General features: G+C 35.0%; 1 pseudogene; it reads left to right on the forward strand.

Moving 5' to 3' along the window:
• The first annotated feature begins 7,421 nt into the window (after positions 1-7,421).
• LOC101411402 (bisphosphoglycerate mutase-like) lies at positions 7,422-83,268 on the forward strand (annotated as a pseudogene).
• Positions 83,269-144,179: the final 60,911 nt, after the last annotated feature.

Genomic DNA, 144,179 nt, shown 5'->3' on the forward strand with positions numbered 1-144,179 from the left:
TGACATGGCAAGAGATTAAGGATATTAAAAAGACATTGGATGGGCACAAAGAAGAATTTGAAAGCATACATAGTAAAATAGCAGATCTTATAGGACTGAAAGGTACAATAAATTAAATTTTTAAAAATACCCTGGAGTCATACAAGAGCAGATTTGAGGAGGCAGAAGAAAGGATTGGTGAGCTTGAAGAAATGGTCTCTGGAAGCAAACACACAAAAGACCAGATGAAGAAAAGAATGGAAAAAATTAAACAAGTTCTCAGGGAACTAAATGACAGCAAGAGACATGCAAACTTACGTGTCATTGGGTATTCCAGAGAGAGAAGAGAAGGGAAAAGGGGCAGAACAAATATTTGAAAAAGTAATGGTAGAAAATTTCCCAGTCCTGTTGAAGGACTTAGATAGTCATGTCCAAGAAGCACAACTACTCCCATCTGAATAAATCCGAGTAGACCAACTCTGAGACACACACTAATCAGAATGTCATATGCTAAAGACAGAGAAACCTGAGAGCAGCAAGAGAAAAGCAAAGCATCATATATAAGGGATACCCTATAAGATAAGTGCCAATTTCTCATCAGAAAACACAGAGGCAAGCAAACAGTGGTATATTTAAGATACTGCAAGAGAAAAACTTCCAGCTAAGAATTTTAAATCTGGCAAGATAGTCTTTCAAAACTGAGGTCGAGTTTAGAATATTCACAGATAAACAGAAACTGAGAGAGTTTGTAACCAAGAGACAGGCTTTGCAGGAAATACTAAAGAGTGTGTTACAGCCTGAAAAGTAAAGATAGGAGACAGAGGCCTGGAAGAGAGTCTAGAAATGAATATGATATCAGTAAGAGTAGCTATAAGTGTCAAAAAAGTGGTGAAAATAAAACCTAAATATTCAAGAATAAACTTAACCAATCATGTAAAGCACTTGTATTCAGAAAAGTACAACTCACTGTTAAAAGAAATTTTAAAAAGGCCTAAATAATTGGAAGAACATTCCATGCTTATGAACTGAAAGACTAAATATGATTAAGATGTGAATTTTACTCAAATTGATATACAGATTCAATGCAATCCCAATAAAAATTCCACCAGCATTTTTTTAAATAAATGGAAAACACAATTATCAAATTTATTTGAAAGGGTAAAGGGTCCTGAATAGCCAGAAACATCATAAGAAGGAAAAGTGAAGTTGGAGAACTCTCATTTCTGGACTTCAAATTATATCACCTAGATACAGTGGTAAAAACAGCATGGTACTGACAAAAAGACAGACTCATAGACTAATGGCACTGAACTGATGGTTCAAAAGCAAACCCTCACATCAAGTGATTTTTGACTAGCCTGTCAAATGAACCCAGCTCAGGCAGAATAGTCCATTCAACAAATGGTGCTGAGAGAACTGGATATCCATAGCCAAAAGAAGGAAAGAGGACCCCTATCCACACTTTATACAAAAATTATCTCAAAATATAACAAAAGTCTAAATATAAATGCAAGAACTATAAAGCGTCTAGAAGAACATGTGGGAAAACATCTTCAAGACCTGGAGATAGATAGTGGAGTTTTAAAGGAGATAAGACAATGACTGAGATGGACTACTGATATTTAATGCATGTAGAAGTTTTAATTAACTTTACTGTAAAAGTGTAGAAATAACAGAGTTGATGGTAACACATTATAATGAGTAACAGCTAGTTTATAAATGGTAATGTGACTTAAAATGGCAGTCTAGGTATGTAAAGGCCAGTTGACAGAGAGCTAGAGGATAATCTGGGGATTGAATAGCACAGTAAACTCTAAGGTGGATAAGAATTGTAGTTGATGGTACAGAGGCATGAGTGTCCTTTGTGAGCTAGAGCAGATGTATATCACTACTGAAGGGTGATGGGAATGTGGAGAAGCATGGGAAAAATACAACTGGAGTGACCTTTGGACTGTGGTTAACAGTAGTAATGTAACATTCATGCATCAATGCCAAAGCTGTACTGTGTTGATAATGGGGGGATGTGGAAAAGTTTGTCAAGTATATGCTATGAAACTGGTAATAATCTGATGATAATATCTCATAAACTGTAACAAATGTTCTACCACAGTGTGATGTATTATTAGAGGGGTGCTGTATGGGAATTCTGCACATGTGCATGATTGTTTTGTAAGTTTACAACTTCTTTCATAAAAATATATTTAAGAAGTAATAATAGGGTGGGTTGGGGGGGAAATATACCAAATGTTAGATAAGGACTATAGTAGTAGAAAGATTTTTCACAATATTCTTTCATAATTTGTAACAAATGTCTCACGACAATGAAAGTTGGTACATTGATGTATGGGGCCCCTGTATGATGTTATGCATGTTTGCTTTGTAAGTTCACAACATTTACTATACATTTATTGTTTATGTATGCTCGTGTATAAATGATATAAAAATAATAATAAGGGAATGCATTGGGGGGGAAATACTTTGGTTAGTAGTAATATTTTGAGGATTGTCTTTAATTGTTAGTTAAAAATGTTTCACAACAATGCAAAGTATTGGTGGTAGGGTGAAGTATAAGAGCCCTGTATGAAATTATGTATGTTTGTTTTGTAAGTTCACAACTATTCTATACACTTATTGTTTTTGTATGTTTAAGTGTGGCTGATATACAATAATCATTTTTTAAAGTTATATTTGAAATAAGAACTATACATACTAAAATAAAATATAAGACCTAAGATATTTAACATTGTTTCTAAATTCCTTACTATGTACCAGGCTGCTTTACATATGTTGATTTAGTTATTTATTATTTTTCATAATTATCCTATGAGTTAAGAGCATAACTTTTGTTAGAAGGTTTAGGTTATTAGCCATTAATAGCCAAAAGTAAATAGATATGAAGTGGTAGAACATGAATTTCAAGGCAGAGTACCTAATTCTGAGCTCAACAAACCATCACAAACTCCCATCCTACAGAAGAAGGATGCATTTTGCAATGCGTTTTCAGTATTATATCAGTGAGTGGAGAAATAGCAAATTAGTCCATTTTGTCAGGTAAAGGGGCCAGATAAGATTATTTCTATTCTGTTTAGTTTTCATCCTATCCAGAGGTATAACAATAGTAATGATAATAATGAGAAAACAATAATGAGAGAAAGGAGACACAGGATTGGGAGAAGAAGAAAGCAGTTGGCAGTGCTGGCATGTACTTCTGTTGACTTTGCTCACTTTGTAACTATAGGAAGAACAAATGTGCAGGACTTATTAAAGTGAGGATGGTAGTTTTAGTCCTTATTCCATTTTCTCATTTGTCCTATAGAAACTTAAAATCCTAACAGAGACAACTAGGGCAAATATTGAGACATTAAGCTATTAGCAATTTTCATAGAGTTGACCCCTAGTATTTAAGATGGATGAGAATCCTGGCAAAGCTTTAAGCCTGCCTTTAACAATGACCTGCTTTAGGGTATACTTATTAGTCTAGTTTTTCAATTTGCTTGAAGGTGACAAAGTGTAGTCATGACAACTCTGGTAAGGATACTGTGCAGTAATTCCTTGAATCCAACTCAGGGAAATGTGAAATTACTGCTAATAAAGATATTTTCTACAAAAACTGGCATGAAAATATGATGGTCAATGCCTCAGTTTTCCAGGGCTGCTGTTATAAATAGTACAAATTGGTTGGCTTAAACAACTAGAATTGATTGACTCGGTTTGGGAGGCCAGAAGTGCAAAGTCAAGACGTCAGCAAAGTGCCTCTTAGGCCCATAGTTTCTGGTGGTGACTTGCTGATAATCAGTCTCTGCTTCTGCCACTTGACAAGTCTCCTTCATGTGGTGATGCGACGGCTTGCTCGGTCGGTAGAGGTGGGGCCTGGCTGCGGACGAGGGGTCGGTCCAGCTTTGGACGAGGGGTCGGTCCCGCTTGGGACGAGGGGTCGGTCCCGCTTGGGACGAGGGGTCGGTCCCACTTGGGACGAGGGGTCGGTCCAGCAGCAGAAGAGGGGTCGGTCTCACAGGGGTTGCGCGGTTTGGCTGACGGGGTCACCCGGCAAAGCAGGCGACGAAGGAGTCGCCCGGAGAAGCAGGCGACGAACTGGGGACAAGGGAGGCCAGGCCCTTGTCGCGGGCTCTCAGGACTGGAGGGCGCACGGCAGAAAAACTACCGCGGAGACAAGGTAAACACGCAAGTCCAACTTTATTGAGGGAGAGGCAACAGTTTTATAGGGGCTGGGGAAGGCTGATTGGTCGAAGCCACACCCTGTTCTGATTGGTTGCCGGAGAAAGGTCAGTGGGCGGTACTGGATGGGGGAGGGGTGGTGGTTAGGGATTGGCTGTCGCTGTTGCTGGGGGAAGGGGCAAGGTTTAGGGATTGGTGGCTGCTGTTGCTGGGGTGGAGGGCAGACTTGAATTTCCCACCCACGCCTGGCTGTTGCTGCTGTCTGGGGGAGGGAAAAGGGCAGACTGGATTTTTCCGCCCTGCACCTGCGCAGGGAGAAAGAAGGCATCGTGCGGCGCTATCTGGGAGGAGGGGCGGCCACGGAAGCATGGCTGCCAAGAAGGGGAGACCCGAGGGCACTCTGCGCCCATGCCGAGCTCCCTTCAGGGGTGGCGGTGAGTCCGACCAGCCACCCTATTATGGGGGCAGCGGAATTAGGCCTACCGCGGCTGCTCCCCTGCCAGGCCAGCAAACCACACTTCAGCCCGAGGGGTGACCACATGGTGATCCCTTTCCTCTGGTGTCTACTGAATGACTGTGCTTGAATTTGGATGAAGGTCCACCCTCATTAATTTGGCCTCATTTTAAAAGTATCTTCGGAGATCCTCTTTACATATGAGCCCACACGCATAGAACAGGGATTAAGACGTGAACACTTGAACTCTCCTTATGAGGGATGTGATTCAGTCTGCCATAGTAAGAGATGACTTTGAGATAGAATTTGGAGCGATTCAAGCCTTTTTGAAAAGTCTATTATTAGTACTTTTTAATGTTATAAAGTGTATCCTTATCCCCACAGAAGTTTGCCATATATTTAACATGACAAAGTTGTTAATGCAAATGTTTCTTTTTAATGAAAGATAACCTAGTAGAAACCAGGAGAACCAAAAGGATAACATTTCTTGCTTTTTTTTGAGAGCAGGTACCTCAAACATTGCATTGTGTGGAACTGAACACTAGGGCCTTGGATAGAAAAATCTTAAAACAAAATTTCATTTTCCAGTTTGTATGGGTTTGTTAGAGACTTACGGAGATTGAAGCTGTATGCATCATCCTGAAAATTTCACAAGTTTATTCTCTTTTTTCTATTATTAGGATTTCATTAGATTAGGACAATTGTTCTGGCTCTATTAGTTGCTCTGTTAAATTCCCAGAGGAAAGATTACTTTTTCAAATTAAATTTCATTGAAGTATATTATTCATTTATGAACATATATAAATAATAAATGTATAGTAAAATTTGTGAATTTACAAAACAAACATGCATATCATCATACAAGACTCCCATACATTTCACCACTACCAACACCTTGCAATTTTGTTAAACATTTGTTACCAATTAAGAAAATGCATTGTCAAATATTACTAACTACAGTCCATATCTTACATTTAGTGTATTTTCTCCCTACCCACCCAATTATTAACAACCAAATTAGTGTTATATATTTGTTATCATTCAGGAGAGAACATTCTTATATTTGTCCTGATGACCACAGGTTTCTTGTGTTTTATAGTCCCATGTTTTGTACAACCCAAGTGTACCCTCAGTGGCTTTCATCAGAGAGTTGTGCTTTTATCACCTCACTCAATTTCAGAACAGCTTCATTACTTCAAAAGGAAATATCCCAAACCCTCTTATCCCCCCTATCGTAGTACCTTAAATAATGAAAAAATATCTTCTTGCCATCATAAGCAAGTGTTATTTTGCAAGTCTTAAATATTGTACTGGTTTTCATTGATGATCATTGTATCTGTAATCAAATTATCAGTGATAAATTATTGATAAAATAACAAATGGCTATATTTTCAAGAAAATCATTCAATCCTCAATCAGGAAGAAAGACATTTTATTGGAATAGTTGTATTTATGTGCATTTCTCCTCATCCACTTAGAGATAGTTACGAGTATAAATCTGGCATCAGTGAAATCTAAATTTTAATCCAACTCTTCTACTTCCTAGTATTTTGACTTTGGACAAAAAACTCTTTTGCACTTATCTCAGTTTTCCCATATATTAAATTGGTATAATAATATTACTTAGAATAAAATGTGCTATAAAGATTAAATGAGTTATTCTTACAAGTGCTTTGTATAGTTCTAATCAGGACACAATATACTACCTCTTAATGTTCATATCATTAGTATTGGTATCTTTGCAGTTATATTAACACAAAGATTTTCACATCATTATTTATCTTAGACAAAATTAATTTGGAGAACTAATTTGAGTGTGTGATGTGGAAGTATCAAATCACACAGCCCTTAGTTTCCAAGTGTACAAAATGAGAATGAAGATAACATCTATGTCAAAGGATTGTTCCAAGGATTGCATGAGCTAATGTGTAAATAATGGTTACCTCAATTATTGAAGCTCAATACTTATAAGTATGCTACAATGCATTTCTTTCCTGGACTACACCAAAGTAGGTGGGCCATAATAATAATAACAAAAAGACATCTCTGTCTCTGCTAGCAGCCCAATGTCACTGGAATCCTTAACTCCAAACCTTTCTTCTAATGTTCCAACCTAAGTCCATACTACACTGTGTATTATCTAATAAATATATCATACTAGCACCAACACATCCCCACAAGAAGACTGTTTTTTTGAATTTAAATTCAAGCTCAAGGACCTCTTGTCAAAAACCCTGGTTTAAGGGAAGTCTTAAGTAGATTGTTTGAGATGGAGAGTTCTAGTTGAAGGAGCAGTTTTCAGATGTCAACTGTCTGATCATTGTCCCTATAGTCATGACTTCTTCCCATCCTTAGCAATTGGAATCTCGACGGACCTACACATTTATAGGCCCTTGCTCTTGGATCCTTACTACAGAAGCAATTTGAGCTTTGGAGACACCAGCAGGTGTACCAATATATGCATTGTGTGGTAGTGGGAGAAGAGAAATGGAAGAGAGGCATGGAAAGAATTAATGGCTAAAAATTTCACAAATTTAATGAAAGACATCACTTTACACATCTAAATGGCTCAATGAATTCCAAACAGGGTAAACCCAAATAGGCTAATGCTGCAGCATATTATAATTAAACTGATGCCAGAGGTAGAGAATTATGAATAATGCAAGAGAGAAGCAAAATGTCATGTAAATGGGAATCTCAGCAAGGTTGTCAATTTTTCATCAGAAACCATGGATAAAACAAGCCAGTGGGATGATGTCTAAAATGTTGAAAGTAAAAAAAAATACCAACAAAAATTTCTTTGTCTGGCAAAATGTCTTTCAAAAATGAGGAAGAGATTAAGGCATTCCCAGAGAAACACAAATTGAGGGAGATTGTTACCACTAGACCAACCCTGAAGGAGATGATAAAGGTAATTCTACAGGTGGAAAGAAAAGGATAGGAGACAATAGCTAGAAGCCACATAAAGAAATAAAGATCTTTGTTGAGGGTAGTACCAATAAATGCCAATATTATTATATTTTTGGGTTGTAACTCCAATCTTCACTTCCTACAGTCCCTAAAAGGCAAATAAAATATGATGGAGTAGTGGTTTTGGATTTCTAATGTATAAACATGTAATTTGTGACAAGAACTATGCAAAGGTGGGGTATGGAGGAGTATAGGAACATAATTTGTGTACACTATTGAAGTTAAGTTGGTAGCAGTGCTACTAATTTTCTTACAGATTTAGGATGTCAAAATTAATTTCTGTGGTAACTACAAAGAAAATGTCAGAGAATATGAAAGCTCAGAGAGACATAAGTGTTAGAACAGTGGTTGTCAGGAGTAGGAGGCAGGAGGCAGGGGCAATGGGATGTTAATGCATAACAGGTATAGGGTTTAGGTTTGGAGACATGGAAAAGTTTTAGTAATGGAAGGTGGAGAGGGTACCACAATATTGCGAATGTGATTAATCCCATTGAATGTTGCACTTGAGAATGATTGAGATGGGAAAGTTGATGTTGTATATGTTCCCAGAAAGAAAGCAAAAAGAAAGAAAGCAAGGAAGGAAGGAAGGGAGGGAGGAAGGAAGGGGAAAGAAGGAAGGAAGGAAGGAAGGAAGGAAGGAAGGAAGGAAGGAAGGAAGGAAGGAAGGAAGGAAGGAAGGAAGGAAGGAAGGAAGGAAGGAAGGAAGGAAGGAAGGAAGGAAGGAAGGAAGGAAGGAAGGAAGGAAGGAAGGAACAACTAAAGAGACAATGTCAATTAAATGCAACAGATGTTCCTAGATAGGATCTAACAAGGAAGGAGAACAGGCTCAAAGGGACATTATTGGGATATATGAAAAAATTGGAATATAGATTGTAAGCTTAATTAATTTTAAATTTCTTGAATTTGATAACTACACTTAAGGTGAATATTCTTGTACTTAGGAATTGTACATTGCAGTGATATGTGTTTAAAGAGCATGATATATAAAATTGCATAGATGTGTTCAGAGAATGGATGGATAGCTAGCTAGATAGTTTAACAGGGCAAATCTGGCAAAATGTTAAAATTGGTGAATCTGGGTATTTGGGAGAGAAATGTATATTGGAGTTCTCTGATTGGGGTTTGTAATATTTTTGTAGCTGTCAAACTTTTGTAAATTTGAAAGTATTTCAAAATAAAAATGGAGAATAAATTGACTTAATTTAGAAAAGTCAAGCTCTCTGGTCAATGGATGCCTGTTTGCACTTCCAGGCATTGTGTTCAGTCAGAGCAAAAAGGAGGTGGATGGCATCAGCACATCTTCATTTTTAATCAGATTTGGCCAGATAACACAAGTGCACACAACACACATTATTGTTGCTACTACTGCTATTGTTCATATATATATACACATATATATAATATATATAGGTCATATATATATATATTCACTTTTGCCATCATATATGTTCACTTGCCTATCATTTGTGGCAAGACATTTTGGAAATTCTTCATTTAGCTTTCTAGACTCTATATTACTAATTGGTAAGGAAGAGGTTTTGGAAATAAATTTGGGGTGAAAAATAAACAGTGTCTTCTATGGATGTCAACATTTAGACTGTCAATTTTACTATAAGCAACTATGTCAGTTGCCACAAAAGGATGGTTATGTACACTAAAGTCTCTCTTGTCATTTCACAGACAAATATTCTTTTGTAAAAATATAGGGGTTCAGCTATGTTTGACTATGAATTTCTATAGTCACCTATTATTTTGTGTAGTCTGTCCAAGTCAGTGAAACACAGAGATTATGAAGTGTTTTGACTAATGAAAACAAGTACACACACTAATAATTAAATAACAGAAACATGTTGCATATTGCATTTATTTATGACACAAGTGTGAAACTTCAGTTGCCTTTAATCTACATGTTCTATAGCTTGAATAAAAAAATATACTTCCCATTCAGCACAGGTTTTACAACTAATGTACCAGTATTCTCTGGAATCCTTTATGGAAGGGTCTATGTTTTATAACAAAATGATTTAAAATTAAATAAGGTCTTACTTAGCTCATCAGTTTAGTGTTCTGTTTATTATTTAACTGCAGTCACAACAATGTAAATGTCCTTGACTTTTCAATTTATCACTGCAGAAATGTTGTAAAAGGGCAGTTTTCTAAGGTAGCAAAGTATTCATACCAAAAAAATTACTTTTCTAAAGACTTCTCTTCAGATCTCATCATGATGTGAGTTTCTTCTAATTTTGAACATAGCTTAAAAAAAATTTTAGGAGAATTTTAATAAGTATTGCATATGCTCCAAGCCCACAACTTGCACTGGTATGCCTTAAGAAAAGAATTTCTACTTCATTTGGCTCTATGGTACACTGGCAAGACACTGGATTGTCATTTTCACTTGCAGCTATTTTGAATTCTAGGAAGATGATCAAAAGTTTGTGAGAAAATATTCTATTTAGCGCACTATAACTGGGATTATAAATTGCATTTGCAATCCCCAAATTTAGAGAAAAGTGAGAGTGAGACAAATTATACAACTAATTGCATAAACAACTTTAATAGGGAGAGTGCTTGAGCAATTAATTGGATGCTGTCTCCCTCTGTCCCTTTTTCACTACTGTAGAATTAATCTCTTTTTCACTATTGAGTGAAATACAATCTGTTTGTTGCATTGTAATATTTAATTCTCATCTTCTAAGGAAATTTTAATAAAATTGATTTTAGGTTCTTTGGAAATAACTGATGTGTTGGTCTGTACTACCAATATTTCAAATATATTCCCACTGAAATATCTCATGGCACAATATTCCCAAACTTACCTCTAGCATAGACTTGTTCCTTTGCATTTATAACAGCTTTGAGTAAAAGTGCAGGCTGCCAGTCTCTAAGATACAAGTATTAGCAAGCATCATGTTTACCTTTTAACAATGCATCAGTGAGTCACTTCTGAGACTGTTTAAATGCATTTGAATGTTCAATCCAATATGAATGTGAAGACATTTAAATAAGTGCAGTGTGTTTATCTGAATCTGAGATCATGCCTTACATGTTTATTTGAATGTGTGATGTGCAATCAATCAAATAAATGCAGAGTGGATTTATGTCATTCCATGATAGCACATTCAAATAAATGTCTCCAACATTTACAACAAAGTAAAAAGGTAAACTAGTAAGACTTTTTCTTTCATTTCTTCACAAAGCATAAATCAGATATAATTTCTTAATTTAAATAATAAAAAGTATTGTGAAACGACCCCATAAGACCAGTTTAAATGACTGACCGTCACAATTTTTATTCTGATCTAATAGTTTCCTAATTTCAATATCTACCCTTTCAAATGAATCTGCCACAGGAAAGGTAGTTCTTTTTTGTCATTCTAACATTGATAGCAATCCTATCAAAAATTTGTTATAGCAAGGAATAGAGATATTGAAAGGAAGAACCATCAATAACCCAGTGACACACCTGTTTTGGTTACAAGGAAGTGGAAAGGAACACAGATTTATTACCTATTGCTCTAAACATTTCTTTGGTGGGCCACCATTAATACAAAGGTGAATATAACAAATATTTCCTTCAGAAATATACATGCCAACTCAAATGAAGATGGGTCATTTGCTTCATTTTATCAAAATAAGCAGTCAAAAATAAAGATGCAAGACATCTTCTCTATCACTCCCCAACACAACACACACACATGCAGAGGAATTCACTGCCTGAAATCATTATGGAGTAAGAAATAATCAAAACAAACAACTTAGGGATTCTATTTACACCAAATAACCTTAATTGTTATTTTAAAAATCAGATATTCTATTCTGGTGAATATCTGCAGCTCTTGAGTTTTGCATTTTATGTTTAGAAGCAAGTTTTTTGTATGTTTTTTTGTTTGCTTATTTTTGAAACAAGAAAAAAACATTGAGAATTTTGTCATATAGTCCATTTCATGAACGCTGTTGAGGAATTTTTTTATTTCAAAGAGACAGCTAAAATCTGCTGAGTAGATTTGTTCCTAGGTCAAGGAATGTGACATCTGGCAGGACTGGTGGTGGTGACACAGCCTGTCTTATTTCCTTATTTCCAAAGCTGAAAACATCTCTGCCAAGGACTATTTGCTATTGGGAATTTTGGCAATGCAATATTCTCAAGATGAATATGGAAATACCCAGCAAGCAGAGTTTAGATAAACCCACAAGCACACACACACACCCTTACTCTTACCCATTGTTTTAGCTTTCTAGGGCTGCTGTAACAAAGTACCAAAATTGGTGGCATAAGACAACATAAATTTATTGTCTCATGTTTAGGAGTCTGGAAGTCTGGAATCAAGGTGTCCACAGAGCCATGGTTCAGTCAAAGTCATAGAGAAAAATCTGTTCAATGCCTTTTGTAGCTTCTGCTGATTTACTAGCAAACCATGGCATGCTCTCCTCTCTCTCTGTTGCCATCTCTGTCCAAATTTCTTCTTATAAAAGTGCCAGTCATATTGGATCAAGGCCTGACCTACTCCAGTATGACCACATCTTAACTAATAAAATTTTCAAAACTTTGCATTAAAAGTTGCACATTGGGAAAATGTTCAACCTTAAGATTTTAGCAGGGTAGTATTAGTAAGCATCATGTTCATTTTTAAACAATGCATCAGTGAGTACAAATAGGGTCATGTTCAAATGAATGGGTTTAGGACTTGAACATGTCTTTTTGGGGGACACAATTTAATCCATATTACCCATATTCCAGAATTAATGTGGTTGACTCCATTGTATTTGGGTTATTCTGTATCAGTCTTTCTTCTCATCAGGGGACACTGCAAAGTGTCGACTGGTCCGGGGCATTAAGACAAAATGACACTTACTAAAAGGCATAGGGACATAGGCAGTTGCTATATTTGTGTTGTTCATTGTTGTGTCTTGTACCTAGTACAGAGCTTGGAACATAGTGGGAAAAAAAAATGTTTGTTGAATGATGTAATTATTTTATTTACCCAACATATAAATGATTGGAAAAGTTGCAATAACATAATGGTAAAAGCAAAGCTCACTAGAAATTGCCCCTTTGTATAGTGGAAAATAGTTTTGGATCCAGCTCTGTCATTCACTAATTTGTAGGTTTCTTATTTTCTCTGAGCCCCACTCTCTGCATCTACACATTGAAGAAATTGGGTCAGATGATATCTAAGATCCTTCCAGGTCTAACATTCAATGATTCTTTAGGTCTCATCTGAGAAATCCATTCTGCCATCAAATTAATTTTCCTCTGAGTTTATTAATTCTCAGACTCTCACAATATATCTGTGACTACAAACGACAATCTTTAATTACTTAGAGACTGACAATCCTCTATTATCATCTAATTTTGTTAAACCTGAATTTAGAATAAAAAGTTAATCAACATTTTACCAGTCTTCTAATTTAAATCCACCCTTTCTTCAATTATTTTTGTAGCATCTAATTAGAAATAGCATTAATAAATGTAACAAATTAATTACCCAGGGTCTGAGCTTTGTATTTTATTGTCAATAACATTCCTAATTGCCTGCAGTCCAATTCCTTTTAGCTCAGGTCCATTTTTCCCCAAGGTACTGGGTCTTCAAACTTATGCTAATTCACACAGATAAATGCACATTATTCATAATTAATAAATGGGCTTTTATTATTTCAAAAGTCAACTTGTCATTTCATTGTGTAATTGTACTATATTATAGAAAATTATACCTGCTGCCATATATTCAGATATTTTGATGTATGGTTCACTTCTTAACTGATATTAAACTAGATTTTCTCAGTTCAGTGTTTAAGATTGATATGAATATTTTTCTGATTGCATAATGCCTTTTGGTAAGTTACACTATTCATTATACACTAACAATATCATCTATTTTTGTGTGAATACATAAGATTATGAAAATATATTACAATATGCTCAATCTTTGTATTATAACTTTACAAATTTCACTGAAAATTTTTACATGCAAAATTGAAAAAATAAATGTTAAAATAACCAAAAATCCTGAAAATATGCATAAAATATTTTTGTATTATGTATTTTAAAGTGCAGATTACATATAGGCATTATGCTTTAAATAATTTATGAAATATCTGAAGTATACTAAATTTTGAGATTTTTCTCAAAACTTCACAAGCTTGTACTCCACAATAAATTTGTAGGCTAGGAAATATTCCAAGTTCATTTAAATAGCATAAATTAAACAGCATATATTTGTTTTTTTCTGTAGGTCCTTGTGTGTGAAATTGTTTTTCAAGTCGTGGTGACAGATTATGCTGAATCATCCATTACTTTTCTGCTTTTAACAGCACATTTTTGTGAAGTGACAGCTGAGGTTAGAAAATATTATTAACTCCTGTTCATGCTTTCATGCCATTGGTTAAGAGGAATCTTTAGAAGTATATGGTATACATTATATATTTAAATTTCACATGTATTTTTCAAATAAGCATAATACAAAAAGCTTCTTCCTTTTATCTCACAGGAACCTCCCTTTCCTCAGGGAAATGAAATTCACTCAAAGACCCACCATATGTGAATTCATACAAAAGATAGTTTTTACCATATGTGCTACAAGACCGAGACCCAAAGAGACTCCCAGTTTTAACTCTGTGTTTCCTGTCCTTTGTCAGTTTAAACTTAGCTCTTCATGTTACCATGACTCGACTATAACTCATGTGAATTATCTACTGAAGGTAAAACTTTAAAATAAGTGGAGGGTAATTACTTATTCATTTTGTATTCATTGAGGTAGCATTAATCATAGTGACTCCACTTGGGATTCATATGGAATATATTCCATAAATCCAAATAATTCAACCATACACCCTGTCTATATTCATGATCTGTCTGTATGGTAACTATGCTTTGAAAGGCAAAAAGTCATTTAGATGATATCACAAAGATATATTTTATCCTTATGTTGGATTTATTATATTATAATATATTGGCTGTACATGAATAAACTATTACCATGATCCTATGACTTACATTCTTTAAACTAGTACAGCAAGTAATTCTGTGTGTGAAAAAGAGAAGAGAGAGTTCAGTGCTGACCTAAGATGATTTTCTTTTTCCACTTACTTTGGAGTCAGTGATAGCTGAAGAATTTTACTAATCTTAGAAGGCAAGTCAATTCTAATTTAAACACACACACACACACAATAAAACATATTCAATTCTAACAAAGAATTTTATCAGTCTCAAACAGAGACTCTATTGTTAAACTCTTTAAAAAGATTCACAGGTACAAATTTAGTGAAATCAGCAACCACAAAATAATTATAAAAATTGTGCAGCTTGTAAAAGTAGTTCTCACTTTCTTCAATTTCTTCTTCAGTTAAAACTACAGTTTGGTATCTGCTATCTCATCCTTACAGAAGAATTTTTAACATCAACTATGAGTGAATTGATTTGAATGGCACTGGCATTGAATTCTTATGTAAAAACTCAAAAGATGAATTAGAGAGCAATTGCAATCCAAAGATTGCTTTTCACAAAATTCTTTTGAATTATGCATAAATGACATTTGGATTCTGCAGTTTGAAGTTTATAATTCTGATAGCTATTTAAATATTAATGAGTTGTTTGGGAAATTTTACGAAAGAGATAATGACCAGTCTGACCAATTGGATAAGGTTTCTGAGAAGAAGGTAAGGTACTTAACACATATTAACTGATATTTCCCCCACTGAAATATTCTATGTTATTTACTTTATTGTAATATTTAATTACTTAAATTCATTAATTGAAAAGTCATTCTCAGTACTTTCAAAGGAATAACAACTGTTCTTCCTTTGAAATAACTGTTCCAGCAAAAAATTTTACAGGTTTGAAAGCTGATTCGTGTCAATCAAGATTATTAGCAGTAACAATGGGAAACTTTTATTGACAATTCATGATTTATCTTAAATACACTGTAAAAGGAAAGGAGGTGAGAGGGGAAAGGAAGGAAATATGTCGATTGATATGGTTTCAAATAATGACTGTTTTCACAGACCTAAGAAAAAGAAAGAACGACATACCTAGCTTCAGAGACAAAGTTAATGTGCAGAGCAAAAAATTATTGGGGTCCTTTGAAAATTACGTTTATACTTTATCAAAGGAAACATTCAGGTTCAATAATTTAAGAATTATTGAGGGATTTGAATTTTGAGTCTAATTTTTAAATTATGATTTATCTGCTATTATTCAAGGAGCATGCTTTATCTCAAGTTCAAAGAGATTCTATAAAAAATGAAATGGAGTTAAAAATATAATTCCAGATGTTTGAATTATGACTATATTTGGTATCTTTTACTATGCAATAGCCATTCCAAAATTCAGTGGTCTAAAACCTTTTATAGAACTCATGATGCTGCAGGCTGGCAGTCTCAGCTAACCAATACTTTTGCTATTATTATTATTTGATTGTTGATGTTGTTTTAACTGGATTGGGCTCCCCTGAGTGTCTGCAGTTATCTATGAGGTCAGCTGTGGACAGGCTGGTTTAGGATAGCCTCAGCTTGGATGACTAGTTTATACTCCAGCATGAAATCTAGGTTTGTTCACATGGTTATGGGTCAAGATAAGAGAAAGGACATTCTATTGGCCAATGCAAATCACAAAGCCAGTGCAATTTCCAAGAGTGGTGACTTCAGGTCATGATGAAGGTAGCTGTAAAGTTACATTGCAAAGAGGGTAAATAAAGGGTAATATGATTATGATATCTTAGCTACAGTATGATAAATAACCCTTCCCTTCACACTCTACATTTTTATCAATGCACCAGACTGACTCCAACTACTGCCAGAGGCTTTCTTGAAGGCATAGTTTAGTTTGGAATCCAGTGCTTTTTATTTGTCCTGAAGCCATTTTATCCTTTGGCTTTATTTAGAATATTCTGAAAGGGATGAAAGGTAGAGGAGGAGTAATTAAGAAATGCTACTGAAAGGATGTTAGACAAAGCCAAGCTATTTTGAAAATGGCTTATTGCAATTTAGCTTCGCATTTATGCAGTTTCCATGGGTATATTTAAATTGTATTTTATGATTTAGAGAATGTGACATTTTCCCTCTCAGAGCTTATGTTGTATTCCTTTCTCTATAGAATGGCAACTATATTGTTCAAGCCAGTAGTATATAAGTGTTGTATAAAAGCTTTGAAAAAGAAGTATTATGGTCCTTCAATTGCTTACCTAATGGCAGATGAGTTATTAAGTATGTAGCAACCACTAATATTTTACAGAAAGTAAAAGATTAAAATAACGTAAGAAACTAATGATTTGTAAGATTTATATTACTGTAGAAAATTAGAAGTTAAAATTAATGCATGCAAAAGACAAAGTGTCAAGCAAATAATCTGCAGTTTTTTTAGATTTGTTAAGGGCTGCAAAAGTAAAATACCAGAAATGGGTTGGCTTTTATATTGGGAATTTGTTAGAGTAAAATCTTAAAAGTTCTTAGTCTATGAAAATGTCCAAATCAAAGCATCATCAAGGATGCTGTCTCACCAAAAGTCGACTACTGGCAGTCCAGGACTCCTGCCATATGTCAAGGCAAATTGACAGCCAGTTTCTACCTTCTCCTCCAGGCTCAGCTCTGGGTGATCATGCATATGGCTAATCTCTTGGCCTTTGGGACCCTCTCTCTCTCTCTGGGCCGCAAGCAATCCTGTGAGTCCTCTCTCACATGGCAGGGTAAAATGGAGGCTCTTTCTCTGAATGTCTCTGAATGTTTCTCCTCTTTAGGAAAGACACCAGCAAGAGAACCAAGACCCACCTCATTCATTCCTCACTGAAGGCCTCTAAGCAAAGTCCCCTAACTGAATTCAGTCCAATCAAAGGGGTACCACACCCACAGGAATGGATTAACTCCAAGCCGATGATCTTTTCTGGGATTCACAAAAGGCTTTAAAGTGTCACACTGTCCTCTAAACATTATGGGATGAGAGGGCACAATTATGAGCCAGGAAAGGCTTCATGCCACATGGTTGATAATACCCAGTGAATGATGAGTCCCTTTAAGATGGATATTAGTTCAAAATCAGAAGGATAATCTTCTCTTGAGACAATATGTATTTTGCATCCGGAAACATTCTGGGTTTGAAGCATTCCGGAAAATGGGGTAAGATATGAAGATGACGAACAAAACTTATCAGGTGAGGAAGATTTTATCTGACAGTAGACTAGACTCACTAGAACTCTTTACTCTAGAATGATTAATTTTAAATTGGTGTTTAAAGTCTAGAAAATTGTGAAACATACAGCTAGAATTTTCTCCAAGTCCCAATATACTAGAACTTTGTGGCCACCTTTAAAAATTATTTCTCTCTTAGGCAGTTCTGATTACTCTGATTAAATTTTCTGAAAGTCTAAAGATTAAATCAATTTTGAAAACTGGTAGCTGTAGTTTAGCCACTTAATTGGAAATTGTTAACTGTCATTTAGGTTAATAGGTTAAAAAAATACTCTAAAACCAGTAATCCAAGTGAAATGTTAATGCCTTTACACAAATCCCTAAAAATTACTAGTTTCTCTTCTTGTTACTATCTTTGTAGGGCTGAAATTTTATAAATCCTTTAAATCAGGGGTTCTTAACCAGAGGTCCAAGGACTTCTTTCAGGGGATCCATGGGCTTGAATTGAAAAATATGAACTCATTATCTTTACTTTCTCTGACCTCCAGTGTTAAGTGTCATAAAGCTATATTCTGAGAAGGGATCCATGGTTTTCACCTGACCGGCAAAGGTGGCCATGGAACAAAAAAGGATTAAGGACACTTGCTCTAAACACAATTCTTTCTCATCAGGGGAGGGGAAAAGAAGACCCAGAGAAGCTAAATGGCTTTCTCTTTTATCCAAGTAGTTGGTGAATCCTGATTCTGAGAGTGAAGTCCCACACCTATAATTCCAACATTTACTTTTCCTTTACTCTTGTCCACATTTTACCTGCTTGCTAACCATTGCCAATAATTTGCTTTAAAAGCATTTCCCAGGTTATCTTGTTATTTTTTCACCCTTATATGAAGACTTCTCTTTTTAGAATTTTCTTTCTGACTTCTTTATTTTGTAAATGGTAGGTTATTTCCTAATTAATCAGGTAGAAACCTGGACACAGCTCTTTCTATTTCTTCTCCTTAAATACCCTTTCAATCAGAACTAACAGTGTCCACATATTAAATTAACACTTATTTACTCATAAATTACTATTTCCCAAGAATTTTGTTAAGCTCTGAGTATGAACAAAATAATTCTCCAGATTTATGGGCTACTAGTACTTTTGTGCCTTTTTACTCAATCTCTGTATCAGTGTTTTCCTTTCCATTGTCACTGTCACCAGTCCATATTATTGTATTAGTCTCTATATAGGTTTTTCTTTCTCTGGAAAGAAACAAATTAAATATAAATATTTTAAAAATTAAATATAAATATTTAATCCAGAAATAATGCAAATTATGACTCTCCTATTTGAAATCTTCATTGATTCTTCCATACAAGAAATCTCACTCCAACCACAGTCCATATTTCTTAACTTAAAATGTAAGGGTTTTTTTTTTTTGGAATTTGCATTGTCTACCTGTCCAGTTTTTTAAATTTCATTTTTATTTGTCTACTTTAATCTCTATTTTCCTAATTTTAGTAAACAAAATATTTATTTTGCTTTTTGTATGGGTTAAATATAATGAGAAAGACAAGTATAATAAGACATGGTATTTAAAATTCAAATGCTAACACTTTGTTGGAGAATATTGAATATGGTGTATACATCAAATACATGAATATCATTAAAACCATAATATAGAATAAATACTCAGAAAGTTCAAAAGATAGAGAAGCTACTTTTGGGTGGAGAGTTCCAGAAGGAAAGGTTTCATAAACATTTTTAACTTAACCTGATGCCTGATCAACTACTTTCTCTGATACTTTTAGCTTATTGCCCATCCAGAATTTAGTCTGAGAAAAGTTCTGTTCTTGTAATTACAATATTTTTGGACATCACTACAGTTTATGAATATTTAGTAAAACTTGAATTGAAAAAATTTGTATTTGAAATTGTGTTACTTAATGATCCCATATAAGGATCCACATAATCTATTCAATCTTGAATTATGTTTTAAAATGAGTGGGTGCAACACCTAGAAATGTCCCTTTGCCTGATACGTTGGACCCTAAAAGGAACTTCACATGGACAGTAGTCTGGGCCCCAGTTCATCAGGGTTTCTGGCATCCTGTCAACCAAAGATGCCCTGTCTAAAGCTGAGGGCCAGCTTTGACTCCAAAGTTGCTTTCTCATTTTGCTGACTTGGTCTTGACTCAGGACCAGGTCAAAGTACAACGGTGTATACATTGTGTGAGGGATTGTGGAAAGGGATGTGTGTGTTTGCGATGGTGGTAGAGATTTATGGTATGGGGAAATTTTCCTTTTAACTCTTCATCCAATTGTCTTTTTAAAAATATTACCATGAAATGTATTATTTTTACAATTGACAGAAAAATGAAGTGAAAGTTCATGTACATCATATCTCTATCATCTTGATACTTTGTTCTTTATTGTTTTTGAAAAGACCTATAAGCTTCACAGTACTAGATTAGAAGCAATTTTTCTTTTAACACTAGGAATAATTCTTTCTACTGATTCACACAATGACTCATTTCTTCACAAATATTCTAAAGTAATTATCATCTGTTTTATTCATCTGGTTAAAAACTTTTGGATCTCAAGTGTATGGCTCATCTTTATTAAGCCACTTGCAAACTCATTTTCATCATATTCTTCAAATTTTAGAACAATTACCTTGTGAATAATTATTGATAATGAACTCTTTTGATTTTTTACTAATTTCTAAGGTCATACAAATTTGAATATGAAGAATATGATTAATATTTATCACTCTTTAAGTATGACTTTTAGTTAAAAAATGTATTCCTAAAAAGAGGAAAACAGTTAAAGGATTTTGAAAAAATCATATTCCTATCAGTGTATTACTCATTACCCTGAAATATATTGATGCATGCCTTTACTGTTGGCATTTTTCTCATATAATCCACCTTATCTTCTAATTTCTACTGTGGAAATCCTATCTATATGTTTTAGTTTGCTAGACTGCTAAAAGCAATATACCATGAAATGGGTTGGCTTTTAACAATGGGAAATTATTAGCTTACAAGCTTATAGTTTTGAAACTGTGAAAATATCCAAATCAAGGCATCATCAACACAGTGCTTTCTTCTAAAGGCTGCTAATGATCCTTGACTCCTCTGCCACATGGCAAGGCGCATAGTGGAGTCTGCTGGTCTCTCCCTTCTCTTCCAGGTTTTGTTGCTTTCAGCTTCTTGCCTCTAAAGCTATCCCTTTTTATATTGATCCCATTTATAAAAGATTCCAGCAAGAAGATTAAGACCCACCCTGCACCATACCTTAACTGAAGTAACCACATGAAAACCTACTTACAATAGATTTACACTCACAGGAATGGATTAGCTTTAAGAACATGATTTTTTGGAGTGCATACAGTTCCAAACCACCATATCATGCCTCAGAATCTCACTCTAAGCCACTTCCTTCTTGAAGAAATCCTTGATACATTTGCTATCAGTCTGTTTAGTCTACCACAAGCTCAAACTTCAGTGGCATACAATCAGAAAAGATTATTTCTCACATTCTTGGTCTATTGTGAACCAGTTACAACTCAGCTCCATATCATCTAGATGGAAAAACTGTCTATGTCTGAAATTCTAATAGTCTTTTAGAAGTTGTAAAAGAAGCATGACAAACCCAAGCTAGTTCTTAAGCTTTTACTTGAAAGTTATAGATGCACTTCTGTTCACAAGTCTGACCAAAACAATTCACATGACACACTCATAAGTCCACAGGATGGGGACGTATAAACCTTCTCCAGGGAGACATATGAGACTAGAGCCTCCTTTATATATTTTTTCTTCAGTGAGTAGGAGAAATCCTTTCTGAGATTTCTGGTTGCAATATCCACTACTCCACTGTAGCTAGACTCCCTAAAGGCCTTTTCTGACCTGGATATAATGTGAACAAATCCATCATTTGTAAAAGTAAAAGTGACTATGGCTTTTGATTTTGTACTTACCTCTCCTAACATGTACTTGTTCTTTTTATATAGAAATCCATACCAGTCTCTTATCCTCTCAAATATTTACTGAATATGTTAAGAGATAATCTTGCGATTTAAAGAAAAAGAAAAGGAATATTTACTTCTGGTTAGTGATCAAGTGTACTAATTAAACAGTAAATATTGTGTAAATTGATGGATGTGCTATGTGCATTCATATTGGTTTGTTCAAAAATAACATTTGCATAGGATATAAGGTAATTAAAGCACCAGGGGAAATGATGTTATAGAAACCACTAAAAAGAGTGTTTCATATGGAAAATGATAGTCACCAGAATAAAATATTTTATAGAATTCAGTAGAAAGATGACCTCAAAGCATATATTTGGGCAATTAGGAATTGAAAATAGAGAGAGTTCCATTCCCTAAATTTTGAATGGGATGAATATATGAAGACTCAATTCAGAGATGTAAACTAGAAGCTATTTAAAAATTGTAGAGGCAAATGCTTTTCCATGGCCATTGAATCACGTCCTGTCACACAGTTTGTTATTCTTATAATTGGATCATGAAAATGAGATCAGAATTATAGTTCTTGGAAAAATCTAGAGTAGATAAAAGAGAGAGCTTGAAGACATCATCTAGCTCTTTATCATTACTATGAGTAGTTCTTCATGAAAAGGTTAAAATAGCACTGCTGATTTTGAGGCCAAACAAGCCTTAATGAAATAATCATTTCTCTGTTGCATACTGTGAACAATTAACTATTAATCCCAGATGAAATTTTCTAGTACACTATTATCGGAAACTAAGACACATTATGAAGGACTAAAAGAATATATATGTTTTCTTTCAGTAAATAAACTTGGCATTTTGGACTTAACGGTGAAAAGAGCAAACGGGGACTAGATGGATGAGAGATAAAGCATGTAGAAAATCAATCAAGAGGAAAGTTCCTTAACATCTGTCAGAAAAGAAATTTCAGAGAAGTTAAAGGCTAAAGCAAGGTAGTAAAGGACAAAAGCTCAGTTTAACAACTTTAACTTTGAAAATAAATGATAAATTGCTTGAAGTGCCCACAGTAAAGTGCTGCAGTGGACTTTCTATCCTACAGTTCTTCTCCCTTATTTTAGTAAAGTAAACTTGACTTCCTTTGGGATATTGAATTTTCCCTAATATCTCTACCCACTGTTTGGATGGAGCTGATGCCTACCATATCTCAAGTCCTACAACTAGCCTTGCCAACCAGAATACTCTGACCCCTGTACAGAGAGAGGGATGGGATCTGGGATACTTACACAACCAAACCAGCCTAATGACAGCCATGGTCTTGAATTTTCTTGAAAATATCAGATAAGTGAAACTATCTTGTCACCAGAAATGTTAGCTGGAAGGCAGGAGATGCCAGCAGTCATAATCACCATGCTGCAGAAGACAGCCAAGAATGGAGCCAATGAAGAGAAAAACGTAACCAAGAGTTGGAGAGACACAGTGCAACAATTCTGTTAGCCATGTATCACTATTGCCATTTTACAGAAGAAGAAACTGAAGCACAGATATTAATTTTCCAAGTCATTCAATCTTAAATGGCTGAATCAGGATACAAACTTATCAGGATACAACCTTAAGGCTGCATGAAGATCCTTTGCACTTTTTTACCACACAAGTTTGAATTTCACACATGCTCTCTCACTTTATCTACTCAGAAATGCTGTAGAATTCATAATATAGGAAAAATGAGAAAATATATAAGGAGAAGTTAAGGTGTATATCCAAAATAACAGAAGAAAAAAGAGACAATTTGGGACCTATACCTACATATTTTGAGTAACCCCATTGCCCCAAAAGGGCTAATTTTTCTGCACCATCAACCTTGCTTAAGTCTTTTGTCAAATATTACTAAGTGCCTGAAACAACACATGCTGTGATAGCCTCCAAACCAAATGATGTGTGGCTTTTTTCTGTAATTTATAATTGAGAAGACCCATTGTAAATGCAATATAAAATACCTTATGTATTATGAACCAAGAAAGTAACTGTAGTCAAATGTTTTAGGAGTTTTGAGAAGAAAATAAGAGAAATATTTAACTCATACCTAATTTTTATCCAATCATAACTCCTCAATTCTTGACATGTGGTAAAAGTTTGGTTAAGAATCTGGGTGCTATCAGAAAAAAGAAAAGCTATCTTTACCTTCTAAGAATGAAAGAGGGAATTAATCAAACGTTTTCCTCAAACTTTTAAATTCATAGAGAAGAAGGAGTGACTGCTTCATCTCCTAAGAGTGCTTATAAGATATTTTCAGTTTGATTTAATAGGGTTTAATCTTGATCTAATTGCTGGCTCCAACTTTCCCTGTACATTAGGAAATTTACATTCTAAGGAAGTTAATAGTTTCTAACTATCCTTTAAGGTTCGGGAGAGAAGAAACCCTGACTATTTTTTTCATCATTGTACTGCCTAGGCTCAAGTTTAGTAGAATTAATAAGAGGTCTATTCATCTCTCGAGTAAAAGAAGTCTAGAGATCTAGAAGTAGGCAGTCTAAGGCTGATATTCAAAATGAAGAAGGCTGAAATGCACAGGGCAAAAGAGAAGTTCATCTCATCTCAAACCTTTATGTCTTTTCCCAGAAACTCTACATTACCCAGAATTTAGAAAAATGGTCACAAACCTAAATGTGAGAGAGGCTAGGTAATGTCATCTTCTGTTACATGCTGTAGTGAGTCCTGTGAAAAATGAGTTTTTACCTCTAAAGAGAAAAAATACATGTTGGGGTAGACAAATAGTCTTTTCTACAATCACTAGCTTTAGAAGGTAGGGCTCGAGAACAACACTAGATGGGTTCTCATTCTAAGAGTTTTCTCCAATTTAGCCACCTCTTCAGATACTGTGCTTGGATTTCATCTCTCAGAAAAGTCTTTATCTTTTGCCTGTTTGCTCCATTTCTTTCATACCTTTTAATAACTTTAAAATGGGAATGGGGCAAATTGGCTTTCAACTTGTGAAGTTTTTCTTTTTAAAACCAGTCCTGAGTGAAAGAAGCACAAAAGGAATTTCATAAAAATCACTGATGCTGAGCCACAGTGCTCCTTGACAAAGCAACTAAAAGGTAAACTGAATAGGCATTGTTTTTATTATTAAAAATGTATTGTCTTTCCTGAGTAAGGCAGCTGGTTCTTTGTAAAGAAGGTTATGAAAGGTCCTCAAAACCATCTTTAATAATACATTCAGACATTCTCTTGTGTTTTTGACCTTGATTTTTCATTTCTGAGAAGATTTAAAGGATGCTTTAGTTATCTGCACAGAGACTTTTCTTTGCCTCTTTTATATTTAATGGTTTTCCTTCTTGAGAAAGTACTGGAGGGGTTACTATTAAAGCATGATATGTCAAAAAGATTCTCATTTACTTTTCTAAATAACTCATTTTATTAATTTCATTCATACATGAAATATATACTAAGAACAACCTTGAGTTCTGTGCTGTGCAAATCCTCGGAACACATCCACACACATCCACATCCACACGCACAGTCATGTCTGTTCTTTATGGAATTTCCATGGTAGTTGGAGAAAAAGCATACAGAAGGTAAAACTAATGGATATATTTTTGCAAATTGTGATAATTCCTTAAAGCATGACTTCTATAAAGGAGAAAAATAAGGAGAAGACATCGGATTTGTAGAGGCAGTGTTTTCTAAGGCAATGACACTAGAGCCATGTTCCGAAGGATGATAACTAGGCGAGAACTAGATAGGTAGGTGATAACTAGGTGAGAACTAAAAGAGGAGTTTACCAAGGGAGGGTACAAGAGTATATAATTGCTTCTATGCAGTAGGTATGGACTGGGAAATGTGTCCATTCTTTCAACTGACATTTATTAAGCACCTGTTCTAGGCATGTGGCATAGCAGGTGTGGGAGCCCAGAAACTGGGATCCCCCCCTTAAATGAAGCACAGCCTGAAGCATGTAGTTCCCTGGTCTAACCTGGACACTCACTAGTTAAAAAATAACAGGACTATTGCAAACTTTGATTTTCTCAAGACTGTATACTCTTCTTCTGCAATAACATCACCAAACACCCTGTTTGTGCACCTCATGTAACTTTTGCAGAAACACTGTTCTCATACCCCGTGGAATGTCTTTGTCCTGAAACCCCTTTAATTCCCCTCCTTTTCTTGCTTCGTGGTGGAGTGCTAACTTCGTACTCCGAAAGGCTGCCATTGAAGTCTCTCCTGTTCATAAAAGTCCCAAGAAAGCTCATGTCTAAACATTTGTCTAGTGTGTTCTTTGGTCTTATGGCTGTGCCAACACGTGCCCTTCAAGGTTGGTTTGACACAGCAAGATAGTAAGATAAGGCATTGATGGTACATGGTTAACAGATTAGAGTGAAGGGGGGAATAAGCACCTTATTAAGAAGTGCAATCAGCAGCATGCATTACTACTAGAAACCTTTTTAGTTATAATAGATGGAAAAAAGAACCCTTGTTTAAATTCTCCTAAGGGCAGGAGGATATAAAGGAACTGATCCTTGATCTGTTTGGCCATGGATTTCCTAATTGGTGAAAGCTTGTTTCTATGTTTGTTGTTTTCTGTAAGATTCATTGGTCATTATTAAACAGAGGTTCCTTTTACTTGCTGAAGAGAAACCAAGGAGAAGTCAAGAAACCTTAGAATCAGGAATTTTAGAATTAAGAACGCTGGCTTTAGAAGTTATCTAACATCTAACAAAGTCAGTTAAGAACATTTATTTTTATCTCTAGCTATTTACTTTCTTTTCTATATAGTTTTCTCACCAAAAGATATCTTAGACAAAAAACCAATGTGTAAAATAGAGCAAGTCCAATAGCTAATTTTGATTAAATTATCAGTTAGGAAGCTCTGATACCTCAGTCCATGAGAAATCAGACCTTCAGCCCCTGTTCCCTAGTAGCATAGATTTTGGCATACAGGGTACTATATTGTACTTATCTCTACATTTATCTTTTGAAATATTCACCTTATTGATACGTTGATTTTGCACTGAAAATGCCATTTGCCAATTTTAGTAATATCCACATGAAAGGAAAATTAAGAAATATGCCTTTAGGTAAGCATAGCAATTCCAAGACAGGAAAAATAACTAGTTCCTTAAGACTTTATATACACACACACAAAAACAAAACAGCAAAAGATCCTGAAAAATAAAGCTATTAAAAACATATAATCTGATGGGAAATGCATAAATAAGAGGTGATTCTGAAGACTAGTGATTAGTTATAAGGCTATTATTAAGTAATGTTTTAAAGAGGTGTTATAAAAATGTAAATATTAATAGAAGGTCCTTTCTGAAACTCTTAGCCAGCTAAATAAATATAGTCTAAACCAGCATAATATTTCTGTACAGTCATGGTCATGATTACCAGTTGAGTATCAGCAAAAAGAAAAATAAATTCTAGTCAAACTAGAATGCTGTACAGATTTTTTTTTAATTTATAGCTTCCTCCATTTGAATTCCATTTGTAAATCATTCCAAACTTGAATTTACTCATTTCAGAAAAATTAAAGAAGATCAAATAGAGAAAGTAGGCTATGTTTGCAGAATACCAAACTTACCAGTCATATAGTTAAATTCAATTTTTAAAATTGCCAATAAATTTAGTAAAATAAATTTTATTAATTTACAGTCATATTTAGGCAAAACTATGACTGATACAGTTCTTTATTTTAATTTCCTGTTTTGTCCTTGATGAGAAATAATGGTCTCAGTGGAAACCTCTATATTATTTAAAAGGTCTAGTGAGTGCCTTGTATAAAAGAACCTTGAACAACATATGATTAATTCCTGTTCATGGAAAGCTTATCAGGTTCATCATATACACTGAAAGTATATCTATTTAGATGGGGTCAGAGGAAGAAAAGTTCAGTGGCAGCTGTTAGTCACATTTCAAGAGGAAAAACAACATATACAACACTTGAAACCTTTTCTGTTTAAAGCCTTAGAAACAATTTCACCTTCTAACTCTTTAGAAGTTGAAAATAAAAAATACTAAACAGAGTACTGAAATATTGCCAATGAATCATTCACGAAAGGGTCTATTTGTTTTAATGTTCCAAAGAAAAGAACATTGTAAAACGCTAGAAATGGTATTTTTTTAATATCACACCATCCTTGGCAGGTATGAAACAGAGTAAGTAAATCCAAAAGTGATGATCTGGAATGTGTGGACAATCAAATTTATGCACTAGAATTCTATTAGTTGAAAATCACTAAAAATCAAATTTAAGATATCTTTAACAAAAGGAGAACGCTTTCGGTCACATTCCTGGGAAGGAGTTATGTGAACCAATAAATGAGCTGGCTTCAGGCCAGACCACTAGTACCTCCGTGAGGCTATCAGGTCCTGTCTATCTGCATCTTTTTCTCCACCTCCTCTGAAGCAACTCTACTGTTAGGTGATATTAAGGATAGAGAGCAGCTCCTCTTCCTTCCTCTTTTCAGGCTTAAGGCCAGTGGGAAGAAGAAGTTATACCTTCCCCAAGATTTCTAGCAATGTCTCATGAGTCTCTTTAAGTCTGGTTAGGTATATGCCATCTATAATTTTATGCCTGTACCCAAAAGTATATTAATTGATCTAAGTTGATATTATAAGTGCACTTCTGGAGATATTGGCAATGCCTCACCTGCAATATCAGGACTGGTGTTGGCAAAAGGGAGGAATGCAAAAGTAGAGGCTGTTGATAAAAGAATGAGAAATGGGTGCTACAGAAGCAAAAAATAATTGTTCACTACAACTTTTTAATCAATTTTCTGACAATATATTTTATAGAAATGCTCATAATATGACACTTTATTGATAGAATTTTCACAGTACAGCATGAATAATGACAACATAATCATTTCTTATTAATATTACATTACTACTTTGTGACAGCAATAATCCAATAATAAATAAAAACCACAATCTAGATATTTAAAACACTGGTTCCTAAAAAGTTTGTAAAAACATGAACATAAAAAGGAGAGGTCCATGAACGTAAATATCTCAAATGTGCATGATATTTGAAAACTTCTCTTTTAACTAACCAGGAAAGAAAATTCTCCTTGCATCCTACTATTACTTCCTGGACCAGATAATCAGATTTCATGTTGTTGGCATTTTTCCTTTATTAGAGAAATTGTGGGTTTGAAGAACTATCATGCATAAAATACAAGACTCCCATATCCCACCTTATTATTAACACCTTGCATTGGTGTGCAATTGTTTCAATTGATGAAAGCACATTTTCATAAGTATCCCATTAATTGTAGTCCATGATTTAACTCAGGGTTCATTGTGTAATACAGTTCCATATATGTTTTTTTTAAATTATTTTTATGCTCTTACTATAAATTCAACCAAACATTTCCCTTTTTTAACCACATTCAGATATATATTTCAGTGCTGTTAATTATGATCACAATATTGTGCTACCATCACCACCATCTATTACCAAAACATTTCCATTGTGCCATATAGGAACCCTGTTTATTTTAAGCCTTTACTTTCTATTCCCTAACCCTACCTTGTCCCCTGGCAAACAATCTTCTAAATTCTGACTCTAAGAGAATTGTAATTATTTCATTCCAGTAAAATCATAAAATATTAATCCTTTTTTGTTCTTATTTCATTCAACCTGATGTCTTTAAGGTTCATCCATGTTGTTGCAAGTATAAGAACTTCATTCCTGTTTATAGTTAAATAACGTTCCATTGTATGTATATACCACCTTTTGTTTATTACTACATTGGTTAATGGCCACTAGGGTTGGCTGCATATTTTTGAAAAATGCTGCTGTGAACATTGGTGTGCTAATATCTGTTTGAGTCCTTACTTTCAATCCTTTTGGGTAAATACTTCATAGTAGGATTGCCAGGTCATACGATAATTCTGTTCTTTCTGAAGAACTGCCAAATGGTCATGCACAGAAGCTGCACCATTTTACATTACCACCAGCAACGAATGACTGTTCTTATTTCTCTACATCCTCTCCAATACTTGTAATTTTCTTGTTTTTAAAATAGCATCCATTCAAATGTGTAAGGAGTATTATCTCATGTGATTTTTTTTATTTGCATTTCCCTGATGGCTAACGACGTTAGGTTTTCTGCCTTAAAGGACATATCATGAAAGTAAAACAACCTATAGAACGGGAGAAAATATTTGGAAATCACATTTCTGATAAAGGTTTCATATCCAGACTGTATAAAGAAATCCTTCAATTTAACAATAAAGAGAGAAACGACCCAATTAAAAAATGGACAAAAAACTTGAATAGATATCTTTCCAAAAAAGATAAACAAATGCCCTTAGCCTCAAAGTTCAGTTAACTCCCCCCTGGTTAGGTATCATATTGGAACATTTAACTAAATATGTAATCCTTTATACTATTTAAAGTTCCATAAAAACTTAAAGGACTTTTTTCAAATTTCTTACATTAAAAAACTTCACCTTATAATCCTGTGCAAAATTGAAATCTTTTTTTTCAACTCTTTTTTTACCCATTTCATTAGGGTAGAATTTAGAAACCAATAAAATGTAAGAATGTTCTGGGATGGGTCAAAGTATTCCTCTGTGTGTTCTTGGTAGATGTGGATTCTCCACAGTTTGGCTAAAGGAGCTTGTCCAATGTTTGATGAGAAAGGGGCCCATACACGGGTAGCACAAATGTATCTGCTCTTGAGGCACCTACCGCACATGAATGTCCTCCATTTGTTCATGAATATAAATTAGGTTAATCAGAGTTTGGTAGTAATGTTAATAGAAATACATGGAAAATGGAACCAGTATGAAGTAGTTTTTAATTTAAAAACAGCTAATCATTACACTGGAAGGTCTGGAACAACAAGGTTTGCTTCAAGGGAAGAGTCACAGAGTGATCTTGGCCTGGCCAAATTATATTTCAATTCAACTTTAAGGTAATTTTTAGTTCTAGGGCAAATTCTCTATCATTTTGTTTATTTAGCGCTTGACCTGTTCCTCTTTCCTCACCTCATGAACACACCTCTTACTTCATCCTACAGAAATCAGTTTTCTTATCTTAAAAATATCTTATAAGTTAATAAAGGTCAAACACATTAAATTATCCATTATACACTTAGTTATAGAAAAAAATAGCACATTTATGTTTAATGCCTTTGCTACTTGAAAATATTCTGAAATCAGGACTAATTGGTTAGGTTGCAAACCATTATGACAGGCCCTTCAGCTTGTCACTGCTTTCTGTTTTCATTTCTTCTTACTAAATGGGATGGTTCATGTAGAAATCCACCTAGATATCTATTGCATATCAATGAATGTATGATTTAATCATGTGTTTATTGCTAATCTTTGTGTTTCTTATTCTAGTAGAGTCCTTTCTCTATATGAATACAACTGTAATACTCTCTAGAAACTCATTCAAAACTTTTCCTATCAGTTTAATTCCAGCAGATGAATGACTAACTTCCAACTTAGGTAAACAAACTGCCTTTGCAAAGATTTGAAGGCTTAAAGACTTTTGTAAATCTAATTTTCTTTCCAAGGCTGCTGCATATTTCACATTAAGAAAAAAAATATCTTTTTGTTTTCAGTTTTCTTCAACTAGGAAGATTAACCTTTTCTAGTATATGCTAACAAACTTCTTGGTTCTCCTTTCCATGATTCTCATTGTACCAAGAGATGAGTAGATAGGATGCCTGCCACATAAGAACTGTGTTTCTCCTCTTCATATCGATGCAGCACACTCATGTAATCTAGCAATGCTTCCTTTTTAGACTTTTCCCTATGGCTGGACTGATTCTAGCCAACAACCATGCTTTCATAAACTTCCATTATGCATGAATTGTTTGACACTAAACTTTCAATCCAACACTAATCAATGTGTATAGTGTAATAATTTATCTTTCTTTCTTTATGCTTCCCCTGGAAAACTGTTACTGAAATTATAATTTGCCTTACTATATATGGAAGATTCAAATTAAAGAAGCAAGGTATTTCCTGGAGCTACCTGTCTGGGTAGAACTGAAAGCAAACAAAAGTAAAACTTCTCTACTTGAGGCTAAAGAGTAAATTATTAGATTAAGCAAATAAATGACCGAAGCTTGCAAAGAGGTTTAAGAACTTCACAGCTTAGGAAATTAATTTACAGTTTAAAAATGAGCAAGCGTGATTTTTCTCTAGTGCTTCCTGCTATTACATACATCGCTGAAAGGCCACAGCACAGCAGAGGATGGTTGGCAGACTACAGGCACTCAGTTTGAAAGTACAATTTTCCCTTAATGTTTAAGGAACACTGTGCAATTGCTGTGATTAATTGAAACAATACATTTAAATGTTGCAGAGCTGCCGCTAGTTTATTAAAGGAGGCAATTCCCTTCCAGAACCTCTTAGCTTCCGTGCAACAGCGCTTATGCTCTCATCCCCAGTTATAAGTGCAAGGTTGCAGGTACCAAGCTGGTTTCCACAACCTATAATTCCACTTAGGCATGTATCACAATAACTGCTTAGTCTTTACTGTCCCCACTTTTGTGATTATGAGGACATTACATTTAGAGTGCTGCAATTTAGGTTTGTGATAACCAGAGCGGGTGATCATCTCTTACCCCTGACCTTCAGGTTAATGAGAAGTTCCTCTGGGTAATTGTCCTCTCTTAAGACAGCTTTGTGCTATGTAATCTTTATTGCTGTAAAATGACATTTAAAGTTTGTTTTACATGAGCAAGTAGAAGAAAATTATTTCTGCAGTGAGCAATAATTATCTGCCTCCTAGCTGAAAATACATGCTGTGGATAAATTGTGTTCATCTGGTAGCCTTTGTTTGTAAGACAAGTTAATTAAAAGAGGAATGTTGAAAAATATGTTTGCCCACTGAGTGCTGATGGAGTAATAATATTACTTTACAAGAAAACATTATACAGAAAACAACTTTGGTTTTGTTTTGAAGTTATGAAAGAAAATGAGGTAAATGAAATGTTCCCACAAGCAAAATTTTGTTGACAATAAAAAAGAATAGATGAGGCAAAGTATCTATTTATTCTAATCAAGTAATAGAAGTCTAAAATTCTCTGTACCCAGGTGACATTTGTACAGTTTAGCCTGGACAAGATATATTGAACCTAATGACATGGTCTCATTAAAATATCCAAGTAATTTTCTATATTTAGTTATAGCTAGCCTTGCTATTACTGGGGTCAGTTTATTTGCTGAAATATATTAACTATTTCATCTAAACTTGTATTAATGTTATCTCCTGTATATCTTGAAAAAAACAGAGTTGTAATTATACATTAAAAACTAATTTCCTATTTTTGTGAAGAGAAAGATAAATTAAATTATTCACCATTTGCTGGGAATAATTTATTAATTTTTACCAGAGAAATCTGTTCCTTAAAAAGCACCCAAACATTAAACATGTATATCCAAGCACTGAAATCAATTACAATGTTCAGACTTTGTAGAAAATAAATTTAAAACTGATTTTTTCCTCTAAACATTTTCAACATCCCTTTCATTTGTTTTGTTTAGGATGAATGACTTCATTTTAACAATAAGTGATCTTAACAGCAGATTTTGTCAACAAAATGTAATTGCCATGTCCCTACCTCCTGTAATGGAAGTATGCTTTCAAATATCATGCCTCTCTACACTAAATCATTGCTTTCATCTGAGGATGGAGGTTTAATCACAATTGTGTCAGTGTTGCTCTTTCAACTAGTTCAGCCATATTTATGACATTTCATGAAATCCCAGATTTTCATGGGAGGAGCAAAGATAATACACAAATAGTTAATGGTCCCCATTTTGCTTGCTATGTAATCAATATTTTACAGCAGTATATGTTTTAGAGTTGCTACCTTAGTCTTTAACAGTAGAGAAAGGACATAAAAGGAGTATAATCAATTAATAAAGCTCCCCCAGATTATGCAGTTTGTGTTCACTGACTTTGAATTGTTTTGAAGACATCTGCAGAGATTAATTTCTGACTTAGACCCTTTTAGAATCTGAAGAAAGATATATATAGCTGCTCCAAAAATATCCTCATATCTACACAGAGTTTTGCATGTAATTTCAGGAGATTAATGGACAACTTGAAGCTCATGAGTCCATAATTCCAAGATTAAGACTGTCTGAACGGTCTTCCCAGTTTATAACATTGTATCCATTTTAAATTTCTTACTATCCTTTACTCAAAATATCTTTCTTCATTTAAAATGATAACTTTAAAAGTTGAGTGATGAGCAGGCATTTATGTTATTTTCCCTTTCTGAGACAAAATGTTGGGTTCCTGTCAAGGAGATGTCTATTTTGAGAATTAATGTTTCCCAAGGTCATCTCTAAGTTGAAATATGAGGTGGAAACTCTGTGCGCTCTCACTCACACTTTCCTGCTCTTCCACACTTAGTTCCTCTCCATCATTCTCTCGGGGATCTACTGCTACTGAAAACACTTACTCATTTTTTTATCAATCTACTCTCAGGAAGAAAATTCAAGGATTATAAAACTTTATTCCTGCACAGACCATCCTATTTTTCAGGTGCAGAAACTGAGCACTAATATTCTGAAATGACTTTCCTGTGGTCTGCTCTAAGTCCCTGAAGCAAGACAAGCAGAGTCAGGACAAGAAGCCAACGTTACTAAATTCACTGAAGAGGCTTATGATATTTCATGTTCATTTTAAAGTTATGACTATTTTCAGTAGTGGAATAGCACTGTAATAATGGGATTTTGGTCAAGTAACCAGGATAATATAGGTGTCAAATGTGGAAAAGAAGGCACCTAATATTTATGTGCTTCCAATTATTTTCTGGGTTCTAGTAGTAGTTTCATATGACCACTCATTTTATGTAAACGAGTGTATATCTAGTTCTACTATTCAAAAAGATGGCCTTGTCTCCAACCTGAACTCATAAATACATGCATTTATACTATATAGAATTTCCTTTGCAAGTTATATCCATTCACTTGGGGATGACACAAATAGACATTGTTCTAGAAATAAATGAGCAAGCACATTAATAAATAAACATTTGTCTAAATCAATATATGTACATACATATAAACATTTATACATGCATATATGCATACATGCACATAAATATATATAAGGAAAGGTATGAAATGTATACAGAAAAAAGTAGAAGGATAATTTTACTTAATGATCTAAAAGTATCTATTGGAAATAATGTTTTAGACTATAATACAAAAATATAATTTATTAAGGGGGACTGGTCCTTAGCAATGCAAACTTTCTATTATAGGGTAACCTGGTATTTTTAAAAGAAAAGTCTTGATACTAAAAAACATAAGAGGACAAAAAGTAGTATTTAGATAAACCATCCACTGTTTACCCAATTATTTATTGCTGTGTAAAAAACTACCCTAAAATATATTGGATTAAAACCACCATTTTATTTTGTACTTGATTTAGTGGGCCAGGAATTCAGAAAGGTATGGCTGGGCAGTTTGCCTCTGATTGAGGTTGTGATAGCTGAGGCACCCAGGGCTGGAGGATCCACTTCCAAGATGACTTCATATTGTTAAGTTTTTATTCCTGTATTTATTGATTAATCCTGACAGGAAAGAAGGCATTTCTAGATAGGAGAACAGACATGATTTACTCCCACAGTGATGTTAGCACCAGCTTTCCAAGCCCTAGTCCTCCATGAGTTGACACAGTGAGGGCCATTGTAGCCTACAGACACAGGGTGAGTTTTCCCAAGATTAGGAATTATTGGATATTACGTTGGACAGCTAGCTCAGTTATGCCTCTTCACCTTTGAGAGACAGAGGAATATCTTATATTTTACTCTGGAATATAAACAAATCCTCCATGTCTAGAAAAAGGGTCTCTAGGTCTATTACTATTTACAATGACTCTGGAGAGATAAATCTTTAAATCTCTCTAAAGTCTCCATCTTTATGGTTTCTATGAACCCAGGTGCAAGCAATCTTTGATCAGAGAGCACAGACTCAAAGAACTTTGAAAATTATAATGTAGTTTCCCAAAAAACTTATTTAGTATTTTGGTTTTCCTTAGCCTGCTTCTCTCTTTTGCTCATTTTGTCTCTCCATGGCATCTTATGTTTCAGGATTGTCCATGTGGCATGGGCTTCTCACAATATGGGGTTTTCAGGCAATCATAATTCCTACTGGATGGTTGGCTTCTAAGAGCAGGAAACAGACACTGGCACCATATCACTTTTGCTTATTCTATTTCTCAAAGCAAAGTCAGTGCATGCCCAGATTCAAGGGGATGGAAGGGGAAAGAGGAAGGAAGTGGGGAGAGTAGGAGAAGAGAACTGACAAGGCCAAATTACAGAAGAGATAGGAAATACCATTATGGCCATCCTTGGAAAACACCACATTCCACATACCATAAAGATATTTTGAGAGGAAAAAAAATGGAGCCATTACAACAAATAAATACTGTAGTTGGATAAATAAATCCATCCACATAAACAAAGAAACAAACGAATAAAACGGTAAATAGGGAGAAAGATGCCTGAATAAAAAAAAATATATACGACTAGTTATTGCAGGAGTAGCTCTGTTTTCAGATCAGTTTGGGGGCTTTCAGGTAGTTTCAGACGAGTCTGCTTTCAGATCTGAGCACAGTCTGATTTCAGCTTCCTCTCCCACCTGAGAGCCTTGTCCAGATAGGGCACCTTGGGTTTACTTTGCAGATGAGCTTGAACTTGGAGATCTTCTTAGGCTGCCTATAGTGCTGTCTGTCATAATGTATCTGAGCTATTCTCTCTGGTATTACTCCTCTCCAGATTCTTAAACATTATGGGATGTTGACAAAAGGCCAAACATATTTGTCTGTTTCTCCAAAATCTACCTTCCCTTAGACTGGGAACTTTTTTCTTTTTTCAATTCTGGAAGTGAGGGCCAATCCTCCCTCCAGCTTTTCAAAGACTCTTGCTAAGAAATGCAAATTCTATTTAATTTTTTTTCTTGCTCTCAAGACCTATGATTATAATAGGCAATATTTATTAAGTTACAAGTAAAACATAGAGGAAAGAACATGGGGTTAGGAAGGGCATCAGATTTAGTAATCCTGTTTCTACCTCTGTCAGCCAAACAAGTCATTCAAAATCCCTAACCTTGTTGCTTTGTCTAAGTCTGATTGGATCATGACCAGTGCTGCACTGCAGAAGGCCCTATGAAGCTCTAAAGGGTCTATGTGTTTTAGTCAAGTTCTGAGGAAAGCAGCCCCCAGCAGATATTTCTCTGTGAGGTTGTTATGTCTCAAGCAGAAAATATATATTGAACAAAATCAATGATTTGTAACAGGCTCTAGCTAACATGTATTAAAATGGTGCGACATACAAATTCTTTGCAAGCCAATTTTCACTCCCTCCCTTTAGAGTGAGTTCTATTATCATCTACATTTAAAGACTACAAAACTGAGACACATAGAGATCTCACATGTATACAATCATAGAGCTAATGAGTAAGGAACTTGAGGTTTAAAGTCAGGCAGTCCAAATACAGAGCCTAGCTCTCAACATCCACCCCACATTTGGTAGGAAAAGACATGCATATACAGACTAGACATGAAGGAAACTATTCCTCCTCTTGGAAACATAATAGCATAGAAGTTGAGGGCATATACTCTGGAATGGAATTTGTCTGGGCTTGCGTTCTGGCTCCCATTATGTGACCCTGGCCACGTTACTTAACTAGTCTGTGCATCTGTTCTTCAGTAACATAGTAGGATAATAATAGTAACTAACTCATACTCCTGGTGTTACGATTAAATTAACAAATTAATATAAAGAATTTAGATCTGGACATGTTTAGTGCTAAGTTACAGTAATCACTATATAAGTATTCAATATTATTGTTATATTTTCTTTTGTGTTGTGGTAAATAGATAGAATTACATCCTCTCTCTTGTGAAATTTGAATGCCAGGTGCCCACAGTGATGGTGGGTCACTAAAATTCAGATTGTATTCTAAACAGTCATGAGATATTTATTTGGTCATCCATGGGGCTATGAACACATTCTAGTCTGTGAACAAACCAGGATTCACACTGTCTACAGTGACTGTTCACATGCCCAAATAGGGTACCTCACTTTCCACTCTCCTAATGTGAACACTAGCTGTGAATGCCTACTTCTTGCAACTTACAAGAGACTGCTTTATTTGCCTGATACTTCTACCATAGATATATTAATTTAACTTAAACATGCAAATTAAATATATGTATGTGTGTATGTGCACAAGCACACACAGGTACTTTATTTCCACAAACATTCAAACATTGCATCATCACACTGTTCACTTTCTATTTTTTCTCCTATTCCACTCTTTCAAGTGCCCTCTAATACTCTCCTTTCTGTGCGTCTTTACTTTTCAGTTGCTTTCCTTAGGCTTTCACTTCACAGGTGATTTTTGAAATCTGAAACTGTGAGATTAAAGAGAATTTATGTCCAGTGATAAAGTTAATTGAGACTAAAAATGTGAGCACAGAGACCATTATATTTTCATCCATTCATTATACACTCCTTTTTATTTCATCTGTCATTAAAAATCAAGTATAATGTCAGCATTAGAAAACATCTCATTTTGTTTCTTAACAAAAATTAATGCATAGACTATGATTTATTTTTCAGTGACATTGCAATATTACTGTGTTATTGGTAAGCTAATTTACAATGGTAGACAAGATCAAGGGCTTACCCTTAGGCTGGTTTATCATAGTTCCCATATTTCCTAACAGACTAGCATGTGGAGCCTTTGAAAATATAATGAATTTACAATGTTACCTATTATAACACACCAGGCAATTAGTTAACCTATTCCTTGTATATTTGTATTCTTTTATATTGAGTCCAGCAGCAAATTAATAAAGTTGTTTAATATCAATAGAATTACATTTCAAATATTTAATCATTCCAAAAATAAATACAGGTACATGGTTCAATTTATTTTACAGTTATTTTAATGCAAAACCTTACATTCAATTTGTAAAATTAATTACAGACCATTAAAAACACAATGTTCGAGCTGGAAGGGATCCTTGGAAATGACGTTATACAGCTTCATTTTATAGGTAGGAAAATGAGCCAATTGAAAGACGGCAAATAACTTCTTCAGTTATTACTGCTAGTTTGAAGCAGAATTGGGTCTAGGGCTTTTTTTATTTAATAAAACCTTTTAATAAGGCACCACATAATATCAACCTGAAAGTATGATTTTTTTTGGCATCTAGGAATAATATGTTAGCTACTAAATGCATTTTCTAAGGTAAGGCGTTTTTATAAGTTTTTAACAAAGTAAGTCATGCTTTATATTCATTGCTATTTAGTATCAAAAATAATGATACAAACACTGTGTTGGTAAATTTATCCTTAATTGCTTAGAGATTAGTTCATTATATTCACATACAAAATTTTGAGAACAACTCATTATTGATAGTGTGCCATAGAAAGCTGGCATATAAAAGGATCACATATGGTCCATATTAATAAATCTAAATTATATATATGATTTACTCAAGCAACAATAATTTAAGAAATTTCTATAAATTTAGTTTAAGGTAATAATTTGGCAATTAAACTTTTATATTTTAGTCATTGTGAGGAAAACAAATTATTGTCATTTTCCTTTATCAGAAATCTTCTGCTATATTTATTTCTGCCTCTCTTGCTTCTTTGAATGTTTATATCCATGGATATTTTAATTTAAAAAAATAATAATTTGGTTCTTAGATTCAATTTTTGGCCATATATTTAACTCTTTTTATTTTATTGACATGAACTATAATATCATGGTAATGCTAATCTGATGGCATTTGCTATAGTATTAAGGCATCATACCTTAAACTTTTGCTTGCCCTTGATCTTTTCTAACATACTACTTGTGTTGTGATTAAATTAACAAATAAATATAAAACATTTAGAACTAGACATGTTATATGCTAAGCCATGGTAAACACTATATAATTATTGGATATTATTGTTATATTTTCTTTTGTGTTGTGATAAATAGATAGAATTACATCCTCTCTCTTGGGAAATTTGAATGTCAGATGCCCACAGTGATGGTGGGACAGTAAAATTCAGATTGTATTCTAAACAATTTATTTGGTCATCCATGGGACTATGAACACATTCTATTACATGAACAAACCAGGATTCACACTGCTCACATTGACTGTATACAAGGTCAGACGGAGTCCTTCACTTTCCACTCTCCTGATGTGAACACTGGCTGTGGATGCCTACTTCTTGCAACCTACAAGTGACTGCTTTATTTTGTCTAAAATTTCGACCTTAGATATTCTAATTTAACTTAAACATGCAAATTAAGTGTTTGTATGTGTGTGTGCGCAAACACACACAGGTACTTTATTTCCAAAAACATTCAAACATATATGAGATTGAGAAATCCAATCCACAACAGGAGACCAAGTTTTCAAAACAAATTTTAATATTACATGCTTCCATTAATTTTCTGTAAGATGCTATTCCTTCTGTAATAGGAAAACAGTGATAAAAAGTCTCTCAACAATCTTTCAAGTTTTGAAATATCAAGCAGCTTTGTGAGAAACAATAATTTGACAAGATAAAAATTAACTCAACAGATCATTACTAATTTTTCTTGATAGGCATTTATAGTTTCTAAACTTCAAACTTTAAATTATTCTTGATAATTAAATTTAGATTATATAAATTCAAATATATAAGCAGATTGAATATTTTTTTAAACACCAAATGTTATTCACTCATTTTTTTTCCTCAGTAACATTGCTACAGCTCAAACACTGCACATTACACCTGTGAAAATAAAACATGAAGATTTGTATGAGAATTTCTTGTCCAGTCATAAGCAGAATATTAAAAGCTTCTAAATACAAACAAAACAATTGTTTTACACTACTGGGTACAACATATTTTACAAACAATGGTATTATTCATCATAGTTCTACTATCTATATCCATATCATTTTATATGCATGCAAACAGAATAAGGACCTGGCAGCAAAATGAAAAAAAAAGAAGGGTGAATGAAGGAGTTAAGTCAATTATTACAGTTGGTTGGATAAAGCAACAGAGGGAGAGGGATGATTCAAGATCAATGTGGAGATTTCAACCTTAGATTGGTGGTAGGAGTTAAAAGAAAGAGGAAAGTTAGACAGTAGGTCTGGAATAGTGAAAAAACAAATATATTTTGTGTTGAAGAGAGAAATGAAGACATACAATACGATATTTTAGTCACAGTACTAAAGCTGAGGCAATATAGTCAGTATGGAAATGAAGATGGGGAGTAATTTTATTTTTCTTAAGTAGGATGTTTTAAAATCTTTCAGAACATGGAAAACCTGCTTTGTAATAAAGGACAGCTTTATTGAGATATAATTTATATAACATACAATTCACCCATGTAAACTATGCAATTCAATGATGTTTAGTATATACACAAAGTTGCACAACCATCACAACAATCAATTTTAGAACATTTTCATCACCTCAGTGAGAAGCTAATACTCATTAGCAGTCGCTTTCCATTTCCCTGGACATGAACACCCCAGATCTAGGTATTGGCTTATTTAATGCCCATCTCTATTCTGGACATTTCATATAGTGGGATCATACAATAAATGCTCTCCTATGAAGGACTTCTTTCAATCAGATCAATATATTCAAGGTGCATCCAAGTCGTAGCCTGTATCAGTATTTTACTTACTTTTATTGCAGAATAATATTCCATTGTATGCCTATAATATCTTTTACTTATCCATTTATAAGGTATTGGGCATTTCAGTTGTTTCCATTTTTCAGCTAATATGAAAAATGCTGCGATGTACATCCAAGTACAAGTTTTTGCATATACTTATATTTTCATTTCTCTTGGATGTAAGTCTCCAAAAGAATTGCTTGGTTATATGACAACTCTATATTTAACCTTTAGAGGAACTGCCAGCCTATTTTTCAAAGCAGCTGCACCATTTTTGCATTCCCACAAGATGGTATTAGAGTTTTAATTTCTGTATGCTTTCACCAACACTTGTTATTATCCATCTTTTTCAATTACAGCCATCCTACTGGGGTACAAAGTGATATCTCATCATAGTTTTGATTACCATTTCCCTTATGGCTAATTATATGCTGCATCTTTAATGTGCTAATTGGCCATTTGTATATCTCCTTTAGAGAGATGTTTATTCAGATTTGTTACCCATTTTTAATTAGTTTGTCTTTTTATTTTTGAATTGTAAGAATTCTTTATAATTTTAGATAAAAATCCCCTATCATGCAAATGATTTCATACATTTTTTTCCCATTCTCTTGGTTTTCTTTTTACTTTCTCGGTAGTATCCTTTGAACCACACTAGTTTTAAATTTTGGTGAATTTTAATTATCTATTTTTGCTGCGTCTGTTGATGCTTTAAAAAAATAATTTCTGAGAAATAAACAGATTACCTAAAAAACTGTTGCTTAATACAAGGTAATGATGATTTCTCCCTATGTTTTCTTCTAAGAGTTTTATACATTTAGCTTTTACATTAGGTAAGATCTATTTTGAGGTGATTTTGTATATGGTAACGAGGTAAGGAAACAAATCATTCTTTTACATGTGACTATCCATTTGTTTTAACACTGTTTGTTGAAAAGATTATGACATCCCTATGGAATTTTCTTAATATCTTTGTTAAAAATCAATTGACAATAAATGTGAAGGTTTGTTTCTGGACTCTCAATTCTATTCCATTCATCTATACATCTGTACTACAATGTCTTAATTATTGTAGCTTTGTAATAAGTTTTTAAATCAGAAAGTATGAGTCCTCAGGAAAACGGACTTTGGCCCAGTGGTTAGGGCGTCCGTCTACCATATGGGAGGTCCACAGTTCAAACCCCGGGCCTCCTCGACCCGTGTGGAGCTGGCCATGCGCAGTGCTGATGCGCGCAAGGAGTGCCGTGCCACGCAAGGGTGTCCCCCGCGTGGGGGAGCCCCACGCGCAAGGAGTGCGCCCATGAGGAAAGCCGCCCAGCGTGAAAGAAAGTGCAGACTGCCCAGGAATGGCACCGCCCACACTTCCTGTGCCGCTGACGACAACAGAAGCGGACAAAGAAACAAGACGCAACAAATAGACACCAAGAACAGACAACCAGGGGAGGGGGGGGGGAAATAAATAAATCTTTAAAAAAAAAAAAAAAAAGAAAGTATGAGTCCTCAAATTTTGCTCATCTTTTTCACAATTATTTTCAATTTAAGCATCATTTGTTGTGTACACTCTTCTATACATGTCTTAGATCTAGTTTTATAGTGTTGTTACAGTCACTTTCCTTGCTTTCTTTGTGCTCGGTTGTTCTATACATTATTGAATGTGGTTTATTGAATTTTCCAATGATTATATTTGAATTGTGCATTTCTCCCTTCAATTATGTCAGTTTTTACTTCATGGATTTTTGGGCTTTTTTTCACATGTATATATTTTTATAACATTTTTTGTTTTAAAATACATTTTGTCTGATAAAGGCCCTCCTGCTCTCGTATATATATATGTGCATATATAATATATATTTCCATTCTTTTACTTTCAATCTATTTGTATCTTTGATTCAAAATATGTTTTTTACAAATAGGATATAACTATTTTTAAAAATCAAGAACCGACAATCTCTGCTTTTAATGAAGTTGTTTTATCCATTACCCTTTAATGTTTTTATTGATATAGTTCAATTTACTTCTGCCATTTTACATTTTGTTTTCTATGTTTCATGTCTTTTTTTCCCCTCCATCCTCATTTTTTATTTTCTTTTGTATTAAAGAAATATTTTCTAGTGTAACAGTTAAATTCTTTTAAGGATTTTTATTCCATTTTTCAGGTTTTTTTTTTATTAGTTGTTCTAGGGATTACCTATTACCTATTTTATTATGAGAAATTATTTCAGATTCCTACTAACTTAATTTTCATTAAATGTAGAAATATTAGCCCACTTTAAGTCTGTGAAGAATCACATGTGGTATTATAGTATTTCCATTTTACAAATAAAGACATTGAGCAGAGTTATTTTAATACAGGAAGTTTGGCTCTAAGACAATGCTCATAAATACTTCCAATATTACCTCTTTGCAGTGGTAATTAGCTTAATTTTTTCCATACTTAAGGAAAATGAATGAAAGCAGGGCATTAGTATTAGAAGATGGTAATTAAGATCTCATTTGAATCTTAGAGAGAGCAGTTTTATTAAAAGTTTGAAAGTGAAATAGGATTTCAAAAAGAAAGTTCTGAGTTCCAGCTGTGTTACTGAGTTTTGTGGTGAAGGAGGATGAAAAGAGTGGTTATCTAAGTGGTTTATAAGGTCAAGGAAAATTTCTTTCTTTTTTATTTTTTTGCTTTGCTTGTTGCTAGTCTTTAAAGTTTAACAATAATGCAAACCAAGCAAAGAGCTACTACAAAGAAGAAATTAAAGATCCAGAAGTGAGTGAAGATAAATAAGGAATAAGAATAAGAAATATTTTATGAAGGAGGGTGGCTTTGGGGAGCAATTCTTGTGAAAAAAAAAGTGTTACTTTTTGGCATGCTTAGACATTGTAGAATTTCTAAAAGTATAAGAGAATGAAATTGAAAACTAAGAAGAGCCTTGGAATCAGATGAGCTAAAAAGAAAAATGACTACATTTACCTCTATCAAGTAACAGTGTTGACAAATGCTAATACATGCACATTCAATTAAAGGGAAATTGTATTGATTATTTTGCAAGTCAACTAAAATACAGATATATTTTCACAAAATTTAACATAATCATGTTTCTAAAAGTTGTTCTAAGCTTTTATTTATATGTTTTATGTAAATGTTGGTGGAATGGGCAAAGTCACCTCAATTTTAAATTAGTAAGGAGATCAAGAGATGAAACAGAGAAAAGGAGGATATACAAAATAAAAAATCAAGCAAATCATAGCCATACTTGGGTTAGTTTATCTACCTAAAGGGAAAAATGTATGCTATGATTAGATTCAGTGATAGTTCAATTATAGTAGATCTTATGAGGGGCCAGTAAGAGGGTTGAAACAAATATATTAAGTGCAAAAATAGTTTCTGAGAATCAATTGAAGTTACTGACAAGCAATTATATATCTACACAGAAATCTAAAATTGAATAAAGCAGGCTTAGTTATCCATATAGCAAATAATTGAGCAGATGTATTCCAAAATAAAGCAATCTCATATTTGCATCAGAAGAGTAAATGAAACTGTTAAACCAATTTCATTCAAATAAAGAGGAGAATAAAATGAAATTTGCAAAAATTAAGATAAAATTCAATAGCTGACATGAAAGATTTATGAAAACGAGAAGTACTCATAGTAAACTAAGAAAAATGCCTTGTCTTGTCCTTCAAGAAAGCTTTAAATTCACCTTTTAAAACTGAGAGAAACATAACAGTAACTAGTAACAAAGGCATTACATCCACTCAATACCTAACATATACTACAATAACACAAACTTTATCTTAAAAATGAAAAAGGTGATGTGACATTTTAAGACGTTGGGCAATGAAAGTACTAAATATTTTACACTATCATCTTTTTCCAGTATTTTCCCTCTAATTTTCTATGTTGGTGATGTGAAAGTTGAACTGAAAACAAGATATTCTTCCTTACATTATGCAGTGTTTGCAAGTTTGATCTAAAAAACTTATGTGTATGTCATGTTTTCCTGTTTTATGTTTTATACTGTCCAAAGAAAACCTGTTGGCATAGTAAATTTTATCCAATTTTCTTGTCCTTTTCAAAAAGCCATCAATTTGTTAATAGTTTTTCTATAAGCAAACAACCAACCACAACAAAAAAGGTAATCTCCATAAGCTGAACATCTGTAGCAGATCCATCAGAGGGAGGTGTAGAATATAGGGGAAGAATTCCAGGTTCATTGCTCTGTAGGTCAAAAGCTACATTGTTAGATATCTGGTAATGATTGGGTAAAGGGATTTGTCTATGAAATACATTTTCTGACTTTTCAAGGTAATGTATTTCATATTTGATAATGTTTTGGGAGTAGCTGGTGAAAAGAAGCCTGCACAGGGTAATAACATAGCAGCAGCAGAAGAGTGGACGTAGATGTTTTACTATCTGGTATTCTATGACTGGTTTTAGAGCACCTTTCCTTAGCAGTAAACAAGATAGTGAAGCACTAATCACTTAAACTTAGTCTAAAATAAGATTGTTTCACCACAAGTAAAGAGATGGAGAAGTAAACTGCTTCACATAGGGACTTTATCCTTAAATTAACCCTGAACACTTGGACAAAATATTTGAAATTTCTCAAGACTTTTCCACATAATGGATGGATAAGAATTACCCCTCTTTCTCCAGCACTGTGAGAACAACTGACACTGGATACAGGCTGTTAAAAATCAGGATAGTCAAAATCCAATCTCAGGGATTCAACTCAAACCATTACTCAGTTTGTGGTCGGTAAATAAAATTTGTTGCTTGCCTTTATGCATTTTAGCATTAACAGTTAACAGTCTAATTTATGACAACATTTAAGATGTATGAAAATAATACAACTAGAAGGATATACATTGCAGCAACGTTTCTAATAAAAGAAAACCTATTATAGCAATTCTATGTTGTTATATATATTATAAACTCAATAAAATACAATGATACCTAATAATTGAAATTAAATTATAAATGAGTATTGGTTGACATGGAAATATTTTCAGGTATTATTGACCACTTCTAATTACAAAAAAATCATGTTCATGATAATGTAAAGATTTCATTGCCGTCTCTACCTATTCTCAATACCTCTTCACCGTAGCCCATGTAAAGGTTTAACATGACCTTTTATTTTATTGTTTTCTTATAAAATGGGTATTGTTGTTTTGCAAGTATTGCAATTTACATGAATTTTTTTGTCCACATCTCATTCAGTATCTTACTTTTAAAATTAGGCATTTTGTTCTTTTAAAGATAAATCTGTTTCCCCTGTGTACATATGATCTTTTTTTTCCCTAAGAGTTGGTTACTGTTATATGTATATTTCTTTTCTACTGTCCCTGTGATAGAAGATAAATTTGCCTAAATCCAATAAGGATAACTATACATCCTTCCTGGTTCAGATAATCTGGCAAACTGGAACAGAAGAAAAAATCAATTATGCTTAAAATCACACTCAAACACACACAAAAATTATTAATTTGATATGGCCCTACAATAAGATTACTAGTGTTGAGGTGACCATCCTAGATCATGGCTGATTCATCCCAAATTATGAATATAGATAAATTAACCTCATTAAAAATACTAAAACCTCATTGAAATACTAAATTGGCATTTGCTAAATGCTTCCAAGATATTGTTATAGAGGAATATGTGTCTAATATGATAGACATGAAAAAGAAATGTGTAGCCCCATTTTTACATCTTCGTCAAGGCTTTAATTAGGGTGAATAAAATTAAGTCTAAATATCTGAAGGAGAATATGTATATTGATATTGTGTATTTATAGATATTTTATATGTATTGTAAGAGTATATATGAATATATACATATTTGTATATGTGCATGCATGTGGTTGGTGATTTTCTGTCTGTATTTGTGAAGCACATGTAATTTTATTCTCCTTCCCAGTTTTTCCATTCATACGTTTTAATAAAATATTTCATTCCTTGTCATGAATTAGGCAACAATTTCTTCATTTTTTTATATTCTTATTTCATTCAGTCTGCTGTGAAAATTTAGCATATATGTGTTAAAAAAAAAGAAAAACACTCCACGAATGTTTTTGATACACAGCTACAACTAAGAAGACCCTTGAACAAAATTGCCAGCTATAACCAGTCCTTATTGTTGCCTTCTCGGATGTCTAATACTATAGGAATTTAAGAATCAGATATTTATCTCACTGTGCAATGTGAATGGTTTTCTTTCAGGATTGTTTCCAAGCAAAGCTAATGAAGGAGGGATGTCTCTTTGAAGAAAAGAGTACTTTTCTTATATAGGGTATTTTCAATACCCTAAAAATCACAAATATGTTTACTTGTGTTTTCATGTAGTATCTGAGATGAAATAAAAGATGACTATGGAAGATACCAGTGATATCCATCAAGTATCTCCTTTTCTCTTTCTTCCCAGGTGAATGGTAGGACTGAATTTCCCTGCCACATTTAAGTTAAATGTGATCATGTGACTATCTTTAGACAATAAAATATGAGAAATGATGAATGTCATTTCTGAGCAAGAAGTTTTAAGAGCCTGACAGTTGCAGGGCCACTGTAACGAAGTACTACAGACTAGCCGGAATAAACAAAAAAACTTATCTCGCAGTTCTGGAGCTAGAAGCCTAAAAACAAGGAGTTGGCAGGGCCACACTTCCTCTTAAACGGTAGAGAATCCAGCTCCGGCCTCTCCCCTGACTTCTGGTAGGCGACCAGCAATAAATGATGTCCTTGGTTTGTGGCATAATTCAGTCTCACATGGCTATTTCTCTGTCTCTATTTCACTGTGTCCAAATTTCCTCTGCTTATAAGGATGTCATTTGTATTGGATTAAGGGCCCATCCTACACCAGTTTGACCTCATCTTAACTAATAATGTCTTTAATGATAGTTTTTACAAATATATTTAGTCACAGGACCCAAGGTTAGGACTTAAACATGTCTTTTGGGAGGATACAATTCATTCCATAATACAGCCAGTGCACTTATAACATGTACTGTTTCTCATTATTTTTGCAGTCGCGTCTGCAAAGTTCTAACTAGAAACTATTGTCCTAATGTTAGGGCAAAGTGAGAATATGATGACACAGAGAAGAGCTCAGCAGTTCGCCTGAAATTGGTCTGTAATATGTCTGAAAAATACATCATGTTTAGTCCCCTGAGATTTTTGACATTAGTTATTAATGTAACATATTTTAATATACCTTAGCTGGACCAATAATTTAAATATTAAACTACTAGTTATGGAAATAAACTATGGATAGCATTACAATGGCAAAGGTGTTACAATTATATAACAATTGCTTTCATTTTGAAAATTTTCTTTCATGCCATGTATATGCTAAATTCTTTACACATATCATCTTAATGTTCAGAATGACTTTAAAAATATGTAATATTTTAGTTCTATTTTTATTTTAGAAGAAATAGAGGCTTAAAAAGGTTAAGCAAATTCCCCATTGTCACACAGCTATTAAGTGATAGATGTGATCTCAAACCCAGATTTTAAAAATTATAGAGCTCATACCTTAACCTTTATGTGATACATTAGCATACATTATTAAAAATAAATAAAATGAAATAACTAAACATCTGATAGCAACTAAGTTACTGCTTTATCTCCAAATATTTAGAGAGGAGCTACATGGGCTTGATATGGGGAAGTGAGAGCTAGAATGAATATGATAATCTCATAATGGACAGAGCTAAATATCTTGGGGAGGTATGGAGAAAAAGTTGGATGGAGAAGCATGCATACCCACCAGCAGTAAACAGGGAGGAATAGCAATACTGGAGAAAGAAGCATTGAACATGGGCTGACCCATGTCAGAGAAGGATGGTCACATTGCAGTGATGAAAACTACAGTTGTACATTGTTTGAGTTTAGAGACTGCTAAACTAGGGCGTTAGAATATGAAATGGCCAACAAGTGAACATTTGTGAGCATCCACATAGAGGGTACTTTACAATTGTCATTAAAAGTTTCAAGCAGGAGTATTCCCAGTGATGTCTGGAAGGGATTTTCACTTTGGAGAGTGTAATAATCCAGTGACAGTAATTTAAGTCATTTTTTGTGCATATGAAGTTCTGCAACATGATTTACAAATTCTTTTTAGTTATTTCGTATCCATTTTATCTGTAACTATATAAATTACTAAGAATATCTGTAGAGAGTAATTTTTAAATAATGGGTTTTGACTCAATATCTTACATTAAAATTTAATAGAAAATGTATTAGAAAGAAAGGGGGGAGTTTAGACAAATGTCTGAGAGTGGATGTGGTGGATATTTCAGACAGTACATTGGAATGCAAAATATGTTTCTTAAGATGCAGTTCTTAAAGTTTAAAATCTTAACATCTGAGAATACATGTTGTATTAGTTGGCTTAAGGATGAGATTTCAAGATGTGGTTAGAAATCTATTTTTATGTATAATGTTCTAGGGACAATGTACTGTTCAATTCAAGTGTACAAAAATGAATAAATGTATTTTTAAGAAGTTTGTGTATATTGTTTGTGTATATTAATGCATATTTTTTACTTTGATGTTCTTTTAAACTATGATTTTTCAATGATGCGAACATCTTTTAGTATAGTTAGCAGTGCAAATATGACTTTTTAAAAATGTTTTTTGGTTCAAGGCACAGAATTAAGATGAACAATGAAACCAAATTATAAAAACATTTCCCAACCATTTTTTCTCAAATATATTTCACAATTAGAGACTTAACAAATGTAATCTTTATTCTAAACAAAACAAGGATTAGGGAGATGCACAGCTCAATAGTCAAATGCTTATTTAAAGATGAATTTTCTTCAATCTTTTTAAAAATAGGAAACAATTATACTTAACTTGTTATTCTTCCTTTCTTTTTATAAACCTCTTCATTATCTGTTTGAATTTATAATGATGTGGGATATTATCACATTAATGGAAGCATTGTGGAACATTGCACAAAGATTGAGTTAAAAATTAAAACTAAACTTCTTTATTTTATCTTTTTGCCAAAAGACTTTTGTTGTCATTGTTCGTTTATAATAAGACTCATAGTCTCATCAGTCTTAGCTGGTAAGGATTTCTTAAAGTTATTTTGCTTTCCTATTTATATTTTATATCATAGGTGGAGGTCAATATCATGATTTCTTTGAAAGGGGCCAACAATTCCTCAAGCCAAACTTCTGAACAGTTTTTTGTTCAAGTTCATTCTCATCATTTTTTACATCATAAGCTCCTAAGTAAATCTTCAAATCCATCACCGACTTGCATATTCCAGTATCTACAGTACTGGAGGTACTGGCGCTAGTTTATGCTGATGTCCATTGGGCCGAAGTGGGAGTTGTGGGTAGGTAGTAGATACAAGTTACCCTGGGTGTCTGTGAAAACTGGCTCTTATAACAATGGCTTTTGGACAGTCATGACAGAGCAGACAATGGAAGGAAGGGGGATAAATAAATAAAATTTTAAAAATTTTAGAAAAGCAATATGAAGCAATCTTTCTTATTTCCTGAACTAACTTGAAAAAAAAAAGATTTTTTTTCCATTGTATGTACCATGAGTTTTAACATATGATAGATTTCCTTCTCCCTTTATCCTTAGTATTATTTCTAGATAATTTAAATTTTCCTACTAAATCTCCCTCAGATCATAATATTTATGATCCATAGCTCTTCTCCTTGAACTACATGGGTTTACCCTTATGAATCTAATTTTATGCCATTTAAAGATGATATAATTCTCTGAGATAATGCCATATTATACACCATACTAAGCTAGCCTCAATTTATGTACAGCAATAGTTGCCAAAGAATGAAGTACTAGCCTTAAACTCTATGATTCTATGAATAGTTATTTTTCTGGAGAAATGCCTCATTTTGTCTAAAACTAAAAACGCTCTCTGGGTTCTTTCAAGAAATTCAGATATTCTAACTTCTTTAAGAACTATAGCCAAGAATTCCACAAGGATAACGAATTCTTTGAATTCAACTGTTTATTAAAAAGTTGTCTAATGCCTGCTTTTGCCCTCAAACAATTTGCTTCACTTAAATTCTGTGTAAAGAATTACATTAGAATAAACATAATGCAGTTTGATCTCAGATATGACATTCCTTGATTTTTGTATACCATATAATCTGTCTTATGAGTTGCACATTGTATTAAACTTGAATATATCAACATTTTTATCCTATTGCGCCCTTCTAATATTTTTTATCTAATATATGCCACTAATCAATACATTTCAAATACTTTTTCATAATCTACAAAACTATTAACTTTCTAATCTATTCTGTCCATTCCTGTCATTCACATGTCCTCCTATTTTTAACTACTTAAAATAGAGGCATTTTCATCTCAAAGCCTTTAAGCAAGAATAAATCTCATACATTGTAAGTATCCTTAAGTATTTAAAACCTAGTTTATTCTTCCTCCTTTATAAGCATGCCAGAGAGTATACAAGAAAAAAATGGATAGTCTAAAACTTGGTATGTTTTCATAATTGGTAGCATTTATCTCCTCTTTTTTAAAAATTCTCTCCAGTGAAATTGTATGCAATATCAAAATCTTTATTTTCATATTTAGTTGTCAAATTATACTCAAGTTAAAACAATTATATAAATTTGACAACAATCATAATTAAAATTTAGTTATCACATTATATTTTATACAGTGCTTTCAAATAAATCATGTCACTGAAGTAGGCATTTGTATCCATTACCATTTTAAGGAAAGATGCAGGGGTGAAGAGACTTGCCTAAAATTATGCCACTACTAACAGACTCCAGCTCAGGATCTCTATCCATAAATCATCTGAATTTCCTGACTCCTGACTCCAGTTCATCCTGACTGCAATTTCCTATTGTCAAACTTATCAATAAGTTGTAACTTAAAGGATAATATAATATGGATTACATTGTGAAGTGGAGCTACCCTAAGTTACAAAGTTTTTGCAATGTACCCTCAATGTAATAGAAACTTTAAAATTATTGTCATTAAGTATGTGTCTGTGACCTCGGTTTCAGGAATGGTGCATATCATCATTATTTTTCTCAACTCAATTATTCATCAGATAATGGGATACATTTACACAGATGTGTTATTGGTCACCAAAGTTCCACAGGTTCTAATTTTGTCAAATCTGAGTCATCATTTTTCCACTGTTCCTGTCTTCATGCTTAAATATTTAGAACACTACAAGTCCTTCTTGTTCTATCCGAAAAGACAATACCAATTACATCACTTCCCTTTGTTAGTCTCTTTAATGTCCTTCCATTGTCTGCAGGATAAAAAGCAAATAATATAACAATCTCTCACTTACATCTTCCTGGAGTTTTCTTTAATGCACCTTCTTCAGTTTTAAAATAGCTGGTCTTTTCCTCCGATAATTATTTTGCAGGCCTGATTTCCTTTGAATGCAGGCACCATGCACTACATGCACTACATTTATTATATTAGACTTCCCAAAGAGTTTAATTAATAAACAACTAAATACCCAATGCCCATTGCTAACCTAATACTTTCAGTAAATCATACTACTTTGCTTTCTACAAAATAGAGAACACTATGTCATCAGCAAATAAAGGAAACAAGGTCTTGTCAGTCCAATAATTTAAGTACCCCCACTAACACGATTCTGCTACCTTATCAGTATAAGAAATCCATTGCTACCAGCACTTTCTCCATTTACTTCCACACACACAAGCACTTGGATCCACTTTCCTCCTTGTCTAGCCCATATTGTCTGTTCAACATTATCACTCTCTTGCTCCTCTTATTCTCCATCTCTTAGCATCCACCTTCTCTATGATTCTCATAAGCATTGTGGAAGATTGTTCATACATCAACCTGGTTTTTCTCATTTCAAATTCATGATCTCAGAATGAACTCTTTTCTCCATGTAATAGTCAGTAGTAGTATATATATATTTAGGATTGTATTCCCACTATTTGAGACACTGTTTCATACCTTCTCCGTTCTTTTTGATTTTTACAACATAGCCTTTACTTTTGTTCTCACCTGGTGACCTCACACATTACTGAAAAAATGACAATTATAAGATCTCAACAACCCTCATACACTACCATCATCTTTTTCCTTGATTTTTCTTCCCTCCTGTAAGAATGCAGAAGTATTTCTCTTCTTATTAAAATCCCATTCCTCTACTTCTCCTCTGCATTTGATTAGTACTTGCTTCCCCCAGAGCTTAACTTCAGTTTTATTCTCTCCCCCATATCATTAGTAACTTTCTTTCTTTGACATATTTCCATGAGTATACACACTCTAGTTCACCTCATGATAAACAAGAAAAGGAAACAAGCACTCTTATTTAACAATTTCCCAGCCTCCAGCTCCCACTGAATTAATTTTATTTTATAGAGACATTTGCTCACCTATTTTGCCCATAACTTCTACTAAACTCTAAACTCAATGAGTCTATAAATAGCCTTGCAGGGAGAAGAAACTCAATAAATATTTGTCAAGTGATTTAATAAAGAAATGTCTCATAAGTAAAAGAGTAATCATTTTTGTAATAATCCCACTGTGTTGACAGTTAACTGTGAGAGGAGAGACTTCTGGGATGGATTAACTATTGAAGATGCGGCTTCTTTTTTGGTGGTCTTTTAAAGGTAGAATAGAATATCAAGAAGGTCTTTGATTATTCTGGGTCTGAATAGATAATTTAAGAATGTCTTAATCCTATTTATCTTTCCTCCTTCAGCAAGGTTTTAATTGTGTGCCTGCAGTTAAAACTTGCTAAGCAAACAGAGCAAATAAAAGATCAAAAGGAACATATTTAACCCATATGAGAAAAACAGAAATAAAAAAGCACATTACTTAAACCTATTGCTATGCAGACATTTACTAATGCTATCTATAAATATTGTTATAGTAATGAGTACTTAGTGATCTCTGATTATCTAAAGAGTAAGTCAAAGTGAAAGTACTGTACATACATGAAAACAATGATTTTATTCTAGCTTATATTTATATGTTAGCAAGATTTTGGAAAGTTACATAAAATTTTATATATATATATATATAGTCTGTCTATCTATCAACTAACTATCTTCTATCAATATTCTGGTCTGTAATCAGTACTGGATAAGCAATTCCTCATATGGAATATTTTTAAAATGTTGAGTTGCCTCAACATAAACACATGACACAACACATAACACATAATTAATATCTCATCAATTAGAGATTAATATCTTAATGGAGCTAATGTAAATATGTTGGAGTTAAACTTTCTTCTACCTTTACTGTAATCTAGTATGGGGAAAATAGTCTAAGATGTAGCTTGGCATCCTAGTACACTTTTAACTATCTCCTTTATTTACAATGCCAGACCTTTTATAATCTCAGTGAGTGCCTGCTTCTCTTTGCATAAAGACAACAGCAAAACAACTTTGAATGATTCTTAAGTGAATAGTGGCATGTACTGTACAGCACTTAAGAACCTTCCTCATTTGAGGCTGACTTTCCAAGATCCTCGACAAACAAATCCAAACAAAATTATGAATCAAAATCTTCTGGTTATATTTCAACCCACCAGACTGATCCATGAAGTATGCTAAATTCATATAAGAAAGACTTCAAATTGGAATGAATACTCTTGAATTGTAGGACGAGTGTGTTGTTGTCTGGATTTGATGAGTTTTTTCTTCTTTCAGGGATGTGATTTCCAACTGTTGCATTTATTTCTCCAAAGAGAATACAAAAATGACTAAAAAGCACATGGAAAGATGCTCAGCATCACTAACTATTAGGGAAATGCTAACCACATCCACTAGAATGGTTATGACTACTATTAACAAAACAGAATATTACAAGGGTAGGAGAGGATATGGAGAAATAAGAACACTCATTCATTGCTGGTGGGAATGAAAAATGGTGCAGCTGCTGTGGAAGGCACTTTGGCAGTTCTTCAGGAAGCTAAATATAGAATTACCATATGACCTAGCAATCCTTTTACTAGGTATATACCCAGAATAATTGAAAGCATGGACTGAAACATACATTTTCACAGCAATGTTCATAAAGGACTTATTCAGAATTGCAAAAAGATGGAAACAACCCAAGTGTCCATCAGCTGATGAGTGGATAAACAAAATGTGGTATGTATATATGAATGAATAATATTCTGCTGTAAAAAGCAATGAAGTCCTGATATATGCAACAACATGGAGGAACCTTGAGGACATTATGCTGAGTGAAATAAGCCAAACACAAGAGGATAAACATAGTATGATCTCTTTGATATGAACTAAATATAATAAGCAAACTCATAGAGTTAGAATCTAGAATACAGGATACCAGCGAACAGACTGGGGTAGAGAATGGGGTATTAATGCTTAATTTGTGCAGAATTTCCATTTAGGATGAGTGTAAAGGTTTGGAAATGCATGGTGGTAATGGCAGTGTATTATTGTGAGTTTAATTAATAGTGTTGAATTATGTATGTGAATGTGAAGGTTGAAAGCGAAGGTTTGGGGTCAAGTATGTTACTAGAATAAAAGTTAGAAGGTAAAATATGGGACTGTGTAAAGGTGAACCCTGTTGCAGACAATGGACTGGAGTTACTAGCACAAGTATAAGAATGTTCTTTCATGAGTTATAATAAATATATGACACTAATACAAGGTGTTAATAATAGGGTAGCAAATGGAAAAATAGACCTAACGTAAACTATAGACTATAGTTAATAATACTATTTTAATACTCTTTCATCAGTTGTAACACAGGTACCACACTAATGCAAAGTGTCAACAATAAGGAGGTATATGGGAATGTTGTATTTTGTGCATGGCTTTTCTGTAAACCCACAACTTCTCTAATTAAAAAATAATAATATATATTTTTTAAATTGCTAAGTGAAAGAGACCAGGCACATATATATTATATGACTCCATTTATATAAAATGTAAATATAAATACATACATAGAGACAGAAATGGATTGATGACTATGTAATAGCTGGGGAACAATAGAGGGATTGAGAGGTGACTGCTAAGGATTATGGGGCTTTTCTTTTTGGAGTAATGAAAATGTTCTAAAATTGATTGTGATGATGAATGATGAATGCACAACTCTGTGATTATTGTAAAAGCCATTGATTATGCATATTGAATGGACTGCATGATGTGTGAATATATCTCAATAAAACTGCTTTTAAAAAATGAAATGAAAGTTACAGAACCCATGCAATAAAAAAAAAAAACAGTGGCATAATTTGTCACCAAAATATCTACTTTAGATGAAGGTAATTGAAATTATTTCAGTGACTTCTTAACTATCTCAGAAAATATTTGCCAAACAGATATATTGACCTAAAGCAATTTCTCTTTTTGTTTCAAGTTCATTTCCGCACCTCATTTCTCAACATGAGGTAAAATTCTGTTCTTCAGAGCCAGAATTATGAATTTGTCCATTAGCTAACTTACGATCAAATAAATATATAAATAAAGCAATGCTACTCCAAGGAAATAGGCTTATTTACAAAAATTGACTTCATGAGGATTACAAATGCCTTCTTTCATAGAAATATAAAGAATCTGATGAGAGATTAACTCTCTAAGCTATACCTTCTCCTGAAGCCATTCTTTTTGAAGTATGTTAAGTGAATTTATTCCATGGTAAAGAGTTGAAAAAAAAAAAAGAGACTGCTGAAATTGAAGGATTTAACAAGGCATTTACTGAGCCCAACTTCTTTGTTTTGACTGGAAGACTATTAAATGCATGTACAGAAGTAACTTCTTTCCAACCTAATGAAGATGGAGTAGCCTAATGATTTGTTTTCACATTTTTTTTATCATGAAGAGAAATGTACCAGGGCCCTTAACTGTTCCTGAATGAGAGCAAATATCACATCAGAGAAAGCATAAGAATTGCAGTGTCTAAAATCACAGGAAACAACAACAATGAATTGAGGCTTCTTTTACTTTAAATTTCATATATATAATGTTTGGAATCATAGAATAAGATTCATTGAACACTATCCAATTTTTATTAAATTTAAAATAAAGTTTTAGAAATCAGTCTTCTATTTAATTGAAAAATTTTAAGTCCAGGTAAAAGGGGAACTGGTACTGAAACCTGGCATTAATTTGACACACGTGAGGAACATGTCTGACATGATTAACCTTGGCCACTGCAGAACAAGATTGCCCATGCCTTGAATCACTTAATCATCTTCTCAGCAAATAATTTCTAAAGGTCTTCTTTGTGTTAGGTTTTGTGGTAGATGAGGGTCAACTAGCTTAATGAAACCTTCCAAGGTAAACAAGAATAACGTGTATTTTCAGTGAATTATGCGAATCATTATGTAACATGCATAAAACTGGATGGTAAACACAGACAAAAATTTAAAAATTACTTTTCTACAGTGAAATCCAATGATTAAGACAAATTTTATGTTTATCCTAACTAAAGAATCTGTTTGTGATCAAACCATGGGTTTGTTCATTTCTACTTACTTTCAAGTATCTACTCATCTCAGCCAACAGATCTAAAAATGGAAGTTCTGCTTGCCAAAGGAATGGATATCAAAATGAACATTTACATTATTTAGATGACACCACAAATGTAAAGATTCTACAAATTTCATTTTGTCATATTATAGTGCTTCAATTCACTTTAGCTTTGTAGACTAGATCCACAGAAGCTTTGGAAACCCTTTATCATTCTACATTTAAAAACTTACACTTCTGTTTTTTGATGAAAAAGAGATTTAGACGTTTATTGTGATCCTTGTTGATGTTTACCATTATTGTAGGAAATATTTTAGGTAAGATTTTCCATAATAGATTTTTAAGTTTAGAGCAAGTTAGAGAGAAGTATCCCATTCAAAATAATATTTTAAAAAATTACTATACACACTGCACTTTCCTTTTGGGAGAAGTGCTATTTCATATTATAGGGCATACATCTCATAAATGAGGTACAAAAATGACCAGACATTCTAAAAAAAGAAAAACATTAAGTCTTTAGGACTATATTAGTAAAATTGCATTGTGAGAAGGCCTCTATGATCGGTGAAATAGCCTGAAGAGTGAAAATGATGTTCTTTTTGGTAACTGCTTCTAATGCTATCAGAGTGAGTCTCATTTTATCTCAGAATAAAATAATTGAAGCAATTTATCCTCAAGACAAGTGCTGTAAAACTTATTGCTGTAATGGGTATAGTCAAAAGTGTTACAGTACATTTTGAATGCAAGAATCCAGATGTGGAAACCTTGCCTGCTAAATGACAGTATCCAATGCCAGCCACCTACTAGGTAGTAAGTTTCTTGTGGTTAGGGGATATTTGTCATGCACATATTAGGACTTATTAAATGTTAAAATACTTCTTGAACACATGAAGGAATGTTCCTTGTGCTTGGATCTTTGTAGCGTTTCAATAGAGAACAAGGGAATTGATGGATACCTGTCTATTTCATTGCTTTGAAAAGAGAACACTTCTAAACTAAATCAAATTGAAAGTTTTTTTCATAGAGAAATCATGTAGTTTATTATCTAAGGTGGAACACTTTTATCCAGGACAAATAATAAACTGGACAGGACCTTCAATTTTATGTTGGAGTTTCTATGATTTTCTCCATTTTACAGATGAAGAAACTGACATTGTGATTTAAAGATTGCTTTTTATATGGGGTTTCTAATTATTAAAAATAAACAAATAATTAGGCAAAAAATGTTTGCAAGTTGGGCTTCTCAAGCACATTTTTTTCAATTTTGTGGAATACCTGTTATTTAATCTTCTACACCTGGGGAAGTCCTTCTGAACACCAGACTAGCTGTTGGAACCCTGATGAGAACCTCTTTTATGACCAATGGAAGTTTCTTTACTCGAAGCTTTGTAAAGTCACAAATTGAGCTGATTGGCAATAACCAATTACTTTCTAAATAATAAGAATTATATACAATTTCCAAGACAGTAAACTTAAGCAAAAATATTTGTGCTGAAAAACTACAAATATAGTGTAATGAATGAACAGTAGCTTTCGATTGATTTATAAGTAATTTTCCTGTTCTCTGGAAAATAGTAAGAAAAAAGATACTTGTTTCAAGAAAATTGGTGGGACTTTTTTTGTTGTTCTTGTTCTCTTCAAATTCCTCTTTTCCTGGTGCAGTTTAGGTTATTTTTTTCTGTGTTGCATGCTATATTTTATCCAATGTGGCTTTTTGCTTTGCCAAAAAATATGTTCACAGTTGCAAAAGAGTCACACTTCACATACATAAAAATCTATTGTTTATATTTTTCTATCTCTAGACTTAATATCCCAGAAGTTATACAGATCCTCTTTCTTTAATATAGTTAAAATGCCTACTGCAGAATTTTGTTCTCTTTGGGTGTTTTATAGCACTGGGCAGCTATTACTCTATCCTTCTGCTCACCCTCCTCCTCTGTAATTATGTGGAAAATTGTGGGAACGTACATTTTATAAGAAGTCTGAAGTAAAAATGATCATCCAGTGAGAAAAACCATAGCTGTCATTTTACTTAATGTGCTGTACTAGTAAGCATACACCTTGGCTACAGCACATTAGAGTTTTAATGTTGAAAGCATTTCATAGTAGGCATTATATGGTTACAAACTCCAAATTCCCTAGTTTTAAAATGTATTCAGAGTGTTTATTAATCACAATAGAATATTTCTTATCTGCTGTCTATTTCACTGACATGTGGCAGAAACCTCTTTATTCCATCTTTAAGTATACTGACAAATAACGATTCTGCATGCAATTCTGGCCTCTAATAGGAGCTTTCTTAGTAAGATAGTATGCTTCCATCTCTACTATAAAAGTGAAAAATGTATTTTTCTATTTTTAAAATGAATGTATACAGTTAATATATAGTTTTAAAATGATTTCCTGCTGTAACTGATTGTTTTTCAATCACTCAACCTACTATGCAGGTTCCAGTCAAATCAGAAGAACCAATTAACTCTGTTAGGTGAGGATGTAGTTTTTTTCTGGTAATGGTATTGCTATTTTTCTCTATAACACATTATTTAATATGTTACTTAAGAAGTAGAAAAGCTTAAATAATAACAATAATGTTTCCACAATTGCAGTATTATAAAAACTGGTTTACTACTTCTAAAGTGTGTTTCAAATATCAGATTGCTTAGTCTTTGTAGACGATACTTTCAGGAGGACTTGGGGATGATTTTGACCTTAATGTTATTTCAGTTATACTCTACCTTTATTTAAGGGTTATTTTGTTCAGCAGATATGAACAAATCAATCTGATGAAATTATACACACATAGGTCATAAATTTATAACACTAAGAAAGTTTGGATTGACCAAACATGGAAAAATTAATGCCTGATTCAGGCTGGGATTATCAGGATGAAGAAATTGATTAAATAGTAAAAAAATCAGGGTAATTGTTACCATTTGGATAAATTCTCAATCACTCTTTTTTCTACATAAATAATTGTTACTGAGCATTTACAGTATATTAAATACTGGGCTAGATTGGAAACATACCATAAATGTATGGGAAATGGCTTTAAGTAGCTCATAGTTTGATTATGAGGACAGGCAAGTATACATAATTTAGGTCACAGGGCAGTTAGCACCAAGAAAAGATAAAACATAGTGTTATTGGAATACAGATTAGCACATACCCTGAAGAATTGGAGGAGGATGGAGAAATCACTGAGATGAAAGAAAACATTTGCCATCATTAGAACTATTCAAAGAAATATCAAGACTCAATGGGAAGGTAATAACAGTGAGTTTATGGGGAACTTGCACTATACCACTTTTAGAAAAGTAGATTCTTTGTAAAATTCATAAGAAAGAATGATAATGTTTCAGGAATATGTTCTTATGCTAAATTTTTTATGTCAGCATTGAGAAAGGTTTGAATTTCTGCTATGTCTTTATAAATTTTAAGGTTTTTTAACTCCCCTTTATGCTTTTTAAAACAATTTTATTAAGATAATATTCATATACCATATACTCATTAGTTTTAATCATTTATTGAAAAATTATAAACCAATATGACACCAAATCTAAGTTTTTCATTGTCAATATCAATTTGATATTGATATTGATGAAGAACATCATATTTGACCAGAAACTACACAATATTTATTAAGGAGGTAGTTCTTATGGAAGAAAACACAGGGACTTTGGAGTCAGACAGACATCCTTCAAGTGGGCTCAAAGCTCATCTTCTCCATGACTGCTACCGAGGCTTCTCTCTAATTCTATTCCCTACTCCTACATCCTTTTATAAAGCTCTTTTACTTTGCTCTTGCTCTTCTTTTATTTCCTATAATATTTATCTCCTTCCTATATACTTTTTAAACTTATTAATTATGTGTTATTGTTTCTTATATGTCTCTCCTGATACAATGCATATTCTATAAGAGCAGGGATCGGTGTTGGTTTTGTTCATTGGTATTTTCCAAGTATTCAGTAGAGGGTCTGGCACATAATAAGTGCTCAGTAAATATTAAATGAAAATAAATAAATGAACAATGCTTAGCATTATCTCTTACTAACTCTGATTTTAAGGATTTGTGCTTAATCTCTTTGAACCTTAATTATGAAGAATATCTGCCATTTAAGGTTATTTTGGAAATGTATTGAATGCAAATATATAGAGAGAACATAGTGCAGAACTTGGGCATACACAGCACTTACAGAGATGTGGTTACCTTTTCCTTCTTTTCCATTTGTTGATGGATATGTGTATAGTCTGAATTTATGCCTCTGATCATAGACTAAATTTTGTGGTTACACCAGAGCTCTCTGAAACAAGACAAACTTTCAAGGGTCCTAAATGTGCTTCTAGTAGCTGAAATACAACTGCTGGAAAAACAAAAATCAGACAATGGCTTATTTGGACAAGCTCTAAGGTAGCAAGTAGCTGCAAGTAGAACCTGAAAAAAAAATTAATGATGGAATATACTATCATTCATTCGTATTTTATTATGAAGTCAACATGTTTTCAGTCTTTGTATTTTCAGAAAAGTGAATCTATTCTGACTTTAGTGTGAAACACATTGAATAACACTGAATGTTTTATTTTAAAAGCAGTTTTACTTACACACCATACAATCCATCCAAAGTGTACAATCAATGGCTTTCAGTATAATCAGAGTTGTGCAATCATTGATGCAATCAATTTTAGAACATTTTCATTGCTTCAAAGAGAAAAACCCCGACCTTAAAATCCTCCTATTAAATGACACTTAGCATTGGGATGGTACATTTGTTACAATTGATGAAAAAATATTAAAATATTACTGTTAATTTGTTGTCATTTTTAATCATAATTTGTTGCATTTGTTGTTTTTTTAAAGCAATTTTATTGAGATATGTTCACATACCATACAATCCATCTAAAGTGTCCATTGGGTGGCTTTTGGTGTAATCACAGAGTTATGCATTCATCATTGCAGTTAATATTAGAGCATTTTTATTACTCCAAAAGAGAATACTGCTACAGAACATTGAATTTGTTTGGTGACCACTAATAAAATAATTTAAAAGGCAACATTTTCTGAATAAAAAGCATAAAGGCTAAAATAGGCAAAAGCATTTTATAAAGAAGTTATGTAAATGAACACTCAGTAGAAGGCATATCCATTTGGTTCTCCAAAAAATTCACAACATGAAACAAAGACAAAGCCAGGGAGTCTATTCAATGCCTTGTCTCCATAGAGACAGCCAGTCTCTTTCTATTTCTATGGTAACAGGACACAGAAAAAAGGAAAAGGGCAAAAAGATGAGATCTCTTAAAGGTTTATGGTTGAAAGTGGAGGCTGGTGATGACAGGAAGTATAATGGATGCCCGTTAATCCCTGATGACTTCATAGACGCACAGAAGGGTCTTTAAGACAGGGATTGAGCTCTGATGATAGTCTACTTTCTTCCGAGGTCAGGACACTATTAAGCTAAATTGAGTTCACAAAATAGATGGACTCAGACCACTTGAGTCATCTTACAGTCACACCTTGTTAGATTTGGTTTGACAGTCACAAACATAATAAAAGTAGAAAAAATGTTTAATGACACTATAAATAAAGTGTTCTCCCTTATACTCAAACACAGTTTCCTTCTATCACTGAATTGCAACACAGAGGAGCATTAATACTGCTTAGTTCTTGGAAGAAATAAGTTGGTATCAAGTATGTAGAGACTATTTTAGAGAGTTACTTCTTTCCAGCTTCATTATTCAGTTGAATTTATTCTTGAAGGAAATTTTCCAAAAACACTGAAGGTTTAGATGATAAAAAGAGAATGGAAGAAAAGGAGTCAGGCAATTTCAATACTTTAGGAGTAAGGAAATGGAATAATTTCTGACTAAATAGGCTTTTCAATTTTTTTCCCCATTGACATATGCCAAATATAATACTAGCAATGAAATGAAGGACTAAGGCATTCTGTGCCTCTCCTGAATGATTTCCTACAATTGCCTTCAAGTGAAAATTACTTAACATTGCAGGGAAAAATAAATCAGAAGAGCACAAGGTGTAATGAATACTGTAGAGAACTCTTAATGAACTATTCTCCTACCAGTACACACCAGCTCAACTCTCTGTGAGCAGCCATCAAAGTTCTTTGTGCTCTATTTTATGTAGTGGATAGAAATTTTATGAAAACAATAAGATTGATCTATACTTCATCTTTAAATAGATCTTTATTCTGTGAGTATGTGTGTACATACGTGTGTTCGTGAATTTCATCCACGTTCCCTTCATTGTAAGGGATTATTGATTTATAACTATATAACATCTTCGGTTGCTTGTTAACTTTCATCCATGAATTTTCTCCTTCCAGTTTTGAAGGAATAAAAACAACACTTTTGGACGGTTTTCTACCTTGCATCTGTTCTCACTAATACATTTTTCAGCAGAACAATTTCCCCAGGAGGAAACAGATTTTGTGCTTTCCATTTTGAAGGAATGAAGTAACTAGGACAATGGTGGTGGTGGGACCAGATACAGGAGGTAAGTGATAGACCTTTTCACTGATGTGATGAGGAATGCAAAAAGTCTTTTGCAATGCTTACTGTCCAGTTGATATCTCTGCAAAAAGTTTAACTCAATAAAACATTTTAAGGACTAGGATATTGATATTTTTTTTTATCTTTGAAAGAAATCATAGCTATAAAAATAGTTTGGTCATGAAAGTAAGAACAAATATAATATCATATTTCCTCCTTACAGAGAGAGAGTTATATAAGCAATATTAATAAAATTTCCTTAGTATTCCTTGTTTATGACAAATCTTCACCTATCCTTGTTTTGTGCAATTTTAAATTTGAGTAAGAAAACATTGTGCCTCTGCCTTAATATCTGGGTCATTACATGAAGTAAGTGGTATAGTCAATTTTATGGAGAAAAATTATCAGTCAATTCAGGTACTGGCATTAATTATTTAACTCAGGCAAAATAAGTCATTTGACTCCCCCAAAATTCACATGATAGTAGTTTCTCCAGAAATAGTCCCATATATGTGTATCCTGACAGTTGCATTTATTTGATGGCTTTGCCCTTTAAATATCTTAATTAAAATTAAAGTTTGCATTCATTGTATGAATGATTTGATGAATATAAAAATTAAATTGATGACTTTAAATTCATTCTTATTATCAATTTTGCTAATACAGTCACCCACAAAATTTTGTATTATACAATTACAAACTCCTTTACAATTGTTAAATCTTTTTCAAGGACAAAAAGATCATCATTTAATTTTTATGTGTAAATTTCAGAACTTCTTCAAATAGGTGGTCCAATTTTAAAATTTGCCTTTTTTCTTCCTGTTCTGATTTTTAGATTGGTTTTATTTTGAAATAGTTTGGCAGTCAATATGATTTAGTGTGAAAATTGTGATGCCTATGTCATTGCTTACCTATGTAATAAATTTTCACTATTGCCATATAGCCCATTATTTTTCCTTATCCTTGGATTTCTGTGAGGCCAACCCAAAGCAGTAAGATATCCAACCTCATGGGAGCTATTATGTGTGTGCAAAAAAAGTCATGGGCTATTTTTGTGGGTTGAATTCTTTCCCCCTAAATGATAAGTTGAACTCTTAATTCCTGGTACCTATGAATGTGAGTTGATTTAGATATAGGATCTTTGGAAATATAATCAGTTGGGGTGAGTCCATACTGGCTTAGGGTGGTCCCTAAATCAAATAACTAGTGTCCTTATAAGAAGAGAGGACACACAGAAATGTAGAGGCAGAGCCTGAAGAAATGCAGCAAAGACTTCTGGCAATCACCAGAAGCTAGGAGGAAGAAATGGAAGTGTCTCCCTCAGATTTCCTAGACGGAATCAATTCTACATATACCTTAATTTCAGTTTTCTGTTCTCCAGAACTGTGAGAGAATTAATTTCTGTTGTTTTAAACCACTTAGTTTGTGGTAATTTGTTACAGCAACTAATATTGTTATGGAACTGAAAACTCAGCATACAGGTACTGATTTGCAGTTTACTAGATTACCAAAATGCTTCTTTCTCTGAGCTATATATCAATTTGTCAAAGAAATTTTTAAAAGTTTAAAACACATGGCTAAAATTAGGATAGTATGTGGGTGATAGGGTGGAAAAGGAAGGACGTTGGAGTGGGAGAGCCGTGTATAATCTAGAACTTTACTAAGTGATCTTAGCCTAATTAGTAATGTCGTTGATTCTTGATATTCTAATTTAAAGATAGGAGAAACAATCTTTATTTGGACGAGTTTTGTGGTAATAAGAAACAAAAACTATAAAACACAACCAACATTCTATAATGAAACATGCTCAATAAATATTAGATAAAATATTAGAAAATTTTAATTTAACAAGAGAATGTTTTCCATTCATTTCCTCTCAAAAATGTAAAAGAAAAGGAAAGGAAAGGGACCTGATATGTACTGATATGTACTGACCATTTACTATACATCCACCCCTGCACTAAAATTAGCACTTTGCTCCTTAATTCAAAGCACCAAGGGTAACTTGGACACTGAAGTTAGAGAAAGCATTATAGTTTTCTCTCCCAATATGTGCAGCATAACTGAGTGAGTTCAAAGTATTGACACACAGACCAGGAATCCCATGTCTTTCCCCAGATTCAAGATTTCCCAGAAATTCAGCTCATGTTAATACAGATGAGCACACCATTGTTTTCCTGGGCAAATGTCACTCCACTTTCTTTTAACTGGCATAGGGTCATTTTTCCGTGGCTGTTGGAGATTTGGAGGAAAAGTGGGCAGAGCACACACCTCTTTTCCTACCTCCCAAGATTTCTTCTTTACCATCCTCCATACTAGAACTTTCTCATTCTGAAACATCATCTCTGTATTATCTATATATATTTACAAACTAGGGATTTTTCATGTAATTTTTCTCATTAATAAGTTTTACTACCTCACATTTCCTTCTAAGTCATCCTTTTGGGTAGAAACAGAGAAATATTAATACAACAGAATATGACAAGAATGCAAGCTGACACAGAAGAACACACAGTGAATGGACACAGAGAACAGGCAAAGAGGGAGAAGAGGAGAGAAATAAATAAAATAAATAAAATAAATTTAAACAAAATTTTTCACTTAATCCTCATACTTTGCCATTTAGCAAATAAAAATACAAGATGCCCAGTTACATTTAAATTTCAGAAAAACATATTTATTATAAGTATGTCCCACGGATTATGTTTTGCTTCACATCTCCTAAAACAAATACTTTATGCAATGTGTTGGGTGAAGCATGGGAATTTATTGGCTCACAGTTTTGAAGCTAGGAGAAGGTCAAAATCAAGACATCAGCAAGGTGGTGTTTTCTCCCAGAAGATTGTGGCATTCTGGGGTTAGCTGCCAGCAATCCTTGGTGATTTGCTTTCCATTATACGGAATGTGCATGGCAGGATCATCTCCTTTCTCTTCCTGGTCCTACCGGTTTCCAACCTCTGATTATTCTTCCTGGTTTCCTCTCTTCCGTCTAAATTTCAGTCTGCTTACAAAGGATTCCAGTAATACAGATTTTTGTGGAAGATATGCCTATTGTTATTCATGTAGATAAATACAGTCCAGTACAAACCTCTAAAAAAAAAAAACCAACATACAAAAAAGCCTACCTGATTAAGTTAGGCCTTGCCTTAACTGAAGTAACATCTTCAGGAGATACTATTTATTAAGGGTTCACATATACAGCACCAAGGATTTGAACCTGAACATGTCTTTTGTGGGAGACATGATTCAATCCCCAAAACAATATTTGGGACATACTTTATTAAGATATTATTTGTTGTTCATCTAAATTCAGATGTAGCTGGGCATCTCGTATTTTGTCAGACAACCCTAAAACTACCTCAGTAATTAGATACTATCATTAATAATTCCTTTTAAAGAAAAGAAATTGAGGAACAGAGCCATCAAGTCACTTACTCAATGCTATATATATTTAGTTTGGAATAAAATCAAAAAGTCTGGTATCATAGTTCATGCTCCTAACCATTTCATCACATTCTTGACTTCAATTTCTACTCCTATAAATTGAAAGACTGTCCAATGTGATCATTGTGGCTCCTCTCAACTCTAACCATCCATGACTTAATTCTATTTATCAAGGTAAAAAGGACTTCTATATCTTTAAAAGCTTATTCCACACCATTGCTCCAGAAGGAATGCATTTATTGAGGCAGCATCATTAAAAAAGCACTAATATAAATAACTGCCACATTTTTCTCAAGAAACTTTTCAGAGATCAATGTGCCATAACCAGCCAATCACTTGTGATAATCAAAAAATTAATTTTTTTGATGTATCCAATGGACCTTGCAGCATCTTTCCAAAGTTTTACCTGGAAATAATTACTAATTATTTCCTTGGGAAAATACTAATAAAATATTCATAGACTAAAAAATATAGGAAAAGAGGTAGATGGCAGCAGAGGCAGGCACTCCAAGAGTCAGCTCATCTTACAGGGTACTTAGTAATCACCCAGAGCTATCTACAGCACCTGTCTGGGATCCGCAGGAGACCAGAAGAGTAATTTGCAACAGTCTTGAAAGTAAGAAGGGAAGACAATGCCCACCTGCAGAGAAGATTCATGAGTAGAGCACTCCACGCTGCTGAGGCTGGTGCCTGTGGCACAAGCAGCCTCAGGACCTATTCCATGGCTGGAGTTGAAGGCTCCATTTCCTAAAAATGGAGGATGAAGACACGGTTGGCCACTGACTTCAGCTATTGAGTAATAAATTCAGCTGGTATTTCCTCAGCCTTTTAGGGCAATTGCTGGCACTTTTGGCCTGCACAAACTTGACTGTTGGGCACTGGTGACTCCACCTCCAACCACAATAGGACAAGAGAGGAACTGTGTCCCCAACCCCTCTGGGTAATTGCAGGTGCTTTGGGCCCACAAAGACCAAATAGTCAGACACCTGTAGCTCCATCCCTGCCTCTAAGTAAGATAGGAGGTAAGTTAGGTTTCCTCAGACTTTCCAGGCAATAGCAAGCACTTTCAGCCTGGATGGACTGAACTGTTGCATACCTGTGGATCCAACTCCACCAACTCAGTAAGATAAGAGAAGGTTTGTGTTTCCTCAGCCTCTCTGGGCAAAAGCAGGCACTTTTGACCTGCACAGAATGAACTTTTGGACCCCTGTTTGTCCACCCTAACCCCTAATAAGATAGGAGTCTGGTGTTTCCTAGTCTCTCTAGGCAATGACAGGTACTCCCAGATTACAGGGACTGACCTGTTAGACACCCATGATTCTAACCCCCACCTGCCCAATAGGATCTAAGGGGTTAGTGTTTCCTTACCATCTCTGGATAAAGGCAGCCACTTTTGGCTTACATGGACAGAACTGTTGGGCATCAGTGGTTCCATTCCCACCCCTTAAAGGAAAGAAGGGACAGTACTCCCTTAGTCTCTCAGGGCAACCGCAGGTGTATTCAGCCCATGGACTAGATTTTTGGGTGTTGGGCACTCCAGAGGATCCATCCCCACCCCTGGCAGTGGGGAGGGTAGTGCTATGTCAGTCTACCCGGGCAACTGCAGTCATTTTGGACTCAAATGGCATAGATTACTGCCCACACCTGCAGCTCCATCCCTGTCCAAGGTAGGGATGGAAGGGGATGGAGACTTCATCAGTTTCTCTGGGCAACTATGGACCATCTTGTCCTGCACAACTTGGATTATTACACACAGCTGTGGGTCTGTTTCTATGCCTGGCAAAGGAAAAGATGGGAGAAGCTTCATTAATTCCTGGGGCAATGCAGGCAGCTTCAACCTCCACAGGTTGCAGCACCAACTACATCCTTGGCTTTTATGATACAATCAGCAAGATAGAAAGTCAAGAAAACCCTAAACTAAAGAGAGAAACTGCACCCAAAATAAATACATCTAGCCAGATGCCAGATGCCAAGACACCAACAAAAAAATTACATTCCATACCAAGAAAGAGGAAGATATGGCACAGTTAAAGGAACAAGATAAGTCTCCATATGAAATAAAGGAGTTGAGACAACTAATCATAGATGTTCAAACAAATCTCCTTAATAAAAGCAATGAGATGGCTAAAGAGATTAAAGATATTATGAAGATATTTGATGAGCACAAAGAAAAATTTGAAAGCATATATAGAAAAATAGTAGATCTTATGGGAATGAAAGGTGCAATAAGTGAAATAAAAATACACTAGTGGCATGTAACAGCAGATTTGAGGAGGTAGAAAAAAGAATCAATGCACTTGAACACATGGTCACTGAAAGCAAATATACAAAAGAACAGATGAAGGAAAGAATGGAAAAATTTGAACAGGGTCTTAGGGACCAAGTACGGCAAGAGAAATGCAAGCATATGTGTCATGGGTGTCCCAGAAAGAAAAGAGAAAGGAAAAGGCAGAAGGACTATCTAAAGAAATAATGGTAGAAAATTTTCCAACCTTATTGAAGGACAAAGATATCTGTGTCCAAGAAGCATTGTGTACTCTCATCCAAATAAATCCAAATAGAACAATTCCAAGATGCATACTAATCAGAATGTCAAGTGACAAAGACAAAGAGAGAATTCTAAGAACAGCAAAAGAAAATCACGAAGAGGTAGACAAAGAAGAAATTTTTAAAATATATGGAGATCAAAGAGCTCACTCTTAAATAATCAGTGGGTCAAAAGAGAAATTTCAAGAGAAATCAATAAATACCTAGCTATGAATGAAAATGAGAAAACATCAGGACCTATGGGATGCAGCAAAGGCAGTGCTGAGAGGGAAATTTTTAACCCTCAATGCCTACATTAAAAAAGAAGAAATATTAAAACTCAAAGACCTAACTACACAACTGGAGGAACTAGAAAAAGAACAGCAAGCTACTCCCAGTAGAAGGAACGAAATAACAAAGATCAGAGCAGATATAAATGAAATTGGGAACAAAAAAAACAATAGAGAGAATTAACAAAACCAAAAATTGTTTCTTTCCTGATTAACAAAATCAACAAACCCTTAGCTAGACTGATGAAGAAAAAAAGAGAACATGAAAATAAATGAAATGAAAATGAAAACAGGGACATTGCTACTTACCCACAGAAATAAAAGAGACCACAAAAGGTTACTATGAACATCTGTATGCCAAAAAACTAGACAATGTAGGCAAAATGGAAAAATACCTAGGAATGTACAAATAACCTACACTGCCCCTAGAAGAAATAGAAGACCTCAACAAATCAATCACAAGTAAACAGATTGAAGCAGTCATCAAACAACTCCCCAAATGAAAGCCCAGGGCCAGATGATTTCACAGGTAGGTTCTACTAAGCATTCAAGGACAATTTAATGCCAATCTTACTTAAGCTCTTCCAAAAAATTGAACAAGAAGGAATGCTACTAACCTCATTCTATGAAGCTAATATCACCCTAATACCAAAGTCAGATAAAGATATTAAGAAAAAAGATAATTATGGACCCATTTCCCTAATTACCAGAGGTGCAAATATCCTCAAGAAAATACTTGCTAAATGAATCCAACAACACATTAAAAGAATTATTCATCTTGATTAACTGAGTTTTATACCAGGCATGTAGGGTGGTTCAACACAAGAAAATTAGTCAGCATATTATACATTAATAAACCAAAGAATAAAAACCACAAGATCTTATCAACTGATGCAGAATAGGCATTTGACAAAATATAGCATCTTTTCTCAATAAAAATATGACAAAAGATAGGAATTGAAGGAAACTTTCTCAACATAATAAAGGCCATTATAAACACCCACAGCTGACATTGTATTCAATGGTGAAAGGCAGAAAGCTTTCCTGTTGAGATCAGGAACAAGACAGTGGTCCACTGTCACCACTGTTGTTCAATATAGTGGTAGAGGGTCTAGCTAGAGAAATCAGGCAAGAAAGAGAAATAAAAGGTATCCAAATCAGAAAAGAAGAAATAAAAGTTTTACTACTCACAGATGATATAACCCTATATCCAGAAAGTTATGAAAAACCTACAACAAAGCTGCTAGAACTAATAAATTATCTCAGTAGATAGAGTGTGAGGATACAAGATTAATACCTAAAAATCTGTGATGTTTCTATACAATCATAGTGCACAATCTCAGGAGGAAATAAGGAAAAAAATTCCATTTACAATAACGATTAAAAGAATCAATATTTAGGAATAAACTTAACCAAGGATTTAAAGCAATTGTATCCAGAAAACTCACACTTCCAGACTTTAATCATATTATCTACCTGCAGTTGGAAAAACAGCACTGTATTAGCATAAAGATAGACACATAGACCAATGGAACCAAACTGATAGTTCAAAAACAGTCCTTCACATCTATGGTCAAGTGATTTTTGACAAGCCTGTCAAACCCACCCATCTGGTGGTGCTGGGGGAACAGGATATCCAATACTGTGGCAGTTCAATATAGTTATGAATTCCAAAAATAGATATTGGATTATGTTTGTAAACTGGTTTTTACCCAGGCATGATTAAATTATGATTAGGGCTATGATTGGGCCACATCAGTAGGGTGTTAAGTCCCTGCCCATTGGTGGGTGAGGACTCATAGATAAAAGACATGGCAAAGGACAGAGTTGGGGATTTTGATGTTGGAGTTTTGATATGGAGTTTGATGCTGGAGTATTAAGCTGGAGCTCCAGAAAGTAAGAACACAGAGGAAAGAGAAGAAGCCCAGGGAAGAGAGGACCTGAGCAAAGAGAGGAACACAGAGGAACAGAGATGACTCCTTAGACATGGTAGAAACCCTGGGGAGAGAGACAGAGTCATTCACCTCATAGTCTGCAGCTGATCTTGTGGAGAAAATAGAGGACCTGAGCTCAGAGAGAAGCAGGACCTGGGAAGAGAGGAACCCTGAAAGCCTGAGCCCTAACAGACCTCAGCAGTCGTCTTGCTCTAACATACAGAAATAGACTTTGGTGAGGAAAGTAAATTATGCTTTATAGCCTAGTATCTGTAAGCTCCTACCCTAAATAAATACCTTTATAAAAACCCACCAATTTCTGATATTTTGCATCAGCACCCCTTTGGCTGACCGATACAGAAATTATAAGAAAGGAAAAGGACCCCTACCTCACACCTTACACAAAAATTAACTCAAAATGAATCAAAGATTTAAATACAAAAGTAAGAACCATAAAGGTCCTAGAAAAAAATGTAGGAAAACATCTTCAAGACTTGAGGATAGGAGGTGCATTCTTAAACCTTACATCAAAAGCATGAACGATGAAAGAAGACATGGATAAATGGGGCTTCACAAACAAACTTTTGTGATTCAAAGGACTTCATCAAGGAGAAAAGGTAGCCCACTCAATGGGAGAAAATGTTTGGGAACAACATATCTGATAAGGGTGTGATTTCCATTGTATATGAAGAGATCATATAACTCAACAATGAAAGAGCAAGCAACTGAATTTAAAAATGGGCACAAGATTGAAACAGACATTTCTCCAAAGAGGAAATACAAATGGCCAAAAGGCACATGAAAAAAATATTCTATATTACTAGCTATTAGGGAAATGCAAATCAAAACGACAATGAGATATCATCTTATACTACATAAAGTAGCCATTATTAAAAAACAAAGAGTGATAAGTGCTGGAGAGAAATGGGGAGAAATAGGGAAACTCCTTCACTGTTAGTGGGATTGTAAAGTTCTGCAGCCTCTGTGAAAGACAACTTGGCAATTCTTCAAGAAACTAAATATAGAACTGCCATATGATCCAGCAATTCTTCTACTAGGAATATACCCAGAAGAACTTAAAACTGTGGCACAAACAGATACCTGCACACCAATTTTCATAGCCAAAAGATGAAAACAGCCCAAGTGTCCATCAACCAATAAATAATTAAACAGAATATGGTATATACATATGATGGAATACCATGTTGCAGTAAGAAGAAATGAAATCAGCATACATTTCATAACATGGGTGAATCTAGAAGGCATTATGCTAAGTGAAGTAAGCCAGACACAAAAGGACAAATATTGTATGGTCTCATTAATATGAACTAAATGTGAAGAATAAATGCATGGAGTTAAAACCTAGAGAATAGGCTATTAGGAGAGTTGAAAAGAACTACTAATGCTTAATGTATATAGTTTTAATTAACTTGATTGTAAAACTGTGGAAATAGGTAAAGTTTACGGTAACACATTATAGTGAATAGCAGCTGGTTTATAAATGGGATTGTGGCTAGAAAGTAGTCTAGGGAACCACAATGTAAACACAAATGTCAACTTGTTTGAAAGCTATTGTCTCAATATCTGTACATCAGTTTCAGTAAATATGATATGAATAAGTTAAAAGATTATCGCTGTGGAAGGGAAAAGGTTTTATAATGGATATGTGGGAGTACCGTATATTGTATATATGAATTACTGTGATCTAGGGCTCTTGTGAAGAGAAGCTCAATAATTAGGAAAAAAGAAAAGAAAAAGATAGGATGTAGAATTTTTCCAAATCAATATGTATTCTATATCTAACATTTAAACTCATCGCTTTATTCCATTTTACTAGTAAGGGAACCTGACATTATATTGGGCTTCACTTTTCAGGAAGTTTTGGATCACAGAGTGGTTCAACAATGGCAGCGGAGGAATACTGGTATGGGATGTTATTGACAGGGGACATATGGTTGACAGGGAGTTATACAAGGCATGTGTCTGGGGTGCATGGAAATGTTTGGATATAGTCATAGTGGAAACAATTAAAAACAACAGCTGGGGGTGCTCTGTCATGGTCCATAGGGGACCAGAAAGGAATGAGGGTCCAACAGTGAGCTCCTGATACTAATGACTATGCTTGTGAGCCTATACACCTGAAATAAGAACAAAGTCTAGAGTAGCACTGTGCCTAAGAGTTCCCTCCTGACAGCCTCTGTGTTACTCAAATGTGGCCACTCTCGAAGACAAACTCAGCATGTAAATGCAATGCCTTCCCCCAGCGTGGGACATGACACCCGGGGATGAGCCTCCCTGGCACCGAGGGATCACTACCAAGTACCAGCTGATGACGTAACTAGAAAATGACCTTGAATTGAAGGTTCAACACAGACCAGAAGAATATCCCTATCTACATATAATAACAGGAGTTAAAAATGCTGTTGACTTAAAGTAAGGGAGAAATGGAAAGGACAAATGAGTTTATATGGCTACGAGTCTCCAAAAAAGAGTCTGGAGGTTGTCAGAAGGATTGCCCTTATGCACACCTGAGCAGAGTCTCAGAGACAGATAAAGTAGATATAATCCCAGGTATTGGTCCTTTTGAGGGCTAAAGAGACCCACAGGTTCTATGGTCATGGCAGATGGGGTTCACTGCCATGTCAGTTGGCCCTTCTTTGGAGCTGGTGTTTCTGCATGATGGACCTGGACTCAGATGGGATCTCTTTTCACAAGCCTTTCATGCTGCTTTACTGGAATTGTAGTTGGTGCTGGGGCTTAAGATATATCTAGGGGAGCTGAATCTCTGGACTGACAATATGATAGCCAGGCCCTGAGCCTCAACAGACTTCAGCTTCTACACTCTGATTTATTGGACTTACCCCACTCAGCTAACATGGAGTTGAAGAGTGTCAACCTTCACACCATGGAGCCTAGAGTGCCTACAACTGAAAGCAGGAGGATTGCATCCAGTATCCATGTGGAATCTAAGCCCCCTCTTGACATAGATGTGGAATGGACACAACCAAGCCAAGGTCCACAGGAAGGAGGATACAGTAAGGATTAGAGTGGACTTAATGATATTCTATTCATGAACTATTGTGGTTAATAATCAAGAAAATGTGGCATTGTTGTGGAAAAAGTGGCCATGGTGGCTGCTGGGTGCAGGGAGTGGGAGGAAGAGATGAGATGTGGAGGCATTTTCGGGACTTGGAGTTGTCCTGGGTGGTGCTCCAGGGACAATTGCTGGACATTGTATGTCCTCCCATGGCCCACTGGATGGAACGTGGGAGAGTGTGGGCTATGGTGTGGACCACAGGCCATGGGGTGCAGTAATGCTCAGAGATGTACTCACCAGATGCAATGGATGTGACATGATGATGGGGGAGAGTGTTACTGTGGGGGGAGTGTGGGGTGGGGGAGTGTGGGGTGGGGGCAGTGGGGGTGAATGGGGACCTCATATTTTTTGAATGTAATATTTTTTAAAAAATGAATAAATTGAGTAGAATTTGGAGGAAAAAAAAGAAAGTAGTCTAGGGATATAAATGTCAATTGAAAGAAACCTGGAAATAATTTAAGGTCTGAACTCAAAGGGAACTCAAAGGAGAATGTGAATTGTGATTGATGGTACAGATACAAGAGTGTCCTTCTTTGACCTAGAGTGGATGTACATCCCTATGGCAGAGTGGTGGGATGTGTGGAGCAGCATGGGAAAAACATAATTCATGTGACCTATGGACTGTCGTTAATAGAAATACTATAATATTCTTGCATCAATGCCAAAGAGGTACTGTATTGATAATGACGGGGATACAGAAAAAGTGTGCCAAATATATGCTATAGGCACCATGGTTTGTGATAATAGTCTAATGATATCGTCTTATAATCTGTAACAAATATTCCACCACAATGTGGTGTGTTGATGAAGGGCTGTTGTATGGGAAATCTACACGTGTATGATTGCTTTGTATATAGGGAAAGGGCCATTCAGTGATATAGGAAAATATAAGTAAAGACATCAAAGTTTAAACTACTTGATGTATTCCAGACATAGCAAGTGGCTTATTGCCAATGGCCTGGAGCATGGGACTAAATGAGAGAGGTGAACTGGAGCTATAACCTCATATAATATAATATTACTTATATTTCCCCATCTTTCTGGGTGACCCTTTTCCCATATTCTATGTGTATTCGTATTTAACACCCCATTCTACGTGCCTTTCTCTGCCATCTATTATCTTTCTGCCCCAAAATAATAATGGTTCTTTATCAGAGTTTGAATTAGCATTTCTTATATCTCTTAATTAAAGCTCTCCTTAAACAATATCATTGTTTGTTGATAAACCTACTATTATTACAAAATGAAATCCGTTGGACTGGGGCTAAATATATTTCCCAACATACCTTGAATATGATATCTTTGATTTAGAAGGACATTAGTAATGTCTGTTAAGTGAATAACTAATTAAAAAGTAAATGTATGCTGAGAGTAGTCTCCATCACTAGTACACAACACTTATATAAAGGGCAATTTCATAAATTCTTAATTATTTATTATTTCACACCTAATTGTGCCATAAAAAATAATTTCAAGGACCAAGAGAATAGTTAATGATGTGATCTGATGGTCAAATAGTATGAAAAGTGGCATTGTTTAGTGGGAAAATCATGGTTTTGAAACTATAAAAACAAAATTTTCACATGAAATTCTCTACTTTTAGCTTTAAATTCTATAAGTAATTATTTTAACCATGAGATCTATTTTGGTAAGCTGTAATATTCAAAGAAAAAGGAGGAGGAGAACCAGAGTAGTTTTTTAGTTTCCTGGGCTGCTTAAGAAAATACCATAAAATGTGTTGTGTTGGGTAATGGGAACTTATTCATCCATGGTTTGAGGCTGGAAAACGTTCAAACCAAGACAACATCAATGTGATGTTTTGTTCTGGAAGATTGCTGTTCTTGGGTCCTCTGCCACATGGCAAAGCACATGACCGTTTCTCCTGGGCTCTCACTTCTCTTCTGGGTTTCACTGATTTCAGTTTCCTTGCTTCCTGGATTTCTCTCTTAGTGTGAATTTCATTCTCTTAGAAAGGACTCCAAATAGGATTAGGACCCATCATGACTGAGGTGGGCTACACCTTAACTGAAGTAACCTCATCAAAAGATTGTACTTACAATAGGTTCATACCCATAAGGATGGATTAAATTTAAGAGCATGTTTTTCTGGGGGTACTCACAGCTTCAAACTACCACAGAGAGGATAACAAAATACAGTGCTGAGTTCAGTCTTTGGTACATAGATGCTGATCATTAAATATAAATATACTTCTCTTTTACTGCAGAGTTATGAGCTAAACATCTGAACAGAATGAGTCATGATAATGGAAAATGTTAGATTAAAGCTGTCTAGAAAAAAGGAAGTTAATGTAAAATACAGAATATGTAGTCATTGAGTTATTTAAATATGAAGGGAATAGGCTGTTTTGCCAAAATGATTTAAACAATTTTACAGGGTCATTTTCTAATTATTTTTTAATATTGCTTCCTAAATCCAATTTTATAATATCTTAGTTCTAATATAAACTTCTCACTTTTTAAGTAAAAAAGAGTACTAAATTTTTCTTGGCACATTTTTTCCATTATCATACATGGTATCTTTCCTTATTTTGTGAAGGAAGCCAGCCTATTTTATAGTTTCTTCCTTCGGAAACTTTGTCAGCCTCTTTTGCATATCTCTATCACATGTAACTTAAACTTTTCAATATGTTATGTAAAACAATGCTAGCACCGTCTGCTTGATGTAGATAAAAATTACAGGATGAGGGAAACGGACTTTGGCCCAGTGGTTAGGGCATCCGTCTACCACATGGGAGGTCCCCAGTTCAAGGCCCGGGCCTCCTTGACCCATGTGGAGCTGGCCCATGCGCAGTGCTGATGCGCGCAAGGAGTGCCGTGCTACACAGGGGTGTCCCCCGCGTAGGGGAGCCCCACGCGCAAGGAGTGCACCCGTAAGGAGAGCCGCCCAGCGCGAAGGAGGGAGCAGCCTGCCCAGGAATGGCGCCGCCCACACTTCCCGTGCCGCTGACGACAACAGAAGCGGACAAAGAAACAAGACGCAGCAAAAAGACACAGAAAACAGACAACCGGGGGAGGGGAGGGGAATTAAATAAATAAATAAATCTTTAAAAGAAAAAAATTACAGGATGAAAAGGTGACTATGAGAAAAAAATCCTGACTCCTTTGCAAAATAGTTAAATATTATCAACTGCCTCAAAGAAAAATGTTATATAACAAAGCATATCTTTTGCCCATATTTATACTGAATAATTTGTGTGTGTGTGTGTGTGTGTAGATCTGGGATCAGAGTGAAATTAACACTTCTGGTAGCTAATTGACTAACCACTTGATTGACTATTCCAGCTGACTGAAAAATGTGTAGACAAAAGCTATCATTTCATTGAGGTATTATATGTAGGATAAATATTATTAAATAATTTATGATTCATAAGAATTAAAAAATAAAAGTTAAAGAACATAAATATGACCAATAATCTAAATAAGCTGTATATATATATTTTTATAAGAGTAATACAAAAAAAAATTTAAAAGGAAGTGGACTTGACCCAGTGGATAGGGCGTCCATCTACCACATGGGAGATCCACAGTTCAAACCCCAGGCCTCCTTGACCCATGTGGAGCTAGCCCATGCACAGTGCTGATGTGCGCAAGGAGTGCCCTGCCACGCAAGGGTGTCCCCGCATAGGGGAGCCCCACGCGCAAGGAGTGCACCCCATAAGGAGAGCCACCCAGGGCAAAAGAAAGTGCAACCTGCCTAAGAATGGCACCACCCACACGGAGAGCTGACACAACAAGATGACGTAACAAAAAGAAACATGCTCATGATAACAACAGAAGCAGACAAAGAAGACAACGCAGCAAATAGACACAGAGAACAGACAACTGGGGCTGGGGTGGGGGGAGAGAAATAAATAAATAAATAAATCTTAAAAAAAAAAAGAAACACAGATTCCCATGCCGCTGACAAAAATAGAAGCTGACAAAGAAGAACACACAGCAAAGGGACACAGAGAAAAGACAACTGGGGGAGGGGAGAGAAATTTTTTAAAAATTAAAAAAAAAAGAGTAATGCAAATTTTTTCAGGCAAATTCTATTACTTTATCAAGGAACTGCCCCAGGTTCGGCTAAACAGGTATATCTGTTTCCTTGAGAGACTGTTCCACATTTACTAGAGCTAAAATCTTGAATTTTTTAGAATTTCCCAGAAAGTGATCTTTTACAGTTAAGAATTCCAATAACACCATATCTGTGACAGTTTGAATTTGGTGAATCCCAAAAAGAGATTATGTTTTTAATCTAATCCATTGCTCTGTGTGTGTGAGTGTGTGAGAGAGACCCTTTGATTGTATTAGATTTTGTTAAGGATACTTAATTACATCACCTGGTTAGATGATTGTGATTGATCTATGTCATTGAGGCCTGACTTGAGTTGGGTCTCTGCCCTCTTGCTGGGCCTTATATAAAAGGAGACACAGAGGAATAGGTAAAGAAAAGTCACTGGAATCTTTACTTTGTGATGTGGGAGAGAGGACTCAAAGATCACTAGCAGCCAAAGCTGAATCTTGAAGCCTCAAGAAGCTGTGCTCACAGAGCAAATCAAGGTTTCAGAGATGAGCCATATGTCCCAATTAAATCTTTATAAAAGCCAACCCATTTCTGATACTTTACATGACAGTGTTGTGGCAAACTAAGAGAATGTTCAGTATCTTTGGGGTTTTTTGTTTGTTTGCTTGATTTTTTTGTGTTTTTTGTTTTTTTTTTTTTTTGTACTCCATGCAACTACATTCCAGAAGAGGAATATCTATAGAAAGAACCAATAGACCTTTCTATGTGAATTAACATTAACCAAACTTTCATTACAGGACAAATGGTTATACCTACTTATTCTTGATCCTCTTGGCTAGGAACAACTATTAATAAAAACCCTGGAAATATGCAAGGGAACCAAAGGATATCTCCAAAAAGGTGACAGGAAGAAAGCAAACTTGTTTGGGTCCCCAAGACTGGAAACCAAAACATTACCAGGATGTCTTATATCCTCCTATCAAAAGAAGGCTGTGTTTCCTAACACCCAACCTAGGGACAGAAGGCAGCACATATTAATTCATCCTTTCTTCAGATTTAATGGTAAACATGCCTGAATCATCTGATGAGTCCTGGCAGAATCAACAAAGGTGGTTAATCAGTAGCACCCCTAACAATAAGCACCCAGAGAAGGCACTCTTCTTCCTTGTTGGTCCTGAGCCTCTCCTGCCACTTGCAGAGAGGTAGAGGAAGCTGACAGGAAGTGAGAGCAACTGTACAGAGACTACATCACAAGAAGTGACCTGGGAACCAGTTTCTATCTCCCACACATATCAGTAATCCTGCCAGGGAAGCCTCTTTGTCTCCTCAGGCTAGAGATTCTCCTTCTGCACCAAAAAATACCAGGTGGCTCCACCTGAAGAAACCTCTTCTATCCTCTCAGGCAGCACCAGCTGGGATCAGTGGGAACACCAGGAGTACCACATAAATCAAGAGACCAAAATTATGGCACATGCCTCTGAAAACTTAACTATTTTAACCACAGCACTTAAAAGTAGGCCAGGACATGCATGTTAAACTTAAGAAGGTAACTATCTGCTAAATTAAGGACTTTTCTTGGACTCAGAATTCCCCAATTTCTGGGTAATAGTGAAAATTATCCATTTTAACAAGAATCAGAAAATCCCAAGTGGAATGAGAAAATGCAACCAATTGACACCAATAACAAGATGAATCAGATATTGTAATAATCTGATAAGAATTTTAAATTAGTCATCATAAAATGCTTCAACAATCAAATGTAAACTATCTTTAAACAAACAAAAAATATAAAATCTCAGCAAAGATATAGAAATTACAAAAAAAGATAACTTGGAAATTATAAAACTGAAAAACATTTACAGAATGAAAAAAATCCTGGATGAAATTTTTATTTCTGTTATTAGAGTGGTAATGATGAAAGATGCAATCACTGACTTGAGAGAAGAACAGAAGAATTTATTCTCATTACCCTTTCAAATGGATCCAAAGAAAATGACATGCACAAGCATATACTTAACAAAATAAGTACATGATCTTTGTATTGAATATTATAAAATGATTATGAAAGAAATCAAAGAAGATCCAAATTAGAGGTGAGATATATCATGTTTTTGGACTGGAAGAGTCAACATATTAAAGATTCCCATCAAATCAATGTATAGGTTTAAGGCATATCCTGTCTAATCTCGGCAATTTTTTTTTTTTGGTAGACAGACAAATTTATTCTAAAATGTATATAGGAAAGTACTGTCCCTAGAATATCTAAATCAATCTCTCAATTAAGAGATATGAAGTGGGGATAAATCACTCTATCCAATATTAAGTCTTACTTTTCTGTTACATTAAGCAAGACAATGTGGTTTTGTGGAAGGACAGACACATATAACAATGGAACAGAATAGAGGAGTCAGAAATAGACCTACATAAATATGGCCAACTGAGGTGTGACAGAGGTGCAAAATTGATTCGGTGGAGGAAGGATAGCCATTTCAACAAATGGTGCTGGATCAATTGGACATGTATAGGCCAAAAAAAAAAAAAAAGAAACACACACCTGAACTTAAATACTATTTATACAAAAATGAACTCAAAATGGATGATGAACCATATGTAAAACTATAATAATTAAAATATAAGAGAAAACCTTCAAAATCAAGATTTATGTGGAGATGTTTATGCTTGACACCAAACACATGATCTATGAGGGGAAAAATGGAAAAACTGAATTTCTTATAAAGTGAAAACTTGGAGTCTCTAGAAGATACTGGCTGCCCTGCCATCCCAGGAAGCTGCTGTTGCTGCTACTACTGGTGGCTTCTTTGCAGATGTGTTGCTTTCATTGAACATTGGCCGCCCATTTGAAAACACCAGGGAAGATCATCCATCAGTATTTCCAAGTATAAACTTACTATGTTAAGGCATGGAGAGGGTGCTCTTCTGGCTGGGTGGACCAGAAACTTAACAGCAAAGGAACAGAAAAAGCTCAGAACTGTGGGAAGCAACTGAAAACACTTATCTTTGATTTTGAATTCATTTTCACATCCATCATTAGTTGGTCCATCCACACAAACTGGCTGATCCTGGAAGAGCTCACAGGAGTGGATTCCAGTGGAAAGCTCCTGGTGTCTAAATGAGCATCACTATGCAGCCTTGATTGGTATCAGTAGGGAGAAAAGGACTTTGAATCATGGTGAAGAATGTGTGAGGCTCTCAAGAAGAAGCTACAATGTGATTCTACCTCATATTGATGAGTCTCAACTTTACTACCAATAAATCTGCAATGACTGAAGGTATAAAGTGTGTAGTGACTGTTTTCAACTACTACAGTCTTAAACTTTAATGAATGTTCTGGAGAGATGCTTTCTTTATTGGAATGAAAGGATTGCTCCTGAAGTTTTATTAGCAAAATCATTCTGGTATATGCTCAAGGAAATAGTAGTAGGGCACTCCTGAAACATCTAGAAGTTATATCAGATGAAGACATTATCAAAACAACCTACTAGTTCCTTATTCTCTTGGAAGTAGATGAAAACCTGTATACTGTTGAACCTCATGAGTTCTGGGGTAACTGAAAGGCTATCCAAGCAGCCATTAAGAAAATAGAAGACCAAGAAAAAGTGAAACAAGCTGGAAATAAAGTTTATCACAAGTGCTAGCTAGGAATAGCCATAAAAGTAGTGTGGTATGGATACTAATCTCCCTCTTTAAAGTGAATTTGCTTTTTCCAGAGGTAGGCTGTGAGATAGAGTTTATATATGTAACTTATCTTGGTCCAGATAATGATTTTAGGATGTCCAAGTGCTTTTGTCGTAAGTCTTATGAATGAATTCTCCTGTTAACCATGCCTGAATTAGTCATCAAACCAGTAACCACTGGGGTTTTTGACCAATGTCATAAGTTTCTGAGATGAGAGAGTAATAAGTGGAGGTGAAGTTTAAAGGTGTTTATCATTCAATAAATCATTAAGTCACCATTACCAGGCACTGTTCCAAACTTGAGATTAGAACAGTGAACAAAAGATAAAAATACTTAAAAGTTTGCATTGCACCTCAGTAGTTAAGGAGAGACTTTAGATAATACCCCATACTGGAGTATTTATTACTAGTCAGTTTCTTCTAGGAAAAGGAATGTTTGATAGTTAACACCAGAATTAAAAGGGAAAGAAAGTCACAGGTAGATTCCTCTAAGAAACCCAAACACCAGTAACAACAAAAAGACTCTAACTTGTTTCTAGTTCAGGGACGTGATTTGTCTGACAATTGTTAGAATTCCTCTTTGTCCACTAGAATTAGCAGAACATAGGCAATCATAGCTGTTTATGTTCTTTTTGTTTTGTTTTGTTTTTGTTTTATGAGCTTTAATCTCTGAGTACTTAATATTGATTTAGAAATAAAGTTCTGTGGCTGAAAGTGGCAAAAAAGTGAAAACATGTAGGAGGATGAAAATAAAAGCTATAAATTAGGAAAAAATACTTACAAATTACATATTTGATAATGTATTAGTATCTAGAATATATAAATAATGCTCAAAACTCAATAGTTAAAACAAAACAAAAATATCAATAAATGACAATCCAGTTAGAAAATGGACAAAAGACATGAACAGACATTTTGCCAAAGAGGATATGTGGATGGCAAATAACCTTCTGAAAAAAAGTTCAATATCAATAACTATGAAGGAAATGCAAATGAAAACTACAATGATATATCAGTATATATCTATAAAAATGACTATAATAAAAGATAGTGATTCTGGTAAGGATAAGGAAGAGCTGGATCACTGACACAAAGCTGATGAGAATCTAAAATGTATATAGCCACTCTGAAAAACTCTTTGGCAATCCCTTATATAAATAAACATGCAATTACCATACAATCGAGCAATTGTATTCTTGGACATTTCTCCTAAAGAAATGAGATTTTATCTTCATGCAAAATACGCATATATATAATGAAGAAATATTAGTGGTTTCCAGTAGTCAAGAATGGTGGTAGGGAATAGAGGTGTATGTAGCTATGAAAGATGACACAAAGGATTCTTGTGGTAATGGAACTCTTTGTATCTTGATTGTATCAATGTCAATATTCTGCTTGCAATATCATTCTATAATTTTGCAAGATGTTACCTTCGGGAGAAACAGGTAAAGATTACATGAGATCTCTCTATATTATTTTTTTAATGTCAGGTCAATCTAGAATTACCTAAAACAAAACAAAACAAAACAAAAACCCCACAGGAAAACAAAAACAAATGAAGACTCCTCAGTTATAGTTTGAGTAGTTCACCCTGAATTCTGGTGGTAAGTTCAGTCCATCCAATTCAACATACATTACATTTAACCATTGTATGGTTTTAGAAAAGTCTATAAATACTATAAGTCAAAGAATTGGGCTGCATATCACCGGAAAATTGGCCAGTGTAAAGACTCATGTCTTTCCATGGGGAACATGAAGTGAATGTTGTAACAATATGTTTGCAAACTATGCATTTACCTGAAAAGTGGAGCAAATGTAATTTCAACAGGTAAGTCCATTTTGTGTGGCAAGGTAACAGCTTTAGGAAAAGGAGTGACTTCATAATATTGTATCATGCCCAAGGAACCTATTCGCAAATTTAACAAAGTGAGAATAATCTTCCTTTCATAGGAATCCTTGCTCATTTACATCTCCTGGAGAAACTAATTTTTCCTTTGATTATCAATCTGGGTATCACTGAGGAGACAAAAGAGTAATCAGAGAACTTCAACCTCAATTGTCATGTTGAACCATTAGTATTGGTCCAGTGTCAGAGCCAACTATAAAACAGTCCTACTCTCAAGTTCTTTCATGCATAAACACTACAATAGATACCAAATGTGTGTTCTATTGAGCTAAGATAATCACCCCGTAAGACTGCAGTGTCCATAGATATAGAAAAGTTATTTTTGCTATTTTTTCCTTTCCTTCTTAATATGAAAGGTAGCTGACTGGATATATACTTCAAGAAGTTCTTCATAATCCTTCTGAACAGGAAAATTAATGCCTTGCAGTTATATGCTTTCCTATACCTGTATAAGCATGTTTATATTTTTCCTTTTTGTTGAACACATAGTACTGTATTAAATGGTTCCTTCCTTATTTGGATTTGATAAAATATCTTAAAATTTGTTCAATATCAGTGCGTAGTGAGAAGTCTTTTTTTCCCTCATGACCATATGTTAGTATTCTCTTGCATGAATTTTCATAATTTATTCAGCCTTTGTTCATTAAATGACATATGAGATTTTTAATCTTTTGCTGTTACAGAAACTATGTAATAAATATTCTTAAGCTTTCCTTTTTTTTCTTGAATATGTTCCAAGAAATGCATTTTCTTAGTGAAAGAAGATGTCCACTGAAAGATATATCATGTGAGAATGCTTCCCAAGGCTATAGCATCAGGTACACTCCCACTAAAAATGTATGGGAGTGTTGTTTGGCACTTTGTTTTGAAATATACAAACTATCAACTATAATCGTACCTTAACTGTTCTATACCCTGTTGAATTCAACAAAACTAAAGATTTTTAGAAAATGGGATGATTCAGTAAGCAGCTCTTTCTAAGTCACCATCTATAATATTTTCAATGCAGGATTTTACTGTATGTTCTAACAATGATATTTTCATTGGTGTCACTTTCTAGCTAAAAACCATGTGCTTGGTCATTGTTTTTGTAATGGATTGAATCCTGCCCTCCACAAGACACTTACAAACCCTAACCCCTGGTACTGTGGATGTGAACCAATTGCAAACAGGAAAAAGTCCATTAGTTATTCATACTATGTGTTTGAAAACAATTAGCTATTAGTTGTTAAGGTGAGACCAAACTAAATCAGGGTGGGCCTTAATCCAATAAGACTAGAGTTCTTTATAAGCAGGGAAAATTTGCACATAGCAAGAAAAGACTGGTGGGGAAACAGATAGCCATGTGACAGAAGCAGAGAGTGAGTTATGGATTGCCAGCAAGCCACTGCCAGAATGTACAGACTTCAGAGAGAACATGCTACTGCCAACAATTTGATTTTGCACTTATTGCTTCCAAAACTGTGAGACAATAAATTCCTATTGTTTAAGCCAATCAGTCTGAAGTATACATTATATAACCTAGCAAACTAAGTGTCATATAAGCTGAGTTACCCTATCCCCAAAAGAAATGAATTAATTTCTCTTCAATAATCTACTCCCAATCCTAAGGATCACTGCTTTCCTTGTCAAAAACACACAGTGGGTCTTATATGGTCTTTCATTTTTGGAGGCTTGGAAGACCAGTAGCAGCTTCACATAGTAGCAAAGAACACAGATTTTTATTGCTCATTATCCAAGTGTGTTTTATATAGAAATAACTAAAATTTATTATGATTTATAGGCATCACATCCTATCCAGTCACCAGTTACTCCCAGCCCTTTCTTATCTTTATCTGAGGAAGTTCAACATGTATAGAGTGTGCATGATCTCTTTTAGCCTCCAAATCTGTATTTGCTGCATGATGCCCCAGAAATCAATTTATCATCAGGACCAGAATACACTGTTTCATAACATGTGTCACACTTGGAAGGTGGATGTTGGGGTCTAAGGAAATTCTGAGTATCAATTGCTTGTAGAAGGACTACCTGGAAAATCCATAGAGAAAAACTTAAAAGTTGGTTGTATATAATGGAAACAACGTGTCATTATTTGTATATTGTTGTATTTTAAAATGCTAATCTCTAATAAATGGACAAAATTGTGCAAGATGTCAGAAATTGTAACCAGAATGTTGAACAGGCAAAGTTTATGAACTATAATCATAAAGTCCATTGTCCTTTTAAATATGAAGAAACTCACTGTCCCTCTAAATTTTCTCACTGAAACTTGTTTTTCTCTACTTTTAGATTCAAACTCTTGTACAGTCTAAAAATTTTCTGATCATTGTAGGGTAAAATAAAGAGTGTCAGTAGACTAAAATTTCTTAAACTTGAATAATAGTCAAATCTCTGAATATAATTTGAAGTTGAGGCCACATCTTCTCCCCCCACCCTCCCTTGTAGGAAGACTACAAGGGAAATGGAATGTGGCTGGCTACTTCTCTCATGGTTGCCTGGTCTTAAGGAGATCCTTTATCAGTAGGCTCTTAATGTTCTCCCAGGAAACATGTTTGTTCTTTGGTCAACTTATAGAGGGAAGGCTGATCAAAGCATTCTATGAAAGCAACTAGCCATCCGGTTACTTGCCTGATAGATTTTTAATTTTTTTTTGTTTGCCTGATAGATTTTGCAATAGGAAATTAATTAATAATCCCCTGGGTTTCCAAATTATAGGTAACATATACCTCATATAATATATATTATATATACCTGAAAAGAGGTTTATCTGATAAGTTAACTTTTGAACTCATTAACTTATTGGTTAGATAATTTGATAGAAATATCTTTACTCAGGTTTTTCAGTGAAATTTCAGAGCTTTTTTTTTAATGCTACTATTAAACTATTAAATTCTCTTCTTTTGTTATATATTATGGTGAATATTAAGTGGAAGCATGTATTTCCCACTTCTCTTTAGTAATTAACTTGCTGTGTAGCTAAAATGGTGATGTGTTCTCATGAACATTCCCATAATTCCACTTTGAAAAGGTAAATTTCACTGTTTTCAAAAAATATTTGAATTATATTGAAAAAAGAGGGAACATTTTGATTTCCAGGTAAGGTACTGTAAAAGTTTATTAATTAGAAAACAAAAAGATGAGGTATTGCAGTAAATTAGGTTTCTGTGCCAAATGATTCTACATTACTAACTTAATTAATATATTCTATTGTAGTGATATATACAAGAAAAAATCACATATCATCTCCTTTGTAAGTAAAAATACAAAAATCTTTTTGGATAAAAACATTGAGTAAAATCTATGGATTGTTAATGAACTTGATAAATTATATTGAGTTCAGTTCCAATCCACCATCTTGCTTGATGAGGAAATATTATAGCCATTCTTATTAATATAACAATGAATAACAACATCCACTATTCCTTTTTCTTTTCTTTTTTGAGTTAATTTTTTATTTTTAAAAAAGCTTTAGATTGCATAAAGTTTATATAAAAAAAATAGGGATCGCAATGTGCTCTACCTTCTCCCCCTCCCACACTTTCCCCCATTAACAAAATCTTTCATTAGTGTGGTACATTTGTTACAATTGATGAACACATATTGAAGATGGACTATAGTTTACATTATAGTTTGCACTTTGAACAGCACAATTTTATTATAGGTTTCGACAAAATGTATAATGGCCTGTATCTGTCATTGCAATGTTGTTCCAGACATTTCCAATGTTCCCAGAGCACACCACATTACATCTATTCTTCCCTTTCCTCTCCTCAGAACTTCTGGTAGCTCTTCCATTGCTAGAAGAATCATAAGTCTACTTAAATCCACAGTTGTATGCCCTCCCCCCCCCCGCCATGTTTGTTCATTTCTCAATCTTGAGGATTTGGGAACAATAATGCCTAATCTGTTTCTGACTGAGAGGGGACTTAGATTTTATGGGGCAGGTGGATGGAACTGTCTTGCTTGCCGTTGTAGGCACTGTTTCTTGGGAGAATGTTGTCCATCATCATCCTTTGGATAGTTGTCCTGGGCCAGGCCAATGAACTGGAAAGTGAGTGTGGCAACTCTTGCTGAGATTCAGGAATCAACCCTCATGTGAACAAACTGAAGATTTAAGTCTCTTGTACATATGTTTAATGAATATAGTGTTAATTATAGGTTTAAATAAAAGGGGCAGATGAATCTTGTAGGGAAATTGTAAATGAGTCTAACTCTGATACATTGGGGAGCATATATTCCAAAGTACAGCCCACTGGCAGGATTCCAAATTCCTGAGATTGCCTGTCCTTCCTATAGTGTCTAGATGTCTCCAGAGGCCTCAGGAGCCCCACTGTTTAAGGCACTGTTTAAACATCCTGCTGAGATGTGGATAAATGTAACCTCTAAAATGACCTCCCAACTCACTCTCAAGTTTCTTAGCCAAAAAATCACATTTGTATTTAATAACTGCCCCTTTTGGTTGAGGTCTTTTTCCAAATGCATCACTGGTTAGTGCTTGGTAATAATCCCTCAGTGTCAGGGAGGCTCATCTCCAGGAGTCATGTCCCATGACTCCAGGAAGAATGTAGTGCATTTACATGCTAAGTTTGGCTTAGAGAGAGACCACATTTGAGCCTATATTTTAAATATCTCCTGTATTTTCTATGTGACATTTTTTCTAACCTAAAGCTTCTTTGAAAATAAAGCAAAAGAAAAAAGAAAAAAGACAATAGGGGAACATATAGAAGAAATTATCTCTGTTCATAAAAGATAACATCTCATGGTGATGGAAAAAACACTGAAAAAAGTCTTTTATTGTATTTCATTTTTTTAATTTTAATTTTTACCTTTATATTTTTATATTTTATTTGTTATATTATTATATTTTCTTAATATTTTTATTTTTTAACTTTGTTTTTGGGGAGACTTTGGATCACAGAAGGGTCACAAGTATGGCAAAGGAGAATCACTGATGTGAGGTGTCAGTGATGGGATATTGTAGGGAAGGGTGCACCTGGAACACGCCTCTTTGGCATATGCATATAATCAACTGGTCATGGGGCATTGTCTTGGTGCATGGAGACCCACACAAATAACCAAAGAATACTGACTTTCCATCCTGGGAAGTCCTGCTACATTCTCTAATAGAGCAGCAAGAATCACCCAAGTACATGGCCAGTGACTAGTGAAGGAGGATAGACCATTGCACTAGGCCCTTGATATTGATGGTTGTACTTATGAACCTTTTCTCACGAAACTGAAACTTAATCTAGGATTATATATTGCCTAAGAGTTACCTCCTGAAAGCCTCCTTGTTACCCACTATTCCTTAATATTTTACTGGGTTACTGTTCAACAAAATCTTAAAAAAAGAAAAAAAAATGGAAGCAAATATTAAAAGGAGTTGATAAATCTAGCACCACTTAAAAATGATACAATATTATATCTGGAAGACCCAAGAATATTAACTGAAAAACTACTACAACAAAAAAATATTATATGATATTGGTGTGAAAAATTAATATACAAAAATTGATATAATATACAATATACTGGAATAAATTCCAATCACATTTCAATGTAATAAATTATATTTCTAGGACAATGCATAAGATGAAATGGGCAAGACTTACAGTAAGCAAAATTTTTATAAAAATCCTGGCCGATGCAAAAGGCATCTGAACAAATGAAAGATAAAACATACTCTGGAAGGAAGTCTCAGTAAAAAAAGTTGCCAATTATTTTTAAATTAGTTCATAAATTTAACATTATAGTAAAAATACCATCTTTTTAATTAAAATTTTATTGTAGTATATCATTCATACATGAATATAAATAAACAATAAGTGCATAATAAAAGTTGCAAACTTAAAAAGCAAACATGCTTATCATCATACAGGGCTCCCATAATTCACCCAACCACCAACACTTTGCATTGTTGTGAAATAGTCATTGCAAACTAGAAAGAGCATCATCAAAATATTACTACTAACCATAACCCATATCTTACATTTGGTGTATTTTTCCCCAACCCACCCAATTATAAGCACCTTGTAATAATATTATACATTTGTTATAGTTCATGAGAGAATGGTCTTGTATTTATGGACTGCGGTTAACAGGACAAGTCTTTTTTTTAAATAAACAAAACTAATTCTAAAGTTTGTGTGGCAAAACAACTAAAGTAGAATAGTTAGGATTTTTTTAAAGCAATGTATTGACCTTCAACATTTCAAGTATAAAATATTATAAATTCCTAATAATTAAATGAGTATATTACTGCTATGTAAGTTAGCAAAGGAGCCAATAAAACCAAAATAAAAATTTCAGAAATAGATACAATTCCATATGATAATTTAGTATGTGATTAACATGGCATTTTAGATCAGTGGGAATACTTAGTCATCTATTATATTGTGATCTAACAAATGGATAGACATCTGGACAAAAAATTAAGATTAATACATAGCTCACACTTCATGCCAAGACAAATTATAGATGGATCAAAGATTTAATCTAATGGAAAAGGCCTTTCTGTTTGAAAATATAGAAGCTATAAAAATTTTGATAAGTACGACCACGTTAAAAAAAGAAAACAAAATCTGCACGACAAATATTCATGAGCAAATTCAAAAGACAATGACGAATTGGGACATCCCAACAAATTTTTTCATACCAAAGTTCATGACAACAAACTGCATTGTTTTCATGTTTTTCTCCTTAGCAGTTGAGTGAAATGCAAATAGCATTAAAATCCAGATATTTTGATCCTTTCAATCAAAGTTTATCATTCTATTGGGAATATGTAAAATAACAATGGAAGAAATGATGAATTTGCCTGTCAGATTTCTGAACAGATAAAAGTTACTATATTTATCCATATTTTTCATTAATCTATACGGCTCTTTTTGCTTCATCGGCTATTTTTGTTTTTCTCCATTTTATTTCATTGGTCTAATGAATGAGGCATTCGCATGCACTGATAATAACTCATTGATTGCTCATCTACCCCTGGGTGTATTCAACATGCAGTAACAATCATTCTCCTCCATAATGAGTCTTTTTAAAAGGCAGTGATTCTGGCATAATTTCATTTACATCCTGAAGATGCCATTGAGAGTATGTAATGATAAGAAGTTCTAATATGATGGGAGTTTAGTGTGCTGTTCACATTTGCTTCCTTTACTACTTAATTCTAAAATTCCTCAGACCAGTGAATCAGAACAGGGAAACAAACTGAGAAGTAAACAGATGTCTGTCAGAACTGCCGTGTTGTTTTCATGAATTTGATCTTGTTTTAAACTTTGACACAAAACCACTGAAATACATTGAGAGAAACAATAAATCTGACAAATCAGTCAATTTACAAATTAAAGAGTGTATATGTTTGATGTATGTCGTTGCTTTTTCAGGTTAACATATCTCAAGGCTTTTAGGAAGATTATTTCTCAAAAAGAGAAAAGAATCTCAATGATATCATATAAAGAGATATTTAATGATGTATATTTAGGAATATCTATTTTTTTGAGGCAGGGCAGAGCTATATTAGTTTCTTAGGCCTACAGTTAACAAAGTACCACTAACTTGGTGGCTTAAAACAATGGTAATTTTTTGTTTTATCTCTCAATTCTGAAGGCTAAAAGTCTAAAATCAAGGTGTTGGTAGGGTTGACTTCTTCTGAAGTCTTTGGAGAATATATTGCAAGCCTCCCTCCTATCTTCTGGTGACTGTAAGAAATCCTTTGCCTGCCTTGCCTTATAGCTGCCTCACTCCAATCTCTGCCTTTGTCTTCACATGGCCTTCTTTACCATGTCTCCATGTCTCAATTTTTTTCCCTTTCTTTTATAAAGATACCAGTCATTCAATGCAGGGCCCACTCTATATTAAGAATGATCTCCTCTCTAGATGCTTAACTTAATTAAAACTTCAAACACCCTATTTGCTAAATGGTCACTTTCTGAGGTTGGAGGTGAACATATCTTTTGGGGGTCACAATTGAACCCACTGCAAGGTTCATAGGTGAGACCAGAGATTTGGTGACCCTGATAGCTGGTTTTTGGATATCAGGTCCACCATTTACTAATCATGTATTTGATCTTGGGCAGTTTTATATATTTTCTGGGTCTCTCAGCTTCCTCATCTGTATAACAGCTAATATTATATGCTTAAAAGGATTGCCTAAAAGATTAAATGATATAATACAGTTTAAACAAGTCATGCTGTGCCTAGCACATATTAAATACTCTATAAATGGTAGTTATCACTATTTTTGTATGTATTTTGTTAAGTTTAAATTATAACTAATGCTGCCTCTATCTTGAGAAAATTTTACATAGAGCCCATATGTATTTACACAAAATTTGCAACCAAAATTATATCCCTTCTCTTTGAGAATGAAAAATTGTGTCATCTATCTGTCCCATCTTTTTTCTATTTTTGAAGTTGTAATATATAATGATAAAATGTGAGACTAAATCTTTTTTCTACAAATGTTATAATTAGAAAATATATATCAGTTGAGAGACTACTCTGAGGCCATCACCAGTAGGGATTATATTTGTAGCTGTATTTCCAGAGGTGGCAGGTACCAGATAGTTTCCCAGTCATCTGACTGAGTTAATGAACTCATTGAATGGCCTCACTACCAATGGTGGTTTGGACTATAGGATGAGTTCAACCAAGTCAGGGTTCTCAAAGTATGATTCATAAGTTACCTCATCCATGGTACATTAGAGTAAAAAAAAAAAAAGTCACAGTTTAATTTCAATCCTCAAAATAGTCCTTTGATTTAGGAATTATTAATAATTATCAAAAATTAATAACATTAATTATAGTAAATCAAGTCAAAACTTGCTCTATGCTTTTTATGGTCCAGGAATGGTACTAAGCAATTTCCATGAATTATTTTATTTATTCCTCAGAAAATCTATGAAGTAGACTCCATTTTACCTAATAGATGGAGAAACTGAGTCTAGAGAGTGAAGTGGTTTCCTCAATGTCACACAGAGAATTATTTAGTTAAGCAAGACTAGGGACAATCATTCCTTATGGAGTTACATGTCCTGAACTCCTTTTGAGTACCAAGTCTTATGTTGGTCTCTAGGAAGAAAGAATTACATAAGACAAAGCCTCCCACCCTCTAGGTTGTAGCTGTTTATATATTCTTTGCCAGAACAGGACATGATAAGACTAGGAAAACAATGCAATTCAGAAGAGCATCAAAATACATACATGTATTTTTTAAGAAACAGGGACTGCATATGATAATAACTTGTAATATTTAACAATTTGTTCATTGGATATTTGATCAACCTGTTCTTTTAACAACAGTGACTATCACTTGCATCCTCATAACCAAAGCCACACTTGGTTAAAGATAAGTGTCCAATAAAGAATTGTTGAATAATAGAAATGAGTGAAAAATATGATCTGCATTGAACCTGTGCTGAGGTTCCTGGGACCCTTAGAGCCTTAGAGCCCAAACGATTTCACACTCGGCTGGGGTGGCAGAGTAAACTAATGCCATTTCTTCCATAATGTCATGTCAACCTATCCTTGGTTTCTCCTCTTGCAGTATTGTCTAAGTGATAACTGATCTAAAGGGACTCCTATCCAGTAAAGAATTTTCTGGCAGATATTTGCTTTATTCCCTCTGCTTTGTATGAAATAAGAGATATTCATTGTTTCTGCAATTATTTAGCCCCTATTTTTGGCAATACTTATGATAAGACCTGGTAAAGATGAAGGACATGTTCTCTTATTTTAATGAGAAAGATACACATCTTAAGAAAGGAAAAATACAGCCTTGTTGTCTGAAAATTTATAATAGGGCAAATTAAATAAATCAGAGGCTCAGTATTCTTCTGGTCATGATATAACAAATTAATCCACATAACTTGATTCAATTACATCCATATTCTATATTATATACTTGGGCAGTATTTAATAATATAACATACTTTATTGTGCTGAGAAAAGTTGTGTCAGGGGAAAGGAAAGGTAATTATGAAGACAGCTCTTCTGCTCACGGTGGTTACTGATGACAAATGCAAAAATATCCCTCTTCTTAAAGCAGATTGATAAAATGGACATTTATATCCACAGTCTTCCATTCATGAATATTTACAGGGATGAGATGAAGCCAAATAACAACAACAACAATAATACAACGCTGGCTACTTCATAAATTCACTCAATAAATATTTACTGAAAACTTACCATGGTTCAGGTATGGTCCTAAAGGCTGATGTGCTCTCTGTCCTCCTGGCATTAATAATCTAGCAAAGCACAATGATTTTGACAAATAATAGTCAATCTGAGAATGAGTGGGAGTATCTTCCTAGGAGGAAGTGATATTAAACAGATACTTGAAGGCAGATTAAGAGTAGGGTTATTAGTAAAAAAATTTCTGCAGAGGAAATTTGTGGCAAACTATCCAGCTGGAAGGAAATAAGTAACCATGTACAAAGGAAAAAGGGGTTATGAAATTCCCCCATTCCTTGAAAAAATAATATAAAATTGACCAAATAAAATAATTTAGGTCTAGTATTTATTTGTATCTATTTGGCATGGTAATGTCAATGCCTAATTCTATCTAAAGACATTGAAGATTACTTTTTGTACTAATTTTTGTTGAGTTCAAATATTCTCAAATGGCATCACTCTAGCTAGCAGTGTCCCACAAGACTACAATGGAATTCAGTCATGAGAAATTCTTTCACATATCCTAATTTTAATGGGTTTCTGGATCCTGAGAGCCTATGGCTACAATTTATTCCAGTGTATTAAAATCTGAAAAGAAAGTCTAGATATTAAATTCTGAACTTTAAAATAAATGTGGTATTATTTACATAACCAATAGAAAGTCATAATTTCTTTTGGCATTCATAATGTGTACGTTTTCACAATGCTTTTCTATAGAACGGGTTTTTCTTTAGTTGTCTACTCAGATTTTAAATGACAAGCAAACTTTATTAGACTATCAAGCTTTCAACTAGAACAGCATGAAAAAAATTTGAACAGAATACAAAATGAAGAAAAACCATCTTTTCTGATAGCTAAAACATAGGGTTTTCACAAGAACATTTTTGGTATTGATTCTTGAAAGCAAAAATCATTTCCACAATGGAGAGATCCTATGAGCTATAGAATTTAACATCTCTGTTTTCTTCTTATTGCTGGAGTCTATCAGAATAGTTGAACATAAGGAGAAAAGATCTCAAGGGGAAAAAAAAAAGAAAAGAGAAATTGCTTAAGTTACTAGCACATTTTTTTTCTCCCCAATGAAGTTCAGTGCAGTTAGAGGGGGTTTTTCCCTCTCATTTAATCTCAAATTATTACTTAAGAAAGCATTTGACATTTGCAATCACCTATCCCTCAAAGATATATTTTAAGTTGTTAAATTAATGCACATGAATGTTAGGAAAAGAGGTCTTTTGTTAAAAAAAATTCAATGACACTGTTATAAAATTATAACTGTAATAAAATAATATCTAAAAGTGTCAGGAATCAGACTAATTTGAAGGAAAGATCTTTGGGGAAATGACTGGAAAGAGAGAGATGAGATCCTGAATTGCAGAAAAGATCTCTCTGGGTAGAAACAAAAGATGATTAATGAGAAGAAAGCAGATGATAATGCCAAAGTAATGAGTATTTCCTTTCAGAAAGCACTTGAAAATTGGCAACAATATCTGAAGACACATCTTCTCCATCCTATTTGTGCAAGTCATAAGACCCCTCAATTTCTCATCTCTAATATGGAAATATGTATTCCCATACAGATGAATTAATGAGGCAAAGAATAGGAAAGTGATAAAGAGAATATCACTCAACATATGTGTTGACTCTCCTTTTCTTCCTATTCCCCTCCTTTCCCACTGCCTGATTTAGGTTATCATCTCTTCACCCTTAGAATCCAGCAAATCATATTCTATATACTTTGTTCTCTTTCTTCCATACAGTTTTGTAACTGCATCTGTCACTAATATTTCCAAAATCGATCTCATTTTTTTCTGTTAATTAAGCTACAATGACTTCATCAGTGAATTTAACTACTTGGTATAGCTTGCAAGTTCTTCCTTAAGCTGTTTTCTACATTCCCATTCAAGTTTACTTTCAACTGTGGTCCCATATGAATCCTTTGTTCTAGCCCAGCAAAATATTTCTACCTATATTGTCTTTATTGTTTTCCCTTTGTCTTCATTATCATTTCATATTCTCAAAATTCTTTGAGGTTCAATTCTAGTTTCAATTCTCCCATGAAGCTGCATTTGAGTACCTTATATCCAAATGATTGTCTCCAACTTTGACATAATCAGTTTAAACTCAGAATGATAAAAAATTTCTTCTCCATTTTAAAAACTTGGGTTAGATTGTATCTCAGGACATTTTTATGTTATTTTTGTTTCCAACATAGGACTAGCAGAATTCTCAGCACATTATCATTATTCAATAAATACTTACAAATCCGTTATACTTGGAGGTTTAAGATAACATTTTTAATATGAAAACTGGACTTCCCTTGAAAGACTGTTCAGCAGAAAGTACTGATTAAAATGTCTGTTCATTTACAACACAGAGTCATTTCCAACTAACAAATTTTATTGCCTGTTATTTAGACAATGCAAACACTGTAACAGGGAGCATCTTGTATACAAAATTTGCCTTGACTTTTGGGCATGACCAGCTTTAATTGCTACTTCAGTCTCCTCTAAAGACTCAGAGAGGAATTGAATTGTGAAGATTTAAGCGTGGAAATATACCATGAGAACTAGGAATTAAACCTTCCCTGTGTCCCTTCACTTTTTCCATTCATTCATGTTCCTGCACCACATATGTTATATCCTAATTCTTTTCAATAAGCATAAATTTTTTTAAAAATTTCTCTCCCCTTTCCCCCCACCCCATTGTCTGCTCTCTGTGTCCACTTACTCTGTGTTCTTCTGTGTCCGCCTGCATTGTTTTCAGAGGAACTGGGAATCTGTCTGGTTTTTTTGGTTGCGCCATCTTGCTGCTCTGTGTGTGCAGTGCCACTCCTAGGCAGGCTGCACATTTTTCATGCTGGGAGGCTCTCCTTGAGGGGCACAATCCTTGTGCATGGGGCTCTCCTACACAGGCGACACCCCTGCATTGCAGGGCATTCCTTGTACACATCAGCACTGCGTGTGGGCCATCTCACCACATGGGTCAGGAGGCCCTGGGTTTGAACCTTGGACCTCCCATGTGGTAGGCAGATGATCTATCAGTTGAGCCAAATCCACTTCCCCTCATAAATTTAAATATACTTTGTGCTTGATACAAAACTGACTTGAAAGAGAGACGTATAAATTTTAATCTTCCATTGACAGGTCCATTCCTAGTTCTTATAATCTGAAGCCTGCCCAGTCCTTTTTTTGTTTCATTATCCAATTTAATCATATGTTGTTGTCTTAATTTATGGGGTTGAGATTAAGTAGAAAAAAAAGTAGCAAAACGTAAGTATAGTTTCATATTAATTTCCTGGCAAGAGTGAATCATGGGGTACTGATATGGCTCAGTGGTTGAGTGCCCACCTCCCACATGGGAAGTCCTGGGTTCTATTTATGATGCCTCCTGAAAAAAAAAATGAAGCAAAACAAATGGAAAAACCAATTCAGAGAGCCTGATGTGGCTCAGTGATTGAGTGCTGGTTTCTCATGTATGAGGTCCCAGGTTCAATCCCTGGTGACCTAAGAGATAGCCTGCATTTTTCTTTCTTTCTTTCTTATATAATAAGAAGAAGCCATAAGGATGGGGACAGGTGGAGTCATGACTGGACTACTTAGAGATGCTATCCAGCACTGGAAACAAAGAAGATTTGCCTGTTCTATTTTATGTATTACCTAAAATTTTGAACAATAGAATTTAAGATTAGAGCACATTTTTACAAATATTCTTGTCAAACTTTTGAACAACACTGAGTATATTTCTTAAATTATTTATGACTTATTTTATGCGTCTGTAAAATAGGGATAATTTTTATTTGCCTCTTACTACAAAAGGGCCTTTATGATAATAAAGTGAAATAAAATGTATGAAAGTGATTTTTAATTGCAATGTGAGCTTTATAAATGAATTATGTTTTTAAAAGATTAATTACCTTAGCTTCTTAAGAACTAAAATATATAATTACCATACGACATAGCAATTCTACTCCTAAGTAAATACCCAGGAGAAATGAAAACATATGTCTACACAAAAACAATGTCCATGGCAACATTATTCATAGTAACCAAAAAGTGGAAACCACCATGAAGTTTATCAAACTGATGAACTGGTAAACCATTTGGTATATTCATAGAATGGAATGTTACTCAGTCAGTACGGATACATGTTATATAAGATAGAAAAACCTCAAAAACATTACGCTAAGTGAAAGAAGCCAGATGCAAATGGCAATCTGTTGCATGATTCCATTTATCTGAAATATCCAGAAAGATAAATCCATAGAGACAGAAAGCAGATTAGTGGTTGCCAGGGAATGGAGTAGATAAGCAGAGTACCCTGCTGAAAGGGAATGGAATCTCCTTTGGGGGTACTAAGATATTTTGTAACTAGATAGAGATTGTTTATACAACATTGTGAATGCACTAAATGCTAGTGAATTGTACACTTTAAAATGAAAATTTTTTTGTTGTATGAATTTCACATAAATAAAAAGTACCCAGACAATGAGATGCTCTTATCTCACACAGCGCATGTTGAAACTGACAATATAATCCAGTTTAAGTCCTCTCATTTTAGCTGTACACTCACAACGTTCTCTTCATGGCCCATGAAGAGATTCAACTAATATTATAATTGACAATTTACAATGATCTACCCAAATTAAATATGTGTTATTTTGAAAATCATGGCAATGCTAATTAGTTGATTTTAAGTAAGAAGTGGTGCACATAATTTTAAAATAAAGGTTGTAATTCTCCTGTGGTTTACATTTGGATTCAGTTCAAGCTGAGTTTGCACATTCTTTTTGGAAAGAGCTACATGCTTTCAATTTGTATTCAGCAATATCCACCACTTTAAATTGTTGGCAGGGAATAGCTATTTAACATTAGTCATTTTACACAGTTTATAACATAATGATTGCAATCCAACCCAAGGACAGAATATTATATTGCCAAGAATGGAATTGGGTTCACATTTATCTGAAATGGAGAAATATATTCTATTTCAAAAAACAGGGGGGGAAATTAAACAACAATCATAGAGGGTCCACGTTAACAAAATCTGTTATAAACTAGCTCAGGCATTGCTTTTCAACTGTTCAAGACACTAGTGAATCACCTATGAAAGTCTAATTAAAATAATCTCAGCTCTGTAACTGAGATACTGAGCAGATGGTAGAAATAAAGATGTGCTGAAGTAGCCATAAATAATAGAGACAAGAAAAAGTGCAAGGGGAAGTGCAAGCTAGTCCCAACAGTTTGTGAGCACGCAGTCTCCTGATATGTTAGCATATGCCTTCAGCATTATACCTTTAAAAATACACATTGTAAGATATATGATGTTATTGTTGGAAGACGAGTTTTTTAGGTGCTATAAAGACAATCCATAAACTGTAGCTAAGGCTTATGACACAATAATCTATTGAGGAATGTTATAAAAAGCAAAGTATATAATTGAAATAGACTATTGGAAAGTGACATAAGGGTTCATAGTCTCTATGAAGACTGTATTGAGAGCAGTAACTTTATTATATGATTTCTCATCATAAAGACAATATTCATTTTCATGTGAAATCTGTTCCTCCTCCTATTCTGAGATTTCTAATGAATGAAATTTGACTGTGACAGGGGTCTTTAAAATGTTAAAGGAGAAAGTGAGCCTGAACAATTCTTTTGGCTAAAATATACAATAGTCAGAAACACTGCATAACACAAGCACATGGCATTGTGATCACAGAACACACATCCCTGGAGCAGGTCTCTTGGGCTACTCAATTACCCATGAAGTCCAGTCAAGTGCGGCACTTCATGCTTAAATGGGTTCCACAGGAGAGATGGATGAAAAGTGCTTCAGAACCACTATGAAAGAATAGGTTCTCAGGGCACTGGGGTGTAAACAAACAAAGCAATCAACCCAACTGTCTTCTGTATTCTTCTATTTTCTCAACATGTATCACAAAGAACAAAAGAAGTTGAATATTGAACTTAACAGAGGCTTTCATCTGATCTTGAGTCTCCTGGCAATGGCTGATCTAAAGGTAAAGTTGGGTGATTAAATGAGAAAGCAGCAATAAGGAGTTGTCGAGTTTCAGAAGGATGTTATTCGATATTTTCTTCTCTCTCAAATACTCCTTGGATGAATGCAGACTCTACAAGGGTGCAACAGCAGTCTAAAACAACGAAAACCGTACTTTAACTGAGCTGCAGAAAAGGGCACAATTTCTTCTATCTGATGCTCACTGACACTATCATTGGGACCATCTTAAGTGTTCTCACCTATTTTCTCTCTTGATCCTTTAGGAATCTTTCCTGTTATCACATCTTCAATATGCATGTACAATACCCTAAATAATCTTGAACCTATAGTAACTATAGTTAGCAAATGAATCAAAAAATAAAAAAGCATTCAGTGATGTACAGTGGCACAAAATTAGCCAACAACCTGGTTGCCAAAATTGGTAGTGATCCAAAATGATCTGAGGTTCTTGAGCTATATCCAGGAAAACAGGTGTCTCTAATATCAGCTAATTAAGAAGGAAGCCTTGAAAAAGTAAGCAAAAGCATGTACTGTCTTTATTCTTACCTCCTTACTGTGATATCTAACTCTTCTGTAAACTTTAGACTTTTAAATATATACTCCCCTTCAAGTAATATTGGGTTCGTTTGAAGCTACTTAAGGATGATCTGATAGTTGGCATACATATTAATTTGATTACCAGCAATTCATTAGTGAGCATTTTCTGAGAAAGAATGATTGCTGTTCTGATTAAAAATAAGCTGAAACATCTGAGGTTTGCTTTGGGTAACTGAGCCAATGGTTGGATGTAATGAATGAAAAATATCATGTTGCTAGAGACACTTGGGAGTTATTGGAGGAAATGGAAAATTAAGGGAATTCTAAGGTTTGAACTACCATCTGATATCTCATGAAACACAGCTATTTAGGAAATAAACAATGATTCCAGAATAATTACAGTACAAATTAAATATCGAGTTCATTTTAAATTTCTTGTTTATGAATAACCGTTAGAACATCCCTCCCCCCCCCTCCCCCCACCCCTGGCTGATCTTCAGCTGACATTTTGCCATGATTTTGAGAGACCTCCTGGGATTTTGAATGCGGCTTTTAGTGAAAATGACTTTGAGTTTAGGTCAGCTGATTATCTTCAAACATGTATTACAGATTGTGAAAATATTTATTATCACACTTAATATTTGTTAAAGATTGTTTTAAACCTCTATTTTTCCCTCAAATGAATGCAGTTTGATGAAAATGAAAACTACCCAGTCAATATAATGATTCCTAGGTGGAGTAGAGGGAGCAACAGTGGAATAATTGGAAGGGAAAAGAAACTTCTAAAAGTGAAAACAGAAAAGAGACCAAAGATGAAATGCAATTTTACTTTCATGAAGTTTTAAGGAATGATAACTTTTATGAGGAATGATAAAATTAAATGTTTGAAGCAAGGAATGTCGACATCTATAGAGAAGGACTTATCCTTTCTGGTAAGACTAAAAATGATAGTTCTACTTAAATCTCTTTTGGCACTAAAAAATCTTGTGAAATTGGGTTTCATATTCCATTTGACATGTCAAGATATCTTATTCACCCGAGAAACAGTTTCACCTAAATATATGACTTGTTCTGCACCATCACGGGGCTTAATTTAAGCATAGCACTTCTACTTTCAAGGAGCATCATGCTTGTATCAGCTCTATCAGGGTTACAAGGCAAGTGGAGAATTGAAGCCATCAATTTTAAGGCCATAGAGTTGAAAAGTCTAGCTTTTAGAAAGTGACTTGAAATGTCTCATATGGGCTGTATTTATTGGTTGGTGTCATAGCATAATGAAATTTATGATAGACTTACTTTGACTGAATTGCTAAGTTAAACTTGCCATTCATTTACAGAAGTCTTCATATGAGAGTGCAGTATTAGAAAAGACAGAGATCAATTAAAAATGTAACTAAAAGTCCTTATGTATAAATCCTCTCTTTCATATAATAGGGGTGAGGACAGTTCATATTTTAAGAGTGATAGGTGAAAAATGAATATATAAATAAATTCAGAAATTCAGGAAAGAAAAAAAAAACTTCTAATGAAAGATAACTTTTTGCTTTCAAAACTATGCTAGTACCTCTTTATTGAAATATCACATAAAAGGAACCCAAAAGACCCAAATCATCAATGTTGCACACAGTAACATTCAGAAATGGTAGCACCAATACACTTTTAGGAAACATTTTAATTAGTAAGTGAATTCTCTTGGATGACTTTGTCCCTGTCTCAAATAGGTAGGTGAGAAAAATGCAGATAATTATATTTTGAAAATTATAGTGGACAGGGAAATCTTACTACATCCTTTAATTTATAATGCTGAAGATTATCCAAAAGATAATATGAATAATTAGCAACATGGTTTTAGAGGAGAAATTGTTAATGGACCTTCTGTGGTTAAAAAAAATATGGGTGGCGGACTTGGCCCAGTGGTTAGGGCATCCATCTACCACATGAAGGGTCCGAGGTTCAAACCCTGGTCCTCCTTGACCCGTGTGCAGTTGGCCCATGCACAAGGCTGATGTGCGCAAAGAATGCCCTGCCATGCAGGGGTGTCCCCCGCATAGGGGAGCCCCATGCACAAAGAGTGTGCCCCACAAGGAGAGCCATCCAGCGCGAAAGTGCAGCCTGCCTAGGAATGGTGCCACACACACGGAGAGCTGACACAACAAAATGACACAACAAAAAGAAAACACAGATTCCGTTGCTGCTGACAACAACAGAAGTGGACAAAGAAGACACAGCAAATAGACACAGAGAACAGACAACCGGGGTGGGGGGGGAAGGGTAGATAAATAAATGAATCTTAAAATATATATATATATTTGATTGATACATTTATAACTGTAATGTTATATTACTCATATCAGTTACTCCATAGTTTGTTCTATAGATCCATCTGCTTAGTGTGGTGATCTTTGCATTTCTTTTTCTACTATACTACACTTGGTGGAGAGGATAGCCATCTTGAGAAAAAAACACCATCTTTCCTTTAAGGATATTAATTCATTATCATTCACAAACTGTTTGTTAAACATTTATTTTGACAACAAAAATTAGCATGATTTCACAAATTCTTTTCCTTATGGAGGAAACTTATTTGTGCACCTTACCTTCTACTAGATACATGAGTAAATTTTTATTTCTTTGCTAGAACTTTTGCAGTGAGCAATTGGCGGTGTGCTCCAGCTCATTTACACCCTGGATCATGACTATCAATTGCATGTTTCTGAACTTACTTGCTTGTTCTCTAGGGTTTTCTATAAAAATCAATCAAATAACTGCCAAAAATGTGGAAAGAGAAAAAGCAATACACAAATCAGCACCTTCTTTTTCCCCTTTTTGGATGGATGAAGATAATCTCATCATTTTTGAGACGTCAACCCATTAGTTATTCAGAATAATCTGCTCATGTTTTGAAATATAGAATAACATGTTCAGCAACAAGAAACCTGAGAATCTTGTTTGTAGTCTCCCCTAGCCATCACCTTCGGGGCATCCTTAGAAGTCAGTACCATCCTGTCAGACTAGCCATTTGCTTGAGGGTGATAAGGGTGACAGTTCTGATAAGGCCTCTGCTCTCAAATTCCTTAAATAAAACAGAAGTAAATGCAGGCCCTTTGTCAAAAGCAATAATTGTTAGCTACCCATATGTTGTAAATAACTGGCACAGAACTGTTATTTTAGAGTTTGAAGTGCGAATCAGACTTAGAAGTGCTTTCCATTATTTTGAGGAGAAATTCATTACAATCAAGACACAGTTTTCTTGAATTAGTCCAAGTCTGTCAAGAGGGAATCCAAACCAAGATTGCTCAATTTTCATGAAAAATTAAGAGATTTTATTTGGTGATCTCTTTCTTTCATTCTTGCTCTCCCTTCTTTTTCATTTCTTTCTTTTGTACTCATATATTACCTTTATTCTATTATATTTCCTTTTGAGTTTTTTGGTTTTTTTAAAATTCCAATTACAAACTCAATCATGGTCATTGTCTATAGGATCTATCTAATACTTCTATGACAACAATTTTGGATTTGTTGCATGCAAAGTAGCCAAAATTGAGAATACAGTTGTTTTGGGTTTTTTTTGAAATATAATATATATTTCAGAATTAAAAAGGATACTTTATAGACAGAGGTGCATATTGATGGTTGGTAGAAAACTTGAATTTTAGTAAATTTCTCTGCTAGTAACCTTTTTAATTGTACAGTCATGCCTTATAAGTGCTTTTATTCTATAGAAATGAATCAGGAGTCATGAGGTTCTCTTCCATCCAAACTTGTAGGAGACAGATGTTAACATCACTAGAAGGTAGTCTTTCTTCAGGATGGTTGACCTGCATATCATGCATATTTTGAAAAATGTTCTGGCCACTTTTTTTCCTCCATTTTTGGCTTTACAATTAACATCATAGTATTAGCTAATCTAGAAGTTTTTCCAAAACACTTGTAATCAGGACAAATTATTTAAGGTCAGTGCTACAGAAGAAGTTGTAAAAACCCAGGGTAAAATTTTCTTTGATTACTAATCACAATAGTTCATGAATAGAATATCACTAAGTCCACTCTAATCCATACTCTATTCCTCCATCCTGTGGACCTTGGAATGTTTATGTTCACTCCACATCTGTAACAAGAGGGGGCTTAGATTCCACATGAATGCTGGATGCAATTCTTCTGCTTTCAGTTGTAGGCATTCTTGGCTCCCTGGTGTGGTGGTTGACCTTCTTTACCTCCATGTTAGCTGAATGGGGTAAGTCCAATAATATCAATAATATTGATGTGGAGAAAGTGGCCATGGTGGCTGCTGGGGGTAGGGAGTGGGAGGAAAAGATGAGATGTGGGGGCATTTTCGGGACTTGGAGTTGTCCTGGGTGGTGCTGCAGGGACAGTTACCAGACTTTGTATGTCCTCCCAAGGCCCACTGGGTGGACTGTGGGAGAGTGTGGGCTATGATGTGGACCATTGACCATGAGGTGCAGCAGTGCTCAGAGATGTATTCACCAAGTGCAATGAATGTCTCATGATGATGGAGGAGATTGTTGTTATGGGGGAAGGAGTAGGGTGAGGGGGGTGGGGGGCATATGGGGACCTCATATTTTTATAATGTAACATTAAAAAAATAAAGAAAAAAAAACCCAGGGTAATAACAGAAGCTTATTTATTTATCAATATATGTGTATTTCTCTTCTGTGTCCATTTATTTCAACAGGTCATGCTATGTTTTGCTATAACAAATGATCAAAAAATTTCAAAGGCTGACAACAAATAGTTATTTTTACTTCATGCTATGTGCCAGTTGAGACCCTGTTTCACAACATCTTTACTCTGGAATCCAGTCTGATGAAGCGGTTTTATTGCCTTATTATAGTACAGTTAGAGGACCATGATATTTCAAATAAAGGGCTGATATTTAAAAATATTCTACTTTGTTTAGAATTGCACATGCCATTGACAAAACAAGGCTCTTGGTCATGGCTGACTTCAAAAGTACAGGGACGGATATTCTTCCCATTTAAAGGAGTATTTGGAATTGAATCATGTTCCCCATGAAAGGAATATCTAGGTCCTAACCCTTGGCCTTGTGGGTGTGAACCCATTTTTAAATAGACCTTTGAAAATGTTATTAGTTCAGATGTGCACAAACTGAATGAGGTTGGGCCTTTTTCCAATAGTGCTGCAGTTTTTAGAAGAAAGGAAGTTAGACATGGAAGTAGAAGCCACAGGGAACAACCAGAAGCTAAGAGTAAACAAAACTTGTAATAGAAAGAAGAAAATGACATCATGTGCATTGCCACATGATGGAAAAGCCAAGGACCAAGGATTGCCAGCAGCAAGCCCCAGAAAGTAATAGTCTTCAAAGAAAAAGTGTAGCATTGCTGAAACCTGACTGGACTTCCTCTATCCTCAAAACTATTAACCAATAAATTCCCATTGCTTAAGCCAGCCATTGTCTGGTATTTGCTTTAGCAGCTAGAAAAATAAAACAGAGTAACACAGAAAAGGAAACCAAAATATTTGAGGTAAAATATTTACACTTACCTTTGTGATAAAATGCTAGAATTTAAGTATCATAATGTCATATAAAATTTTGTAGCCTATAATTTACCTAGCACAGCAGCATAAAAACAACAGTAATGAGAAAGAGAAGTTGATGTTTATTCTTAAATGGTAATGTTAGTATAGAAGACAAAAAATGTTTAATTTTTTACTATTGTCTTCTATTACCTTGACAAATCCATTGAATACTGTTATAAAAGTATATCATGATTTTGCATAGTCATAGTTATCTTGGTAAAGGTGGGAAAAGTACGCCACATAAAGGTATTAGCAACAGAAAATTCTGAAAATCTTCTCACTCAAAATGATATATTACAGATTATTGTACTATATTTTCAGTAAGATAAATTCCAGGAATTCCATGACTATTGAAGTGCCAGCTAAACAGGTGTCTCTGGACAATAGACTTCAACAGCTTTTTAAAAAACTTAGTACCTATTGCATTCTATGTGGATCTATCTGAAATCTCAATGGTGATCTGTCCTCTATATAGCACTTGTCCATGAGTCTGAAATTTCTCCTATAGTTGAAAATCCCAAAAATAAAAAAGAGCAAGGAATTCTGAACTGAAGTATTTTCTTTGGAGAGAAACTTAGGACATGATGGTAACAATCTACTATTATCCTAATATTGTGCTTCCCACAAAGAAAAAAAAAAAATCACAGGTTTGATCAATCCTAGAACTTTAGTAAGTTAATGGCACTTTTGGCTCTCCTCCCTCCAAGGAGATAGCCTCACACTATGTTACATGGCCAAAAGACTGTGGACCACATTTCAGTTTCCTTCAGTCCCTCAACCGGTCAACTTTGTACAAAACAAAGGCTATATAAACAAATGTGGGGGCCTGAGGATTGAGCACCCAGGAGAGTTTAATTAAATATCACTTCATGATTAAATGGACGAGATGAGGTTTTACAAAGATCTTTCCCCAGGTACATGTTTTAGGTGTAAGTATTGTTCAAGAGCTCCTTTTGCATGGTAGTTGTCCTCTCTGGGATCAGCCTTCTGACTTCATCTACTTCACTGCTTACTCCCCTCAAATGTCACATTTCAATAAAACTGGCTTTACTTGTGCTTCCTAAACTATAAATTTGCTTCACATGGCCATGCACTTGCTAACGTTGGTCCTTCACTTAGTTTTCCATCCCACATTCTACCTGATCCAGCTTCAAAAGTCCTCAGAATTTTCATTTTTTTCTGTGACAGCCAGGAAAATGTGCAATAGACATCTGCTTCAGGGAGCATAATTGATGATGAGCCCTATTACTGCACTCTGAATCTACTATCATGTTTATGCTGCTCCTATCAAGGACAAATAGGCAGGCCCATTCCTAAAATGTATGGAACTCATCTGACAGGTGACTTTGGTTTCTAGGGTTCTCCACTAGCCAGAACAAATATTTCTTGGAGATATGCTGCAGTCTTGGACTGTTCTTACTCAACCATACTTCCTTCTCACTCTTCTGCCTCCCTTCCATTTTCCTCTTACATATGTTTCCCCAATAATTCTCTTGCAAAAATATTTCCATCTTAGCACCTTTTCACAGAGGATCTGAACTAAAACAAATGGTACCAAGAGTGGACCAAAATATATGGTGGGACATGGGGACAAAGTCACTCATTGTCCCATGGATAAAAAAAAGAACATGGAAAGAAATAGGTGAACCACAGAGAATCTCTGGCACAAAGTGGTAGCCTAATTGTTAAATACTTTACCTGTGGTTACCTGAGAATATGTTCCAGGGGAATTAAATGTCATTGTAAGGCATATGAAAGATATGGGGTAGGGGCAGCATCAAAAAGACAATGAAATTTTACACTATATTGATGCCCTGCAAAAAGATAATGAGAAACCGAGGGCTATTAAAAAGCAATTAATAGTACATGTGAGTTCCAGAGGTTTCTTTGGAAGCTTGCCTTAATCACCTGGAATGGAAGAACAGATACAACAGACAAACTGGTGATTTGATAACTACAGCTGCATAGCTCTAGAGACATCTGAATGTTCCTTCAAGGCATGTATTTTGTGCTAAGGTCAACACCGTGGTTGAGAAAGCCTGGGATTTGGAAACGCAGGTTAGGACATCTGAAAGGCTGCCCAAGAAGATGCTGACTTTTCAATTGCCCTTGAATCTACAGAGGTTCCAGTGATGGTCTACCCTTGCACAGTAAGATCTAGTACTTTCACTTAGTTGGAAGACAATGCAGTGTCCTCATCCCTACAAGGTAGTGCTCCACTCAGAGCTTCCACCACTTCTCCTGGCTTCCTGGCTAACTAGGTATAAATCCTACCAGGATGTGCTGGGACTAATAATGGAGGGAAAAAAATATGCCTACAGAATTGTAAAAATTAGGTAGCATGTTCTGACAAGAGTCAATGATGTATCACAGTGATTGGATTTTGAGAGTACCTTACAGAAAGTTGGAATGAAAGGTCTGAAAAACAAGAATTCCTTCACTTGGGAACCACCACCAAGATGTGAGTTAAACACCCTGTCAAGGATGCCAGAGGATGGGGAAAACTCTCTGACAGGGTTACTCTTAGAAATCAGGAGAAAAAATGACTATAGTAAACAAAGCAGGAATGTCTGATTTGTTTGGAAAGACAGCAGAGGAAGGAATAAAGCTGCTGATGCAAGTGAGCATCTAGGACTGGATATATTATGTGAGACCAGAGGACCCACCATAGGAATAAATTCCATAGGAGGGCCCAGAGGGCAAACTATTCACCAAGACCAGTAGGATGTGCTGAGAGGGGCAGCAGCATCATGAGATATTTGGTGGTAGCTCTCCTCTACAGGCCAAGGCTGATAGCAGGAAAGGTGGTCTCACTGCTGGATTTATTCATATCAAAGGGAAGGATGGTACCTCAAAATAATATAACCAGGTACCAGCACTTAAACCCCAGAAGCCAGGGAGACTGGCAAGGTCAGAGAGCAGTCACGGGAGCTTTAGGAACAAGGAGTTGTAGAGATGATTGATATATCAGGGAGCTCTTAGGACTAGAATAAATGGGCAGCTAACAAGAGTGCTGCTTGATATCTACAACCAAAGCAAACAAACAAAAAAGCAATAATGGAGAATCATAAAAAGTCATGGTTGCTTGCTAAGTTTTCAGACCTGAGACAATTTTTAAGTTTGGAAACTAATGACTGAAGAAGTGGTTGGGTCCCAGGAGGAAGGATTCTGCAACACCTTAGTACATTATACACCATAATGAATCCCCCAGTTATATGATTCTACACTGAGGGAAGGGGAATACCTATGCATTTTGAAGACTTCTGGACAGAGTGTGGGTTGATATTTATACCAGAAGACCAAAGCACCATCATTGTTCCTCTGTTAGAGTGAAGGCTTAGCAGCAATGGGAAATAAATGGAATATTAACTAAAATCTAATTTACAATGGGTCCACAGATTCTGTGGATACATCAATGGTTGTTTCTCTAGTTCCCAAATGTGTTATTGGAATTTACTTGGCAGTTGGAATAATACCCATACTGGATTCTTGACTTACAAGGTTAGAGCTATGTTATTGGGGAAGGTCAAGTTGCAGCTTCTTAAACAGCTGTTCTCCCTCCAGCTAAGATAGTAAAAACAACAACAACAATGACAACAAAATCACAACTTCAGAGAAATGGTGGAGATTACTACTACCATTAAAGACCTAAGGGTTATAAGAAAGATAACCCCTATCATATCTCAATTTAATTTACCAGTCTATCCCTGCAGACACCTGAATGGATCTGGAGAATGGGTATAGTCTGCTTCAGTTACTCTAGTAACAGCTCTTTTGTTGGATGTGGCATCATTGCTGGAACAAATTAATAAGATCTCAAGTTTATAGCCATTGATTTAGCAAATGGGTTATTTTCCACTCTTACAAAGATAAGAAACAATTCCCTTTCATATGGAAAAGAAAAGAATATTCATCTGGAGTTTTGCTTCAGGAATGCATTAGCACTATCTCCTCTGTCATATCCTCTGTCATAATATAGCCTGAACTGAACTGCTCAGGGATCTCACGGAATATCACACTGACTCATTACTCATACACTAGCAGTCTTGGTAAGACATAGGTATTTCAAATATTGGTGACTCTTCCTATGAAGATTCAGAAACTGACACTTCAGCAAAGTTTTCAGGGTCTAGTATTAGGTGATCTGATGAGATACACCTTCTAAAGTTAAAGACAAATTGGCATTTTCTAGCACATGAAAGACTCACAGTCCTTGGTAGGTCTCTTTGGGATCAATACACAACATATTCCACACCTAGGAATATTCTCCTGTCTCATACCACCATGATTGTGGAAAACTGCCAGCTTTGAGTGGGCTTAGTTAATCTTGGGGCTGCAATTCCCCTTACCCTCAGCTTTCACCTCAGCAGGCAGAAGGAGGGGATGATAGTTATTTTCACTAAACTCCATCTTCTATATTTCCCCTTGAGAAGAGAGGTCCATGACAACACAAGGGGTGGACTGTTGCAGACATAAAAATATTACACTCAGTTCTGCTGCAGGGAACTTAAGTAGCAGATGGCCCTACCTGCTGTGCTCTGAATCCATTACACACTCATGCTGAGGCAGTGCTCCTTATGTGTTGCTCCCAGCCAATGATGGAGCATAGAGGACTACTAAGGAAGGTCAATATCTGCTAAATGTGAGACTTCTCTGACAGGTGATATTGACTCAAAGACTTCCCATCAACCCAGAAAAACTTTCTTAAAGCTGTGCTGCAATCTGAGACTTTTCCATCCCCATCCTCCTTCCTTTCCATTCCCTTTCACAGCATTCAGACTTTCCTCATGCTCTGTCTGTATCCCTACTTCTTTTCTCTCCCTCTCCTTTTTGCCTTATAAGCATTCCCTCCAACAAATCTTTTGCACTTCTATACCTGTTTTAGAATCTGCTACTTAGAGAACTCAAACTAATGTTTCTTATCGTAAGCATGAAACTGAGATGTTATTTCCAAAACCTCCTTTCCAGGTAGTCATAGTCTTCCTTGACTAATGCTTTTATAAAGACATTTTGTGGTTATTTCAAGTAAATTTTTATTCATCAGGTATTCATATGGTGAAAGTTGATGGGCACTGGTTGTCCGTTTTTTGAGAAGCCAGTTCCAAATTTCCTATCAGAGGGGCAAACAGGTCATTTTCCATATCTACATCCATAATCATGATTGTGATTATTTGCCTATCCATTCATCTCTCCCTATACATATGCATGGATAAACTATATCTTTTATATAAGATTAAATACCTCTTAATATTCCAGGATGGGCAAGAAGGAATGTGTTAAGATAAAAATATGATCATGCATATATAACTCAGAGTTCCCTGGGATCCACTACCCTCTATTTATAAAGTCAATTTAACAGTATTTTCTCAGATTTCGATGAGTTATTGACTTTAAGGCCCTCCCTTTCAGGGACTGCAACTTTTCCAGCACTGCACATGCAGAGCATGGTACAAATACTAGGCAATAATTGGGGGAAAAGGGACATTCTCTTTTGTTGAAGTTATTTTTTGTTTTGTTTTGTTTGTTTTTCTCTTCATTAGTAGTCTATGAAAAGTACTTGTGCATGAGGCTACCCCACCAAGCTGGAGGTGCACTAAGCTCAAGCTAATATAACCTACACATATTAATGCTACTCTTGTATATTTTTCATGTAATAAAGTGTATAATATTCCTGTACCTGCACAAAACCACTTCTTTTCCTTCAGACTATTTTTGTTAGTATTATTTCAGATTGCTTTCTAGGTCTTTTCATTAGTCTAGATACTTTTACTCTAAAGTTAGATTTCCTCATTTCTTGCTTCTAGGTCTACCTTGATCTTTCTCCCTAAAGTAAAAAAAAATAATAATAAAATAATAATTTCATAAACTGTGCTAGCAGAATGGTCCCCTTAAGATGTCCGTAGCTTAATCCCTGAATGCTGTAAATACATTGTGTTTCATGGTCAAGTGGAGTTTACAGATCTAATTAAGATTACGGACTTTAAGATGGGAAGATTTCCTGGATTATGTTGGTGGAACCAATCTAATCACATGAACCCTTAAAAGGAGAAAATATCCTTTACAAGGACAAAAGCAAAAGGGAGGCAAGCCACTAGGAGCTAAGGGCAGCCCCAGCTGACAACTAGCAAGGAAACAGAGACCTCAGTCCTACAACCTCAAAACCTGGACTGTGTCAATTGTCTAAATGAGCTTGGCAGCTGATCCATCCCAGGGCCACCTGATAAGAACCCAGTCAGCTGCCTTTACTTTGGCTATCATAAGCTAGGAGCAGAGAAAACACCAAAGCCAACCAGACTCCTGACCTATAAATTTCTGTTGTTTTAAATCACTAAATTTGTGATAATTTGTTAAGGCAGCAATAGAAAACTAATTCATAGACTATCCATAATCATCATTTTTTTGCTCAAATGGCAAATTTAATCATCCACCTTTCTGTGCAAACTGTACATTGTCTTCATGCACTTCTTATCTTATTAGAATGCCCATCTTTCTTCCTATCTAGACTGTGTCATCTTCAGGGATATCATTTATCTTTGAATTTCTGATGCATAGTGTTTAAGTGGGAATTTTAAAATAAATACAGAGTATACTATTTAGTATTGGCACTGATGTTATATTTCACCCAAGAGTAAGGGGCTTAAATATACCATAAGTGATAGAATGCTTAAGAAATTTTCTTTATTTACCTATTGCAAAATATTCAATCCTAGATTTAATCCAAATTATTTGTTTTCCCATGCAAACTCCAAATTCCTTAGAAACCTTTTGTAGAAGTGCATTATATATTTCTATAGAAAAAATTACCTTAGATACTGAAACCTAAAAGGTTTTTATGCCTTTGTTTTCCTCTTTGTAATGATGATAAAAGTTTCTCTATAAAATAGTTATGTATCATATTTAGATATAGCTTTCAACAATATAATTTGTGTAGTTATATAATCTTAAAGAATATTTCAACATCGCCTTCATAATTGATAATGTGATTGTACCATATAGCATGGATATCATCATTAACCATTGCTAAAATACCCAAACAGATCAGGACTGCTATCTGGTACTTTCAAGTACAATGGCAAGTACCACAACTGAAGAAACATCTTGCCCTCAATTTTCTGTATGTTGTATGATGCCTGAATTTTGTGACATTGAGCAATACACATTGCCTAGGTAATGTGACTCATTTGTGAGTTATTCATATAAAACTTATAGTCCCAAGCTTGGCAAGAGCACTTGATAAATGGTAGTGACTATTTTGCAGTTTCTGTAATTTATTAACTACTTATTGATTTTTTTAAATTTTGGATTGCCATGAGATTCTTTTACACAGAATATTCAATATAGGATATTTGAATTAGATTCTTGACTCTGAGGAGAAGCTGTATGCAATTATCTGATCCATGTTTGATATGTCCCACTTATTTACTGCTATGTAGCGAATTACTTCAAACAATTGAACTTTTTAAAAAATCTTAAAATAGCTCCCTTATTTGCAGGATAGGAATTCCAGCAGAAGATGGGGAAATGATTCTTCTGTTCCATGTGGAGTTGATAGACATCGCTCGGTGTTATTTAGCTGGCAGATAGGGTAGTATGGAAAATCCAAGATGGCTTAGCTCACCTGTCTGGTGCTTTGGCAGGGAAGGCTGAAAGACTGGTCTCAGCTAGTGCTGTTGACTCGGGTGCTGCAGTAGGCTTCTTCAGAATGGCTGTCTCAAGAAGTCAGACTTCTTAGATGGTTGTTCACTCTTCTAGGAACAAGAATTCTGACAAACAAGTCAGAAGCTATAAGGCATCATAACATAGTCTTGAAATTTTCATAGCATCACTTCCACTGGGGTGGGAGCAGAGAGTATTCCATGGTATGAACATCAAAACATTTGTAATCATGAATTACAGCTCACATTATTAGATTGCAGGGGACATTCTTAAATCCAGAGAGCTATATACCTCTAATAAAAATGATATTTCAAACCCCAAATTGCTTACTTAATGCCTGTGGTATGTAGTGGAAAAAAAAGTGGAACTTTCTTCCACCTTTACAAATGTTTAATTTGGATCTGTTTAAAGGCATAATTGAAGGGCTTCATCATGTATTCACATATGTCATCATATAACTTTATATTTAAGAAGTCACACAAAATAAATCATCAAAAATAGTACAGTTATGTTAATATAAATGATGTTTCATTGTCACCTGGATTGACAGTCAATTGTATAGGATATGAATTAATAACCAATATTATAGGTGAAAACTCTATTTTTCTATAATACCATAAATTTAATTAAGTCTTTATCTTAGGGGAACAGCAACACTGAATGTACCTAACACATGATTGTATCCCAAATAATGTCAATTTCTCTTCTTTGATGGGAAAAGTAAGATGGAAAACTTTCCATCATACATATTCCCCAGACTACTGTGAATGGCACCAATGCTTCCTAAAGTAGCTCATTTCAGAGATTCTGATTAATAACTTCACTCTATCATTTCCAAACTCTTCAAAGAGATATTGATCTCTGTTTTGGATTATTCATATTTTTTTCCTGACAATATCCTATACTTGCCAAGTGAAAACAAATTTTGTTGAGCAACAATGAGCAAGACTTCCAGTGATATAGTCATTTATTACTGCTAAACTAATTTAGTTAACTCCATTCACCCATTCTGAAACATAGCAGAAGACTACTAAAATAGTTAATAAATATATAAGCAAATAAACAAATGAATAAATAATTGCATACATGTACTAAGAATGAATTGAACTCTTCCTGCCACATGTTCTAATGATGTCTTCTAGAAACAGAAGGATATTAATATCTATATAGTAAAATGATTAGTATTGAATAATTTTGAGTCCAAAATTTTAATTCTGGTCAAACATGCAAAACGCTTAAATATCCAAAATAGTTTAAAGTTGTTCCCAGGAATCTTCTCTGAGACAATAATTTCTTATTATTCCATACCATAAAAGCTATGTAGACTATTACAGACAAATATAAAATAGAGCTCACATGCACACATGGGTATGCCCACTTGGAATAAACAATTTTTTCAACATCTTAAAACAAGGTCCCAAGTAAGTTTTCTCTGATATAGCTTCTTTTTAGTTCTCTATTTCTTCCATGACACTAACACAAACTGGTGAAAGTCTTTAACATTATATATAGTTAATTGAATTTCTAATTATTTGAACAACCAAGAACATAAATTTGCATATGCTAATGTGAAATAATACTAACAAAAACAATAATAATATATTTAATACATTCATTATGAACCCAGGGCTCATATTTTTTTAATATATTTTTAATTTATTTTTAAAAGATACATAGATTACATAAAATGTTACATTCAAAAATATAGGGAAACCCCCTCTTGATATTGAGGTGGAGTGGACATCACCATCCCAGGGTCCACAGGATGGAGGAATAAAATATGGATTAGAGTGGACTTACTGGTATTCAACTATAGAACTATTGTGACTAGTAATGGAAGAAATTGTGTCACTGATGTGGAGATAGTGACCATGGTAGTTACTGAGGGCAGAGAGAGGGAAGAAGAGGTGCAATATGGGGCATTTTCAGGACATGGAGTTGTCCTAAATAGTATTGCAGGAACAGATGCTGGACATTATATATCTTGCCATAACCCACTGAATGTACTGGAGGAGAGTAAACTACGATGTAAACTATAATCCATGTGGTGCAGCAGTACTACAAAATGTATTCACCAAATGCAATGAATGTGCCACACCGATGAAAGAGGTTGATGTGGGAGGAGTGGGATGGGGGGTGTGTGGGATACATGGGAACCTCTAAACCTTTTTAATGTAACATTTTTTGTGATCTATGTATCTTCAAAAAAATTAATGCTAAAAAAAAATTAGGGGATTCCCATATGTTCTGCTCCCCACATTAACAGCTTCTTTCATTAGTGTGATATATTCATTGCAACTGATGAACACATTTTGGAGCATTGCCACACAGCATGGATTACAGTTTACATCGTAGTTTACACCTCTCTCACACTCCATTCTATACGTTATGGCAGGATATATAATGTCCTGTATAGGTCTTTGCAATGTCATTCAGGAAATTTTTAAGTCCTGACAGTCCCCCAATATTACACCTCTTTTTTCCTCTCCCTGTCTTTAGCAACTCCAGCAGCCACTGTCTCTACATCAATGATATAATTTCTTCCAATCATAATAAGTCTATAGTAGAATACCTGTAAGCCATTCTAGTCCATATTTTATTCCCCAATCCTGAAGATTCTGGGATGGTGATATACACTCTCCACCTCTAACTGAGAGTGGACTTTGATCCCATATGGCTAATGGATGGGACTCTCTTGCTTGCAGTTGTAGACTCTCTCGGCTCCTTGGTGTGGTGGTTGTTCATTCTCACCTCCTTGTTAGTTGTCCTGGGTGAGTCCCATGAATTGGAGAGTAGGTGTTGCAACTCCACTGAAGCTCAGGGCCTAGCTGGCACATGGACAGCCCAGAGAGTCAAGTCTCTTGGACATACACCTAATAACTCCAGGGCCAATTATACATTCAATAGAAGAGGCATTTGGAGAAAAATCACATCCTGAGTCCAAATATTTCACATTCATGAGCACAAACTCCAAAGTAGGGCCCAAAGGCAAGGCACCAAATTTTGGAGCTATCTGCTATGACCATAGAACCTGGGTTATCTCCACAGCCCTCAGGAGCCCCACTATTTGGGGTATTATCTACTTTGGCTGTCTATGAGATCCTGCTGACACATGCATAAGCATTACCTTTCTGATGACCTCCCAACTCGTTTTGAAGTCTCTTAGCCATATAAATTCATTTATCTTTGCCATTTCTCCCTTTTATTCAATGTATTTTTCCAGTTGCATCACCACCCAGCCAGTGCTTGGTAGTAATTCCTTGGTACCAGGAAGACTCATCCCTGGGAGTCATGTCCCATGCTAGGGGGAAGGTAATGCATTTATATGCTGAATTTTGCTTAGAGGAATGACCACATTTGAGCAACATGGAGGCTCTCAGGCGGTAACTCTTAGGCACCCTATAACACTAGGCTAAGTTGCAATCTCAAGAACAAAAGGCTCATAAGCATAGCTGTCGACATCAAGGATCCATCAATGGACCATCCTTCTTCACTGGTCATTGCCCCTCTACTTGGAGGATTGTTGCTGTTCCAATAGAGAATGTGGCAGGGCTCCTCAGGATGGGAATTCAGCACTTTTTCGGTTGTTGTGTGACTCTCTACCCACTATGGTAATGCCCCATGAACATTTGAACATATTTATATACCCTATATGTATGCTCAGGTGAATTTCCTCTTATGTATCTCATAGCACTCATATCCCACACCAATGCTACTCCCCTGCCACAGCTGCAACCCTTCTGTGATCCAAAACTTCTTCAAAAGTGAAGCCAAGTATATTACCAAATTCAGGTCATAGGAAAATGAGACAATAATGATAGGTTTAAACATAGGAAATAAAATGCATAATAATCTAGAAAAAACAAAACTATAATAAAGTAAAAAATATTAGGGTAACAAAAAATGAAAAACATTAAAAAAATTTTTTTAACTTTTTGCCTTTCATCACTGTAATAGCTGTTGTCCTGTTTGTACAGTGACAATTTCTTCCATTTCTTCCTCAGTGTCATACTTTTTTTTCATTAGATCTTCAAAGAAGTTTTAGGTCAAAGTAAAGTCACATACAGAATACAGGGGTCTCCCATGTACTCAAAATCCTTCTCTTTTTCCCCCTTCTGTATTAATGACCTTTTTACAAGTGGATGGTACATTTATTACAACTGATGTACAAATACTGAAACAAGCTACTAACCATTGTCGGTAGTTTATATTATGGTTTATATTTTAGATCAAACGCTTTTACAAATTTTTGGTGAAATTTAACATAGCCCATATCCATCATTACAAGATTGTGCTGAACACTTCATTACCACACAACTACCACCTCTTCCATCTATTCTGTTCTTCCCTCCCCCTCCCCTTGGGGCCCACAGCAACCATCAGGCTTTGCTCCTTAAAGGACAAGATTCATAGATACTTGCAACAATGCTGAGGGCTTGATGCGCTAGTCTGTCCTCCCCTATTAAGAACCACAAATGCTCTCCAGAGACACTCTCCACTCTGTTTGAGAAGATATCGGACCTCCCCAGGATGGGAATACAACATCTTCCCACTCATTTTATGGGTCTTCACCCACTGATAGAGCACACTATGACAAGATGAACACTCACACACATACTCCCTAGAAGCCTGCTCCAGGTCTTCTCTGTGCCAAATATTCCCTCCCCCTCCCACCTCCATCGAACACCATAAACCATTAAACCTTCCTTGTCATGTTGACAAAAGAGTTTTTTCAACATTGTAGTTTCAACCACATATCCACCAATCCCCAGTGTTCATCTGCCCTTTCCCCTAACCCTTCCCCCAGTTCCATGGACTATCAGACCCATTCTTTCCACTCTAGACCCCTGTCAAGCCCATACCTGCCCAAGCCAAAAGTATCCCTACACCCCTGTTATATCCCTTCACTGCACAATACTCACTTCCAACTTATCATAGATATTGCCCATGTGGGCATTGGCTCACAAACTTCTTTGCCCTTTCTATTTCCTGTAAACCTATCTTCTACTTTCTAGCTCTGAGTCAGTTCAATTTGCTTAATTCATATAAGAGAGGTAATATAGTATTTGTCCTTCAATGCCTGGCTTGCTTCACTCAACATATGTCCTCAAGATTCATCCATGTTATCCCATGTGTTAGTACTATATTCCTTCTTACTGCTGAACAACATTCCATTGTATGTATATTACTACATTCTGTTTATCCATTCATCTGTTGATAGGCATTTGGGTTGATGCCAACTTTTGGCAATAGAGAATAATGCCACTGTGAACATTGGTTCGCATATATCTGTTCATGTCCTTGTTTTCAATTCTTCAAGGGGTACATGCAGCAGTGGAATTGCTGGGTCATATGGCAGATTTATAGTTAGTTTTCTGAGGAACTGCCAAAGCATCTGCCAGAATTACTGGACCATTCTACATTCCCACCAGGAGTGGATGAGGGTTCCCATTCCTCCACATCTTCTCCAGCGCTGGTAGTCCTCTGAGTTTTCTAATGACTGCCAGTTTAATGGGTGTAAGATGATATCTCATTGTAGTTTTGATTTGCATTTTCCTAATTGCTAGTGATATTGAGCATCTTTTCATGTGCTTTTTAGCCATTTTCTCTTTCTTCTTTGGAGAAGTGTCTATTCAAATCACTTGCCTATTTTTAAAAATCAGTTATTTGTCTTTATATTTTCAAGATATAGGATTTCTTTATATAGCTGGATTTTAGTCTCCTATCATATATATGGTTACCAAATATTTCCTCCCATTGGGTAGGCTATCTTTTCATTTTCTTGGCAAACTCCTTTAGGCGCAAAAGATTTTAATTTTGAAGAGGTCACATTTGTATATTTTTTCTTTCACTACTTGTGCTTTGGGTTTGAAGTTCATGACATTATTTCCTATTACAAGGTCCTGTAGGTGCTTCCCTACATTATCTTCCAAGGTCTTTATGGTCTTTATTCTTATATTTAGATCTTTGATTCACCTTGAGTTGATTTTTGTATAAGGTGTGAGTTGGTGTTCCTCTCTCAGTCTTTTGGATATGGATATCCAGTTCTGCAAGCACAATTTGTTGAAAAGGCTATTCTCTCCCAGTTGTGTTAGCTTGGTGGCTTTGTCAAATATTAGATGACTGTATATGTGAGGATATATATCAGAACACTCAATTCAGTTCCATTGATCAGTATGTCTATTCTTGTGCCAATACCATGCAGTTTGACCACTGTAGATTTGTAGTATGTTTTAAAGTCAGGTAGTGTGATTCCTCTGATTTCATTTTTATTTTTCAATATGTCTTTGGCTATTTGGAGCCTGATGCCCTTCCAAATAAATTTAATAGTTTTTCCAATTTAGTAAAAAATGCTGTATTGATTTTTATTGAGATTGCATTAAATCTGTAGATTAGTTTGGGTAGGAAAGACATCTTAATGATATTTAGTCTTCCTATCCATGAAGAGGGAATATTCTTCCATTTATTTAAGTCTTCTTTGATTTCCTTTAACAGTGTTGTGCTGTTTTCTGTGTATAAGTCATTTACATCTTTAGTTAAATTTTTTCCTGAGTATTGATTTTTTTAGTTACTATTGTAAAGGGTATTGTTGTCTTGATTTCTTCCCCAGATTGCTCATTATTGGTGTATAGAAATGCTACTGGTTTTTGCACATTGATCTTATAATCTTCAAATTCACTGAACTCATTTATAAGTTCTAGAGATTTGTTGTAGATTTTTCAGGACTTTATAGGATCATGTTATCTGCAAATAGTGAAATTTTGACTTCTTCCTTTCCAATTTGTATGTTTTTATATCTTTTTCTTGCCCCAGTGCTCTAGCAAGTACTTCTAACACAGTGCTAAATAGGAGCAGTGATAATGGGCATCCTTGTCTTATTCCTGATCTTAGAGGGAAACCTTTTAGAATTTCACCATTGTATATGGTGTTAGCTGTGGGATTTTCACATATACCCTTTACCATGTTTGGGAATTTTCCTTCTATTCCTATCTCTAGCAATGTTTTTATCAGAAAAGTTTGCTGTATTTTGTCAAATGCTTTTTCAATATCTATAGATATAATGTGATTTTTTTCTTTCAATCTGTTTATGTGGTGTATTACATTGATTGTTTTTCTTGTGTTGAGCTATCCTTGCATACCCAGGATGAAACCTATTTGGGTATGGTGTATAATTCTTTTGATGTGTTGTTGAATATGATTAGCAAGTATTTTGTTGAAGATTTTAGCATCTGGGTTCATTAGACAGATTGTTCTGTAATTTTCCTTTTTTGTGGTGTCTTTGCTTGGCTTTGTTATTAGGGTAATATTGACATCAGAGAATGAGTTAGGCAATGCTCCTTCTACTTCAGTTTTTTTAAAGAGTTTAAGCAGGTTTGGTGTTAGTTTTTTCTGTAATGTTTGGCTGAATTCATCTGTGAAACCATCTTGTCCTGGACTCTTCTTAATAGAGAGGTTTCTAATGACTGATTCTATCTCTTTTCTTGTGATTGGTCTGCCTAGTTCATCAATTTCTTCTTTCATCATGAAGCCTGCTTTTGTTTTTATAGGAATTTGTCCATTTCTTCTAAATCTTCCTTCTTGTTGGTATATAATTTTTCAAAGTATCTCTTGTGATACTCTATTTCTGTGGGGTCCATGGTGATATTCCCTTTTGTGTATTTGCATCTTCTCTCTCTTTTTTCTTTGTTAATCTAGCTAAGGGCTTGTCAATTTTATTGATCTTCTCAAAGAACTGACTTTTCATTTTGTTTATTTTTTCTAGTGCTGTCATATTTTCTATTTCATTTAGTTCTGCTCTAACCATTGTTATTGGTTTTTTCCTACTTCTTTTGGGGTTAGTTTTTTGTTCTTTTTCTAATTTCTCTTGGTGTCAGTTTATGTCTTCAAGTTTGGCTCTTTCTGAATTTTATGGCTATGAATTTTCCTCTCAGTACAGGTTTTTCTGCATCCCATAAGTTTTTATATGTTGTATTATCATATTCATTCATTTCAAGACAGTTCCTGATTTCTTTTGAAATTTCCTCCTTGCCCCACTGTTTGTTTAAGAGTGGGTCCCAGGACCCATCCTCCTGTTGTCAGAGGACTCCACATTCAGAGGAGCCTCTAAAGGACTGGGGACTGCTGAAGATGGTGCTTTCAAAACAATGGTGGTAGTGGCTGCCTTAGCAGGTGTCATAGCAACTCTAGGCCTCTTTAGTTATCTGTGTAAGAAAAGACCTATGTCAAATCACTAACAATGTTCAAATAAAGTAGTTGAAATTTAAAAAAAAAAAAGGGTGTGTTGTTTAAGTTCCATATCTTTGTGCTTAATCTGGTTCTCTGGCACTTTCAGATGTCCAGGTTTATTCCATTGTGGTCAGACAAATTACATTGTATGATTTCAATCTTTCTGAGTTCATTGAGACTTTCTCTGTGACATAACATGTGGCCTATCTTGGAGAATGATTCATGTGCATTCAAGAAGAATGTATATCTTGCTGTATTTGGGTATAGTGTTCTGTATGTCTGTTAGGTCCAGTTCCTTTAATGTATTATTCAGTCTCTGATTCTTTACTGATTCTCTGTCAAGATGTTCTGTTTAATGTTAATAATGGTGTATTATAGTCTCCCATTATAATTGTAGAGGCATATATTTCTCCATTTAGTTTTTCCAGTGTTTGCCTCATGGAATTTGAGGTGCTCTGGTTAGGTGTATAGGTGTTTATGATTATTTTTTCTTCTTGAAAGATTACTCCTTTTACTAATATATAATGTCCATCTTTCATTTAAAGTCTATTTTACTTCATATTAATATAACCACTATGCCCTTTTTTGGTTATTGTTTTCTTATAAGATTGTTTTCCAGTCATCCACTGGCAGTCTTCTTGAATCCTTGCATCTAAAGTGGGATTTTTTTAGACAGTATATACATGGGTCATATTTCCTTATCCATTCTGCCAATCTGTGTCTCTTGACTCGAGTTTAATGCATTAACATTCAGTGCTACTACTCCCAAAGAATTACTTACATTAGACATATTTTCTTTGGATTTATGTATGTCATAAGTTGTTTTTTATTATTCTTTTTGTCTTTTTAGTTGTTCTTACTCTCCTCTAACTTTCTATCTCTCCCGTTTTTATCCTTTCAATCTTCAGAACTCCTTTTAGTATTTCTTGAAGGGCAGGCTTCATATTGGCATACTCTCTTAGTTTTTGTTTATCTGTGAATATTTTAAACTCTCCATCATTTTTTAATGCCAGCTTTGCTGGATAGAGAATCCTTGGCTGCAAGTTTTTTTTTCTTTTAGTACCTTAACTATGTTGTACCACTGCCTTCTTGTCTCCATGGTTTGAGATGAGAAATCAGCACTCAGACTTATTGAGCTTCCCTTGTGCATGATGGTTCTCTTTTCCCTTGCTCCCTTCAGTATTTTCCTTTTGTCTTGAGCATTGGACAATTTGACAAGTATATGTCTTGTAGTAGGCCTGTAGGGATTTATACTGTTTGGGGTGTGCTGCATTTTCTGGGCATGTCTATCTGTGTCCCTCAATAGAGTTAGGAAGTTTTCAGCCATTATTTCCTCCAACATTCCTTCTGTCCCCTTTCCCTTCTCCCTCTGTGATGCCTATACTACATATGTTTGTCTTTTTTGTGTTATCATTCAAATCCCTAAGTCCCTTCTGTATTATTTCTATCTTTTTATCTATCTGTTCTTACTCTCTGATTTCAGATGTACTGTCTTCCACATTGCTAATTCTTTCCTCTGCCTGTTCTAATCTGCTGTTATGTGCTTCCAGTATATTTGTTATTTCTTGGATTGTGCCATTCATCACCATCATATCCATTATCTTTTTATCTATGTTTACAATTTTTTCATTAAATTCTCCCAGTGTCTTCCTAATATCCTTAATCTCTTCTTTCACTCATTAATTTTTTCCATGATATTACTTTGGATAGTTTGATTAGTTGTTTGATGTTCTGCTCTTCTTCCTGGTTTTTAGTTTTTTCTTTGGACTGGACCATGTCTCCCTGTTTTTGGTATGGTTTGTAATTTTTTGTTGCTATCTGGTCATCTTTTTATCTTGATGGGTTTATTCAATTGATTAGCTTCTCTCTCTCTCTACTCCAGGGTTTTATTTAGTTGCTGTTTGTGTGTGTGTGTTTAGTTTTCTCTTCTTATTATATTTTTTTGTTGGTGCCTATTTTCCCTTGAAGGAAAAAGATTAGTTCCATAAAAAGCAAAAAAGGTAAGAAAAGAAAAAGGATAATAGTAATAATAATAGTAAAAGTTAGAAGAAGAAACGTATAAGATCTAGGAAGTGAATACTTAACTCATGTAAGCAGTGTGGAATAGGAATAAAAAAGTAGAGTATGTACAATGAAATGGGAAACAGAATACAGTAAAGTATACAGAATGAATTAAAAGGCCATAATGATGAAGAAAGAGGGAAAGTTAAAAGACAAAAAGAAAAAATGTTAATAAAAGAAAGAAATCAGAAGAGTTAGAAATAAAAAAACAAAAAGATTTTCAACTGGAGAAAGAGGTGGAGGGAAGTGGATAGGGCATCTGTCTACCACATGGGAAGCCTGTGGCTCAAACCCTGGACCTCCTTGACCCATGTGGATCTGGCCCCTGTGCAGTGCTGATGTGCACAAGGATTGCCGTGCCATGCATGAGTGCCCCCCACATAGGAGAGCCCCATGAGCAAGGAGTGTGCCCCATAAGGAGAGCTGCCCAGCATGAAAGAAAGTGTAGCCTGCCCAGGAATGGTGCCACACACACAGAGAGCTGGCACAACAAGATGATGCAACAAAAAGAAACACAGATTCCCATGCTGCTGACAAAAGAAGTAGACAAAAAGAAGAACATACAGCAAATGAACACAGAGAACAGACAACTGGGGTGGGGGGGGAGAGAAATAAATAAAATAAATCTTTTTAGAAAAGAGGTGGAATGTAAGAACAAGGAGAAGTGGAAGATAGAAAGATGTAGGAAGGAAAAGAGATAGCATTGGTAGGCAAAATTGGTATACTTAGAAAAGGGGAAATCAAGGAACAGGAAACAGAGCAAACAGGAAACAAACCAGCAGCACTTAATTTAAAAAAGGGGGAAGGGGGAGAAAGAGAAAAGAAAGACAAGAAAACAAAAACAAAAACAAACAAACCCACAAGCAAGCAGTCAAACAAAAACTAAGGAAAAACAGTCTTCCCTCTTAGGCCCCTATGGAACTTTAAGTTTTGAAGCCGGTTGTAGCCAGTAAACTAAGTTAAATTTTAAACAAAAGCAAAATTGTTTTTTTTTTTTTTTTAAGGAAATATAAGAGGCCTAAGAGAAGCTAATAGAAGAGTAATGTCTATATTTTCCCAGTTCTTAAGTATCAGCTGGATGTTTACTATCCTCGTGGGTCACTACTCTAAGAGGAGCTGGGAATCGACCTTGAATATACAAGGCAGAAACTCCTCCACTGAGGTGAACTTTCTTTTTGGGTCAGTTAGCTCTCCTGAAAGCTATTTAGTCACTTTCCCTTGGGCAGGTTCGGCTCTTTGTAACTGAATATATTAGTGCTGATTAAGAGTCTGTCCTTGCCCCCTTTCTATTCTTATTCCTTTCTCTTCCAGGACAACAGGATGTTTCACTTTGAAATGCAAAAGGAACCCTGTTGACTTAACTCACTGCAGAAAAAAATGACTCTCAATCCTCTTCAAAAACACCCCTCCTCCCAGGGAGCCCTAAATAGGCTCTTGGAAGCTTATTAAGCACCTCCCTTAGGGGAGGTAGAATTCTGATAGTTTTCATCACCAGACTAGTTAATTACCTGACTCCACCTTCTCACAGGTCAATTTTCTTTATTTCTCAGTAGTTAGGTAAATCAGGCAGCCTCAGCAGATTTGCCTCTCCCCTCTTCCTTGTGCCACCTCAAGCCAGCTGGTATGCTCCTCAAAGCTCAAATAGGGGGTCCAGGCACCCATACCCACAGAAAGGAAACCCCTTTCCATCTTTCACCTGAACTCTCCCACTCTCAGAGAATGCTTCCTCTTCTGGGTGACCTGCAAGAGTTGGGGCTCACTCTGGCTTTTGACTTTAGGGTGGGGCTTAGCCATCCCACAGTTCTAGCCTCAAGGGTCAGAAATTACCAATTTTATCTTGAGCAATTAGTCTCTTTGTTGAGCTCTCTCCAAATCAATTCCCTGAAGCCTCTTGCGCTGGAGGTTTCCGAAACAGCTCACACAGGCAGGATCTTGCCCCCACTCAGCCAATTTTTGCGAGAGAAATGGTGAGTGTATACTTAATCCAATGCCATCTTGCCCTTCCCTCACATAATATTTAGCATAGGTAGTCCAATACTTACAGCCATATACTACTTTAGGTAAAAATTTTCAACATTATCAGTTCCTGTGAATCATTCCTAATATGTGAATGCTCAAAAATGATTAGCATTGCATTTTAGAACTAAAAGAAAATTTCAAGATTATCTAATCCATTTCCTTATTTGCTTCAAAGCAGAGATGATCTGAGAATGTGTGTTAAACAGCGTCACAGTTATAAAGTAGCTGGACCTCCCAGGCCTACTCTTGCCAGAACTTAATAATGTTTATATGAGTATCATATCATTAACTTCAGATTTGGAAAAGGTGAGTCAAAACCCAAACAAACAAACCAAGAAAACAACACTACTGCTCTGTTATTGAGAAATACTCAATAATCTACTAAATAGGCAAAGATTTGTTTCTAGAAAGGAGAGGGCATTTAAATTTATTAAACTGATCTTATCTTTCTGGTGCACAATGTTGTGGGGTTTTTTTGAGTAAAAGACATATGCAGTATTGTCCGAAGCAGTTCCAAATTACCTATATATATGAAAAATTAAAATTTGAAGTTACCTTTCATATAAAAGGTTAAATCAGATCATCTTGAACGTTTGTACATTTATTATATACATTTTATACTTTAGCTTTAAAAATGAGCAGATATGTTATCATCAGGAAAGAAATTTTTAGTTGTAATTTTGTTCCTTTTATATATCTCATCAAAAGCCAGAATGTACCTTGCCTTATGATCAAATTCAGGTAGCATTTTAAAGTCCTTTATGATATAAGGCAATGCAATACTAATGGAAGTCAAAATTAGTTTTAATCCATCCTCTGAAGGAAAGCAAATGAAAATTTGAATCTTAATTTCAGCATATACTAATGCTGAACAATCTAATTTCTTTCATCCTCAGTATTCATTGTTATAGAAAGTGCCTAATAGCAAACATATGAAAAGCCTGCTGTAAGGATTCAGTGAGTGCATATAATTGCTAAAGGACAATATATTTATGCTATCTAATATAAGTCAAAATAACTCATATCTGAGAGTCAGAGATGGCTGGACCATGTCTCTGGGGGATCTATTGTAAAAACTTACCTAATATTGTTATAATCCCTCGTGTACCATAAGTGTCCTTGAATTCTATTTCTTTTTGGTAACTAATCAGCATCAGGGTAAAAAGAAAGTCTTGTGGCCATACTCAGGAAGAGACAATAAATTATTGAGCTCAGACAGAGATGCCAGGGCATATTTGGGGTATATAAGTACAACAGGTATTCTAAAGCCTCTAAAAGTAGAATCCCAATGAGCAAGTTTCTAGTAAGAAAAATAACATGTTTTCCATGCCCAGTCACAGATTTGTCTTCTCCATTGCCATCCTACCACAACCAAAATATGATTACTTTATAGAACTGATTTCTCAGGTTAGAGTTGTGTCCTAAACTTTATTCTAAGTATGATGTGGTTTCTGACAATGAGACTGCTGTGATCAATAAGATATACAGTATCTTTGTTTCTCAGATCTTCAGAGGGAAAGAAGATGGCCCTACAATAATTTCAATTTATATAAATAAAAATCTTGTGTCAGGCAAAACACAGAGAGGAGGAAGGAAAACAAAATAACTAGGGAAAGCATTATTTTTCTTAGATTCCAAAAGGACCCTAGAAACTCTAGAATGGAAGATTAGGATTTCATGCTGACACACTTGGTCATCTTGACAACTCTGGTTTGCTAGTGGAAACTTTTAAAGAAATAACTAAATTAACCATGACAGGCCCTCCATGGTGTCAGAGAAGAAACAACTAATTCAGAAGGGTGAGAAAAAAGGGAAGTGTCTGAGGATGGGAAGAAAAGTTAGAAAAAGTTAGAAAAGTCAAAATTTTAATTGGCAGAAGATATTACTGAGTTTTATTTCAGTGTGTTGTTGAGCTTCAACCTTTGATTTATTTCACATTGAGTGGGCTATTTTACAACTCTGTAGAGACAGAGTTTACCTTGTAGATTCTTGTCTGGCAGATATGAAAATAATTTTGTTTCATATAAAAGGTAACACAAAGGGTTATGTTTATACTATTGTAGGACATTAAGCAGTTTTGATTCTTACACAAGAATTTTATCTTAGAAATCCTTTCTTAAATTGTCTATAAATTGCCCTCAAATGTTCTTTAAACTGGTCTTCATTTCTTATTGATTCCCTAATTAATTAATGAGTTGAATAAAATCTTACATACATGTTCATTTTATATTTGTATGGGAGTTCTACTATTACTTTTCTTAAAATTATACTTTATGTCTCTCCTTGCAAATCACCAAAAAGTTCTAACTAGAGAAATGTTAAATAATTTATGGCATGATTATTCAAGGATAAAGAGCTCTTGTTTGTTAATCAGTTCCTGGGCACTTATTATTGTGAAGAGTTCAGGTTTTTATCAAACAGGAAAACTGCAAGACACAAGAGGGGCTAAACTGATTCCCATTAAAAAGAACTAAGCCAGATAACTGACAGGTGAGATAGTGGAGATCCTCACCAGCTGCGTTCCCATGGAATGGCATTTAATTTTTTACTGGAATTGTTGAGAAGACTTTGGAGCAGTTGTGATGAGACAGAAATAAAAAGACGGACGTTTACAGTCAAAAGAGACTGTTAAGAAAAGTTGTTGAGCTAAATAAAAATATACCCTTTTGTGTTTTTGTGAGAAGACAAACCACATAAAGACATATATGGTTTTTGCTTTCTGTTGTTTCTTTGAATGTGTTAAAGAATTTCTCAGACAGAATATTTGTAAGCACATGACCAGAGTTTTATTTTAAGTTTACAGCTAGAGAATTATGCTTCTGTCTTAATTTGCCAGAGCTTCTTTCACAAATACCACACACTAGATTGGCCCAAAATGGCAATTCATTGACTCTTGGCTTTGAGGCTAGGAGGTGTCCAAAATGTAGACTGACTTTCTCTCCAAAGACTATAAAACTCAGGTTGCAGGCAATCTTTGGGGTTCCTTGGTTTTCCTATCACATGGCGATGTTCTTTCCTTTCTAGCTTCTGACTTCTGGGTTTTCTTTATAAAACCTCCAGTAATCCTGTTTAAGACCACTCTCATTCAGCCAGGCCATAGCTAAACTAATCATTTTCAAAAGATTCTATTAACATTGGGTTCATGCCCACAGGAATTCAGATTGAGACCTATCTAAATTAGGGTACATAATTCAATCTATCACAGCGTCTAAGTAAGTCATTTCAAATATTTATATTTGGTAGAGTATTTATGATAGGCAGGGGGAGGGAACTAGAGTATATTGTTAAGGTAGGTATAAGAAAAGAAGACCTAGCTGAAAATTTTTAGGTTAATAATTAGACTAGTTAAAAGATCCTGCCACCTTAAATAGCTGATTTGAGGTTTTTAGGCTGGGCACAAGCCTAAAGCTATCTAGGTTAAAATCTAACCTCCCAGAAATTTCTTTTCATCACATCTAATAACAAAGCCATGCTCTAGATTCTCTTTTAGAAAAATCATTCAAACATTTTATTTTTCCAAATATGCTTGATAACTTGATATGGCCTTTTGTCAGATTTTGTACAATATTTTTTTATGTGATTAATTGCTGGATTTTATATGTGTTAAATGTAGTTAGTGTTTAGTGCAGTGCCTGACAGTAAACACTTCTTAAAAAACAGTTATTTCCTAAACACCAGACATGAGTCCAGAGAATGACAGTTATTGAATACAAACAACAATAAAAATCTGAAATTACTAGCAAAAATATGAACACACAAACATCCACACATGCACACAAACATACACACATATATAATGATGACTAGGTAGACCAAAGTCTACCCAGTTTTCAGTGTTTATTTCAAATGTAGAGCTTCAGTGAGGATGCCCCAGTATCCAGGCTGAAGTAATTACTCCCTCCTCTGATTTTCATTGTCACATTTTCATGAATTTTTCTTAAGGCAAGAATCACTTGCTACCATCTATTAAGTGTATTTACATCTTTCTTTCCCTATTGGACCATGACCTCCTTTTACACAGCAGCATTTCATTCTCTAAACAATTGCATTTTAATTTTACTCTGTTGCCTGAATCGATACTTTACAACTGCGTACTCATGCTATAATTACGATTTTTCAGAACATGAAAAGCAATCAGACTGCCTCTGTGCTCTGCGAAGGATGATGTGTAATGTTGGTCATCCATCTGCACTACAACATTGGCGGTATAGCTGTGCCTGTTCTCATTTCTCAATTACAGGGGAACACAGCCTAGGAAAGCTAAAGGTCACAGTAGAAGTAGCAACTGAGTATACCATATCCTAAAAAGTTTTAAGAGGATCTCTTTTCCCACAGGTCACAGGGCTGAGAATGAATTCCCTATTACCATAAGGGCCCGAAAGCAACCACAGCTTTTCAAGCAAGCAGCAGTTATTTTTTCTTGCTGACAGTTACTCTCAGCACAGAGTTTCAAACTCTCTGGCCAGAAGCACTATGTATGCTTCATTACCATTTAAATAGGCTGATCAATGAGAATTAGCATGCAATTTGAATTACAATACCCACCACCTGCTTCTTAGTAGCCTGGGTCCTCCAGCTTCTTTAAGTAGTTGCTACATTTTCCAGTGAGGATTCCCTCCAGTCCACCTCTTCACATCTGAAAACAGGTGTATGCTTGTGCTTTAGTGCACAGGCTTTAGTGGAGCCATTGCTCCCTGGTTCTGTGCATACCTCATCTGTATCTAGTTTAACCTGTTGTCCTGATACAGCACCAAATGAGTAATAGTGGGCACCTCAGCTAACTCATTACAATGAATATTTTGATTCAATATCACCCTAAGTTTTTAGGCTATAACACATTACATCAATTTAACAAATAATTAATTTGCCTATATGGGCCAGTGGACACACTACACTAGACAGGGATTCAAAGACTCTAACGGCTAATCACTAGCCAAAAGAACTTGGACAAAAAACAAAAACAAAAGCTGAACAAGGAAAAAGAAAAGGTATTTAATCTCTCTAAGCATAAATTCTTCCATTTGACTGTCTTGCTTATGTCACAAATCTTTATAAAATTTATTATATTTTGCTATTGTAAAAGAACTTTATACAATGCCATACAAACATATGGCTATATTGCTGTTACCCTATACCCACAAATATATTACCTAATTAACTTTAATGGTGTGATTAACAATTTAACACATTTTACTATTTTCTATACTTACATAGATAACCACTACAATATATTTCCCAGTTCATATAATTAAGATAGTAGGGAAGTGCTTTTTGGATCCAGTTCTGGTTGTCAGTCTCATACTCCAGCATTCTAAGCAATTTCCAGTGGCAAGTTTGTGGATTATTATTCAACATTGTTATAATATGAAATTCTCTCTGGTTCACTAACCAGTGGTCTTTTTTGGTCCACTACTATCTTTCCAAATCTGGGGCTTCATACTTTTGATGTAGTCGGAGAAAGAATGATAGGAAACATTATTATGCAGTAGTATACAATTTTCTAGAGTTTGGGGTTGATAAAATATTTCTTTATGTGAAGACAGATGTTGCATTTTTTGTACCATCATATGATATTCATTTAGAGCTGCAATTCCTCATTGAATTTTCTCTGTCTTCCAAATTCTCCCAGTCTCCTTGAAGACAGATTCCATCTTTCTTATTTGTTACTGTATCTTCAGTACTATAATAGTCCCTGGAACACAACATTCAGTTCATACGTGTTGAATGAATGAGCAATGGTGACCCTAAGCAGTGAATGAGTGGGTTTAATTCCCTATTGAGCTCCATCAGCTACCTAGGTTACACAAAATAAACATGCTTTGCACAGCAAAGCAAAGACTTGTTTGAATATGCACCCTTAGGTATAATTCCATAGCCTACTTTTCCATCCACATTACCGCCTGTAGGCCCTTCCTACATAGGAATGAATGAATAAATAGATAATTATATGAGAAAAAGCATGTCCAGCCACAAAATAAAGTGGGAAAAAAGGATTCTTGAAAAGGGTTTGATGCTCTTTGCAATCATTTTTAATGATCACGGGGCACAAAATCCATGGATCTCTCACTTAGAAATGTGTAAGTTGTGAAGGCTTCCAGGAAGTTTCTATCGAAATACAGAAACTTATCGTTATCAAATATTGTATTTTTATGTTTCTTCTCTCAAGAGTTGATGCAATATTAGGCCTTATAATAAACATTTGGTTGGACAGATTTGGACAATTGTTTATGGAATCATTATTTAGGTATGATAACAGTAACAACAAAATCAATATGAAAATAAGCAGATCCTTTTTGTTTTGCCACTAAAATTTGCTTTGTTATGCAGATATTGCCAGCATATACACACAAAAGTGTGAACTATTTTTTGTTGTTAAATAGAGTAGTTGTAGATTTACAGAAAAATCACGCAGAAAACACTAAGTTCCCATAAACAACCCCCCCACACAGTTTCCTTATTAATAACAATTTGCATGAGTGTGGTAACTTCCGTATAACGGATGAAACAATATCTTATAATATCAACTATAGGTCACAGTTTACACTAGGAGTCACTATTAGTGTTTCACCAAATATATTCATTCTTTTTGTTTTCATTTTTTTTTAATATTACATACAAAAAATATGAGGTCCTCATGTACCCCCCCACCCCCCTCACCCCACTACTCCCCCCATAGCAACATTCTCCTCCATCATCATGACACATTCATTGCATTTGATGGATACATCTCTGAGCATCGCTGCACCTCATGGTCAATGGTCCACATCATAGCTCACACTCTCCCACAGTCCACCCAGTGGGCCTTGGGAGGACATACAGTGTCCAGTAATTGTCCCTGCAGCACTACCCAGGACAACTCCAAGTCCCGAAAATGCCTCCACATCTCATCTCTTCCTCCCATTCCCCACACCCAGCAGCCACCATGGCCTCTTTTTCCACACTAATTCCACATTTTCTTCGATTACTAACCACAATAGTTCATGAATAGACTATCAGTAAGTCCACTCTAATCCATATTCTATTCCTCCATCCTGTGGACCTTGGATTGGTTGTGTCCATTCCACATCTATGTCAAGAGGGGGCTTAGATTCCACATGGATACTGGATGCAATCCTCCTGCTTTCAGTTGTAGGCACTCTTGGCTCCATGGTGTGGTGGTTGACATTCTTCAACTCCATGTTAGCTGAGTGGGGTAAGTCCAATAAACCAGAGTGTAGGAGCTGAAGTCTGTTGAGGCTCAGGGCCTGGCTATCATACGGTCAGTCCGGAGATTCAGATCCTCTGGTATATCTTAAACCCCAGCACCAACTACAATTCTGGTAAAGTAACAGGAAAGGCTTATGAAAAGAGATCATATCTGAGTCCAGCTCCATCACACATAAACACCAACTCCAAAGAAGGGCCAACTGACATGGCAGTGAACTCCATCTGCCATGACCATAAAACCTGTGGGTCTCTGCAGCCCTCAGAAAAACCAATACCTGGGGTTGTATCTACTTTATGTGTCTCTGAGACTCTGCTCAGGTGTGCATAAGGGCAACCCCTCTGATAACCTCCCAGCTCTTTTTTAGAGACTCATAGCCATATAATCTCATTTGTCCTTTCCATTTCCCCCTTAATTTAGGTCAAAAAGCATTTTTAACTATTGTTATTATATGTAGACAGAGATATTCTGCTGGTCCAAGTTGAACCTTTTTTTCATTCATTATTGTCTGTATCCATTTTTACTCCAAATTGAATTATTTGCTTTGTCCTATGTGTGCTTCAAGGTCCCTGCATAGTTCCATGCTTTGGCTAAAATCGTTATCCAGAATTTCTTTCTTGTTCTTCCTATAAAACCTTAGAAAATTAGTTTAAGCATCATATTCTCAGTGTGGGCTTCTCTAATCACATCAACTGAAAGAGCTTTCTTCCTCCTCTGATTTTCTGTTGTTCTTTATTTATAATGTTGGGACTGAGGTAACTTTCTATCTTCTCTAAGACTTATTATTTATTTATGAGCATCATTATCTTCTCTTTTGGACCAATATCTCCCTGAGGTCAGGATACATCAGTTAGTCACCTTTGTAATATTCAGCCTCTAAGTGACAATCAGTGTTTTTGAAAGAGTTAATGAGAATTTATGTCCTGCAGTATCAAATTTGTATGTTTTCCTAAATTTATACTTAACCATTCAAAATTTGCATGTGCAAGTAAACATGAGAGAGTAAGAGAAAGAAAATCTTATATGTTACCTCTGACTTTGCCCAATTTAAATGCTTCATATTGTGTTATGCTGGAAATAAAGCTCATGCCAGCATGTTAAAAGATTTAAATTAATAGAAATAATTGTTATCCTAAGGAACTACAATATATAAGGTCAGAATGGTAAAATTATTTTTGTTAGAAATCATTTTTAAATTAAAGTCATTTATTACAGATGTAGCCTGCACTCTGGAAGTGCTGAATATAGTACATAGTCAGCTGGAGTTCTAACCCAATTTGTTTCTTTACCAGCAATCACTCTGGAGGTAGCAGAATATCTGGGGACTCATTGTCTGAACCAAAAATAAAATTTGCTACTTATGTTTTAACCCAATCCTAAGACAGTCACTATTTCTATAGTTCTTATTTTTATGATTTCTGTAGTACATGGGAAATTTTAGCTAATGATATCAAATAAATTATTAATGAAAAAGATCTTTGGTGAATGGAGCAAAATCTACAGAGGACAAATTGACGTAGTTATGGAATTATTTTCTTTCTTTTTTAAATGTTTATAATTGTCAACTGAGAAATATCCAACTAGGCTGCAGACAATAAAGGTGTTTATTTGGGGGTTTTAAAACTTCAAATCAGGGAAGTGGACTTGGATCAATGGATAGAGCGTCTGCCTACCACATGGGAGGTCCGCAGTTCAAACCCTGGGCCTCCTTGACCCGTGTGGAGCTGGCCCATGCGCAGTGCTGATGCACGCAAGGAGTGCTGTGCCACGCAGGGGTGTCCCTTGTGTAGGGGAACCCCATATCCAAGGAGTGCACCCAGCAAGGAGAGCCACCCAGCACGAAAATCCAACCTGCCCAGGAAAGGTGTTGTACACACGGAGAGCTGACACAACAAGATGACGCAACAAAAAGAGACTCAGATATCCAGGCCTCTGAAAAGAATAGACGTGAATAGAAGAACACACAGCGAATGGACACAGAGAGCAGACAACTGGGTGGTGGCGGGGGGGGGGGGGGGGGGGGGGAGGGGAGAGAAATAAATAAATAAATAAATCTTAAAAAAAAAAAAACCTTCAAATCAGCACAGATTCAGATAGCATTCCAAGTATTGTCCCTTCTTGTCACTTCCAGGCAAGGGTTTTTTAAAGAAAAAGAAGGTGATTACATAAGTTGGTTTTGAATGGAGGATATTTGGGGTACTGCAATCGCCCTTCAGGTTATATAGTTTACTGAGTTCCTTAACTTATAGTTTGTTTGTGGCTTTCAGGTATCCTTAGGGAAAATCATTGCTTGAGGCTTTGCATACCTTGGCAGTTTGTAATCTCTGACTGAGATTTGCTAAGAATAACCTCCAGAATTGTCTGATTTTAGAAGAGAAATATAAAAATTAAGTATTTTTAAAAATTAACTTCTATTATATTAAAATTATTTTTGACCTGGCCAATGTTTGTCGCCATACAATCCTTTTCTTATAATGGATTTTATTAAATCTAGCCTAAATTATACTCTCTGAAAATTTACTGATTTATTTAATCTATTTCCCCATTTATTTTACATTTTACCACAAAGGTCTTTTCAAGAGCTCAAAATGCCATTGAATATTCATTCTGCATAGATGATAAGGTATGTGAATATATCTCAAAAAAACTGCTTGATAAAGAAACTAGTATTTGTGGAAGATTAGATGGAAAAGTACCTAGGTAAGGCAGAGGAAACAGAGTCGGAGAAGGGAGTAATTTTCTTGCTGGTTTCTTTCTCTATTATTTTTCTATCATTATTATTCCTATGGCTATAATGAAATGCTTTAATAATGATTGTAGTTATCAAAGCACAACTCTTTGAATATATCAAACACCATTTCATTGTGTATTATGTATCGATTTGATGTTTTTTTAGTAAGTATCAATAAAATTGTTTGTTTATTTGTTTTTTAAATAGGGGGATGCCTGGAAAAATACATGAAATGGGAGACATGGACTACAGTTAAAAGTAATATTGCAAGAGTGTTCTAGCTTAATTCCTAAAAAATGGATCACAAGAATGCAAAGTGTTTCTGGAGATGATATGTATGTGGGTATGGGGTTAGGCCTCTTTAGTTTCTAAATTTATACTTTTTACTGATGTATATCCACATATGAAAGTTATCATTCAATAAAAATAGATTAAGGGAAAGGGGGTGGTGGGAGTCATAGATGAAGGTTTTGAATTTATCCAAATTTTCTTAAAAAGTAGAATATGATACCATGGCACACCAGCTAAATGCTGCCATTTGATGGCTAAGCTTAATGTGGCCATTGACTTACGTTTTCTTAGTAGATAGTTTTGTGTGGTGACAAAATTACCCATTTACAGGCAATGTGGATAATATTGTATAGATCAACATCGAGGAAAAGCTTAGAGGTGGAGACACTCAATGGAAGAGGAAACAAAACAGGTTATTTCAGAGGTAACAGAAGCAGAGAGAAAGATAAAAGTAGGAGAAGAAATAAGCCACCAGAAAACTTCTTTTGAGAACCCAAGATGACCAAGTTAATTAATGGTTACAGTAGTCTCCTTAAAAAGGTGATGAGGTCTTCTGAGCTTCCAAAACTCCCCACATGCCCTTGTAATGCAAACCCATCATTTTATATAACTTGAGAATGATTGTTACATACATGTTTACATAATTTGAGAAGGTTGTTACTCAATTTTAAAGTAAAAAATAACTTCTTATTATTCTACCAATAACTACTGTTAATATTTTGGTGTCAATTTTTGCACATTTTCAAAGTTATCTAAAAAAATGTGATTGTAGAATTTTGTAGCTTCCCTTCCTCTCTCTCTCACACACACACATATATTGTTTCTCACTTCTAATTTCTGTAAATTTGGAGATGCCCTATCATTTTGAATTTATTGTGTTTATTACATTTTTAACACTTTAATACTGTGATTAACAGTTTTCTTCCTATGTCTATCTGTACTTGTTCAATTATTCAAAATGCATTCCTAAAAATTGATTTATTATATCAAAATATTGATAGAAACCATTATAACTTTTCATTCTCAACAGTGTTGTATTAGAATTACTGTTTTTAACATTTGCACTACTAAAGTTTGAATAAGTAAAATCACTGTTTTAAGTATGCATTTCTTTTATTATATAATAATAAATATAATATTAATAATAAGTTATTATAATTATTATTATTGGTATCTTCTTTCCCTCAGAACTTTGTAGACGTGATTCCTTTTTTGTTTGCCATTTAATGTTTCTGTGGACAACTCAGATAAATAGATTTCACTTCTTTCATAAACTAGTTGCTTTATCTTTTCTGGATGCTTGTATAATTTTTCTTTCTTTTTTTTTTTTTTTTTGCAGGGGAATGAGAAGGAAGGATAATTATGTGGCAAAATAGGAGGAGGAGAGGCAAAAGTGTTGGACGGCAATAAAGGAAGAATTTATTAAAATTTATTAAACATTCTTCCTCATCACCTTACTTTTCCTCATAGACTTTACCATTCCCTGACAGCAAATCTGTCTCCTTTATTATTATTTTTCTTCTTCTACCTCTTATCCCAGCATAGGAACTCCAGGATGTGGGGATTTTGCTCCTCCCCCATTAAATAAATGTATTTTATAAAACAAATGCTCTGCTTTCCCTGATCTTCCATCCTCCCTCCTGAGATAACTTCTAAACTGCCTTCTATGTCTGCAAATTTTATATTTCTAGTCATCTCTTATATGTGCTATCCTAAAATTTTTGGCTTTAGGTCTTGCTTATTTAACTCAGCATAATGTTTCCAAGGTTCTTCCATATTGCTGCATGCCTGATGCCATCGTTGTTTGTTATGGACAAATAATATTCCTTTAAATATATGTACCCATTATGTTTTTCCATTCATTTGTTCATGGACATGGCCATTGGGTTGTTCCCAGGTTTGGCCATTGTGAATAATACTGCTGTAAACATTGGTGTAAAAGTATCTGTTTACCACCTAATTTTCATGTTTTTTGGGTATATACTTAAAAGTGGGATTGTTAAGACAAATGATAATTCTAAATTTAACTTTTTGAGGAAAGATTGTGTTGCTTTCCATTCCTGGGCGGCTCTCCTCACGGGTGCACACCTTGCGCGTGGGGCTCCCCCACGCGGGGGACACCCTTGCGTGGCATGGCACTCCTTGCGCGCATCAGCACTGTGCATGGCCAGCTCCACACGGGTCAAGGAGGCCCGGGGTTTGAACCGCGGACCTCCCATATGGTAGACGGACGCCCTAACCACTGGGCCAAAATCCGTTTCCCAGAAGTTGTAAACTTATAAAACAATCATGCACACGTGCAGAATTCCCAAACAACATCCACCTATCAACACACCACACTGTGATGGAACTTTTGTTATAGATAAGATAATATCATCTGATTTTTACTATGTCCATAATGTACATTTGGCTTACATTTTCCATACTGCCCCATTATCAACACAGTACATCTTTGGCATAAATGCAAGTCCATACGTCACTTCATTCGTATTTTTCCCATGCTTCTTCACTTTCCCACCACACTGCAGTAGTGATATATATTTACTCTAGCTAACAAAGGACACTCTTGCATCTGTACCATGAACCATAACTCTCATCCACCTCTTGGGTTACTGTGATATTCAGTTCATGGATTACTCACCAGCATAATATCTATGGCATTTACACACCTAGATTACCATTTTCAGTTACATTCTCATTTATAAAGTAGCTATTACTCACTATAATGTGTTACCACCCACTCTATACATTACCGCACTTTTACAGTAAAGCTAATTAAAACTTCTACATACAATAAACATCAGTATTCCATCTCAGTCCTACTCTTATCTCCTTTAAAATTCCATCACCAACCACCAGGTCTTGGACATATTTCCCTACAATTTCTTCTAGAAGCTTTTTGGTTCTTGCTTGTATTTTTAGGTTTTTTATCCATTTTTAGTTATTTTTTGTATAAGGTGTGAGATAGGGGTCCTCTTTCCTTCTTTCAACTATGGATATCGAGTTCTTTCAGCACCATTTGTTGAATGAACTGTTCTACTCAAGCTGTGTGGGTTTGACAAGCTAGTAAAAAAGCACTTGACGATGCATGTGAGGATCTGTTTCCCGAACCATCAATTTGGTTCTGTTGGTCTATGTGTCTGTCCTTATGCCAGTACCATGCCATTTTTACCACTATAGTTAGGTAATATGATTTAAAGTCTGGAGATGAGGGTTTGCTTTTCCTTTTTAAGATGTTTCTGGCTAGTCAGGACTGCTTTCCCTTCCAAATGAATTTTAAAGTTATGCGTTCATTTTTTTAAAAATTCTAGTAGAATTTTTATCAGGATTACATTGAATCTGTATATCAATTTAAGTAGAATTAACATCTTAATGATATTTTTGTCTTCTAATCCATGAACATGGAATGTTCTTCAGTTATTTGGGTATTTTTTTTAATTTTTCTTTTAACATTGAGTTGCAGTTTTCTGAATACAACTGCTACATTGTTGGTTAAGTTTATTCCTATTTGAGTTTCATCTGTCATATTTTATTTTTACCACGCTTTTTGACACTTTTGGTTACTTTTCTTGACACAATCTTCATTTCTAGCCTCTCTTCCAGGCCTGTCTCTCCTGTCTTTTCTTTTCATGCTCTAGCACTCCTTTTACTATTTCCTGAAAATCTGGTCTCTTGGGAAATTGAAATTCCCTCAATTTCTGTTTATTTGTGAATATTCTAATCATGCCCTCATGTTTGAAACACAGTCTTGCTGGATATACAATTCTTGGCTGGAAGTTTTTCTCTTGTAGTATTTTAAATAAATCATACCTCTATCTTCTTGTCTCCATGGTTTCTGGTGAGAAATCAGCACTTAATCTTATTGGGTATCCCTTATATGTTATTCATTGCTTTTCTTTTGCTGTTCTCAGAATTCTCTCTTTGTCTTTTGGCATTTGACATTCTAATCAATATATATATCTCAGAGTTGGTCTATTCAGATTTTTTCAGATAGGAGTACACTGCTTCTTGGACATGGATATCTATGTCCTTTAATAGGGTTGGGAAATTTTCTACCATTATTTCTTCAAATATTCCTTCTGCCCCTTTTCCCTTCTCTTCTCCTTCTGGGACAACCATGACATGTATGTTTGAATGTCTTTTGCTGTCATTTCATTCCCTGAGACTTTGTTCAATTTTTTCCATTCTTTTCTTCATCTGTTCTATTGTGTATTTGCTTTCAGAGGCCATTTCTTCAAGCATGCCAGCCCTTTTTTCTACCTCCTCAAATCTGCTGTTATATGATTCCACTGTTTTTGAAAATTTCATTTATTGCACGTTTCATTCCCATAAGATCTGCTATTTTTATATGTATGCTTTCAAATTTTTCTTTGTGCTCATTCAGTGTCTTCTTAATATCTTTAATCTCTTTAACCATCTTATTGAATTTATTAAGGGTATTTGTTTGAACATCTATGATTATCATTTCAACTCCTTTATGTCATCTGGAGGCTTATCTTGTTTCTTCAACTGGGCCATATATTCCTGTTTCTTGGTGTGGATTGTAATTTTTTTTTGGTGTCTGGGCATCTGGTTTACTAGAGTATTGATTCTGGGTGCAGTTTTTCTCTTTAATTTAGGTCTCCCTACCCTTTCTACCTTGCTGGTTGTGCATCAGGAGCCAGGGATCTACTTGGTGCTATAAGCTGTGGAGACTCAAGCTGCCCTCATTGCCCGAGAGACCAATGAAGCTTCTCCCAGCTTTCTCCTTGGAGAGAGTGGGGACAGAGTCACTGTTGTGTGGAATAATCCAAGTCATGCAAGCCTAGACCTTAGTTGCCCAGACAAACTGATGAAGCTTCATGCCCCTTTCTCCCCTGCATGGGAGGAGATGGAGCTGCAGGTGTGGGCAGCAATCTATGCAATGCAGGTCCAACAAGACTGGAGGTGCCCCAGTAGACATCCGATTATTCACTCTGTGCCAGCCAAAGTTACCTACAGTTACCTGGATAGGTTAGTGCAAGGCCCGCCAGCCTCCTCCCTGCCAGAGGTGGGGCTGAAGCCTAGCATAGGCCTATAGGCTGATCTGGGTGAAAGAAACCAGTTCCTACCAGCCCTGTGATTTTCAGTCATCTGTGCTTCTCCTCAGAGGGGACAGAGTCAAAATAGCAGCTACTGGCCTCTTTCCAACTGGGACAGATTCACACCATCACTGTTCTTAGGGTAATACCTAGGCCGACGGAGTCTACTAATCAGTAGCTGAAATCAGTGGCCAACCATCTCTTCCTCCCCAGTTTTTGCGAAATGGATCTTCCAATCCCAGCCAAAGAATAGCTCCTGGGGCGGCTTGAGTCCACCAGAGTAGGATAAGCACCAACCTCTGTGGCTTGGCTGGTAATTTCTTGGCTAGCCTGGCACAGGTTTCCCCAGCTTCCTCCTGCCAGAGGTGGGGCTAGGGCCTAGGCTAGAACAGCAATCAGATCTAGATGGAAAGAAATCGATCCCTACCATCACTCCATCACTGTGATTTTCAGTTTGACCAGCTTCCTCTTGTGCCAGGTGTGGTGTTAAGATGGTGGCTACTGGCCTATTTCTGACTTGGACAGGCTCAAACTTTAGCTGATCTTAAGATTATACTTTAGCCCACTGAAGAAAAAAAGAAAGAAAGACAATGGGAGAAAAACAGAAAGCAAATAAATAGAAGGGGGAAAAAAAGGAAAAGTTCTAATAAACAAAGAAAACACTCACCAAAAAAAAAAAAAAAGAAGAAAGAAAAAAAGAAATAAAAGAAAAAAAAAAAAGTTAAATGAACTGCCTCTCCAGGTTTCTCATTATGTGGTGGTGGAAAGCCAGAAGCTGCTGCATTAGAAGCTCAAACCCAGGCCAGAATCCTTGCTTATCTCTCAAGGATCTGCCAGACCCAAAAATTTAAAACAGAAAAAAAATCAGACAACCAACTAAAAAAAACAAATACCAAGTAAGAGATTCACTGGCTCTTCTTTATATCCCTTTAGATACTGATGCAAGTCAAGATGACTCTATTTCTGAGGATCAAAGACTCTGGACTCTCAGAAATCCACCAGATTAAAAAAAGAAAACAAACAAAAACCAAAAAAAACCAAAAAACAAAAAAACATGAGAACGCCAAAGTTGAACCCAAGCAATGAAGAAGTGCACTGGGTCTTTAATTCCTGTTTGATGCTATTTGAAGCCAGAAGTCACTGTTTCAGGGAATGCAGAAATTAAGCCCAAAGTCTATACTGTCCCCTCAGTGGTCTGCCAGACTAGGAAACACCCACGCATGGACAGATAAAAAATAAAAAGAAAAAATAAAAGAAAAAAAAAAAACAGCCAGAGAAGGTGCACTAGCTCTCTATCTTCAAGTGGATATTGGTGGGAAGCTAGAAACTAAGCTGGCTTTCTGTGCCTGTCCCTAAGAGATTCCCCTCAATCACAAATTTTAGAGGAGATGGTTTCTTTTGCCAATCCTGGACCCGACCAGC

The sequence above is a fragment of the Dasypus novemcinctus genome, chromosome 2 (genome assembly GCF_030445035.2).
Source record: "Dasypus novemcinctus isolate mDasNov1 chromosome 2, mDasNov1.1.hap2, whole genome shotgun sequence".
NCBI classification, from domain to species: Eukaryota; Metazoa; Chordata; class Mammalia; order Cingulata; family Dasypodidae; genus Dasypus; species Dasypus novemcinctus.